Here is a 144,179-nt window from a genome sequence, read left to right on the forward strand (position 1 = left end):
AGCAGGGTCGGGCCTGGTTAGTACTTGGATGGGAGACCGCCTGGGAATACCAGGTGCTGTAAGCATTTTCATGCCGGCATACTGAATGAGCAACGGTCATTCATGAATGGCCATGCAAAACACTAGATCATTGTGCACCACTAACTTTTTGCCCCCCAAAGTGCATAGGCCACGCCTACATCATTAAACCACACCCCCAATCCGACAGGCCCCGCTTTCAACCTGCCAAGCGTGTGCGTGCACGCGCGCCGTCAAGCGCTTGACCGGCGCGGCTAGAGGCTTCGCCGGCCGCCGTGGCAAGCGGGTAGAATTACTCGTGTCTCTCTTCATGACGAATAAGCCTTTCGCCTTTTACTAAAGACTTCCGTGGAGAGGGACGTTCATGAGTTATGGCTATTTTTGGAAGGCCTTGCCCATCGGACAAGGCCAGCTCAGCTGTTGAAGAAAATGACAGGGAGCACAGTGGTGCCCTTGGCTGTCTGAGTGCAAATAGGTGTGAGCGCTTTAACTAATAGTGCAGGGCAAGCGCATAGGCCACGCCCACATCATTAAAACACAGCCCCAATTGCCCGGCTCTCCACTCGGACCCAGGAAGCCTCGGGCCCCCACCGGGGTGCCAGGCCCGAAGCCAGCTAAACCCACGACCCGGCTCTCCATCCGAACCCGGGCACCCACTCTTAAGCAACCCCCCCGAACCTTCACAGTCTCATACCAGGTGCTGTAAGCTTTTCATTAACGCATCGGCTACTGCCATCTGCTGTATATGGGCCGTACCGGCAACCTCTGCCTTTGCTTACGGCCATACCACCCTGAACACGCCCGATCTCGGAAGCTAAGCAGGGTCGGGCCTGGTTAGTACTTGGATGGGAGACCGCCTGGGAATACCAGGTGCTGTAAGCATTTTCATGCCGGCATACTGAATGAGCAACGGTCATTCATGAATGGCCATGCAAAACACTAGATCATTGTGCACCACTAACCTTTTGCCCCCCAAAGCGCATAGGCCACGCCTACATCATTAAACCACACCCCCAATCCGACAGGCCCCGCTTTCAACCTGCCAAGCGTGTGCGTGAACGCGCGCCGTCAAGCGCTTGACCGGCGCGGCTAGAGGCTTCGCCGGCCGCCGTGGCAAGTGGGTAGAATTACTCGGGTCTCTCTTCATGACGAATAAGCCTTTCGCCTTTTACTAAAGACTTCCGTGGAGAGGGACGTTCATGAGTTATGGCTATTTTTGGAAGGCCTTGCCCATCGGACAAGGCCAGCTCAGCTGTTGAAGAAAATGACAGGGAGCACAGTGGTGCCCTTGGTTGTCTGAGTGCAAATAGGTGTGAGCGCTTTAACTAATAGTGCAGGGCAAGTGCATAGGCCACGCCCACATCATTAAAACACAGCCCCAATTGCCCGGCTCTCCACTCGGACCCAGGAAGCCTCGGGCCCCCACCTGGGGTGCCAGGCCCGAAGCCAGCTAAACCCACGACCCGGCTCTCCATCCGAACCCGGGCACCCACTCTTAAGCAACCCCCCCGAACCTTCACAGTCTCATACCAGGTGCTGTAAGCTTTTCATTAACGCATCGGCTACTGCCATCTGCTGTATATGGGCCGTACCGGCCACCTCTGCCTTTGCTTACGGCCATACCACCCTGAACACGCCCGATCTCGTCCGATCTCGGAAGCTAAGCAGGGTCGGGCCTGGTTAGTACTTGGATGGGAGACCGCCTGGGAATACCAGGTGCTGTAAGCATTTTCATGCCGGCATACTGAATGAGCAACGGTCATTCATGAATGGCCATGCAAAACACTAGATCATTGTGCACCACTAACTTTTTGCCCCCCAAAGCGCATAGGCCACGCCTACATCATTAAACCACACCCCCAATCCGACAGGCCCCGCTTTCAACCTGCCAAGCGTGTGCGTGCACGCGCGCCGTCAAGCGCTTGACCGCCGCGGCTAGAGGCTTCGCCGGCCGCCGTGGCAAGTGAGTAGAATTACTCAGGTCTCTCTTCATGACGAATAAGCCTTTCGCCTTTTACTAAAGACTTCCGTGGAGAGGGACGTTCATGAGTTATGGCTATTTTTGGAAGGCCTTGCCCATCGGACAAGGCCAGCTCAGCTGTTGAAGAAAATGACAGGGAGCACAGTGGTGCCCTTGGTTGTCTGAGTGCAAATAGGTGTGAGCGCTTTAACTAATAGTGCAGGGCAAGCGCATAGGCCACGCCCACATCATTAAAACACAGCCCCAATTGCCCGGCTCTTCACTCGGACCCAGGAAGCCTCGGGCCCCCACCGGGGTGCCAGGCCCGAAGCCAGCTAAACCCACGACCCGGCTCTCCATCCGAACCCGGGCACCCACTCTTAAGCAACCCCCCCGAACCTTCACAGTCTCATACCAGGTGCTGTAAGCTTTTCATTAACGCATCGGCTACTGCCATCTGCTGTATATGGGCCGTACCGGCCACCTCTGCCTTTGCTTAAGGTCATACCACCCTGAACACGCCAGATCTCGTCCGATCTCGGAAGCTAAGCAGGGTCGGGCCTGGTTAGTACTTGGATGGGAGACCGCCTGGGAATACCAGGTGCTGTAAGCATTTTCATGCCGGCATACTGAATGAGCAACGGTCATTCATGAATGGCCATGCAAAACACTAGATCATTGTGCACCACTAACTTTTTGCCCCCCAAAGGAGAAGCCCCTGACTGCAGCTTGCAGATCGGGGAGGAGCTGATGGTGGGCGGAGTTAAACAGTGATTGTGGGTGTAGTTAAACCATCAACCCCTCCCATTCTGGGCAGGGTCGAACCATTTAAAAGTTCCCCCGCGGGCGTCCTACTGTTTCCGGGTACTACTAGCACTGACCCCATGAGTCGAAGCAGCAGTCAAACAACTTCAGCAAACAGCAGTTACTATTCTTACTTACAGTTACTATTCTGTCCCTATCGGCTTCGTAACTCGGACGGCGCTGAGTCGGGTCTGACGGCCTTCGCACCGCTCGGCACGGCGACTCGCTCGGCTAGCGCCTCGCTCGGCGGTGCCTCACGGGGCTCATGGCCGCCAGACACGGCGCGCCTCCGTACTTATGGGAGGGGTTGATGGTTTAACTCCTCCCACCATCAGCTCCGCCCCGATCTGCAAGCTGCAGTCAGGGGTACTAGCCCCAAAGCGCATAGGCCACGCCTACATCATTAAACCACACCCCCAATCCGACAGGCCCCGCTTTCAACCTGCCAAGCGTGTGCGTGCACGCGCGCCGTCAAGCGCTTGACCGGCGCGGCTAGAGGCTTCGCCGGCCGCCGTGGCAAGCGGGTAGAATTACTCGTGTCTCTCTTCATGACGAATAAGCCTTTCGCCTTTTACTAAAGACTTCCGTGGAGAGGGACGTTCATGAGTTATGGCTATTTTTGGAAGGCCTTGCCCATCGGACAAGGCCAGCTCAGCTGTTGAAGAAAATGACAGGGAGCACAGTGGTGCCCTTGGCTGTCTGAGTGCAAATAGGTGTGAGCGCTTTAACTAATAGTGCAGGGCAAGCGCATAGGCCACGCCCACATCATTAAAACACAGCCCCAATTGCCCGGCTCTCCACTCGGACCCAGGAAGCCTCGGGCCCCCACCGGGGTGCCAGGCCCGAAGCCAGCTAAACCCACGACCCGGCTCTCCATCCGAACCCGGGCACCCACTCTTAAGCAACCCCCCCGAACCTTCACAGTCTCATACCAGGTGCTGTAAGCTTTTCATTAACGCATCGGCTACTGCCATCTGCTGTATATGGGCCGTACCGGCCACCTCTGCCTTTGCTTACGGCCATACCACCCTGAACACGCCCGATCTCGGAAGCTAAGCAGGGTCGGGCCTGGTTAGTACTTGGATGGGAGACCGCCTGGGAATACCAGGTGCTGTAAGCATTTTCATGCCGGCATACTGAATGAGCAACGGTCATTCATGAATGGCCATGCAAAACACTAGATCATTGTGCACCACTAACCTTTTGCCCCCCAAAGCGCATAGGCCACGCCTACATCATTAAACCACACCCCCAATCCGACAGGCCCCGCTTTCAACCTGCCAAGCGTGTGCGTGAACGCGCGCCGTCAAGCGCTTGACCGGCGCGGCTAGAGGCTTCGCCGGCCGCCGTGGCAAGTGGGTAGAATTACTCGGGTCTCTCTTCATGACGAATAAGCCTTTCGCCTTTTACTAAAGACTTCCGTGGAGAGGGACGTTCATGAGTTATGGCTATTTTTGGAAGGCCTTGCCCATCGGACAAGGCCAGCTCAGCTGTTGAAGAAAATGACAGGGAGCACAGTGGTGCCCTTGGTTGTCTGAGTGCAAATAGGTGTGAGCGCTTTAACTAATAGTGCAGGGCAAGCGCATAGGCCACGCCCACATCATTAAAACACAGCCCCAATTGCCCGGCTCTCCACTCGGACCCAGGAAGCCTCGGGCCCCCACCTGGGGTGCCAGGCCCGAAGCCAGCTAAACCCACGACCCGGCTCTCCATCCGAACCCGGGCACCCACTCTTAAGCAACCCCCCCGAACCTTCACAGTCTCATACCAGGTGCTGTAAGCTTTTCATTAACGCATCGGCTACTGCCATCTGCTGTATATGGGCCGTACCGGCCACCTCTGCCTTTGCTTACGGCCATACCACCCTGAACACGCCCGATCTCGTCCGATCTCGGAAGCTAAGCAGGGTCGGGCCTGGTTAGTACTTGGATGGGAGACCGCCTGGGAATACCAGGTGCTGTAAGCATTTTCATGCCGGCATACTGAATGAGCAACGGTCATTCATGAATGGCCATGCAAAACACTAGATCATTGTGCACCACTAACTTTTTGCCCCCCAAAGCGCATAGGCCACGCCTACATCATTAAACCACACCCCCAATCCGACAGGCCCCGCTTTCAACCTGCCAAGCGTGTGCGTGCACGCGCGCCGTCAAGCGCTTGACCGCCGCGGCTAGAGGCTTCGCCGGCCGCCGTGGCAAGTGAGTAGAATTACTCAGGTCTCTCTTCATGACGAATAAGCCTTTCGCCTTTTACTAAAGACTTCCGTGGAGAGGGACGTTCATGAGTTATGGCTATTTTTGGAAGGCCTTGCCCATCGGACAAGGCCAGCTCAGCTGTTGAAGAAAATGACAGGGAGCACAGTGGTGCCCTTGGTTGTCTGAGTGCAAATAGGTGTGAGCGCTTTAACTAATAGTGCAGGGCAAGCGCATAGGCCACGCCCACATCATTAAAACACAGCGCCAATTGCCCGGCTCTCCACTCGGACCCAGGAAGCCTCGGGCCCCCACCGGGGTGCCAGGCCCGAAGCCAGCTGAACCCACGACCCGGCTCTCCATCCGAACCCGGGCACCCACTCTTAAGCAACCCCCCCGAACCTTCACAGCCTAATACCAGGTGCTGTAAGCTTTTCATTAACGCATCGGCTACTGCCATCTGCTGTATATGGGCCGTACCGGCCACCTCTGCCTTTGCTTACGGCCATACCACCCTGAACACGCCCGATCTCGGAAGCTAAGCAGGGTCGGGCCTGGTTAGTACTTGGATGGGAGACCGCCTGGGAATACCAGGTGCTGTAAGCATTTTCATGCCGGCATACTGAATGAGCAACGGTCATTCATGAATGGCCATGCAAAACACTAGATCATTGTGCACCACTAACTTTTTGCCCCCCAAAGTGCATAGGCCACGCCTACATCATTAAACCACACCCCCAATCCGACAGGCCCCGCTTTCAACCTGCCAAGCGTGTGCGTGCACGCGCGCCGTCAAGCGCTTGACCGGCGCGGCTAGAGGCTTCGCCGGCCGCCGTGGCAAGTGGGTAGAATTACTCGGGTCTCTCTTCATGACGAATAAGCCTTTCGCCTTTTACTAAAGACTTCCGTGGAGAGGGACGTTCATGAGTTATGGCTATTTTTGGAAGGCCTTGCCCATCGGACAAGGCCAGCTCAGCTGTTGAAGAAAATGACAGGGAGCACAGTGGTGCCCTTGGTTGTCTGAGTGCAAATAGGTGTGAGAGCTTTAACTAATAGTGCAGGGCAAGCGCATAGGCCACGCCCACATCATTAAAACACAGCCCCAATTGCCCGGCTCTCCACTCGGACCCAGGAAGCCTCGGGCCCCCACCGGGGTGCCAGGCCCGAAGCCAGCTAAACCCACGACCCGGCTCTCCATCCGAACCCGGGCACCCACTCTTAAGCAACCCCCCCGAACCTTCACAGTCTCATACCAGGTGCTGTAAGCTTTTCATTAACGCATCGGCTACTGCCATCTGCTGTATATGGGCCGTACCGGCCACCTCTGCCTTTGCTTACGGCCATACCACCCTGAACGCGACCGATCTTGTCCGATCTCGGAAGCTTGATTGATTGATTGATTGATTGAATACTTTATTGAAAATATATTTCAAAAGGATAAATTCACAAGAAAGCTGTTAGGCTTGTTTCCATTGTGGTCCTCTTGGGGAAAGGGAAGGGGAGCAACAGACAATAACAGTACAATACCGACAAAAACAGGAGGCAAAAAACAAACATAAAACAAAAAACAGGACAAAATTCATATAAACTGACCAATAAAACTGAATTTCTTTTCTTTTTTCCCCCTTACTTTTGTTAATGTTTTTTCATTTGTGCCATTTATCTATTCTACACTATATTTACACTATATTTTCGGCCAACCATCTTTTTAATGTGGATTTAAAAATATCAAAGGAACTGGTCACCTTGAGGCTGGAAGGCAAGCCATTCCACTGAACTGCTGCCGAGTACAGGAATGATGTTTTTCCCATATTATTATGAAAAAGGCAGGGTTTAAAATCAGTAGGGCTCCCTCTGGTGTAGTGCCTGTGAGTATCACTAAGGGACTGATCGTTATTTATCCACCAGGGGGGGGTGGTGCAGATGTGATTTCATTTTTTTTATTTTTCCTCATCCCCCCCCCAGCCTCCAAATATTTTTTCGGGACCCCCCCTCAGGGACTGGAAGAATATATATGACCCCCCCCCCCCCCCCCAAAACACCATAGACTATGTTTATTTTATATTCACACCAACAGTATAGCAGCATAAAGTAAACGCTGATCGTTTATTAGGCAGCGGCCGTCTGGGGTTCATTTGGTTCCATATCCGTCATTACATTATGGTCAACACTCAACACTGATGATATGCCATTGCATTCTTCCAACTAAAGATTTAAATATAGCATATGCAGACCTACAAGCTCAAAACAACACGCTGATGACGCGACACAAATTTGTGAGCTTAGATTGGCTATTTTTGAGGTGAGCCTCGTGCGTAAAGTCATTCTATAGCCAAGCTGCCAAGGCAGTGGGCACCCCTCGCCTCTGTGCCCAAGCCCAGGATGATGAAAATGAATGAATGCTAAATAAATATGTCACGCAGTCACATACCATAATACTACAGCGTCATACTCCACAGAGAAAAGCACAATTTGCGCAACACCAACGTTCAACTGCCTGCTCGGCTCATTTAGCCAGCCAGGCACCACCGAGTAGTGTAACTCTTTCTTTAATCTATTACAACCACATACGCAGACAAAAGTACATGGCACCGCGGACAAAACACAAGTAGGCTACTGTGACGCACACACCAACAATCCACCATTGCAATGCGAGTGCGCAAAGATGCACATGCAGCTGCTAGACCTAGAATGCCTGTGATCATTTAATTATACTTCGTAAATTTCCATGTACTGTACATACTGTATGTAACAACAAGAGCCGTTCTAGGGCTAGACAGCTGCATGCTTTTAGACCAGCCCTACCGTCAAACTGCCTAAACTGACCATGGAGAAGTTCACTGGAGATGTGAGTCAATGGCAAAGCTTTTGGAGTCAATTTGAGACAGCAATAGACAAAAACACGAGTCTCAGTAAGTCTGATAAATTCACATATTTAAAGTGAGTATTCTTAAGTGGCACAGCGGCTATAGTCGCGGGATTGGCTTTATCAGACCAGAATTATGACAATGCCATTAAAATGCTAGGCAGGCTGCATGTCGCGCGTAATTGTAGAACGCAGGGCATTCACTCTGAAGAGTGCGGGCGCAGACACCACAAAACAGTTTGCAACCAAACAGCCAGTCAATATACAGCGCATGATAGACGCGCCGACCACGGCAACGGCAGACAGGCTGACCACAGTGTTGCAGATGCAGTTAGTAGTGTAGCAAGCAACTCTGACAATAGTATACTGCAGACAGCTACCATTAAGGATAGATGCACCAACGCAAAGCCAAGTAGCCTGCAGGTGCCTATCAGATGGGGGTAGCACCGGTAGCACCCGCATTTTCATTAAAGAGGATATTTCCAGAGCTGGGTTTCACCGAGACACCTCACACCACCGCAACCTCAACAGCGGTGCTGTCAACCTGCTGCTCCTCGCCTTCCTCCTCTCTGACCGACAACACTGGCGCTTGGCTCTTGCTGTTGGCCCGCAATTCAAACATTGCGGTTCATAGCTTGAAACATTTTTCACTTTTTCTACGGGAAATGTTATGAACGCAGAATCAATCTGTCCCGCGCTGTTTTGAAATGGCTACAAGTCAGACGGGGCAAACTACATCAGCGGCCGGGGGAGGGACCTTTGGTGGTAGAACAGATATACAAGCTAACAACGTGTCACCAAGCAACACGTTGTTAGCTTGTAGATCTGTTCTATTTGCGCAGTTGCGCACACATGGAAGATACCAAGTACACTCGCCACACAGGGTAAACTTTATATAGATAGGAGTAAAACTCTATGAAAAACAAAATAATCAAAACCTTTTTTATATACAAAATTCAGCGAAATAAAGTTGTACAACCTCCCCCAAGCCAAAATAAAAATAAACATATCCCCCCCTCAGGCTCAAAAAATTGTTTAATGACCCCCCCCTTTTTTGCACCATACCAACCTTTGATAAATAACGATCAGTCCCTAACCGTTGCAAAATAGTCACTGAAATATTTGGGTGCTAAATTATTTCTAATCCTGTGAACTAGACACATTTTAAATTGGGATACTCTCTCCTCCACTTTAAGCCACCCCAGACTGGTGAAGTGGGCAGGGAGAAGGTGAGTTCTAGGATGCAACTTCAGGATCACCCTAACCAGTTTATTTTGAGAAGTCTGGAGTTTCTTCTTGAGGGTCATAGAAATGCCAGTATACCAAGATGTACAGGCATAATCAAATTGACATTGTATAAGAGCCCCAGCCAGGATCTTTAGGGTGTTTGAATCTAAAAGGCTAGATATTCTAGCTAAAAATTTTGTTCTTTGGCTTACCTTTGAAATTACTTTTTGTGCCATATTTTCTCCCGAGAGCTTGTTTTCCAAAATGCACCCCAGGTAAGTAATGGATTCCTTGGATGCCACTTCCAAGTCCCCCACCACTATTTTAAACACAGGAGACTTCTTTAGTTTATAATTTGACCCAAAGAGAATGGACTCAGTTTTGCCAAGATGGAGAGATAGTTTGTTGTCTGATAGCCAGACACTGACTTTAAGGAGTTCAGCACTAAGTAGCTTTTCAACCTCTGCTTTCTCCTTATGAGAGACTACCAGTGCTGAATCATCCGCAAAAAGAAGTAAGTTGCAGTCAACGGCTGACTTCATATCATTGACATATAATAAAAAGAAAAGTGGACCTAAAATGCTCCCCTGGGGGACCCCACTTGATAGAGTTAGCGGCGAGGACAGGGTGCCATTCATGTCTACCACCTGTTTCCTTCCCATCAAGTAGGACCTCACCCACTGAAGTGATACACTGTCAAAACCCAAAGCCTTAAGTTTATTCAAAAGAATGTCGTAGTTCACCGTGTCAAATGCCTTCTGGAGGTCCAGCATCACCATGCCACAGTATTTCCCTTTATCCACCTCTAGTCTAATATAATCTGTTAGATAAAGCAAACAGGTGTCGGTGGAGTGGGACTTTCTAAAGCCCGATTGCAAATCAAACAAGAGGTTGTGTGTTGTCAAATAATTATTAATTTGCTCATGTATAATCCGTTCCACAACCTTTGAGACGGAACATAAAATGGATATAGGTCGATAATTTCCGGGATCCGATTTGGTTCCCTTTTTGTACAAGGGTACAACTCTTGCCAATTTAAATAGACTGGGAAAGTGGCCTTGTTCAATTGATAAATTTGTTAGGTGGGTTATGCAGGGAGCAATAACTTCAGCTGCATCAACTAGAAATCTGGCCGGGATGTTGTCATGACCCGCTGCCTTTCCAAGTTTTAGGGCTTTGAGTTTTGTCAGTACCTCTTCCTCTGTTACTTTACTCAGGGAGAAAGCATCAGACTGGACCCCCATTTGCTGGTAATAGCTGTGGATCCCCTGTGGATCACCAAACTTATTAGTAGCAGCAGGAAGTTTCTGCACCAATGTATTTGCTATGTTTGTGAAGAATTCATTAAATCTACATGCAACTGTAGCTTTATCATATGTTATAGACCCATTTACCTCTAAGCCTATGCTACTTTGTTTTATTTTGGGATTTTCCTGGGTCCCTAAAGGTTTTAGGGTTGACCACAGCTTTTTCGGATCATTCTTATGCTCCTCAATTTTAGTCTTAAAAGCAGGGTCGGGCCTGGTTAGTACTTGGATGGGAGACCGCCTGGGAATACCAGGTGCTGTAAGCATTTTCATGCCGGCATACTGAATGAGCAACGGTCATTCATGAATGGCCATGCAAAACACTAGATCATTGTGCACCACTAACTTTTTGCCCCCCAAAGCGCATAGGCCACGCCTACATCATTAAACCACACCCCCAATCCGACAGGCCCCGCTTTCAACCTGCCAAGCGTGTGCGTGCACGCGCGCCGTCAAGCGCTTGACCGGTGCGGCTAGAGGCTTCGCCGGCCGCCGTGGCAAGCGGGTAGAATTACTCGGGTCTCTCTTCATGACGAATAAGCCTTTCGCCTTTTACTAAAGACTTCCGTGGAGAGGGACGTTCATGAGTTATGGCTATTTTTGGAAGGCCTTGCCCATCGGACAAGGCCAGCTCAGCTGTTGAAGAAAATGACAGGGAGCACAGTGGTGCCCTTGGTTGTCTGAGTGCAAATAGGTGTGAGCGCTTTAACTAATAGTGCAAGGCAAGCGCATAGGCCACGCCCACATCATTAAAACACAGCCCCAATTGCCCGGCTCTCCACTCGGACCCAGGAAGCCTCGGGCCCCCACCGGGGTGCCAGGCCCGAAGCCAGCTAAACCCACGACCCGGCTCTCCATCCGAACCCGGGAACCCACTCTTAAGCAACCCCCCCGAACCTTCACAGTCTCATACCAGGTGCTGTAAGCTTTTCATTAACGCATCGGCTACTGCCATCTGCTGTATATGGGCCGTACCGGCCACCTCTGCCTTTGCTTACGGCCATACCACCCTGAACGCGACCGATCTTGTCCGATCTCGGAAGCTAAGCAGGGTCGGGCCTGGTTAGTACTTGGATGGGAGACCGCCTGGGAATACCAGGTGCTGTAAGCATTTTCATGCCGGCATACTGAATGAGCAACGGTCATTCATGAATGGCCATGCAAAACACTAGATCATTGTGCACCACTAACTTTTTGCCCCCCAAAGCGCATAGGCCACGCCTACATCATTAAACCACACCCCCAATCCGACAGGCCCCGCTTTCAACCTGCCAAGCGTGTGCGTACACGTGCGCCGTCAAGCGCTTGACCGGCGCGGCTAGAGGCTTCGCCGGCCGCCGTGGCAAGCGGGTAGAATTACTCTGGTCTCTCTTCATGACGAATAAGCCTTTCGCCTTTTACTAAAGACTTCCGTGGAGAGGGACGTTCATGAGTTATGGCTATTTTTGGAAGGCCTTGCCCATCGGACAAGGCCAGCTCAGCTGTTGAAGAAAATGACAGGGAGCACAGTGGTGCCCTTGGTTGTCTGAGTGCAAATAGGTGTGAGCGCTTTAACTAATAGTGCAGGGCAAGCGCATAGGCCACGCCCACATCATTAAAACACAGCCCCAATTGCCCGGCTCTCCACTCGGACCCAGGAAGCCTCGGGCCCCCACCGGGGTAACAGGCCCGAAGCCAGCTAAACCCACGACCCGGCACTCCATCCGAACCCGGGCACCCACTCTTAAGCAACCCCCCCGAACCTTCACAGTCTAATACCAGGTGCTGTAAGCTTTTCATTAACGCATCGGCTACTGCCATCTGCTGTATATGGGCCGTACCGGCCACCTCTGCCTTTGCTTACGGCCATACCACCCTGAACACGCCCGATCTCGTCCGATCTCGGAAGCTAAGCAGGGTCGGGCCTGGTTAGTACTTGGATGGGAGACCGCCTGGGAATACCAGGTGCTGTAAGCATTTTCATGCCGGCATACTGAATGAGCAACGGTCATTCATGAATGGCCATGCAAAACACTAGATCATTGTGCACCACTATCTTTTTGCCCCCCAAAGCGCATAGGCCACGCCTACATCATTAAACCACACCCCCAACCTGACAGGCCCCGCTTTCAACCTGCCAAGCGTGTGCGTGCACGCGCGCCGTCAAGCGCTTGACCGGTGCGGCTAGAGGCTTCGCCGGCCGCCGTGGCAAGCGGGTAGAATTACTCGGGTCTCTCTTCATGACGAATAAGCCTTTCGCCTTTTACTAAAGACTTCCGTGGAGAGGGACGTTCATGAGTTATGGCTATTTTTGGAAGGCCTTGCCCATCGGACAAGGCCAGCTCAGCTGTTGAAGAAAATGACAGGGAGCACAGTGGTGCCCTTGGTTGTCTGAGTGCAAATAGGTGTGAGCGCTTTAACTAATAGTGCAGGGCAAGCGCATAGGCCACGCCCACATCATTAAAACACAGCCCCAATTGCCCGGCTCTCCACTCGGACCCAGGAAGCCTCAGGCCCCCACCGGGGTGCCAGGCCCGAAGCCAGCTAAACCCACGACCCGGCTCTCCATCCGAACCCGGGCACCCACTCTTAAGCAACCCCCCCGAACCTTCACAGTCTCATACCAGGTGCTGTAAGCTTTTCATTAACGCATCGGCTACTGCCATCTGCTGTATATGGGCCGTACCGGCCACCTCTGCCTTTGCTTACGGCCATACCACCCTGAACACGCCCGATCTCGTCCGATCTCAGAAGCTAAGCAGGGTCGGGCCTGGTTAGTACTTGGATGGGAGACCGCCTGGGAATACCAGGTGCTGTAAGCATTTTCATGCCGGCATACTGAATGAGCAACGGTCATTCATGAATGGCCATGCAAAACACTAGATCATTGTGCACCACTAACTTTTTGCCCCCCAAAGCGCATAGGCCACGCCTACATCATTAAACCACACCCCCAATCCGACAGGCCCCGCTTTCAACCTGCCAAGCGTGTGCGTGCACGCGCGCCGTCAAGCGCTTGACCGGCGCGGCTAGAGGCTTCGCCGGCCGCCGTGGCAAGCGGGTAGAATTACTCGGGTCTCTCTTCATGACGAATAAGCCTTTCGCCTTTTACTAAAGACTTCCGTGGAGAGGGACGTTCATGAGTTATGGCTATTTTTGGAAGGCCTTGCCCATCGGACAAGGCCAGCTCAGCTGTTGAAGAAAATGACAGGGAGCACAGTGGTGCCCTTGGTTGTCTGAGTGCAAATAGGTGTGAGCGCTTTACCTAATAGTGCAGGGCAAGCGCATATGCCACGCCCACATCATTAAAACACAGCCCCAATTGCCCGGCTCTCCACTCGGACCCAGGAAGCCTCGGGCCCCCACCGGGGTGCCAGGCCCGAAGCCAGCTAAACCCACGACCCGGCTCTCCATCCGAACCCGGGCACCCACTCTTAAGCAACCCCCCCGAACCTTCACAGTCTCATACCAGGTGCTGTAAGCTTTTCATTAACGCATCGGCTACTGCCATCTGCTGTATATGGGCCGTACCGGCCACCTCTGCCTTTGCTTACGGCCATACCACCCTGAACACGCCCGATCTCATCCGATCTCAGAAGCTAAGCAGGGTCGGGCCTGGTTAGTACTTGGATGGGAGACCGCCTGGGAATGCCAGGTGCTGTAAGCATTTTCATGCCGGCATACTGAATGAGCAACGGTCATTCATGAATGGCCATGCAAAACACTAGATCATTGTGCACCACTAACTTTTTGCCCCCCAAAGCGCATAGGCCACGCCTACATCATTAAACCACACCCCCAATCCGACAGGCCCCGCTTTCAACCTGCCAAGCGTGTGCGTGCACGCGCGCCGTCAAGCGCTTGACCGGCGCGGCTAGAGGCTTCGCCGGCCGCCGTGGCAAGTGGGTAGAATTACTCGGGTCTCTCTTCATGACGAATAAGCCTTTCGCCTTTTACTAAAGACTTCCGTGGAGAGGGACGTTCATGAGTTATGGCTATTTTTGGAAGGCCTTGCCCATCGGACAAGGCCAGCTCAGCTGTTGAAGAAAATGACAGGGAGCACAGTGGTGCCCTTGGTTGTCTGAGTGCAAATAGGTGTGAGCGCTTTAACTAACAGTGCAGGGCAAGCGCATAGGCCACGCCCACATCATTAAAACACAGCCCCAATTGCCCGGCTCTCCACTCGGACCCAGGAAGCCTCGGTCCCCCACCGGGGTGCCAGGCCCGAAGCCAGCTAAACCCACGACCCGGCTCTCCATCCGAACCCGGGCACCCACTATTAAGCAACCCCCCCGAACCTTCACAGTCTCATACCAGGTGCTGTAAGCTTTTCATTAACGCATCGGCTACTGCCATCTGCTGTATATGGGCCGTACCGGCCGCCTCTGCCTTTGCTTACGGCCATACCACCCTGAACACGCCCGATCTCGTCCGATCTCGGAAGCTAAGCAGGGTCGGGCCTGGTTAGTACTTGGATGGGAGACCGCCTGGGAATACCAGGTGCTGTAAGCATTTTCATGCCGGCATACTGAATGAGCAACGGTCATTCATGAATGGCCATGCAAAACACTAGATCATTGTGCACCACTAACTTTTTGCCCCCCAAAGCGCATAGGCCACGCCTACATCATTAAACCACACCCCCAATCCGACAGGCCCTGCTTTCAACCTGCCAAGCGTGTGCGTGCACGCGCGCCGTCAAGCGCTTGACCGGCGCGGCTAGAGGCTTCGCCGGCCGCCGTGGCAAGTGGGTAGAATTACTCGGGTCTCTCTTCATGACGTATAAGCCTTTCGCCTTTTACTAAAGACTTCCGTGGAGAGGGACGTTCATGAGTTATGGCTATTTTTGGAAGGCCTTGCCCATCGGACAAGGCCAGCTCAGCTGTTGAAGAAAATGACAGGGAGCACAGTGGTGCCCTTGGTTGTCTGAGTGCAAATAGGTGTGAGCGCTTTAACTAATAGTGCTGGGCAAGCGCATAGGCCACGCCCACATCATTAAAAAACACAGCCCCAATTGCCCGGCTCTCCACTCGGACCCAGGAAGCCTCGGTCCCCCACCGGGGTGCCAGGCCCGAAGCCAGCTAAACCCACGACCCAGCTCTCCATCCGAACCCGGGCACCCACTCTTAAGCAACCCCCCCGAACCTTCACAGTCTCATACCAGGTGCTGTAAGCTTTTCATTAACGCATCGGCTACTGCCATCTGCTGTATATGGGCCGTACCGGCCACCTCTGCCTTTGCTTACGGCCATACCACCCTGAACACGCCCGATCTCGGAAGCTAAGCAGGGTCGGGCCTGGTTAGTACTTGGATGGGAGACCGCCTGGGAATACCAGGTGCTGTAAGCATTTTCATGCCGGCATACTGAATGAGCAACGGTCATTCATGAATGGCCATGCAAAACACTAGATCATTGTGCACCACTAACTTTTTGCCCCCCAAAGCGCATAGGCCACGCCTACATCATTAAACCACACCCCCAATCCGACAGGCCCCGCTTTCAACCTGCCAAGCGTGTGCGTGCACGCGCGCCGTCAAGCGCTTGACCGGCGCGGCTAGAGGCTTCGCCGGCCGCCGTGGCAAGTGGGTAGAATTACTCGGGTCTCTCTTCATGACGTATAAGCCTTTCGCCTTTTACTAAAGACTTCCGTGGAGAGGGACGTTCATGAGTTATGGCTATTTTTGGAAGGCCTTGCCCATCGGACAAGGCCAGCTCAGCTGTTGAAGAAAATGACAGGGAGCACAGTGGTGCCCTTGGTTGTCTGAGTGCAAATAGGTGTGAGCGCTTTAACTAATAGTGCTGGGCAAGCGCATAGGCCACGCCCACATCATTAAAAAACACAGCCCCAATTGCCCGGCTCTCCACTCGGACCCAGGAAGCCTCGGTCCCCCACCGGGGTGCCAGGCCCGAAGCCAGCTAAACCCACGACCCAGCTCTCCATCCGAACCCGGGCACCCACTCTTAAGCAACCCCCCCGAACCTTCACAGTCTCATACCAGGTGCTGTAAGCTTTTCATTAACGCATCGGCTACTGCCATCTGCTGTATATGGGCCGTACCGGCCACCTCTGCCTTTGCTTACGGCCATACCACCCTGAACACGCCCGATCTCGGAAGCTAAGCAGGGTCGGGCCTGGTTAGTACTTGGATGGGAGACCGCCTGGGAATACCAGGTGCTGTAAGCATTTTCATGCCGGCATACTGAATGAGCAACGGTCATTCATGAATGGCCATGCAAAACACTAGATCATTGTGCACCACTAACTTTTTGCCCCCCAAAGCGCATAGGCCACGCCTACATCATTAAACCACACCCCCAATCCGACAGGCCCCGCTTTCAACCTGCCAAGCGTGTGCGTGCACGCGCGCCGTCAAGCCCTTGACCGGCGCGGCTAGAGGCTTCGCCGGCCGCCGTGGCAAGCGGGTAGAATTACTCGGGTCTCTCTTCATGACGAATAAGCCTTTCGCCTTTTACTAAAGACTTCCGTGGAGAGGGACGTTCATGAGTTATGGCTATTTTTGGAAGGCCTTGCCCATCGGACAAGGCCAGCTCAGCTGTTGAAGAAAATGACAGGGAGCACAGTGGTGCCCTTGGTTGTCTGAGTGCAAATAGGTGTGAGCGCTTTAACTAATAGTGCAGGGCAAGCGCATAGGCCACGCCCACATCATTAAAACACAGCCCCAATTGCCCGGCTCTCCACTCGGACCCAGGAAGCCTCGGGCCCCCACCGGGGTGCCAGGCCCGAAGCCAGCTAAACCCACGACCCGGCTCTCCATCCGAACCCGGGCACCCACTCTTAAGCAACCCCCCCGAACCTTCACAGTCTCATACCAGGTGCTGTAAGCTTTTCATTAACGCATCGGCTACTGCCATCTGCTGTATATGGGCCGTACCGGCCACCTCTGCCTTTGCTTACGGCCATACCACCCTGAACACGCCCGATCTCGTCCGATCTCAGAAGCTAAGCAGGGTCGGGCCTGGTTAGTACTTGGATGGGAGACCGCCTGGGAATACCAGGTGCTGTAAGCATTTTCATGCCGGCATACTGAATGAGCAACGGTCATTCATGAATGGCCATGCAAAACACTAGATCATTGTGCACCACTAACTTTTTGCCCCCCAAAGCGCATAGGCCACGCCTACATCATTAAACCACACCCCCAATCCGACAGGCCCCGCTTTCAACCTGCCAAGCGTGTGCGTGCACGCGCGCCGTCAAGCGCTTGACCGGCGCGGCTAGAGGCTTCGCCGGCCGCCGTGGCAAGTGGGTAGAATTACTCGGGTCTCTCTTCATGACGAATAAGCCTTTCGCCTTTTACTAAAGACTTCCGTGGAGAGGGACGTTCATGAGTTATGGCTATTTTTGGAAGGCCTTGCCCATCGGACAAGGCCAGCTCAGCTGTTGAAGAAAATGACAGGGAGCACAGTGGTGCCCTTGGTTGTCTGAGTGCAAATAGGTGTGAGCGCTTTAACTAACAGTGCAGGGCAAGCGCATAGGCCACGCCCACATCATTAAAACACAGCCCCAATTGCCCGGCTCTCCACTCGGACCCAGGAAGCCTCGGTCCCCCACCGGGGTGCCAGGCCCGAAGCCAGCTAAACCCACGACCCGGCTCTCCATCCGAACCCGGGCACCCACTATTAAGCAACCCCCCCGAACCTTCACAGTCTCATACCAGGTGCTGTAAGCTTTTCATTAACGCATCGGCTACTGCCATCTGCTGTATATGGGCCGTACCGGCCGCCTCTGCCTTTGCTTACGGCCATACCACCCTGAACACACCCGATCTCGTCCGATCTCGGAAGCTAAGCAGGGTCGGGCCTGGTTAGTACTTGGATGGGAGACCGCCTGGGAATACCAGGTGCTGTAAGCATTTTCATGCCGGCATACTGAATGAGCAACGGTCATTCATGAATGGCCATGCAAAACACTAGATCATTGTGCACCACTAACTTTTTGCCCCCCAAAGCGCATAGGCCACGCCTACATCATTAAACCACACCCCCAATCCGACAGGCCCCGCTTTCAACCTGCCAAGCGTGTGCGTGCACGCGCGCCGTCAAGCGCTTGACCGGCGCGGCTAGAGGCTTCGCCGGCCGCCGTGGCAAGTGGGTAGAATTACTCGGGTCTCTCTTCATGACGTATAAGCCTTTCGCCTTTTACTAAAGACTTCCGTGGAGAGGGACGTTCATGAGTTATGGCTATTTTTGGAAGGCCTTGCCCATCGGACAAGGCCAGCTCAGCTGTTGAAGAAAATGACAGGGAGCACAGTGGTGCCCTTGGTTGTCTGAGTGCAAATAGGTGTGAGCGCTTTAACTAATAGTGCTCGGCAAGCGCATAGGCCACGCCCACATCATTAAAAAACACAGCCCCAATTGCCCGGCTCTCCACTCGGACCCAGGAAGCCTCGGTCCCCCACCGGGGTGCCAGGCCCGAAGCCAGCTAAACCCACGACCCAGCTCTCCATCCGAACCCGGGCACCCACTCTTAAGCAACCCCCCCGAACCTTCACAGTCTCATACCAGGTGCTGTAAGCTTTTCATTAACGCATCGGCTACTGCCATCTGCTGTATATGGGCCGTACCGGCCACCTCTGCCTTTGCTTACGGCCATACCACCCTGAACACGCCCGATCTCGGAAGCTAAGCAGGGTCGGGCCTGGTTAGTACTTGGATGGGAGACCGCCTGGGAATACCAGGTGCTGTAAGCATTTTCATGCCGGCATACTGAATGAGCAACGGTCATTCATGAATGGCCATGCAAAACACTAGATCATTGTGCACCACTAACTTTTTGCCCCCCAAAGCGCATAGGCCACGCCTACATCATTAAACCACACCCCCAATCCGACAGGCCCCGCTTTCAACCTGCCAAGCGTGTGCGTGCACGCGCGCCGTCAAGCGCTTGACCGGCGCGGCTAGAGGCTTCGCCGGCCGCCGTGGCAAGTGGGTAGAATTACTCGGGTCTCTCTTCATGATGTATAAGCCTTTCGCCTTTTACTAAAGACTTCCGTGGAGAGTGACGTTCATGAGTTATGGCTATTTTTGGAAGGCCTTGCCCATCGGACAAGGCCAGCTCAGCTGTTGAAGAAAATGACAGGGAGCACAGTGGTGCCCTTGGTTGTCTGAGTGCAAATAGGTGTGAGAGCTTTAACTAATAGTGCAGGGCAAGGGCATAGGCCACGCCCACATCATTAAAAAACACAGCCCCAATTGCCCGGCTCTCCACTCGGACCCAGGAAGCCTCGGTCCCCCACCGGGGTGCCAGGCCCGAAGCCAGCTAAACCCACGACCCAGCTCTCCATCCGAACCCGGGCACCCACTCTTAAGCAACCCCCCCGAACCTTCACAGTCTCATACCAGGTGCTGTAAGCTTTTCATTAACGCATCGGCTACTGCCATCTGCTGTATATGGGCCGTACCGGCCACCTCTGCCTTTGCTTACAGCCATACCACCCTGAACACGCCCGATCTCGTCCGATCTCGGAAGCTAAGCAGGGTCGGGCCTGGTTAGTACTTGGATGGGAGACCGCCTGGGAATACCAGGTGCTGTAAGCATTTTCATGCCGGCATACTGAATGAGCAACGGTCATTCATGAATGACCATGCAAAACACTAGATCATTGTGCACCACTAACTTTTTGCCCCCCAAAGCGCATAGGCCACGCCTACATCATTAAACCACACCCCCAATCCGACAGGCCCCGCTTTCAACCTGCCAAGCGTGTGCGTGCACGCGCGCCGTCAAGCGCTTGACCGGCGCGGCTAGAGGCTTCGCCGGCCGCCGTGGCAAGCGGGTAGAATTACTCGTGTCTCTCTTAACGACGAATAAGCCTTTCGCCTTTTACTAAAGACTTCCGTGGAGAGGGACGTTCATGAGTTATGGCTATTTTTGGAAGGCCTTGCCCATCGGACAAGGCCAGCTCAGCTGTTGAAGAAAATGACAGGGAGCACAGTGGTGCCCTTGGTTGTCTGAGTGCAAATAGGTGTGAGCGCTTTAACTAATAGTGCAGGGCAAGCGCATAGGCCACGCCCACATCATTAAAACACAGCCCCAATTGCCCGGCTCTCCACTCGGACCCAGGAAGCCTCGGGCCCCCACCGGGGTGCCAGGCCCGAAGCCAGCTAAACCCACGACCCGGCTCTCCATCCGAACCCGGGCACCCACTCTTAAGCAACCCCCCCGAACCTTCACAGTCTCATACCAGGTGCTGTAAGCTTTTCATTAACGCATCGGCTACTGCCATCTGCTGTATATGGGCCCTACCGGCCACCTCTGCCTTTGCTTACGGCCATACCACCCTGAACACGCCCGATCTCGGAAGCTAAGCAGGGTCGGGCCTGGTTAGTACTTGGATGGGAGACCGCCTGGGAATACCAGGTGCTGTAAGCATTTTCATGCCGGCATACTGAATGAGCAACGGTCATTCATGAATGGCCATGCAAAACACTAGATCATTGTGCACCACTAACCTTTTGCCCCCCAAAGCGCATAGGCCACGCCTACATCATTAAACCACACCCCCAATCCGACAGGCCCCGCTTTCAACCTGCCAAGCGTGTGCGTGCACGCGCGCCGCCAAGCGCTTGACCGGCGCGGCTAGAGGCTTCGCCGGCCGCCGTGGCAAGTGGGTAGAATTACTCGGGTCTCTCTTCATGACGAATAAGCCTTTCGCCTTTTACTAAAGACTTCCGTGGAGAGGGACGTTCATGAGTTATGGCTATTTTTGGAAGGCCTTGCCCATCGGACAAGGCCAGCTCAGCTGTTGAAGAAAATGACAGGGAGCACAGTGGTGCCCTTGGTTGTCTGAGTGCAAATAGGTGTGAGCGCTTTAACTAATAGTGCAGGGCAAGCGCATAGGCCACGCCCACATCATTAAAACACAGCCCCAATTGCCCGGCTCTCCACTCGGACCCAGGAAGCCTCGGGCCCCCACCGGGGTGCCAGGCCCGAAGCCAGCTGAACCCACGACCCGGCTCTCCATCCGAACCCGGGCACCCACTCTTAAGCAAATGTCGTGGAAATCTATATATAAACATGTAGAATACTCCAAGTTACAGCCCTGTGCTGGTTTATGACGTCACTGTCCCCACATGGTCATGCCTTGTGGCTATATGTTGGGGGTTGTCTGTGGGAGAAGAGGAGGGCTATAAAGGCTGTCGGTTGTTGAGACTCTGGAAGTCAGACTGGGTTTTCCATACATGATACAGGTTTGTGTAGTCTGTCTCCTGCTCGAGTAAATCTCTATATTCTATAACTCAGAATTCTTGTGTTGCCTCATTATTCATTATTGTGATTTGTCTTTTGAGCACATGTCCGCAGATTCCATTACAATTTGGAGGTCCCACCGAGATGTGCTGTGCTTGGCGGGTCGGCCTGGTGGGGTAAAGTTCTGTGTCTTTCGGCTGGGCCGACGTCGCGCAAGTGAGTATATGGATCTGTTTGGATGTTCAGAAAATGAGGTATTACTTTTATTCGGGGTTTAAAGTATAGTGATGAATTGGTTGTGATCACAATTGTTTTTTTGATGGCCTATATTAAAGAGGGAAACTGTGAAGTTTTGCCTTTCATATGTACATATGAGAGATGGGGGAACAGAGTTTGGTTGGTTGAATGACTCAAGACATGAGGTCTGACGAATGGTAGGGAATAAAGTAGTCTATTCAATAAACCATTCATTAAGTTGCCTGCTGTCTAGAGGGGGACAAGAGATCCTGCCTAGGGTAACCTGTTGTTTTAAGAAACAACAAAAATTGGCTAGCCAGGGTGTGAATGTAGGCCTACGGTGTTTGAGTGTGTGTTTGCCTATCTGCCTGTGTGTGTGTGAGTATGAGTGAGGCAAGGTGTCAGGATGACAGGGAGAGAATATGTGGAAATGGGAGATTTTGATGATCTAAAATGGAGATATGGTAATACGTTTTAGTCGCATGATATGACATAATTCTCGAGTCGAGAAAACGGAAATAGTTCCATAATATGGATGAAAGTAGGGATGTGAAACTAAGGAGAGTGTGAGAGTGGTATGGTTCCACTTTTCATCTTGGTATATTATATTTGGTGTGTTGAAATTATAAGGTATTCTATTTTGGATATTGTTACTGTGTAATTTGTAGAATTGAATTAAATCGGAATGAAATAGTGAGCCTATCGTAGTTAAATCTATGAACTACATTTTATATGTGGGGTCAAAGTAATTTTGATGGAAATAAATCCCTCATTTGAGCAGTTGAATGTCTGAATTAGGACTGGTTATTTTTCTTCTTCCTCCTATATGGCTCCCTGCAAGGGGAGTTGTCACAAAGTTTAGGATTGTGTTATATAGAAAAACAAAATGTAATCTAAATTCCCCAGGCAGGCCATGCCCTGATTAATATTGTAAGTTAGTTTAAGAGAAAATACGTGACGTGTTGTATGAGTATGTTATGGGTAGTCTTGTAAATCGCTCCGGTTTGAGAGCGTATGTGGTAGAGCCTCAGGGGAGGTTTAAAATTGAATTGGCTTTTATTTGGGGTCCAAGATAAAATTAGAACGTCCAAGCTAAATGAGATATATTTCTCATTGTAAATGATCACATTTAGAACATTTCATATCCTTTGTAAATTAGGTATAGGTTAATTTGGAATTGTTAAGCCTACAGGTTTTTATCTTAGTCAAAAAACAATATAGCTGCATGTGTAATTTGATTCTGTGACAAAACAGTTGCTTAAATGTAAATTAGGAAGTGATTGAGTGCATTTGACATCTGTGGAGTGCATGCAGGAAGTCAGTGACTTGACTCGCTAGTCTAAACTTGCTAGTCTAAAAATAAAATAGAGGCATTTCTATGGTGGTTTGTTTTTGAGTTACAGATTGATACTGTCAGTAGGTTTCTAATTTCTTTGTTTTACACTTTCCTGTGTGGATGGTGTGAGAGAGACAGTATTGAATGTTTTCCTTGAAGTGAGTTTATACTCATTCTGTGGGGACGGTATGCACATGAGTATGCATGTCTGTGACTGAGAGGAGACACAGCAAAAGTGTGTCACAGTGTGACTGTGTGAAAGTTTAGTGTCTAGTGTCTGGATTATTCACTATTTAGTGGATATGATCGACACAGGGATAATCCCAGTGGACATTGTCCAAGAGAAATGTTCAGTTTCATGCAAGGATATTTTGAAGATTCAAAAGATATATTGGGCTGTGTAAGAAATTGTGGACATGTCAGATTGAGAATAATAGTATGTTGTTGATTGAGAAAAGGAAAAGCAATAGTGACAGAATAATGGTGTTAAACTGTTTGAGGTTGAAGATAGAAGCATGTGGCCCGAATTGCCTTGGTAAAAATAGGAGGTTAAAGAAGTGGTGTCTGCCTTTGTGTGCCAGGGCGGTGGCTGCGACAGCTAGTAGCTACAGCTGTTCAAAGCTTCTTCATCTTTGGTGGCGTACAGACAACAACTGTCTTGGTTCCACATGCAGTCTCGTCCAAAAGTAACTATGGTTCATATCGACATGCACCGGTATGTGCCCCCAGGTGTCGGCTTCGGCCATATTCTGGGGTCACTGGGACAATCACCAGCTGCCTTAGCTGTCCCAAGCCTCAGGGGGGGGTGTAGTAGTGGTTAGTTGAGGTAGTCAACAGGGAGAAACAGCTGGTGGTCTATGTAGAGATCTTAGGTAATTGTCAGAAGAAAATAAATAGAGTGAGTAATTAGTATACCAGGTTGGTGTTGTAATCTACAGTATGTCTTAAAGTATAAATCTGCAGTGTACGATTTCTAAAAATATATACCAATGTATTGTCATATTAGGGGGGGAATCCCCGCAGGTCAGAATGGGTTAAGTTGCTAAAGGAGGAGCAGCACATGTGGTGGTTTTAATAGCTTAAATGAGTTAAGTGCATTGTAAAACATTGTCTTTGTCAGAATGAGGAGCTGAACGAAATTTGGGTAGATAGTGGCATAGTCTATTAACTTCACTATAAATTATAGTGCAGGGTTAAGCCCTCATGGAAATGGAATTATAATAATACATGATATTGTTACAATAAGTGTATCAGCCTACCTCATCCTGATGGAGTCAGAGTTGGGTGTAACGAGTAACGGAAAATCGTTACTGTAACGACACTACTTTGGTCGGTAGCGAGTAATATAACGACACTACCCTCCAAAATTGATAATCATACTACAGTTACTGGTTGCTTTAGTGCTGCAGTTACTGAATTGCGTCATGTGGCTGTTTTTCAGCAGTGTTGCTTTGGACTAATGCACACAACGAAGATGAGTTGAACATGAACAATAATGGTGCGCTGGAGTCGCGGACTAGAACATGTCAAATTTATGTCGTTTCGGTATTAAAATACCCGCAGGAGCACTGCTCAGTGCTCACAGCGTCTCTTTCACTGTCAACCCCACTGTCACAGAGACGGAGCAGTTGGGTGTTGCCATGTCCGCTTATTATAAGCGCTTTTGGGCTTGTATATAATAGCCTAGTCAGGCTTCTTTTGGGCTTGTTTTCATAGACATGGCTGCTTGGCAACACTGCCAGCTGGGAGGGTCTTGTTGTTGTAGAACGCATGTGCCCTCTCAGAGTCACAATCACTAGTTAGTGAATGCAGAGATGAATAAACCAGATATGCCGACATGAAAAACTACATTTAATGTGCATTGAGCAGGGAACTCCACATCATAAAGAAAGGGATCCTAAAGCATTGTGAACATATAGGTAACTGGTTACTTTCTCCAGGGAGTAGTGCCTTACTTTTATGAGTAACGGACCCCAATCCTGATATAGTGAATGGTGCCCGGTATAGGAAATGGGGCAGCGCTGGATAGCATGTGATAGTATTATGATATTAGTTTGAAGGGGAAAAAAAATAGTTAATGCAGGAGAGGACATAACAGCTGCAATTACAAAATTGCAAAATTTAGTGTGCAAAGGATTGAAAATAAATGTACCACTGTCAACAAAACCTCATCCTGTCCCGTTGGAAAGAGGATACACGATCGAATTCAACCTACTGGTTTTGTTTTTTTCCAGTATGAGGAGGGTTGATACATCATAAACGAACTGAACATTGAACATTGGTCACTAAATGGACATTGATGAACTGACATTGTGAGATGAAACACTGGCAGACAGTGATGGGGGAATCCCTGGGAATCGCTGAAACACTGGGAGTGCGAACAGGAACATTGAACCAACCTGCTTGTGACAGCTGAGTGCAAAGGAAGCTATTTGTGTGACTGATTGTGTGTCTCTGCAGTGATGGAGGCGTGAGGTGAAGCCGACAGGTGTACATTGAGATCAAAATGATAGTGAGTTGCATTTGTGTAATTGCAGCTGCTATGAAACGAAAATAGGGGTTGTATTTACTGTGAGTGACAGGACGTAAAATTATCTTAACAGAGAACTGAGAGTTCCGGCTGTCGGCACTTATCTGAGTTCCTCTGACATGGTTAATAGTGGAGACAATAAAACCCCTCTCCTGAATGTTAATGGTTTTACAACATGGTTAAGGCACAGTACTATAATCAGCTGCTCAGAGGTAGCCGTGCCGAGCATAAGGCCCAGGAGCTTAACTCCTGTTTCTGTAGCGTGAGGCATTTGATGTACAAGTACACCACCTGGACATGACGTAGTGTGTGTCATTTGGTATGACCCGGCCGGGGATTGAACCCCGACCTCTCAGTTTCACCTAACCACAGAGAAGCCCCTGACTGCAGCTTGCAGATCGGGGAGGAGCTGATGGTGGGCGGAGTTAAACAGTGATTGTGGGTGTAGTTAAACCATCAACCCCTCCCATTCTGGGCAGGGTCGAACCATTTAAAAGTTCCCCCGCGGGCGTCCTACTGTTTCCGGGTACTACTAGCACTGACCCCATGAGTCGAAGCAGCAGTCAAACAACTTCAGCAAACAGCAGTTACTATTCTTACTTACAGTTACTATTCTGTCCCTATCGGCTTCGTAACTCGGACGGCGCTGAGTCGGGTCTGACGGCCTTCGCACCGCTCGGCACGGCGACTCGCTCGGCTAGCGCCTCGCTCGGCGGTGCCTCACGGGGCTCATGGCCGCCAGACACGGCGCGCCTCCGTACTTATGGGAGGGGTTGATGGTTTAACTCCTCCCACCATCAGCTCCGCCCCGATCTGCAAGCTGCAGTCAGGGGTACTAGTAACCACAAGGCCACTGAACTGAATTGGTCAGAGTTTAGATACTACAATACTAATATAAATTAGTGCAGTTCAATAGTACAGTATTACATGAGAAATAGGTATGTGTGTGCACTCAAAATAAGAAGATGGGCAGTTAAGATTCTACTGCAGTCATATAGGTCATGTTGGGAATCTGTAATGGAACAGTGTAAAATCAGTCAAACTCTACATAGTATTGTATCGGTTAGAGAATTAATTAGGATAAGTACAGTATATTGAGGCCTAGTTTTGTTAAATACCAAGTAATTTGAATAGTATTAGTGTAATGTGTGTCACAGAAGCGGAAAGTGTTTTCGGCATCAACCCTTCAATACAGTTCAGTCAGACAACTCAAGGAGGATGTAATATATATATATTTATTGATTGTAAGATAATCAATGCAATATATCTATTATGGTTTGGCGATGTATTGGATCTGTTTTTTGGGTACTCGATCAGGTCAAGCGCATCAGTCCCGACCATAGGAACTCTGAAACCCCCGTGCCTAAACAGTAGATCCAAAACGAAAGGTGGGTGATCACTTTGTATACAGCACAGTATACAATAACCAGCAGTAAGCAAGCAGAATTGAGCTCAGGTTGTGTGACAGCAGCACGCGAGCAAGCAGGAGGATGAATGCAAAACCTTCGGTTAAAATAGCCGGTATGAGAGATTGGGTGAGCTGTGATTGGCTGAGTGAATCATGTGGATGAGAGCCTGATGCTGCAGTGGTCCAATTAACGGCCAGCGCGCTGACTGAGGTTCCCTGACTGAACTTGCTCTGTGCATGTCTATGACAGGCAAATGCTCATTAGTAAGAGCGATGCAGTAATGCAGTATGAGCTGTGCAATTTAAATAAGTAAAATAAATAAGGGAAAGACACTGACATCAGGACAAGAAAATAATAGTGATTATGACTACTATTGTGTGAGTTAAATGTAAAACATACTGTACTAGGATAACCTGTTTACATGGTCAGAATATGATCAAGCCGGAATAAGCTAGGCTTATTAAAGATAGGCTAGGCTTATATTGATGAGTTATACATTGTTCGATTATTCAAAAAGTCCGATAAGGGGCTGTATACCACAGATTAGATAGACCTAAGTTAGGAAAGTGTTTTAGCATTACATATTGGTCTGACCACATATGGCCGGTGTGAACATTTTTTAAATAATGGTTGATGTTCTGTGAGCTGTTTGTCATCATAGGGAAATATCCGGGAAAATAATAAAAACAGGGAATGATGCCGATGACCAAATGAACGCATGGTAGTTTAAAAAGTTAGAAGTTCCTGTGTAGTTTTGTTTAAAACTATTGATTTGAGTGTCATTTGTGAACTTTGATACTAGAATAGAGTACTATTATGGGGTCTGTGGTGCTTTTTCGCTGCATTCTATGGAAGGCAGTAAAATTGAGTCCGTGATGAGGGCTGTGAGTAAGATTCTGATGTCTTGTTTTCGGGGGACGCCCCGGAAATAAATAGGCAAAGATGCGTGTTGTGTCATGAGATTGATTTATTGATCCCTCACATGTGTGTAGCATGATTACTAATGGAATGGCTAACCTAATTGTGCATGCGCGTCGAAAGTGTATATATATTGCTGTGATTGCAGGAAAAAGTATCATTGGATTGTGGAAATCAGATCTGTAAGTATTAAATGCAACATTTTGATGTTCTGAAGAGATTTCCTTGATACTGCTGTATGTTATATTGTAGTTATATTGTCATGGCTGGCTCTTGTTATGACAAAATCAGGAGCAGGGTAGGCTAGTAAAAAAGCAGGCTGAATAAGTCAAGGTGCCACTTACACCTTCTGTAAGTAAGGAACCAACAGTCTATAAAGTAACAGCTGACTGGTATATATATGTGTCCATGTTAAAAGTATTATCATATTCCCGTCATATTACAAAGTGACAAACACTCTAGATAGACTAGATAGAGTAGGGGTTTTTAAAAAATTGGTTTGTAGTATGTTTTTTTCCAGCTCCATATGATCCTATGAAGACGACAACATGAATGATGATGATGATGATGAGGATGATGATGTGCGATCATGTCTGCTACTATGACACTGAGGGTCCTAAATGAGAGTGCTGTTAGCACTCTGAACTCTGAATCCGGCGATCATGTGCGGTCATGTGCCCCAGGAATGTCACCTGTGGGGTGACAATTTCTGGTCTTTTGGGAAGCCGGGACGTGTGCTGTTCTGTTGAAAATGGCCAATCTGCAAATTCGCAACATGTCTGGGCCCTGCACATGGCGTGAAAGAACTAAAAAGACTTGGCTTGCTCCTCAAAGTGGGCTGATGGACAATTATGAAAGGACACACTATGGTGCTGAGATGTTTTCTTGGGTCCAATGTCGGCAACGGTTATTGTATGTTTAATTTGGCGTTGCCTTATTTGTTTGTTGTTATAAAACCATTGTGTCACTGTATATTGATTTATGTTTGTGCCTGAATACCTGTGTATTCTGATGTGTTTTGTTGTGTATACTATGTTGTTGATTTTATGTTTTTATCATGTCGTAAGCCATGTGGTGGTCGTTTTCTCTTATGAGATAGGCCGGTGTAGGAATTTTCCCAGAACGTTACGAGATAATGTTGTATGAAAAGGGGTTTTTCGCCTGCCCGTACGATATGAGTGAGTGTTTATTTTGTGTTCCAGGTTTTTGCCTGCATCTGCAATGTACTGATAAAATGGTGTTTATGAGTTTTTAAATGTTTAAAAGTGGGGTAATGTCGTGGAAATCTATATATAAACATGTAGAATACTCCAAGTTACAGCCCTGTGCTGGTTTATGACGTCACTGTCCCCACATGGTCATGCCTTGTGGCTATATGTTGGGGGTTGTCTGTGGGAGAAGAGGAGGGCTATAAAGGCTGTCGGTTGTTGAGACTCTGGGAGTCAGACTGGGTTTTCCATACATGATACAGGTTTGTGTAGTCTGTCTCCTGCTCGAGTAAATCTCTATATTCTATAACTCAGAATTCTTGTGTTGCCTCATTATTCATTATTGTGATTTGTCTTTTGAGCACATGTCCGCAGATTCCATTACACAACCCCCCCAAACCTTCACAGTCTAATACCAGGTGCTGTAAGCTTTTCATTAACGCATCGGCTACTGCCATCTTCTGTATATGGGCCGTACCGGCCACCTCTGCCTTTGCTTACGGCCATACCACCCTGAACACGCCCGATCTCGGAAGCTAAGCAGGGTCGGGCCTGGTTAGTACTTGGATGGGAGACCGCCTGGGAATACCAGGTGCTGTAAGCATTTTCATGCCGGCATACTGAATGAGCAACGGTCATTCATGAATGGCCATGCAAAACACTAGATCATTGTGCACCACTAACTTTTTGCCCCCCAAAGCGCATAGGCCACGCCTACATCATTAAACCACACCCCCAATCCGACAGGCCCCGCTTTCAACCTGCCAAGCGTGTGCGTGCACGCGCGCCGTCAAGCGCTTGACCGGCGCGGCTAGAGGCTTCGCCGGCCGCCGTGGCAAGCGGGTAGAATTACTCGGGTCTCTCTTCATGACGAATAAGCCTTTCGCCTTTTACTAAAGACTTCCGTGGAGAGGGACGTTCATGAGTTATGGCTATTTTTGGAAGGCCTTGCCCATCGGACAAGGCCAGCTCAGCTGTTGAAGAAAATGACAGGGAGCACAGTGGTGCCCTTGGTTGTGTGAGTGCAAATAGGTGTGAGCGCTTTAACTAATAGTGCAGGGCAAGCGCATAGGCCACGCCCACATCATTAAAACACAGCCCCAATTGCCCGGCTCTCCACTCGGACCCAGGAAGCCTCGGGCCCCCACCGGGGTGCCAGGCCCGAAGCCAGCTGAACCCACGACCCGGCTCTCCATCCGAACCCGGGCACCCACTCTTAAGCAACCCCCCCGAACCTTCACAGTCTCATACCAGGTGCTGTAAGCTTTTCATTAACGCATCGGCTACTGCCATCTGCTGTATATGGGCCGTACCGGCCACCTCTGCCTTTGCTTACGGCCATACCACCCTGAACACGCCCGATCTCGTCCGATCTCGGAAGCTAAGCAGGGTCGGGCCTGGTTAGTACTTGGATGGGAGACCGCCTGGGAATACCAGGTGCTGTAAGCATTTTCATGCCGGCATACTGAATGAGCAACGGTCATTCATGAATGGCCATGCAAAACACTAGATCATTGTGCACCACTAACTTTTCGCCCCCCAAAGCGCATAGGCCACGCCTACATCATTAAACCACACCCCCAATCCGACAGGCCCCGCTTTCAACCTGCCAAGCGTGTGCGTGCACGCGCGCCGTCAAGCGCTTGACCGGCGCGGCTAGAGGCTTCGCCGGCCGCCGTGGCAAGCGGGTAGAATTACTCGGGTCTCTCTTCATGACGTATAAGCCTTAAACCTTTTACTAAAGACTTCTGTGGAGAGGGACGTTCATGAGTTATGGCTATTTTTGGAAGGCCTTGCCCATCGGACAAGGCCAGCTCAGCTGTTGAAGAAAATGACAGGGAGCACAGTGGTGCCCTTGGTTGTCTGAGTGCAAATAGGTGTGAGCGCTTTAACTAATACTGCAGGGCAAGCGCATAGGCCACGCCCACATCATTAAAACACAGCCCCAATTGCCCGGCTCTCCACTCGGACCCAGGAAGCCTCGGGCCCCCACCGGGGTGCCAGGCCCGAAGCCAGCTAAACCCACGACCCGGCTCTCCATCCGAACCCGGGCACCCACTCTTAAGCAACCCCCCCGAACCTTCACAGTCTCATACCAGGTGCTGTAAGCTTTTCATTAACGCATCGGCTACTGCCATCTGCTGTATATGGGCCGTACCGGCCACCTCTGCCTTTGCTTACGGCCATACCACCCTGAACACGCCCGATCTCGTCCGATCTCGGAATCTAAGCAGGGTCGGGCCTGGTTAGTACTTGGATGGGAGACCGCCTGGGAATACCAGGTGCTGTAAGCATTTTCATGCCGGCATACTGAATGAGCAACGGTCATTCATGAATGGCCATGCAAAACACTAGATCATTGTGCACCACTAACTTTTTGCCCCCCAAAGCGCATAGGCCACGCCTACATCATTAAACCACACCCCCAATCCGACAGGCCCCGCTTTAAACCTGCCAAGCGTGTGCGTGCACGCGCGCCGTCAATCGCTTGACCGGCGCGGCTAGAGGCTTCGCCGGCCGCCGTGGCAAGCGGGTAGAATTACTCGGGTCTCTCTTCATGACGAATAAGCCTTTCGCCTTTTACTAAAGACTTCCGTGGAGAGGGACGTTCATGAGTTATGGCTATTTTTGGAAGGCCTTGCCCATCGGACAAGGCCAGCTCAGCTGTTGAAGAAAATGACAGGGAGCACAGTGGTGCCCTTGGTTGTCTGAGTGCAAATAGGTGTGAGCGCTTTAACTAATAGTGCAGGGCAAGCGCATAGGCCACGCCCACATCATTAAAACACAGCCCCAATTGCCCGGCTCTCCACTCGGACCCAGGAAGCCTCGGGCCCCCACCAGGGTGCCAGGCCCGAAGCCAGCTAAACCCACGACCCGGCTCTCCATCCGAACCCGGGCACCCACTCTTAAGCAACCCCCCCGAACCTTCACAGTCTCATACCAGGTGCTGTAAGCTTTTCATTAACGCATCGGCTACTGCCATCTGCTGTATATGGGCCGTACCGGCCACCTCTGCCTTTGCTTACGGCCATACCACCCTGAACACGCCCGATCTCGTCCGATCTCGGAAGCTAAGCAGGGTCGGGCCTGGTTAGTACTTGGATGGGAGACCGCCTGGGAATACCAGGTGCTGTAAGCATTTTCATGCCGGCATACTGAATGAGCAACGGTCATTCATGAATGGCCATGCAAAACACTAGATCATTGTGCACCACTAACTTTTTGCCCCCCAAAGCGCATAGGCCACGCCTACATCATTAAACCACACCCCCAATCCGACAGGCCCCGCTTTAAACCTGCCAAGCGTGTGCGTGCACGCGCGCCGTCAAGCGCTTGACCGGCGCGGCTAGAGGCTTCGCCGGCCGCCGTGGCAAGCGGGTAGAATTACTCTGGTCTCTCTTCATGACGAATAAGCCTTTCGCCTTTTACTAAAGACTTCCGTGGAGAGGGACGTTCATGAGTTATGGCTATTTTTGGAAGGCCTTGCCCATCGGACAAGGCCAGCTCAGCTGTTGAAGAAAATGACAGGGAGCACAGTGGTGCCCTTGGTTGTCTGAGTGCAAATAGGTGTGAGCGCTTTAACTAATAGTGCAGGGCAAGCGCATAGGCCACGCCCACATCATTAAAACACAGCCCCAATTGCCCGGCTCTCCACTCGGACCCAGGAAGCCTCGGGCCCCCACCGGGGTGCCAGGCCCGAAGCCAGCTAAACCCACGACCCGGCTCTCCATCCGAACCCGGGCACCCACTCTTAAGCAACCCCCCCGAACCTTCACAGTCTCATACCAGGTGCTGTAAGCTTTTCATTAACGCATCGGCTACTGCCATCTGCTGTATATGGGCCGTACCGGCCACCTCTGCCTTTGCTTACGGCCATACCACCCTAAACACGCCCGATCTCGGAAGCTAAGCAGGGTCGGGCCTGGTTAGTACTTGGATGGGAGACCGCCTGGGAATACCAGGTGCTGTAAGCATTTTCATGCCGGCATACTGAATGAGCAACGGTCATTCATGAATGGCCATGCAAAACACTAGATCATTGTGCACCACTAACTTTTTGCCCCCCAAAGCGCATAGGCCACGCCTACATCATTAAACCACACCCCCAATCCGACAGGCCCCGCTTTCAACCTGCCAAGCGTGTGCGTGCACGCGCGCCGTCAAGCGCTTGACCGGCGCGGCTAGAGGCTTCGCCGGCCGCCGTGGCAAGCGGGTAGAATTACTCGGGTCTCTCTTCATGACGAATAAGCCTTTCGCCTTTTACTAAAGACTTCCGTGGAGAGGGACGTTCATGAGTTATGGCTATTTTTGGAAGGCCTTGCCCATCGGACAAGGCCAGCTCAGCTGTTGAAGAAAATGACAGGGAGCACAGTGGTGCCCTTGGTTGTCTGAGTGCAAATAGGTGTGAGCGCTTTAACTAATAGTGCAGGGCAAGCGCATAGGCCACGCCCACATCATTAAAACACAGCCCCAATTGCCCGGCTCTCCACTCGGACCCAGGAAGCCTCGGGCCCCCACCGGGGTGCCAGGCCCGAAGCCAGCTAAACCCACGACCCGGCTCTCCATCCGAACCCGGGCACCCACTCTTAAGCAACCCCCCCGAACCTTCACAGTCTCATACCAGGTGCTGTAAGCTTTTCATTAACGCATCGGCTACTGCCATCTGCTGTATATGGGCCGTACCGGCCACCTCTGCCTTTGCTTACGGCCATACCACCCTGAACACGCCCGATCTCGTCCGATCTCGGAAGCTAAGCAGGGTCGGGCCTGGTTAGTACTTGGATGGGAGACCGCCTGGGAATACCAGGTGCTGTAAGCATTTTCATGCCGGCATACTGAATGAGCAACGGTCATTCATGAATGGCCATGCAAAACACTAGATCATTGTGCACCACTAACTTTTTGCCCCCCAAAGCGCATAGGCCACGCCTACATCATTAAACCACACCCCCAATCCGACAGGCCCCGCTTTCAACCTGCCAAGCGTGTGCGTGCACGCGCGCCGTCAAGCGCTTGACCGGCGCGGCTAGAGGCTTCGCCGGCCGCCGTGGCAAGCGGGTAGAATTACTCGGGTCTCTCTTCATGACGAATAAGCCTTTCGCCTTTTACTAAAGACTTCCGTGGAGAGGGACGTTCATGAGTTATGGCTATTTTTGGAAGGCCTTGCCCATCGGACAAGGCCAGCTCAGCTGTTGAAGAAAATGACAGGGAGCACAGTGGTGCCCTTGGTTGTCTGAGTGCAAATAGGTGTGAGCGCTTTAACTAATAGTGCAGGGCAAGCGCATAGGCCACGCCCACATCATTAAAACACAGCCCCAATTGCCCGGCTCTCCACTCGGACCCAGGAAGCCTCGGGCCCCCACCGGGGTGCCAGGCCCGAAGCCAGCTAAACCCACGACCCGGCTCTCCATCCGAACCCGGGCACCCACTCTTAAGCAACCCCCCCGAACCTTCACAGTCTCATACCAGGTGCTGTAAGCTTTTCATTAACGCATCGGCTACTGCCATCTGCTGTATATGGGCCGTACCGGCCACCTCTGCCTTTGCTTAAGGCCATACCACCCTGAACACGCCCGATCTCGTCCGATCTCGGAAGCTAAGCAGGGTCGGGCCTGGTTAGTACTTGGATGGGAGACCGCCTGGGAATACCAGGTGCTGTAAGCATTTTCATGCCGGCATACTGAATGAGCAACGGTCATTCATGAATGGCCATGCAAAACACTAGATCATTGTGCACCACTAACTTTTTGCCCCCCAAAGCGCATAGGCCACGCCTACATCATTAAACCACACCCCCAATCCGACAGGCCCCGCTTTCAACCTGCCAAGCGTGTGCGTGCACGCGCGCCGTCAAGCGCTTGACCGGCGCGGCTAGAGGCTTCGCCGGCCGCCGTGGCAAGCGGGTAGAATTACTCGGGTCTCTCTTCATGACGAATAAGCCTTTCGCCTTTTACTAAAGACTTCCGTGGAGAGGGACGTTCATGAGTTATGGCTATTTTTGGAAGGCCTTGCCCATCGGACAAGGCCAGCTCAGCTGTTGAAGAAAATGACAGGGAGCACAGTGGTGCCCTTGGTTGTCTGAGTGCAAATAGGTGTGAGCGCTTTAACTAATAGTGCAGGGCAAGCGCATAGGCCACGCCCACATCATTAAAACACAGCCCCAATTGCCCGGCTCTCCACTCGGACCCAGGAAGCCTCGGGCCCCCACCGGGGTGCCAGGCCCGAAGCCAGCTAAACCCACGACCCGGCTCTCCATCCGAACCCGGGCACCCACTCTTAAGCAACCCCCCCGAACCTTCACAGTCTCATACCAGGTGCTGTAAGCTTTTCATTAACGCATCGGCTACTGCCATCTGCTGTATATGGGCCGTACCGGCCACCTCGGCCTTTGCTTAAGGCCATACCACCCTGAACACGCCCGATCTCGTCCGATCTCGGAAGCTAAGCAGGGTCGGGCCTGGTTAGTACTTGGATGGGAGACCGCCTGGGAATACCAGGTGCTGTAAGCATTTTCATGCCGGCATACTGAATGAGCAACGGTCATTCATGAATGGCCATGCAAAACACTAGATCATTGTGCACCACTAACTTTTTGCCCCCCAAAGCGCATAGGCCACGCCTACATCATTAAACCACACCCCCAATCCGACAGGCCCCGCTTTCAACCTGCCAAGCGTGTGCGTGCACGCGCGCCGTCAAGCGCTTGACCGGCGCGGCTAGAGGCTTCGCCGGCCGCCGTGGCAAGCGGGTAGAATTACTCGGGTCTCTCTTCATGACGAATAAGCCTTTCGCCTTTTACTAAAGACTTCCGTGGAGAGGGACGTTCATGAGTTATGGCTATTTTTGGAAGGCCTTGCCCATCGGACAAGGCCAGCTCAGCTGTTGAAGAAAATGACAGGGAGCACAGTGGTGCCCTTGGTTGTCTGAGTGCAAATAGGTGTGAGCGCTTTAACTAATAGTGCAGGGCAAGCGCATAGGCCACGCCCACATCATTAAAACACAGCCCCAATTGCCCGGCTCTCCACTCGGACCCAGGAAGCCTCGGGCCCCCACCGGGGTGCCAGGCCCGAAGCCAGCTAAACCCACGACCCGGCTCTCCATCCGAACCCGGGCACCCACTCTTAAGCAACCCCCCCGAACCTTCACAGTCTCATACCAGGTGCTGTAAGCTTTTCATTAACGCATCGGCTACTGCCATCTGCTGTATATGGGCCGTACCGGCCACCTCTGCCTTTGCTTAAGGCCATACCACCCTGAACACGCCCGATCTCGTCCGATCTCGGAAGCTAAGCAGGGTCGGGCCTGGTTAGTACTTGGATGGGAGACCGCCTGGGAATACCAGGTGCTGTAAGCATTTTCATGCCGGCATACTGAATGAGCAACGGTCATTCATGAATGGCCATGCAAAACACTAGATCATTGTGCACCACTAACTTTTTGCCCCCCAAAGCGCATAGGCCACGCCTACATCATTAAACCACACCCCCAATCCGACAGGCCCCGCTTTCAACCTGCCAAGCGTGTGCGTGCACGCGCGCCGTCAAGCGCTTGACCGGCGCGGCTAGAGGCTTCGCCGGCCGCCGTGGCAAGCGGGTAGAATTACTCGGGTCTCTCTTCATGACGAATAAGCCTTTCGCCTTTTACTAAAGACTTCCGTGGAGAGGGACGTTCATGAGTTATGGCTATTTTTGGAAGGCCTTGCCCATCGGACAAGGCCAGCTCAGCTGTTGAAGAAAATGACAGGGAGCACAGTGGTGCCCTTGGTTGTCTGAGTGCAAATAGGTGTGAGCGCTTTAACTAATAGTGCAGGGCAAGCGCATAGGCCACGCCCACATCATTAAAACACAGCCCCAATTGCCCGGCTCTCCACTCGGACCCAGGAAGCCTCGGGCCCCCACCGGGGTGCCAGGCCCGAAGCCAGCTAAACCCACGACCCGGCTCTCCATCCGAACCCGGGCACCCACTCTTAAGCAACCCCCCCGAACCTTCACAGTCTCATACCAGGTGCTGTAAGCTTTTCATTAACGCATCGGCTACTGCCATCTGCTGTATATGGGCCGTACCGGCCACCTCTGCCTTTGCTTACGGCCATACCACCCTGAACACGCCCGATCTCGTCCGATCTCGGAAGCTAAGCAGGGTCGGGCCTGGTTAGTACTTGGATGGGAGACCGCCTGGGAATACCAGGTGCTGTAAGCATTTTCATGCCGGCATACTGAATGAGCAACGGTCATTCATGAATGGCCATGCAAAACACTAGATCATTGTGCACCACTAACTTTTTGCCCCCCAAAGCGCATAGGCCACGCCTACATCATTAAACCACACCCCCAATCCGACAGGCCCCGCTTTCAACCTGCCAAGCGTGTGCGTGCACGCGCGCCGTCAAGCGCTTGACCGGCGCGGCTAGAGGCTTCGCCGGCCGCCGTGGCAAGCGGGTAGAATTACTCGGGTCTCTCTTCATGACGAATAAGCCTTTCGCCTTTTACTAAAGACTTCCGTGGAGAGGGACGTTCATGAGTTATGGCTATTTTTGGAAGGCCTTGCCCATCGGACAAGGCCAGCTCAGCTGTTGAAGAAAATGACAGGGAGCACAGTGGTGCCCTTGGTTGTCTGAGTGCAAATAGGTGTGAGCGCTTTAACTAATAGTGCAGGGCAAGCGCATAGGCCACGCCCACATCATTAAAACACAGCCCCAATTGCCCGGCTCTCCACTCGGACCCAGGAAGCCTCGGGCCCCCACCGGGGTGCCAGGCTCGAAGCCAGCTAAACCCACGACCCGGCTCTCCATCCGAACCCGGGCACCCACTCTTAAGCAACCCCCCCGAACCTTCACAGTCTCATACCAGGTGCTGTAAGCTTTTCATTAACGCATCGGCTACTGCCATCTGCTGTATATGGGCCGTACCGGCCACCTCTGCCTTTGCTTACGGCCATACCACCCTGAACACGCCCGATCTCGTCCGATCTCGGAAGCTAAGCAGGGTCGGGCCTGGTTAGTACTTGGATGGGAGACCGCCTGGGAATACCAGGTGCTGTAAGCATTTTCATGCCGGCATACTGAATGAGCAACGGTCATTCATGAATGGCCATGCAAAACACTAGATCATTGTGCACCACTAACTTTTTGCCCCCCAAAGCGCATAGGCCACGCCTACATCATTAAACCACACCCCCAATCCGACAGGCCCCGCTTTCAACCTGCCAAGCGTGTGCGTGCACGCGCGCCGTCAAGCGCTTGACCGGCGCGGCTAGAGGCTTCGCCGGCCGCCGTGGCAAGCGGGTAGAATTACTCGGGTCTCTCTTCATGACGAATAAGCCTTTCGCCTTTTACTAAAGACTTCCGTGGAGAGGGACGTTCATGAGTTATGGCTATTTTTGGAAGGCCTTGCCCATCGGACAAGGCCAGCTCAGCTGTTGAAGAAAATGACAGGGAGCACAGTGGTGCCCTTGGTTGTCTGAGTGCAAATAGGTGTGAGCGCTTTAACTAATAGTGCAGGGCAAGCGCATAGGCCACGCCCACATCATTAAAACACAGCCCCAATTGCCCGGCTCTCCACTCGGACCCAGGAAGCCTCGGGCCCCCACCGGGGTGCCAGGCCCGAAGCCAGCTAAACCCACGACCCGGCTCTCCATCCGAACCCGGGCACCCACTCTTAAGCAACCCCCCCGAACCTTCACAGTCTCATACCAGGTGCTGTAAGCTTTTCATTAACGCATCGGCTACTGCCATCTGCTGTATATGGGCCGTACCGGCCACCTCTGCCTTTGCTTACGGCCATAACACCCTGAACACGCCCGATCTCGTCCGATCTCGGAAGCTAAGCAGGGTCGGGCCTGGTTAGTACTTGGATGGGAGACCGCCTGGGAATACCAGGTGCTTTAAGCATTTTCATGCCGGCATACTGAATGAGCAACGGTCATTCATGAATGGCCATGCAAAACACTAGATCATTGTGCACCACTAACTTTTTGCCCCCCAAAGCGCATAGGCCACGCCTACATCATTAAACCACACCCCCAATCCGACAGGCCCCGCTTTCAACCTGCCAAGCGTGTGCGTGCACGCGCGCCGTCAAGCGCTTGACCGGCGCGGCTAGAGGCTTCGCCGGCCGCCGTGGCAAGCGGGTAGAATTACTCGGGTCTCTCTTCATGACGAATAAGCCTTTCGCCTTTTACTAAAGACTTCCGTGGAGAGGGACGTTCATGAGTTATGGCTATTTTTGGAAGGCCTTGCCCATCGGACAAGGCCAGCTCAGCTGTTGAAGAAAATGACAGGGAGCACAGTGGTGCCCTTGGTTGTCTGAGTGCAAATAGGTGTGAGCGCTTTAACTAATAGTGCAGGGCAAGCGCATAGGCCACGCCCACATCATTAAAACACAGCCCCAATTGCCCGGCTCTCCACTCGGACCCAGGAAGCCTCGGGCCCCCACCGGGGTGCCAGGCCCGAAGCCAGCTAAACCCACGACCCGGCTCTCCATCCGAACCCGGGCACCCACTCTTAAGCAACCCCCCCGAACCTTCACAGTCTCATACCAGGTGCTGTAAGCTTTTCATTAACGCATCGGCTACTGCCATCTGCTGTATATGGGCCGTACCGGCCACCTCTGCCTTTGCTTACGGCCATACCACCCTGAACACGCCCGATCTCGTCCGATCTCGGAAGCTAAGCAGGGTCGGGCCTGGTTAGTACTTGGATGGGAGACCGCCTGGGAATACCAGGTGCTGTAAGCATTTTCATGCCGGCATACTGAATGAGCAACGGTCATTCATGAATGGCCATGCAAAACACTAGATCATTGTGCACCACTAACTTTTTGCCCCCCAAAGCGCATAGGCCACGCCTACATCATTAAACCACACCCCCAATCCGACAGGCCCCGCTTTAAACCTGCCAAGCGTGTGCGTGCACGCGCGCCGTCAAGCGCTTGACCGGCGCGGCTAGAGGCTTCGCCGGCCGCCGTGGCAAGCGGGTAGAATTACTCGGGTCTCTCTTCATGACGAATAAGCCTTTCGCCTTTTACTAAAGACTTCCGTGGAGAGGGACGTTCATGAGTTATGGCTATTTTTGGAAGGCCTTGCCCATCGGACAAGGCCAGCTCAGCTGTTGAAGAAAATGACAGGGAGCACAGTGGTGCCCTTGGTTGTCTGAGTGCAAATAGGTGTGAGCGCTTTAACTAATAGTGCAGGGCAAGCGCATAGGCCACGCCCACATCATTAAAACACAGCCCCAATTGCCCGGCTCTCCACTCGGACCCAGGAAGCCTCGGGCCCCCACCGGGGTGCCAGGCCCGAAGCCAGCTAAACCCACGACCCGGCTCTCCATCCGAACCCGGGCACCCACTCTTAAGCAACCCCCCCGAACCTTCACAGTCTCATACCAGGTGCTGTAAGCTTTTCATTAACGCATCGGCTACTGCCATCTGCTGTATATGGGCCGTACCGGCCACCTCTGCCTTTGCTTACGGCCATACCACCCTGAACACGCCCGATCTCGTCCGATCTCGGAAGCTAAGCAGGGTCGGGCCTGGTTAGTACTTGGATGGGAGACCGCCTGGGAATACCAGGTGCTGTAAGCATTTTCATGCCGGCATACTGAATGAGCAACGGTCATTCATGAATGGCCATGCAAAACACTAGATCATTGTGCACCACTAACTTTTTGCCCCCCAAAGCGCATAGGCCACGCCTACATCATTAAACCACACCCCCAATCCGACAGGCCCCGCTTTCAACCTGCCAAGCGTGTGCGTGCACGCGCGCCGTCAAGCGCTTGACCGGCGCGGCTAGAGGCTTCGCCGGCCGCCGTGGCAAGCGGGTAGAATTACTCGGGTCTCTCTTCATGACGAATAAGCCTTTCGCCTTTTACTAAAGACTTCCGTGGAGAGGGACGTTCATGAGTTATGGCTATTTTTGGAAGGCCTTGCCCATCGGACAAGGCCAGCTCAGCTGTTGAAGAAAATGACAGGGAGCACAGTGGTGCCCTTGGTTGTCTGAGTGCAAATAGGTGTGAGCGCTTTAACTAATAGTGCAGGGCAAGCGCATAGGCCACGCCCACATCATTAAAACACAGCCCCAATTGCCCGGCTCTCCACTCGGACCCAGGAAGCCTCGGGCCCCCACCGGGGTGCCAGGCCCGAAGCCAGCTAAACCCACGACCCGGCTCTCCATCCGAACCCGGGCACCCACTCTTAAGCAACCCCCCCGAACCTTCACAGTCTCATACCAGGTGCTGTAAGCTTTTCATTAACGCATCGGCTACTGCCATCTGCTGTATATGGGCCGTACCGGCCACCTCTGCCTTTGCTTACGGCCATACCACCCTGAACACGCCCGATCTCGTCCGATCTCGGAAGCTAAGCAGGGTTGGGCCTGGTTAGTACTTGGATGGGAGACCGCCTGGGAATACCAGGTGCTGTAAGCATTTTCATGCCGGCATACTGAATGAGCAACGGTCATTCATGAATGGCCATGCAAAACACTAGATCATTGTGCACCACTAACTTTTTGCCCCCCAAAGCGCATAGGCCACGCCTACATCATTAAACCACACCCCCAATCCGACAGGCCCCGCTTTCAACCTGCCAAGCGTGTGCGTGCACGCGCGCCGTCAAGCGCTTGACCGGCGCGGCTAGAGGCTTCGCCGGCCGCCGTGGCAAGCGGGTAGAATTACTCGGGTCTCTCTTCATGACGAATAAGCCTTTCGCCTTTTACTAAAGACTTCCGTGGAGAGGGACGTTCATGAGTTATGGCTATTTTTGGAAGGCCTTGCCCATCGGACAAGGCCAGCTCAGCTGTTGAAGAAAATGACAGGGAGCACAGTGGTGCCCTTGGTTGTCTGAGTGCAAATAGGTGTGAGCGCTTTAACTAATAGTGCAGGGCAAGCGCATAGGCCACGCCCACATCATTAAAACACAGCCCCAATTGCCCGGCTCTCCACTCGGACCCAGGAAGCCTCGGGCCCCCACCGGGGTGCCAGGCCCGAAGCCAGCTAAACCCACGACCCGGCTCTCCATCCGAACCCGGGCACCCACTCTTAAGCAACCCCCCCGAACCTTCACAGTCTCATACCAGGTGCTGTAAGCTTTTCATTAACGCATCGGCTACTGCCATCTGCTGTATATGGGCCGTACCGGCCACCTCTGCCTTTGCTTACGGCCATACCACCCTGAACACGCCCGATCTCGTCCGATCTCGGAAGCTAAGCAGGGTCGGGCCTGGTTAGTACTTGGATGGGAGACCGCCTGGGAATACCAGGTGCTGTAAGCATTTTCATGCCGGCATACTGAATGAGCAACGGTCATTCATGAATGGCCATGCAAAACACTAGATCATTGTGCACCACTAACTTTTTGCCCCCCAAAGCGTATAGGCCACGCCTACATCATTAAACCACACCCCCAATCCGACAGGCCCCGCTTTCAACCTGCCAAGCGTGTGCGTGCACGCGCGCCGTCAAGCGCTTGACCGGCGCGGCTAGAGGCTTCGCCGGCCGCCGTGGCAAGCGGGTAGAATTACTCGGGTCTCTCTTCATGACGAATAAGCCTTTCGCCTTTTACTAAAGACTTCCGTGGAGAGGGACGTTCATGAGTTATGGCTATTTTTGGAAGGCCTTGCCCATCGGACAAGGCCAGCTCAGCTGTTGAAGAAAATGACAGGGAGCACAGTGGTGCCCTTGGTTGTCTGAGTGCAAATAGGTGTGAGCGCTTTAACTAATAGTGCAGGGCAAGCGCATAGGCCACGCCCACATCATTAAAACACAGCCCCAATTGCCCGGCTCTCCACTCGGACCCAGGAAGCCTCGGGCCCCCACCGGGGTGCCAGGCCCGAAGCCAGCTAAACCCACGACCCGGCTCTCCATCCGAACCCGGGCACCCACTCTTAAGCAACCCCCCCGAACCTTCACAGTCTCATACCAGGTGCTGTAAGCTTTTCATTAACGCATCGGCTACTGCCATCTGCTGTATATGGGCCGTACCGGCCACCTCTGCCTTTGCTTACGGCCATACCACCCTGAACACGCCCGATCTCGTCCGATCTCGGAAGCTAAGCAGGGTCGGGCCTGGTTAGTACTTGGATGGGAGACCGCCTGGGAATACCAGGTGCTGTAAGCATTTTCATGCCGGCATACTGAATGAGCAACGGTCATTCATGAATGGCCATGCAAAACACTAGATCATTGTGCACCACTAACTTTTTGCCCCCCAAAGCGCATAGGCCACGCCTACATCATTAAACCACACCCCCAATCCGACAGGCCCCGCTTTAAACCTGCCAAGCGTGTGCGTGCACGCGCGCCGTCAAGCGCTTGACCGGCGCGGCTAGAGGCTTCGCCGGCCGCCGTGGCAAGCGGGTAGAATTACTCGGGTCTCTCTTCATGACGAATAAGCCTTTCGCCTTTTACTAAAGACTTCCGTGGAGAGGGACGTTCATGAGTTATGGCTATTTTTGGAAGGCCTTGCCCATCGGACAAGGCCAGCTCAGCTGTTGAAGAAAATGACAGGGAGCACAGTGGTGCCCTTGGTTGTCTGAGTGCAAATAGGTGTGAGCGCTTTAACTAATAGTGCAGGGCAAGCGCATAGGCCACGCCCACATCATTAAAACACAGCCCCAATTGCCCGGCTCTCCACTCGGACCCAGGAAGCCTCGGGCCCCCACCGGGGTGCCAGGCCCGAAGCCAGCTAAACCCACGACCCGGCTCTCCATCCGAACCCGGGCACCCACTCTTAAGCAACCCCCCCGAACCTTCACAGTCTCATACCAGGTGCTGTAAGCTTTTCATTAACGCATCGGCTACTGCCATCTGCTGTATATGGGCCGTACCGGCCACCTCTGCCTTTGCTTACGGCCATACCACCCTGAACACGCCCGATCTCGTCCGATCTCGGAAGCTAAGCAGGGTCGGGCCTGGTTAGTACTTGGATGGGAGACCGCCTGGGAATACCAGGTGCTGTAAGCATTTTCATGCCGGCATACTGAATGAGCAACGGTCATTCATGAATGGCCATGCAAAACACTAGATCATTGTGCACCACTAACTTTTTGCCCCCCAAAGCGCATAGACCACGCCTACATCATTAAACCACACCCCCAATCCGACAGGCCCCGCTTTAAACCTGCCAAGCGTGTGCGTGCACGCGCGCCGTCAAGCGCTTGACCGGCGCGGCTAGAGGCTCCGCCGGCCGCCGTGGCAAGCGGGTAGAATTACTCGGGTCTCTCTTCATGACGAATAAGCCTTTCGCCTTTTACTAAAGACTTCCGTGGAGAGGGACGTTCATGAGTTATGGCTATTTTTGGAAGGCCTTGCCCATCGGACAAGGCCAGCTCAGCTGTTGAAGAAAATGACAGGGAGCACAGTGGTGCCCTTGGTTGTCTGAGTGCAAATAGGTGTGAGCGCTTTAACTAATAGTGCAGGGCAAGCGCATAGGCCACGCCCACATCATTAAAACACAGCCCCAATTGCCCGGCTCTCCACTCGGACCCAGGAAGCCTCGGGCCCCCACCGGGGTGCCAGGCCCGAAGCCAGCTAAAGCCACGACCCGGCTCTCCATCCGAACCCGGGCACCCACTCTTAAGCAACCCCCCCGAACCTTCACAGTCTCATACCAGGTGCTGTAAGCTTTTCATTAACGCATCGGCTACTGCCATCTGCTGTATATGGGCCGTACCGGCCACCTCTGCCTTTGCTTACGGCCATACCACCCTGAACACGCCCGATCTCGTCCGATCTCGGAAGCTAAGCAGGGTCGGGCCTGGTTAGTACTTGGATGGGAGACCGCCTGGGAATACCAGGTGCTGTAAGCATTTTCATGCCGGCATACTGAATGAGCAACGGTCATTCATGAATGGCCATGCAAAACACTAGATCATTGTGCACCACTAACTTTTTGCCCCCCAAAGCGCATAGACCACGCCTACATCATTAAACCACACCCCCAATCCGACAGGCCCCGCTTTAAACCTGCCAAGCGTGTGCGTGCACGCGCGCCGTCAAGCGCTTGACCGGCGCGGCTAGAGGCTCCGCCGGCCGCCGTGGCAAGCGGGTAGAATTACTCGGGTCTCTCTTCATGACGAATAAGCCTTTCGCCTTTTACTAAAGACTTCCGTGGAGAGGGACGTTCATGAGTTATGGCTATTTTTGGAAGGCCTTGCCCATCGGACAAGGCCAGCTCAGCTGTTGAAGAAAATGACAGGGAGCACAGTGGTGCCCTTGGTTGTCTGAGTGCAAATAGGTGTGAGCGCTTTAACTAATAGTGCAGGGCAAGCGCATAGGCCACGCCCACATCATTAAAACACAGCCCCAATTGCCCGGCTCTCCACTCGGACCCAGGAAGCCTCGGGCCCCCACCGGGGTGCCAGGCCCGAAGCCAGCTAAAGCCACGACCCGGCTCTCCATCCGAACCCGGGCACCCACTCTTAAGCAACCCCCCCGAACCTTCACAGTCTCATACCAGGTGCTGTAAGCTTTTCATTAACGCATCGGCTACTGCCATCTGCTGTATATGGGCCGTACCGGCCACCTCTGCCTTTGCTTACGGCCATACCACCCTGAACACGCCCGATCTCGGAAGCTAAGCAGGGTCGGGCCTGGTTAGTACTTGGATGGGAGACCGCCTGGGAATACCAGGTGCTGTAAGCATTTTCATGCCGGCATACTGAATGAGCAACGGTCATTCATGAATGGCCATGCAAAACACTAGATCATTGTGCACCACTAACTTTTTGCCCCCCAAAGCGCATAGGCCACGCCTACATCATTAAACCACACCCCCAATCCGACAGGCCCCGCTTTCAACCTGCCAAGCGTGTGCGTGCACGCGCGCCGTCAAGCGCTTGACCGGCGCGGCTAGAGGCTTCGCCGGCCGCCGTTGCAAGCGGGTAGAATTACTCGGGTCTCTCTTCATGACGAATAAGCCTTTCGCCTTTTACTAAAGACTTCCGTGGAGAGGGACGTTCATGAGTTATGGCTATTTTTGGAAGGCCTTGCCCATCGGACAAGGCCAGCTCAGCTGTTGAAGAAAATGACAGGGAGCACAGTGGTGCCCTTGGTTGTCTGAGTGCAAATAGGTGTGAGCGCTTTAACTAATAGTGCAGGGCAAGCGCATAGGCCACGCCCACATCATTAAAACACAGCCCCAATTGCCCGGCTCTCCACTCGGACCCAGGAAGCCTCGGGCCCCCACCGGGGTGCCAGGCCCGAAGCCAGCTAAACCCACGACCCGGCTCTCCATCCGAACCCGGGCACCCACTCTTAAGCAACCCCCCCGAACCTTCACAGTCTCATACCAGGTGCTGTAAGCTTTTCATTAACGCATCGGCTACTGCCATCTGCTGTATATGGGCCGTACCGGCCACCTCTGCCTTTGCTTACGGCCATACCACCCTGAACACGCCCGATCTCGTCCGATCTCGGAAGCTAAGCAGGGTCGGGCCTGGTTAGTACTTGGATGGGAGACCGCCTGGGAATACCAGGTGCTGTAAGCATTTTCATGCCGGCATACTGAATGAGCAACGGTCATTCATGAATGGCCATGCAAAACACTAGATCATTGTGCACCACTAACTTTTTGCCCCCCAAAGCGCATAGGCCACGCCTACATCATTAAACCACACCCCCAATCTGACAGGCCCCGCTTTCAACCTGCCAAGCGTGTGCGTGCACGCGCGCCGTCAAGCGCTTGACCGGCGCGGCTAGAGGCTTCGCCGGCCGCCGTGGCAAGCGGGTAGAATTACTCGGGTCTCTCTTCATGACGAATAAGCCTTTCGCCTTTTACTAAAGACTTCCGTGGAGAGGGACGTTCATGAGTTATGGCTATTTTTGGAAGGCCTTGCCCATCGGACAAGGCCAGCTCAGCTGTTGAAGAAAATGACAGGGAGCACAGTGGTGCCCTTGGTTGTCTGAGTGCAAATAGGTGTGAGCGCTTTAACTAATAGTGCAGGGCAAGCGCATAGGCCACGCCCACATCATTAAAACACAGCCCCAATTGCCCGGCTCTCCACTCGGACCCAGGAAGCCTCGGGCCCCCACCGGGGTGCCAGGCCCGAAGCCAGCTAAACCCACGACCCGGCTCTCCATCCGAACCCGGGCACCCACTCTTAAGCAACCCCCCCGAACCTTCACAGTCTCATACCAGGTGCTGTAAGCTTTTCATTAACGCATCGGCTACTGCCATCTGCTGTATATGGGCCGTACCGGCCACCTCTGCCTTTGCTTACGGCCATACCAGCCTGAACACGCCCGATCTCGTCCGATCTCGGAAGCTAAGCAGGGTCGGGCCTGGTTAGTACTTGGATGGGAGACCGCCTGGGAATACCAGGTGCTGTAAGCATTTTCATGCCGGCATACTGAATGAGCAACGGTCATTCATGAATGGCCATGCAAAACACTAGATCATTGTGCACCACTAACTTTTTGCCCCCCAAAGCGCATAGGCCACGCCTACATCATTAAACCACACCCCCAATCCGACAGGCCCCGCTTTCAACCTGCCAAGCGTGTGCGTGCACGCGCGCCGTCAAGCGCTTGACCGGCGCGGCTAGAGGCTTCGCCGGCCGCCGTGGCAAGCGGGTAGAATTACTCGGGTCTCTCTTCATGACGAATAAGCCTTTCGCCTTTTACTAAAGACTTCCGTGGAGAGGGACGTTCATGAGTTATGGCTATTTTTGGAAGGCCTTGCCCATCGGACAAGGCCAGCTCAGCTGTTGAAGAAAATGACAGGGAGCACAGTGGTGCCCTTGGTTGTCTGAGTGCAAATAGGTGTGAGCGCTTTAACTAATAGTGCAGGGCAAGCGCATAGGCCACGCCCACATCATTAAAACACAGCCCCAATTGCCCGGCTCTCCACTCGGACCCAGGAAGCCTCGGGCCCCCACCGGGGTGCCAGGCCCGAAGCCAGCTAAACCCACGACCCGGCTCTCCATCCGAACCCGGGCACCCACTCTTAAGCAACCCCCCCGAACCTTCACAGTCTCATACCAGGTGCTGTAAGCTTTTCATTAACGCATCGGCTACTGCCATCTGCTGTATATGGGCCGTACCGGCCACCTCTGCCTTTGCTTACGGCCATACCACCCTGAACACGCCCGATCTCGTCCGATCTCGGAAGCTAAGCAGGGTCGGGCCTGGTTAGTACTTGGATGGGAGACCGCCTGGGAATACCAGGTGCTGTAAGCATTTTCATGCCGGCATACTGAATGAGCAACGGTCATTCATGAATGGCCATGCAAAACACTAGATCATTGTGCACCACTAACTTTTTGCCCCCCAAAGCGCATAGACCACGCCTACATCATTAAACCACACCCCCAATCCGACAGGCCCCGCTTTAAACCTGCCAAGCGTGTGCGTGCACGCGCGCCGTCAAGCGCTTGACCGGCGCGGCTAGAGGCTCCGCCGGCCGCCGTGGCAAGCGGGTAGAATTACTCGGGTCTCTCTTCATGACGAATAAGCCTTTCGCCTTTTACTAAAGACTTCCGTGGAGAGGGACGTTCATGAGTTATGGCTATTTTTGGAAGGCCTTGCCCATCGGACAAGGCCAGCTCAGCTGTTGAAGAAAATGACAGGGAGCACAGTGGTGCCCTTGGTTGTCTGAGTGCAAATAGGTGTGAGCGCTTTAACTAATAGTGCAGGGCAAGCGCATAGGCCACGCCCACATCATTAAAACACAGCCCCAATTGCCCGGCTCTCCACTCGGACCCAGGAAGCCTCGGGCCCCCACCGGGGTGCCAGGCCCGAAGCCAGCTAAAGCCACGACCCGGCTCTCCATCCGAACCCGGGCACCCACTCTTAAGCAACCCCCCCGAACCTTCACAGTCTCATACCAGGTGCTGTAAGCTTTTCATTAACGCATCGGCTACTGCCATCTGCTGTATATGGGCCGTACCGGCCACCTCTGCCTTTGCTTACGGCCATACCACCCTGAACACGCCCGATCTCGGAAGCTAAGCAGGGTCGGGCCTGGTTAGTACTTGGATGGGAGACCGCCTGGGAATACCAGGTGCTGTAAGCATTTTCATGCCGGCATACTGAATGAGCAACGGTCATTCATGAATGGCCATGCAAAACACTAGATCATTGTGCACCACTAACTTTTTGCCCCCCAAAGCGCATAGGCCACGCCTACATCATTAAACCACACCCCCAATCCGACAGGCCCCGCTTTCAACCTGCCAAGCGTGTGCGTGCACGCGCGCCGTCAAGCGCTTGACCGGCGCGGCTAGAGGCTTCGCCGGCCGCCGTTGCAAGCGGGTAGAATTACTCGGGTCTCTCTTCATGACGAATAAGCCTTTCGCCTTTTACTAAAGACTTCCGTGGAGAGGGACGTTCATGAGTTATGGCTATTTTTGGAAGGCCTTGCCCATCGGACAAGGCCAGCTCAGCTGTTGAAGAAAATGACAGGGAGCACAGTGGTGCCCTTGGTTGTCTGAGTGCAAATAGGTGTGAGCGCTTTAACTAATAGTGCAGGGCAAGCGCATAGGCCACGCCCACATCATTAAAACACAGCCCCAATTGCCCGGCTCTCCACTCGGACCCAGGAAGCCTCGGGCCCCCACCGGGGTGCCAGGCCCGAAGCCAGCTAAACCCACGACCCGGCTCTCCATCCGAACCCGGGCACCCACTCTTAAGCAACCCCCCCGAACCTTCACAGTCTCATACCAGGTGCTGTAAGCTTTTCATTAACGCATCGGCTACTGCCATCTGCTGTATATGGGCCGTACCGGCCACCTCTGCCTTTGCTTACGGCCATACCACCCTGAACACGCCCGATCTCGTCCGATCTCGGAAGCTAAGCAGGGTCGGGCCTGGTTAGTACTTGGATGGGAGACCGCCTGGGAATACCAGGTGCTGTAAGCATTTTCATGCCGGCATACTGAATGAGCAACGGTCATTCATGAATGGCCATGCAAAACACTAGATCATTGTGCACCACTAACTTTTTGCCCCCCAAAGCGCATAGGCCACGCCTACATCATTAAACCACACCCCCAATCCGACAGGCCCCGCTTTCAACCTGCCAAGCGTGTGCGTGCACGCGCGCCGTCAAGCGCTTGACCGGCGCGGCTAGAGGCTTCGCCGGCCGCCGTGGCAAGCGGGTAGAATTACTCGGGTCTCTCTTCATGACGAATAAGCCTTTCGCCTTTTACTAAAGACTTCCGTGGAGAGGGACGTTCATGAGTTATGGCTATTTTTGGAAGGCCTTGCCCATCGGACAAGGCCAGCTCAGCTGTTGAAGAAAATGACAGGGAGCACAGTGGTGCCCTTGGTTGTCTGAGTGCAAATAGGTGTGAGCGCTTTAACTAATAGTGCAGGGCAAGCGCATAGGCCACGCCCACATCATTAAAACACAGCCCCAATTGCCCGGCTCTCCACTCGGACCCAGGAAGCCTCGGGCCCCCACCGGGGTGCCAGGCCCGAAGCCAGCTAAACCCACGACCCGGCTCTCCATCCGAACCCGGGCACCCACTCTTAAGCAACCCCCCCGAACCTTCACAGTCTCATACCAGGTGCTGTAAGCTTTTCATTAACGCATCGGCTACTGCCATCTGCTGTATATGGGCCGTACCGGCCACCTCTGCCTTTGCTTACGGCCATACCACCCTGAACACGCCCGATCTCGTCCGATCTCGGAAGCTAAGCAGGGTCGGGCCTGGTTAGTACTTGGATGGGAGACCGCCTGGGAATACCAGGTGCTGTAAGCATTTTCATGCCGGCATACTGAATGAGCAACGGTCATTCATGAATGGCCATGCAAAACACTAGATCATTGTGCACCACTAACTTTTTGCCCCCCAAAGCGCATAGGCCACGCCTACATCATTAAACCACACCCCCAATCCGACAGGCCCCGCTTTCAACCTGCCAAGCGTGTGCGTGCACGCGCGCCGTCAAGCGCTTGACCGGCGCGGCTAGAGGCTTCGCCGGCCGCCGTGGCAAGCGGGTAGAATTACTCGGGTCTCTCTTCATGACGAATAAGCCTTTCGCCTTTTACTAAAGACTTCCGTGGAGAGGGACGTTCATGAGTTATGGCTATTTTTGGAAGGCCTTGCCCATCGGACAAGGCCAGCTCAGCTGTTGAAGAAAATGACAGGGAGCACAGTGGTGCCCTTGGTTGTCTGAGTGCAAATAGGTGTGAGCGCTTTAACTAATAGTGCAGGGCAAGCGCATAGGCCACGCCCACATCATTAAAACACAGCCCCAATTGCCCGGCTCTCCACTCGGACCCAGGAAGCCTCGGGCCCCCACCGGGGTGCCAGGCCCGAAGCCAGCTAAACCCACGACCCGGCTCTCCATCCGAACCCGGGCACCCACTCTTAAGCAACCCCCCCGAACCTTCACAGTCTCATACCAGGTGCTGTAAGCTTTTCATTAACGCATCGGCTACTGCCATCTGCTGTATATGGGCCGTACCGGCCACCTCTGCCTTTGCTTACGGCCATACCACCCTGAACACGCCCGATCTCGTCCGATCTCGGAAGCTAAGCAGGGTCGGGCCTGGTTAGTACTTGGATGGGAGACCGCCTGGGAATACCAGGTGCTGTAAGCATTTTCATGCCGGCATACTGAATGAGCAACGGTCATTCATGAATGGCCATGCAAAACACTAGATCATTGTGCACCACTAACTTTTTGCCCCCCAAAGCGCATAGGCCACGCCTACATCATTAAACCACACCCCCAATCCGACAGGCCCCGCTTTCAACCTGCCAAGCGTGTGCGTGCACGCGCGCCGTCAAGCGCTTGACCGGCGCGGCTAGAGGCTTCGCCGGCCGCCGTGGCAAGCGGGTAGAATTACTCGGGTCTCTCTTCATGACGAATAAGCCTTTCGCCTTTTACTAAAGACTTCCGTGGAGAGGGACGTTCATGAGTTATGGCTATTTTTGGAAGGCCTTGCCCATCGGACAAGGCCAGCTCAGCTGTTGAAGAAAATGACAGGGAGCACAGTGGTGCCCTTGGTTGTCTGAGTGCAAATAGGTGTGAGCGCTTTAACTAATAGTGCAGGGCAAGCGCATAGGCCACGCCCACATCATTAAAACACAGCCCCAATTGCCCGGCTCTCCACTCGGACCCAGGAAGCCTCGGGCCCCACCGGGGTGCCAGGCCCGAAGCCAGCTAAACCCACGACCCGGCTCTCCATCCGAACCCGGGCACCCACTCTTAAAGGGGGTATGTCACGGCCCGAGATTAACGTTGCTGATAAGGAACATCACGTGGTCTGAATGAAAACGATTTGAAACGACACGTGACTATATCTCAGGCTCTGACGTGACCTAGCATATAGTCAAGCTGAGTGGCTAGCGCACTAAAGGCTACCTGTTTTGAGGTAACTTCTGCGTCATACTAGGTGAAATTATCATAAAAAATAAAAAAAAATCGGTCGGAAATCTTCGTTACAATGACATTGAGTTGACGTGTAAGTTTTACGGTAAACTGTTGCGTTTTTTTTTTTTTCGCGTGACGAGTTCCATGCTCTCCCCGTCTCCCCCCGTCTCCCCCCGCTGACATGGCCTCAAACACGGCTAAGTGCTGAACAGGGCTCCGTGCTGGAGCCCTGGAGCTTCACATGAGGTTACCACTGCCTGTCTAGCGCCACAGCGCCGGGCTAACCTGAGCCCTCTCTCCCTCTCTCGACTCTCTCTCTCTCTCTCTCTCACACACACACACACACACACACACACACACACACACTCTGTCTCTCTAATGATTAGGCCAGTTGCTGTATAGTGTTGTATAGCCTATCTGATCAGCGATCACCAGGGAGCAGCGACAACACACACACACACACACACACACACACACACACACACATGACACACACACTCAATGCGCTTCTGAGAGTAGCCGTCACAGGTGGAACAAATTAATGAAAGAGACAGCTAACGAGCAAAGCAAGCTTACACTCTCGTTTTAGCTGCCTGCCAGCAACTATGGCTCATTTTTATGGAATGATGAGCTCGCATCAGGGACGTATGCTGACCATTTGGTTGCCCTACTCGTAGGATATTGCTGTCCCCCTCCCGACGAGAGTGCTGCTAGCCTATTCCTCATGCTGCGCAGATCGGCTATTTTCGCTGTTTGCGAGGACGCACACACGGCCGCTCGCAGCAGCGGAGCACATGTCAGAGCCACTAGACGCTTTGTGTTTGTGTGTGTGTGTGTGTGTGTGTGTGTGTGTGTGTGTGTGTGTGTGTGTGTGTGTGTGTGTGTGTGTGTGTGTGTGTGTGTGTGTGTGTGTGTGTGTGTGTGTGTGTGTGCACACGCGGGCACGCGTGTGTGTGTGTTGGGAGAGAGAGAGGGGGAGACGCGCTGCGCTCTGATCATGTTCAAGACGGATATCTCGTGTTGTCATTATAGTGTATTAAAAGTAAAGACGGTTGTATCCACACTCAAAATGCACACCTTCCCGGTCGGCCAACCCGGTAGCAACCCTCACCAAGCCCTGATGAACTTAACCATTATTTCACTGATAGTCTATGCAACGTCTATTTATGAATTGCTGCCTGGTTAAAAGCACTCGGAGAAATAAATAAATTATAACCAATTAACCAAATGGTTCGGATGTTCGCTCGGAAATTTCTGCAAATGTTCGAGTCCTAAAAACAGGGCTAGGGTACAGCCTTAGTGTGTGTGTGTGTGTGTGTGTGTGCGTGTGACTGTGTGTGTGTGTGTGTGTGTGTGTCAGTGTGTGTGTGTGTGTGTGTGAGAGAGAGAGAGAGAGCGGTCAGGTAACACTGGGTTACTTGAGCCGGCTAGGCTGCATGCAGTGCCCCGGGTAGAAGCACCATGACGTCGGGTACAGAGGACTGGATGGCCCGCTGAATCTGGCCGTGGTTGACGGTATGTTAGCGGCGTTACAGAGCGGATGGGCCCGGGGGCATGGAACGCGTCACACCCCTGTGAAGTGAGCAGTGCAAAATTGCACTGCTCACTTCACAGGGGTGTGATTTTCATTATTATTACAGTAGAAGTATTTTTCTTATGAAAGCAGAGAGTCTTCTGTTTCATACGGTATATAGTATGTACATTTCGCTATAGGCCTTATTTTGTGAATAATAGTTCTTCTGGTCCATGCATTTTCTGAAATCCTCTCTGGTGGGCGCAAGCTGCATTCAATAGCCAATTACTGACAAACTATATTTGTATATATTTGTATATTTGTTTTCCTCCTAAAAGTAGACATTCAGGGCTTTCATTCAGTGTGTAGTATGTATATGATAATAATTTATTTATGTTTATATCTGCCTGTCAATCTCTGTGACTTTAAACCTTTATAACTCGCTATGATAACTTCATGAGGAAATGCTCACTTCACAGGGGTGTGATTTTTATTATTATTACAGTATTAGTTTTTTTCTTATGAAAGCAGAGGGTCTTCTGTTTCATACGGTATATAATATGTACATGTCGCTATAGGCCTTATTTTGTGAATAATAGTTGGACCTGAACAACTGCATTCAATATCCTACTGACAAACTGTACATGGGATCAATATTATGTATTTGTTTTCCTCCTAAAAGTAGACAATTAGGGCTTTCATTCAGTGTGTAGTATGTATATGACAATAATTTATTTATGTTTATTTTTATATCTGCCTTCAGAACGATAGTATAACGGTGAGATGCGTTACTGGATCGGTGAGTTTAGTGGTTGAGGTTGACATGTCTGGACATGTTTGAGGAAAGAAGCACAGGAGAGAGAGATGATCAAATAACTGGCTGCTTTGTTGGACAACGCTATCTTCACTTTGTTTGGGCAAAGAAGCAGAGATCAGCGATGGAAAAGAGTTTTATCCACGGCAGATAAGTAATGACGTATTATCGAGGGACCGCCATGATCAACTAACTGCCTGGGACCGAGGCTACGTTGTCACCAGCCAATGCAGCCATCGCTATCCGTTGTGTGATTGTAGCCTTTTTATTCATTATAATTGCAGTGATAAGACCTATATCACAGCCGGGCGTCTCTCTCGATACCGTGGATATAGCCTACATCCACAATCACACAACGGATAGCGATGATGGCTGCATTGGCTGACGAAGACGTAGGCAGTAAGTTGATCATGGCGGTCCTTCGATAATACGTCATTACTTATCTGCCGTGGATATAAAGCTCTTTTCCATCGCTGATCGTGCTTCTTGCCCAAACAAACAAAGTGAAGACGCGATGGCGATCCACACAACGGATAGCGATGGCTGGTGAAGACTGAAGACGTAGCCAGGCAGTTAGTTGATCATGGCGTGTGCCGTGTGCGTGTTGAAAACGTTATGAAATGGCGATCGTTGAAGATTATTCTTGGTTTATATACTGGCAGAGGGCAAATCGACACGACTGCGTTATATCTTTTTCCGAGAATGAGAGAGCGGTGCAAGGCGATTACAAGGCGCAGTGTGGCCTGGGGCCAGGGAACTCAAACTGCAATGCGATCCGGGCAGAAGAGACTCAGACTCCCCCCACAAAGATTCCTCGGGAGAAACCATGTAGAAACAGGAGGGGAGGGGGAATCGAGTGTATTCACAGACACTAGACTACTACTAGACTAGAGTATGGGTAACTCCATTTTAGATGCCCTGACATCTGCGTTGGTCTATGCCGTTGCCGTGCAGACCCATACGTGTAATGGAGGCATTGGAGGAGGGAGCGTCTTCGCCACAGACAGACCTCTTTTCAGGAGGGAGGGGCTTTTTACTCCCGGATCACATATTGGAGCTTCCTGGAGACGATCGCTGTTATTTTCCTCGGTGTCCTGGAGCATAGGACGTTGATGTACAGTAAGCAATAAAAAAACGTATAAAACGTATACATACGCTTCGCGCGTACGGCGTTCGATATTAATAAAGCGTATGGATACGTTTCCAGCATTTTTTGTGTTAAGCACAAACTAATACATTGTAAACATGTTATATTGTTTTTAATTATTGATGTATCCGTAATTTTAGGCGCCAATGCCCGATATCGGACATTATTTCACTGATGTAGCCGAAGTCTTTTTTTATCATCATTAATGTAACCTACACTTGTCTTTTAGAATGTAATACGCCCTTATGAAACACGCTCTTCTACATCCTGACAGTTTTCTGAAAAAGCTGTTTATATGTCAGTCGTTCTTCGATTTTTCAAAAATAGCAGATCTACAAGCTCGCCACTCGGTGGTGTGCTACTAGCTTGTAGATCTGCTATTTTTCAATAGCTAAAGCATAACATAATGCTAACACCAAAAGGGGTTCCCGCCCAAAATGGGTTAAGCACAAACTAATACATTGTAATCATGTTATATTGTTTTTAATTATTGCGTGATATTAATTGCTTGTAAAGTTGGAAATCTATATTTTTCTTTTTTTTACATGCATATACATACAGTTTTATTTTAACATTTTAGGAGTGAAGACATATGCTTAGATGCCTGTGACAGCATGTCAGCAGTTCAGACAATGCTGCTCCGCTTGTGTACGACAGAAAAACAGGTGAGGACAAAGCGTACGACAGCTCCCGACCAAACATGATTTTTGTCCTGGCACACGTTCAAGTTAAAGGTTTTGCGGAAATGGTAAATGCCTGAGAGAGTATTGCACCACATCTTCCTACGTAGTAAATGTCAAAGTCTCCTCTTCCTGTTCCTCTTTAATCTGTGGAGGGTGTGGTTCCTCCTGGACCAGACTGGATCTCCTCTCCTGATGTTGTGGAGGTTGTGGTTCCTCCTGGACCAGACTGGATCTCCTCTCCTCATATTCAGATGAAACCTCTTTACACACAGACAGGAGGAGGGGAGAGAAGGTAGCAACAGCAGTGCAACTCAAAGTGCTTTTGTCAACTCAAAGATGACATTTATTCTCCTATTCATTTTGTCAGCATAACCATCGTTTAAAAGATGTCTCGAGTCTCTTCACAACGCCTCACAGAGCAAGGTGTTGTGAGTAGAGCCCGACATCTCATTAATAACATTTCATTAATGTAACCTACACTTTTAGAATGTAATACGTCCTTATGTAATGCGCTCTTTCGGTTTAATATTAATTTCTTACAGCTGCGGAGAATGGATTTAAAAAGGCTCTGCGCACCTAGGCTGCAGCAGAAAACCCTGCACTGCGAGTGACTGTCATAAATGGAAGTCCAGCTGTCATTCCGGACCCCTCGCCCTGAGAACTTTTACATGTATGTGAAACTAGAGGACAATATCTCACTCTACGTCTTTGGAATTATTTATTGGGTGAGTACAAACTGAGCGCGGAGCACATTTATGCCGCCCATGTCTCCTTGCTCACTGGGAGCGGAGGCATCCGATCTATGGATGTGTATACAGGAATATATGTAATTTATGTATGATCACAGACATTCTAGGGCTAGTACAACTACTGGTAGCCGCAATTTGCAACTCTAGATTTTTTTACAATCTGTTGAATCTAGAGTTGCAATACCCTCCATCCACTTCCTATTCATGATTTTCGGTTTCTGATCTGCTGGTCTTAAATGACGTTAAACTCACCAACATTGCAGCTGTAGTCCAAGCTTGAATTATCCTCTTTCAATCTGCCGAGCTTGTTTTTCATAAAAATCCCCCGTAGACATGTTATGAGTTACTTTCTGTCCAAAATATTCCAAGAGTGACATTTCCGAGCCGCCATTTGTATTTTTGCAACGTGCCGTAAAACAAGATGTGAGGGGGAGCGCTTGTTTAATAGAAGGCTGTGTGTGATGGGGCGTCGCACTGTGTCTGCCTCTTCTTTGGGTGTCTTACCTGCGCAGGTAAGATTCTATTAAACAAGCGCTCCCCCTCACATCTTGTTTTACGGCACGTTGCAAAAATACAAATGGCGGCTCGGAAATGTCACTCTTGGAATATTTTGGACAGAAAGTAACTCATAACATGTCTACGGGGGATTTTTATGAAAAACAAGCTCGGCAGATTGAAAGAGGATAATTCAAGCTTGGACTACAGCTGCAATGTTGGTGAGTTTAACGTCATTTAAGACCAGCAGATCAGAAACCGAAAATCATGAATAGGAAGTGGATGGAGGGTATTGCAACTCTAGATTCAACAGATTGTAAAAAAATCTAGAGTTGCAAATTGCGGCTAAACTACTGGGAGATGTAGTTCCGTTCAGCTAGCTTAATGCTACTTGTAGCTAAGCTGGTGTTGTTCAGAATATACTAACCTGCAGTGTGTAGCTCGATGTCCATATCAAAATCAATATCCAGCAGTTCGTTTTGTGTCTCCAGCAGAGTTTGTAGTGTCTTCATCTCTCTCTGGAAGAGGTTGACCATGAACTCTCCCACCGCGCTGAGGCGCTCCAACACAAACACTCTGACGCTAAGCTCCACACTACAAACATCAGCAGCGCCACGCTGCTGTTTGTCGACAACAAACAATATCTCCTCTCCCACCGCCGCTAGCTGTTCATTTATCTTCAGCCGTACAGACTCCATTTGACGCTTTTCACCTCCTTTAGGAGACATTTCCACCAAGCTTTCTGTTCCTACTGTAATATAGAATGTGTAATAAAGGCACAAACATCAACAATTCCGAGAGACACGACTTGTTCAACAGCGGCCATCGCCGTAATGGAAAACTAGACGCAGTCACGTGACGTGATGGCATCACGTGATGCAAACAAGCACTTCAGGGTCAAAGGTTTTCCACGCATGCGCAACAAAAGAATCCAGGCACTGTTGCCTTAATGCCTTTCACCCTCTGGTGGTGGAGGTGTGTAACTGTCACAGATAGATAGATAGATAGATAGATAGATAGATAGATAGATAGATAGATAGATAGATAGATAGATAGATAGATAGATAGATAGATAGATAGATAGATAGATAGATACTTTTTTAAACTGCCTTCGAATCGACTTAAAATATCTACAACCTCGTGTTGCGGTGTGACACCCCACTCATCCAGGCTTTTGACACCGTGAACCACTCCATACTGGTTAACAAGCTTAAAGCTATTGGTTTTGATAGCACATCAGTGAGCTGGATGCAATCCTACCTGGAGGGGAGAGAACAGATGGTGGAGGTGAACGGAACACTGTCCCCTCCCCTCCCAGTGAGCTGTGGCGTCCCACAAGGAAGCATACTAGGGACTTTACTGTTCCTAATATATGTTAACGACATGACTTCAGCTTGTGACTGCAACTTGTTCCTGTTCGCAGATGACTCAGCACTGCTGGTCTCGGACAGGAACAAACTGCATGTTGAAAAGACCCTCAGCTCTGAACTCGGTAGAATCTGCACCTGGCTCGCTGATAACAAACTATCCTTACACCTGGGAAAAACTGAATCCATCCTCTTCGGATCAAATAGTAATCTCAGCAAGGCAGATGGCTTCTTGGTTAGAGTGGGTGACAATATTATCACACGAAAAGATCAAATTACCTACCTAGGTTACATCCTGGAGGCCAATCTTTCCGGTGATAAAATGGCCACCAACGTAATCAAAAAAGTCAATCAAAGAACAAGATTCCTTTACAGGATCTCCTCACTGGTCAGCAAAAACACCTTGAAGACCTTAACAGGAGCCCTCGTAAAAGGTTTCTTTGACTATGCATCCACCTCTTGGTACCACAGCACCTCAAAGGCCCTTAAAACAAGGCTCCAGACCTCCCAAAACAAACTGGTCAGGCTCCTACTTGGCCTCACCCCCCGAACCCACCTCACCCCTGCCCACTTTGACAGGCTGGGATGGCTTAGGGTCGACGACAGAGTACAGCATCTTGCAATGGGTCTGGTCCACAAGATTCGATACACCACCAAGATACCCATGCCTGTCTATATACTTCCTTAATGTAAACGAAGTCCACACCCACAACACCAGAGAGAGTGCAACAAACCATGTACAACCCAGATTCGGCACAAACAAGGGACTAAATTATTTTCGCTCCTATGCCACCAAAATGTGGAACGCCCTACCAACAGTCATTAAGACATGTGAATCCCTTGACTCCTTCAAAACCGCTCTCAAAGGGCACCTATGGATGGCTGCAATTCGAAACTGGCCTCTGTAAAATCAGAATCCCCCCGCCCCATTTCCCCTCACTGTATATGTATCTTTTCCCTTTTTGCTTCCTATGATGAATTCCTGTTCTGTTCTTTAGCTACATAGAAGTGTCTATTTGTATGTCTCTAAATGTTTTGATGAATTGAACAATGTGGACCCTGTTGTAAACAAGTGTAATGCTTAATTGGGTCGTCCACTCACAGTTAACAGTCTTTGTATTGAGTTTGTGCTTAAAATGTACTGTAAATTATACAAACTGTTGATATATATTTCAATCAATCAATCAATCAAAAAACACGCTTTGAGCTTGTAGATCAGCTTTTTGCACATTTGACATTTTAAATCCGTGATTCATTGATATTAATAGAAAAAGGTACTTTGCAATTTGTCATTTTGAATACTTGAGTATGCGTAGGCTACTTTTTCCACCACTGATGACTGGAATCCAACATCAGGGACTCAGGGAGTCTGAATTAGTACCTATGTAATAGACAGTAATTACCTAGTAATTATTACTGGCGGTTCATGAGCTGGCAGTTCATGATCTATGCCTGTTTTTCAATTGAGTGCTATAGCGCCACCCTTTGGCCAATGGTTGTGGTCTTTGTCTCTAAGCAGGGTGACATAGCCATATTGCCACATTTCGTGAAAAACAACTGCATGGTTTGACCTGGAGCGCTGTGTATGTATAATTCATAATAATGGCTGATCTTCACTGATATAATGCATTCACCATTCACATGGAATCAGGCAAGCGGTAGATGGCAAACAGCAAAACCTGCCGGACGGCACGGTAAAAAGATTTAATATTTTAACATCCGTCCTGTTCCGTTTACCGTCCTGCTCCCGTCCACTAAAATGACTTCCGGTTTGCCATCTACTGCTAGCCAGGGTCAGAGGTCAAAAGGCAGAACACGAAAGTTGTTCGACATGAGGAGACGCATATGTCTATCCAAGTTTTATTGTTGACGGTCAAAAGGAGCTATACCTGTTCAAAGTTTGCTTTTTCGATTGAGTGCTATAGCGCCACACTTTGGCCAATGGCCGTGGGCTTTGCGTTCTCAACGTTTCACATACCTGTCTACCAAGTTTCACGAAAACCGACTACACGTTTCACAATATTATTTTTATCAGGCACGTGCATAGGCTTCAGCCCATCCTTGCTGCACTACATCTGTAAAGGTGAGTGAACAATTGTTCAATAAAAATGGCTTTTATAATATTCTTTATTAGCCTTTAGTCTTGAACTTAAATGAATAAATTAACTTTTTATTATACGTGAGAAAAGGATATCCTGCAGATTTCTACTTTATTAACCAGTGGTTCCATCGGACAGGGGCTTGCTTGGCAAAATAAGATTATCTACATCATCACGTTAGATTAAAAACCGACCGGTTCAGCCAGAGCTGCTATTTTTGGCTAAAGCGATAACACGGGGTCAAGCAATATATCGCCCCCCCCCCCCCCCCCCCCCTAAATCTCTATGGGAAAAAATGGTAGATTTTCAGTGGGTCCAGAAAACCAAGCCCACTGTCCATCCATAGGGTTGAAGCGGATCATTTTTAAGTGCTTCTGGACAAGACTTGTTTCAGCGTTATTTGGCATGACCCTCTCTAGTCTACACCATATACTGCAACGTTTCATAAACACTTTGATGTATTAGATGCAGAAGAAGAATTTTCATAAAACTGCAATTTTCATTGGCTCATAAAACCTTCATTTTTTCAACAAAAAAAAGAACTCCCAAAGTTTTACTTTTACTTTATTTGGACAGGACAATGCATATTAATGGACGTAAATACACCGGATATAGCACAGTTGCTAATTTTCATCCACAGTCCTCACAAGAAACACAAAAAAAAAATGTATTTGCGACATTATTCTTCCGGTCATCACCCACAGCTTCGCGAAACGTATAAAAGGTTAACCCATGTTGACCTGGTTAACCCGTGTTGACCTGGGAACCATTCTACAAAATGTTTTCTAAATCCTGACAGTAATCTGAAAAAGTAATGTTTCAAACATTTTCACGTCAAGGACCCCCAAGATGTAATTGGATTTATTACTATTACAACTAACCACTTCTTCCCTGTATGATTCCTCCTCATTATCCTCACATGTGCATTTTGACCCAAGCATTTGCCACTAACAGGAACTAAAGGGTTCCTCCCCTGTATGAGTCCTCATTCGTCTATGGGCTTTTCCCCTGTATGAGTCCTCATGTGTTTTTTTAGACCACCACTATGAGTAAAGCCTTTACCACACACGTTACAAGTAAAGGGTCTTTCCCCTGTATGAGTCCTCATGTGTGTTTTTAGATTACTACTTCGTGTAAAGCCTTTACCACAGACGTTACATGTAAAGGGCTTTTCCCCTGTATGAGTCCTCATGTGCGTTTTTAGATCACTACTATGTGTACAGCCTTTACCACAGACGTTACAAGTAAAGGGCTTTTCCCCTGTATGAGTCCTCATGTGTGTTTTTAGTTGACTACTTTGTGTAAAGCCTTTACCACAGACGTTACACGTAAAGGGCTTTTCCCCTGTATGAGTCTTCATGTGTGATTTTAGATTAACACTCTGAGCAAAGCCTTTACCACACACGTTACACGTAAAGGGCTTTTCCCCTGTATGAGTCCTCATGTGCGTTTTTAGATCACTACTATGTGTACAGCCTTTACCACAGACGTTACAAGTAAAGGGCTTTTCCCCTGTATGAGTCCTCATGTGTGTTTTTAGTTGACTACTGTATGTACAGCCTTTACCACAGACGTTACAAGTAAAGGGCTTTTCCCCTGTATGAGTAATCATGTGTGTTTTTAGATTACCACTATGAGTAAAGCCTTTACCACACACGTTACAAGTAAAGGGCTTTTCCCCTGTATGAGTCCTTATGTGTGTTTTTAGTTGACTACTGTGTGTACAGCCTTTACCACAGACGTTACAAGTAAAGGGCTTTTCCCCTGTATGAGTAATCATGTGTGTTTTTAGATTACCACTATGAGTAAAGCCTTTACCACACACGTTACAAGTACAGGGCTTTTCCACTGTATGAATCCTCATGTGTGATTTTAGTTGACTACTCTGTGTACAGCCTTTACCACAAACGTTACAAGTGAAGGGCTTTTCCCCTGTATGAATCCTCATGTGTGTTTTTAAATCACCACTCTGAATAAAGCCTTTACCACAAACAGTACAAGTGAAGGGCTTTTCCCCTGTATGAGTCCTTGTGTGTGTCGTCATATTTGCCTTACGATTAAAACATTTGCCACAGTCTGTACAACTAAAGCGTTTCTTCCCTGTGTGGCTCCTCATGGAGTGAGTTTGTTTTGATGATTTCAGGTCCTTGGACAGCTTGCTGCTCAAAGACAATCTTTGTCCTTCCACATTTGTCTTGAGTGATTGCAGTGTGTTTAAAGTTGACTGACCTTCATTGGGCTCCTGCCACTCATCACTGTCTTCAGTGTCAGATTCAGAACAGTGTGAAGAGACGAGCTGGTCATCACTAGTTGGTTGTGATGTTCCACAGTCCTCTAGATCAGCTTGTGTTTTAGTTGAGTTGCCGGCTACAGGCTCTGTCTCTCTGTTTTCATCATCATGAACATCTTCACTTTTCACTGATTGTAATGTCAATGTTGACCCATCAGCCTCCATTGGTCTTTGAAGTATCTCCTCTTGTTCATCTTTAATCTGTGGTGGTTGTGGTTCCTCCTGGACCAGACTGGAGCTCCTCTCCTGTTGTTCAGTAAAAACCTCCTCTTTACACACAGGGAGGTGCGGGACGGCTAGAAAAAAGACACAAAGAGAGAAAAAACATTTAATGTTTGAACTTTGCATTTTCCCCACGCAGTGTTTCCCGTTTTATAGCTTTGGTAGTGTTGGAGGAAAGTCCTCTTTTCCATTTCTAAATAAAAAACAGTTTTCAGGGCTTGAAATTACATTTTTGAGCCACTAAAAATTTGTACATTAGACATGTACATGGAGTTGTCTTGCATATTTTGTTTGTATTTATATATATTATATATATTTACAAATACGTAGCAAGTGTTCAACAGAAGGTTATTACAAAAGAACACAATTATTTTGAAAGGGAAATATGTTTTGTTTTTACACTAGATGGTGCTCTTGCCAACCTATGGTCACACACCATATCGTTGGTAATGAGACGTTCGTTGGGCATCCGTTAAAGAAAATATGTTTCAATACATCCAACTGAAGATTGCATGGTGATCGCGCCCAAAGTGGAATAATAATGCAATTTTTATTAGGAAGAAAACTCGGACTCAATCCGTGGATCCAGATCTTCAAATAGTAAAATCATTGGGAAGTAAACATTTTTATTAAAATAATTAAACGGTACGAGTTTTGGTGATGCTCTATATTGTCTGAATCAACTTTGTTTGTGTTTGGTTAAGGAGTTCATTTATCTCGGGGTCTTGTTCACGAGTGAGGAGAGGACGGAGAAGGAGATCAGCCGGAGAAACGGAGCGGCAGGGGCGGAATTGCAGTCACTGTACCGCACTGTTGTGACGAAAAGAGAGTTGAGCCAGAAGGCAAAGCTTTCTGTCTACCGAGCAATCTTCGTTCCTACTCTCACCTATGGTCATGAAGTGTTCCTACTCTCACCTATGGTCATGAAGTGTTCCTACTCTCACCTATGGTCATGAAGTGTTCCTACTCAACTATGGTCATGAAGTGTGGGTCATGACCGAAAGAATAAGGTCACGAATACAAGTGGCCAAAATGAGTTTTCTTCAACGGGTGGCTGGCATCTCCCTTAGAGATAGGGTGAGAAGTTCAGTCACACGAGAGAGACTCGAGTAGAGTCGCTGCTTATTTGCCTGGAAAGGAGCCAGCTTAGGTGGTTCGGGCATCTAGTTAGGATGCCTCTCGGGCGTCTCCCTAGGGAGGTCCTCGAGGCACGTCCCACTGGGAGGAGACCCCGGGGCAGACCAAGACCAGACCCTTGGAACGTCTCGGTATCCCCCAGGAGGAAGTCACTAATGTTGCTCTGGAGAGGGAAGTCTGGAACACTCTGGTGGAGCTGTTGCCCCCACAACCCGACTACGGATAAGAATAAGTTATGTAAGTAAGTAAACAGCACATACCTATACGGTACAACTTAACTACAGGTTGCATCTTCGCATCGAACTGTACACGTCTCTGGTCCACCTCTGGCTGTTCCTCTGACACCATTGAATGTCTTTTGGAGGCCATCTCTATAGATACGGGAGACCTCTCCCTGTGGTGCTCTGTGGAAATCACCAGTAGAAACAATTCAGTAAGGGTGTGTGTGTGTGAGAGAGACTGATATATATATATATATATATATATATATATATATATATATATATATTATATATATATATATATATATATATATATATATATATATATAGAGAGAGAGAGAGAGAGAGAGAGAAAAACCTTCCAAGGAAGGGACTGCACACTCCAGGGAACAGAGACGGACAACCAGCGTTTTGCCGTGAGCTTCATCAGGTGCTAGCACCTGGCGATTTGGCCTGGAGGGAGAACATTTACAGCCGCTGCCGCTTCCTCCTCAACCAATCCATCTCCCCACACTGGCACGGCTTACGGCTATCAAGTTAGCCATGTGCTATCGATGTTTGAGGGTTTTATCGTCAGCGAAAAGTCAACAAACAGAACACGGTGACATGCATGCTGCTCTTCCTTAATAATAAAAAAAAGGCTTAACCCATGCGTCCAGTGGCTTTATAGGTATAGGTGGCTCAGATCTGGACTGGATTTATTTATGTTTTGGACTAGAACCGGCGGACCTCTGTACTGTAGACGCGCAGATGCATATGCATCATGCAGATGTGATGCGTTGTTTATTGATGATTAAGCCTACAACAATTCATTTATATTGTTAAATGTTGCTTTTTTGTTTGTCTTTTAAAAAAGGAGCATAAATAAATGTATGTAGCCTATACATGCATATTACATTTGGGGTAGCCTATTAAAAAAAATAAAAAAATAAACCACTATCCGTTAATGACCTGGTTAATCCTGTCGCCTAACCGGCTGGGAAACCATCCGTTACTGACATCCCTACACTCCATGTGTTAAAATAACACCCTTTAGTTGATGCATGATTAGAACCTTCCTGGACAGATGACTTAATCCTTTTGTCCAGTGGTGCATGTACCATGTCTGGTTACACATGCACGTAATATTGTGCTTTGACAATGTAAAATATATTTTATCAAGCACTTGTTTGACAGAGACAGACTGACAGAGACAGACATATTATGATGGACACACATACATCACCTGGTTCAAAATATAAGATCTGTAAAGACGTGCGCGCGCACACACACAGATACACAAACACGTTGGCTGCACTGCTTAAAAGGAATGGCTTTAGGGTGAATCACAGACAGACATCAGACGTTATTTCTAGCCAGGGAACTAAACTTAGTGTTTAGTTATCGAAATGGGGACGATTTCATACCTTAGCAATTATGCCAAATATATATGTGTGTGTGTGTGTGTGTGTGTGTGTGTGGGAGGCACATAAGCTGTGCTTGAGTATTGCACCACATCTTCCTACGTAGTAATGTCAAAGTTGACTCACCAGTCTCCTCTTCCTCTTTAATCTGTGGAGGTTGTGGTTCCTCCTGGACCAGACTGGATCTCCTCTCCTGATGTTCCTCTTTAATCTGTGGAGGGTGTGGTTCCTCCTGGACCAGACTGGATCTCCTCTCCTGATGTTGTGGAGGTTGTGGTTCCTCCTGGACCAGACTGGATCTCCTCTCCTCATATTCAGATGAAACCTCTTTACACACAGACAGGAGGAGGGGAGAGAAGGTAGCATCAGCAGAGCAACTCTAAGATGACATTTATTCTCCTATTAGTTTTGTCAGGATAACCCTCGTTTCAAAAAATAAGTGTCTCGATTCACTTCACAACGCTTCGCAGAGCAAGGCGTTGTGAGTGTAAAATCTGCCCCAAAATAGATTGTTGGTTTTGTAGTAGGCCTACACTCACGTCGCCACGGCATTTATAAAGTGATCGCAAGCAGCTGATCCTTCCTTAATTGTGTTGCCTTGCTGTCATATCCACGCACACATGCACGCACGCATGCACGCACGCACACACCTCAAGGCTACATGACACATCGCCATGAATGGAATACATTTGTAGTCTAGGCCTATATTATTTTACCCATTTGTACGCAGTGCACGGCGAAGGCGATCAGTGAGACTGCGCACTACTGTGATAAGTGTTGTGGGTGAGTGATGCCTGCATGAGAGATAGGCTACTACAATGTCGTCAAGGCATGCAGTCATAATCAACGTTCATGGAGTGATTTGATCATTGATGAACGAATCATAAACATATGGATGAAGGCTTGCATGTGTGCTGGGATGTGCTGGCGACGCATGCCGCGGTCCCGACATCCTGACTCCCGCTTTTATCTGAACTGTCAAAGCACTTATTTAAATGGTGAATGATTAAGCCCTTTACACCTATAGCCTACAATTGCAAATAGGCAAGCTGTATGCTTGTCATTGTCACTTGGAAATAAAGGTGTGCAGTCCATTTATGCCTAAATATTTGTTTTATAATATCAGTGATTATATAGGCTTCTGATGTCACACTCATGCGCTCCCAAATCATCTCACCAGTGCGCTCGCATAACAAGGCCAGTAAAGCACTGTTTGATTAAGCACAAACTAATACATTGTAAACATGTTATATTGTTTTCAATAGACCGTGCGGTAAGCCCCGCCCGCTCGCTCAGCTGCCCTCGATACCGTTGTTAAGCAGGACAAACATCAGAAAACCTCCATTGAGGACCGTGTTATGTCGGCGTTTTTCAAAAGAGGAATAGAAGCATTCACATCAACAACATTCATACTATAATAACGCCATGGTGAAACGTTGCTGTTGGGCGTCCTGCAACAGTGCTTCATAGGCACCCAGAACGTTTGGGTCATTTTCTTTTTATTCCTTTCCCGTGGGTGCGCACAATGTTTACATTCTAGAGGAGCGTCACTCGTTCACCCTCCCTGCTACTATCATACTAGTATTAACGTCAACTTTTACTAAACAATGGTTAAATCAATCGTCTAACTAGAAAAAGTGCAAAAAGTGCCCTTCTGGGCACAGGTCTCCACCAGGATTCTTCCTCAGCCTAGTGGGAATATGCGTGCACTGTTTCATCGCAATGGGACGTTGAGGAGTTGTGGCAATTTGTACAAAGCGGGCTACTCCTGAAAACTGTAGGAGCCAATCGTGGCCAATCAGGATGATCAGGATGAGAAATCAAACAAACCTGACTATGGAGATCATGTGTACCGATTTGCGTGAAATTTGGATAAAATCTGAAGGAGTAATAATAGAAAATGTGTTTTACATATGTCGGCCTCCTGGTGGCGCTATAAAGAGCAGATGTGAAAAATTCCAGACAAAGGTTTTTCCTTGGCCTCTAGGGAGTTGGCATACAAAGTTATCCACAGATCCGTGCAGTTAGAGGTAAAAACACTTTTCGGCCAGTTATAGTGCCACCTTGAGGCTGAGTTGAAATTGTTCATGTGGCATTTCGTCCTCGGCCTAGTGGGAATGTGGGTGCACAATTTCAGGGAAATCACGCGATGTGTTCATGATTTGCAGCATTTTGTTTGAAACTGAGCACTCCTGTGAACTTTGGAAGCCAATCTTAACCAATCAGGATGGAGTGTGAAAAATGTGAAAGACCGGTTTCGTTGAATGGCTCTAGAGAGACTGTGTACCAACTTGCGTGATGTTTGGACAAAATCTGTAGGTGTACTGTGCAAAAACTCCTGGTGGCGCTATAACAAGCCGTTCTGGAAAGTTTGGGGCAGAGGTTCATCGTTGGCATCCAGGGAGTGTGTGTGCAAAATTTGGCATCGACCGGGTTAACGGTGGCCGAGATTAGCTGCTCACGGACACACGGACGGACGGACACACACACGGACGGACGGACACACGGACGGACGGAGTGCAAAACATACTCTCCCCCCATGCCTTCGGCCTGGTGGAGACAATAAACAACAAACAACTTACCTTGGAGCAAATGGTGTGCTTTGTAACTTTCTAGTTGCTTGTGTTGGACGGCAGCCACATAACTGTCTTCAACCACAGGCTCCAGTCACGTCCCCTCCCACTGCGGTTCAGAAAAAAAAGAACGCTGCTTACCCCCTTCTGCATCCAAAAAGTGAAGGTCCGCTAATGGTTTAAACTATTTTCTTTGCCGTTCCTAAATTCAAAATAGTTAAGACCATTAGCGGACCATCACTTTTTGGATACAATGTGCAGAAAATGGTAAGCAGTGTTCTTTTTCTGAACCGCAGTGGGAGGGAACGTGACTGGAGGCTGGAGCCTGTGGCTGGCGTCCGACCAACAAGCAACTGAGTGTGGAGATTAGAAAGTTACAAAGCACACCATTTGCTCCAAGGTAAGTTGTTAGTTGTTTATTAGACGATTGATTTAAACATTGTTTAGTAAAAGTTGACGTTAATAGTATGATTTAGTAGCAGGGAGGGTGAATGAGTGACCGCCGCATCCTCCACCTCCAGAATTTAAACATTGGCATGTGCATGTGCGCACCCACGGGAAAAGGAATAGGTACAAAGAAATGCCCCAAACGTTCTGGGTACTTATTAAGCACTGTTGCAGGACGCCCAACAGCAACGTTTCACCATGGCGTTATTATAGTACGAATGTTGTTGATGTGAATGCTTCTATTCCTCTTTGGAAAATGCCGACTTTACACGGTCCTCAATGGAGGTTCGCTGATGTTTGTCCTGCTTAACAACGGTATCGAGGGCAGCTGAGCGAGCGGGCGGGGCTTACCGCACGGTCTATTATTGATGTATCTGTCATTTAGGCGCCAATGCCCGATATCGGACATTATTTCACTGATGTAGCCGAAGTTTTTTTTTATCATCATTAATGTAACCTACACTTGTCTTTTAGAATGTAATACACCCTTATGAAACACGCTCTTCTACATCCTGACAGTTTTCTGAAAAAGCTGTTTCTATGTCAGTCGTTCTTCGATTTTTCAAAAATAGCAGATCTACAAGCTCGCCACTCGGTGAGCTTGTAGATCTGCTATTTTTCAATAGCTAAAGCATAACATAATGCTAACACCAAAAGGGGTTCCCGCCCAAAATGGGTTAAGCACAAACTAATACATTGTCATCATGTTATATTGTTTTTAATTATTGCTTGTAAATTAATTGCTTGTAAAGTTGGAAATCTATCTATTTATTTATTTTTACATGCATATATATATACAGTTTTATTTTAACATTTTAGGAGTGAATACATATGCTTAGATGCCTGTGACAGCATGTGAGCAGACAATGCTGCTCCGCTTGTGTACGACAGAAAAACAGGTGAGGACAAAGCGTACGACAGCTCCCGACCCAACATGATTTTTGTCCTGGCACACGTTCAAGTTAAAGGTTTTGCGGAAATGGTAAATGCCTGAGAGAGTATCGCACCACATCTTCCTACATAGTAATGTCAAAGTTGACTCACCAGTCTCCTCTTCCTGTTCATCTTTAATCTGTGGAGGGTGTGGTTCCTCCAGGACTAGACTGAATCTCCTCTCCTGTTGTTCCTCTTTAATCTGTGGAGGGTGTGGTTCCTCCTGGACCAGACTGGATCTCCTCTCCTGATGTTGTGGAGGTTGTGGTTCCTCCTGGACCAGACTGGATCTCCTCTCCTCATATTCAGATGAAACCTCTTTACACACAGACAGGAGGAGGGGAGAGAAGGTAGCATCAGCAGAGCAACTCAAAATGCTTTTATCAACTCAAAGATTATTCTCCTATTTGTTTTGTCAGGATAACCATCGTTTAAAAAATGAGTGTCTCGAGTCTCTTCTCAACGCCTCGCAGAGCGGGGTGTTGAGTAGAGCCCGACATCGGTCTCACCGATGTATCTGTCATTCTTGGCGCCGATGCCCGAGATTATTTCACCGATGTGGTGGAAGTCATTTTTTTTATCATTATTAATGTAATCTACCCTTCCCCACCCAACCACCCCTTTTCCCCCTCACTGTATATTTCTCTTTTTACTTCCTTTATGATGAATTCCTGTTCTGTTAAATAGAAGTGTATATTTGTACGTCTCCAAATGTTTTGATGAATTGAACAAGGTGGACCCTATTGTAAACAAGTGTAATGCTTTTATTGGGTCGTCCACTGACAGTTAACAGTTTTTGTATTGAGTTGTGCTTGAAATGTACTGTAATTCTGTAAACAGTTAATAAATACTTAAATAAAAAAATAATGTAATACGCCCTTATGAAACGTGCTCTTTCAGTTTGATAATTATCAATTTCTTACAGCTGCGGAGAATGGATTTAAAAGACACTGCACGCGCCGTGCCTGTGACTCTGACCATTTATGCCAAATATCTTCATAGCTAAACATGATTATGGGTTCAAATTTGTTGTGCTATACTTATGTAGCGGCACAAGCAGAAACAACATGCTGTGTGTCTGTCTGTCTTTTGGGGGACCATGAGTTACCAAACTATATTTTTATCGTTACAGTTGCTGAATGACCCGTTAGTCTTGTTAGAATAATACTAATAAAATATGAATTTGTTTTACCTGAGAGTATTGCACCACATCTTCCTACGTAGTAATGTCAAAGTTGACTTAGCCTGGAACTCACCTATGCTATCTATGGCATAGGCAGCTCCCGGCAGGATCCGCCGGGAGAAACTGTGCGCAGCTGCTGGACATGAGACTAATTAATTAGAGCGACAGAGAGAGAGAGGAGTGTGTGCGTGTGTGTGTGTGTGTGTGTGTGTGTGTGTGTCTGTGTGTGTGTGTGTGTGTGTACGGGTGTGCGTGTGTGTACGGGTGTGCGTGCGTCGATTTAACAAAAGGTGCAGACGATCAGAAATCAGCAGAGAGTGATCGACGTTTGCGCTACTCTATGCCGAATTGAAGTGGACTCTGCCCCAGACATTTTTTTTCTCCATGGAAATAAAAACGTCTGGGTTTCCGAGGCTAAAGTTGACTCACCAGTCTCCTCTTCCTGTTCCTCTTTAATCTGTGGAGGCTGTGGTTCCTCCTGGACCAGACTGGATCTCCTCTCCTGATGTTGTGGAGGCTGTGGTTCCTCCTGGACCAGACTGGATCTCCTCTCCTCATATTCAGCTGAAACCTCTTTACACACAGACAGGAGGAGGGGAGAGAAGGTAGCATCAGCAGAGCAACTCAAAGTGCTTTTGTCAACTGAAAGATGACATTTATTCTCCTATTTGCTTTGTCAGGATAACCATCGTTTAAGAAATGTCTCGAGTCTCTTCACAATGCCTCGCAGAGCAAGGTGTTGTGAGTAGAGCCCGACATCAGTCTCACCGATGGTACTCACCGTGAGTTAGCTGGTGTGTATTTTTATTTTAGCACAACTAATCTCAGATTTGGGCAGTAAGTCTTACACTGCCAGCCTAGAGCCATGTGCTGTCATCTCCACTTCCTGCTTTTTCAAATGAATGTAATTTATTCTCCAAACCACTTGAAAAGTACTTCCAGTCCTACCTTGGCATGTGCCAAAACTGACCCACTAGACATTGACGGCCTCCTTTTTCTACATTGCCTATATTTGGACATTAACTGGTATGTGCCAAATTTGACCCAGTCGTCCAAAAGGGGTTAGCATTGCTGCATGACGCGTTGTGTAATAGAAGGCATTTTTATCCGAGCTGTTTTTTTTGTGGCACTGGGTGTGTTCGATATAGGCACGCTGACCGCACTGCCAATACAGACAAATAGGCGAGAGCGCTCTCGTTGTGCAACTGTGAATTTCCCAAACGAACCCCGTTTGAGAAAAGTAGTCGGGGTGCTCGGATACAAATGCTTTTTATTAAACAACGCGGGATGCAGCAATGCTAATCACTGTCCCAGCAAATACCCATGGCACATGTGGTGAGGACTTTATATTTGAAATCTGAATGTTTATGTACACGTTTTCCATGTAAATGTAGCGATTGTGTAAAACTGGCTTCAGTTGCGTCATGACAAGTGTTGGAGCCAGTTTTGTTTTATTTATTTGTTCACCTCTTTCACTTTTGTTTTCATTTTCATATACCGGTATATAAAATATTTGGATTAATAGAAGCCCCCACCTCTAATTAGAAACTTAAGTAGGCCTATGTCATGTCAATTTAGTGAGCCCCTTTGCACTTCCTTTATAATGTATCCCCTTCAAAGTAAAACCTCCTTTGCAGTGATTCTGGAACAGTGAATTGTAACTTGTATTTTATTTTGAAAGGCTCAGTGGGGGAGGAAGTGGGCTAGCCTGTTTACGGTCTCTTGACATGCCTTTTGAGAACAATGGAAAATGTTTGGTGAAGCTGGGAAGGCATACAGTTTTTGACCTTATTTCATACCTTACTAGAATACTAATTTATTTCTTATTTATTTTGGAGCTATTAATTAGACATTTGTGGAACATAATAAATAACTTAATGCTACTTAAGCTAAGCTGGTGTTGTTCAGAATCTACTAACCTGCAGTGTGTAGCTCGATGTCCATATCAAAATCAATGTGCAGCAGTTTGTTTTGTGTCTCCAGCAGAGTTTGTAGTGTCTCCATCTCTCTATGGAAGAGGTTGACCATGAACTCTCCCACGGCGCTGAGGCGCTCCAACACAAACACTCTGACGCTAAGCTCCACACTACAAACATCAGCAGCGCCACGCTGCTGTTTGTCCACAACAAACAATATCTCCTCTCCCACCGCCGCTAGCTGTTCATTTATCTTCAGCCGTACAGACTCCATTTGACGCTTTTCACCTCCTTTAGGAGACATTTCCACCAAGCTTTCTGTTCCTACTGTAATATAGAATGTGTAATAAAGGCACAAACATCAACAATTCCCGAGAGACACGACAACATGTTTGACTTCTTCAACAGCGGCCATCGCCGTAATGGAAAACTAGACGCAGTCACGTGACGTGATGGCATCACGTGATGCAAACAAGCACTTCAGGGTCAAAGGTTTTCCACGCATGCGCAACAAAATAATCCAGGCACTGTTGCCTTAATGCCTTTCGCCCTCTGGTGGTGGAGGTGTGTAACTGTCACAGACAGATAGATAGATAGATAGATAGATAGATAGATAGATAGATAGATAGATAGATAGATAGATAGATAGATAGATAGATAGATAGATAGATAGATAGATAGATAGATAGATAGATAGATAGATAGATAGATAGATAGATAGATAGATAGATAGATAGATAGATAGATAGATAGATAGATAGGTCTATAGATATGGTGATGCCCTGTTTATTGCAATGCCATTTCAATGCCATTGGTCATGATATTTGCATATAAATACCCCCCCACAGAGGCTGAAATTCACACAAATTAAAAATGTCTGGACGATTTTGAACATTTTTTAACCTAAGACTTTTGACCTTTACCCTAATAAAAGTAGGTACAATAATTGTAGCCTAATATATGTTTTTTTGTGATCATTAGAATGTCTAGATCTAGAACATGTTTTATTCATTATTGTGAAAGATATCCCCAAAATGTAAATTATTAATTTATTATATTATTACATAATTATTATATAATTATTATACATTTTTCATCAAACTTTATTTTTTTTATTATTTTTAACATATTTTTTAGTCTTAGTCCTAGTAGTCCAAAGTAGTAGTAAGGTTGAAATCAATTTTTTGCAAGTAGAAATTAATGCGGGTCTTAGAGGGATAAGTATGAATCAGGTGAGAGTGGTATCTGTTTGTGTGGTGGACAAACTACTCACATTAGTTTTTTTACCTGAGTAAAAATATCAATACTGCACTGCAGAAATTCAAGTTTCAAGTAAAGTTTACGACAGTAAAATTTCAAAAGTATTGGTATGAAAATGTACCTAAAGAACCAAGTAGAAGTGGTATAAATGTTTAAATTAATTGCATTACTAAAATCAGAAAAACAAAAAAGTAATCTATAAATTGGGTGCTTTTCTGAAAAACGTTCTTCCACTGTACAAATAGGGAAAGCCTTCCGATATGTCTATGTCATGCCCATGACAAATGTATGTATAGAAGAATGACCATAATTTGAACCAAGTCAAGAAAAGTGTCCTGCTAGAGCAAATACTACAAATATTGGGTCATCACCTTTTGGCGTGCAGGCAGGCAGGCAGGCAGGCAGGCAGGCAGGCAGGCAGGCAGGGCAAGGCAGACAGGCAGGGCAAGGCAGACAGGCAGGCAGGCAGACAGGCAGGCAGGCAGGCAGGCAGGCAGGCAGGCAGGCAGGCAGGCAGGCAGGCAGGCAGGCAGGCAGGCAGGCAGGCAGGCAGGGCAAGGCAGGCAGGCAGGCAGGCAGGGCAAGGCAGGCAGGCAGACAGGCAGGCAGGCAGGCAGGCAGGCAGGCAGGCAGGGCAAGGCAGGCTGACAGACAGACAGACAGGCAGGTATAGCTCCTACAATGTCTGAGGAATCAGAACAATTTGGTTGTGCTTGGATGTGGTTCTTTAATTCAATAATAAAACCTATACACTAAACAGTGAGGTGGTGTGACGGTATATGAACTTGAGGTTGAATGATGCCGCGTTGCAGAAGCGGACAGTTTGAAAGGTTAAGCGGTGCAGATTTGTAGTGAGTGGGGTCAGAGGTCACGATGGGTCGGCAGGTCAACCTCAGAAACAGGTGCTCTTCACAGAGTTCACTGAGTTCAGCCATGCTGTAACAAGACAAGGAAAGACATGGGTTGAGCTTTCGAAGTATGGAATGTATTTCCTAATTTTTGTTAGTAACCTTACATTATGACATTATGAAGTAACATGAAGTGGTATATGCACTGTCTGCATTTTTCACTGTGTCTCTGCACGTACTTACAGTATAGGCCAGCGGTGGGCAACTTTGACGATGGAGAGGGGCCACTATATTTCCATGCTCACTCCAGAGGGGCCACATTGCATGCATGCAGTCGTAGCAAAAATAGCCGATCAACAAGTTCAAAACGCGTCGCAATGCGACGCGTTTTGAACTTGTAGATTTTGTAGATTTTGAACTTGTAGATTTTGAAATGCATTTGAATTGAAATCCTGAATATTTTTTTGCTATTTTTAATTGGGGCCCTGAAAAGTAATTTGAACTAAATACAAATATATTGGACATAAAAAAAGACAATAACATTATTTGTAATACTACTCAGCAAGCTACTAATTTAGACTTAAAGCGGGTCATGCTTGAATGTTTGGAATTGTAACAGCTGAAACCAATAACATGTCAGTATTCCGAAATTAATCTGAGGGCCACATTAGCTGAAGGTGGCCCCCGGGCCGCCAGTTGCCCATGTATGGTATAGGCCTATACTACATAAAGTATGTGGTTGTGTGTGTGAGAGTTCTGAATTGCTATTACGGTCATCTCTTAAAACAACTTGTCAAAAATGTCCGATCTAGGCCTGGACGATTAGCTCAACAGTCTGGGGGCACCTATAGGCTGCTGAGCCAGCCTGACGGCATGCCGTGAGTTCGACTCCCGATCCCCCCCGAAAAAGCCAAAAGAGATATCTTTAAAAAATGTCCGATCTACTAGCCGACAACAATGCATTGTATTGTGACTGTTGTGACTGTGACACGTTAGATCGGCTATTTTAGAACACTTTCAAAAAATATATTTGAAAATGTTTGAAAATGTTCCCCTTAAAATGGGCACGTCGTACAGGTCCAGTTGAAACTATTTTGTGATCCAGATTTAGCTTTGTTTATTTCCCTGGACTCACTTTACAGCACCGTGGAATGGAGATGGCCTACGTCTGTGGACTATACTTCAGTTATTCACACATCACGTCAGTTTGTCCCGACAGAGGGATTTACTTTCTTTTATTGCAAAAACTACAAAGTTGATCCTTTCGATGTCTGATGAAAGATCAAGGCCGTTTTGGATTGTCTATACAGTATCCAATAGGATCTACCGTCCCACACCGCAACGCACAACGTCTGCTTTGAAGAAGTGGGACGTATTAATAATAAAATATGCCATCATGGTCAACAGATGTTCCATTTTATGCTCTCGTCAGCCTTTGAAGCGTTGCATGTCTGCTTTTACGGAAGGAAGGAAGGAAGGAAGGAGGAATTCGGAACAGAAGTTGCTCTTCACTATTTGGGTTACATGGAAACGGGTCTGGCATCAAGAAGTGCTCAGCCTCTCTCTCTCTCAGAGAGAGAGAGAGAGGCTCTCTCAACCTGGAGACACACCTCTTACTCCTTAGACACACCTCTTACTCCTTAGACACACCTCTTACTCCTTAGACACACCCCTTACTCCTTAGACACACCTCTTACTCCTTAGACACACCTCTTACTCCTTAAGACACACCCCTTACTCCTTAGACACACCTCTTACTCCTTAGACACACCTCTTACTCCTTAGACACACCTCTTACTCCTTAGACACACCCCTTACTCCTTAGACACACCTCTTACTCCTTAGACACACCTCTTACTCCTTAAGACACACCTCTTACTCCTTAGACACACCTCTTACTCCTTAGACACACCTCTTACTCCTTAGACACACCCCTTACTCCTTAGACACACCCCTTACTCCTTAGACACACCTCTTACTCCTTAGACACACCTCTTACTCCTTAGACACACCTCTTACTCCTTAAGACACACCTCTTACTCCTTAGACACACCTCTTACTCCTTAGACACACCTCTTACTCCTTAAGACACACCTCTTACTCCTTAGACACACCTCTTACTCCTTAGACACACCTCTTAGTCCTTAGACACACCTCTTACTCCTTAGACACACCTCTTACTCCTTAGACACACCTCTTACTCCTTAGACACACCTCTTACACCTTAGACACACCTCTTACTCCTTAAGACACACCTCTTACTCCTTAGACACACCTCTTACTCCTTAGACACACCTCTTAATCCTTAGACACACCTCTTACTCCTTAGACACACCTCTTACTCCTTAGACACACCTCTTACTCCTTAGACACACCTCTTACTCCTTAAGACACACCTCTTACTCCTTAGACACACCTCTTACTCCTTAGACACACCTCTTACTCCTTAAGACACACCTCTTACTCCTTAGACACACCTCTTACTCCTTAGACACACCTCTTACTCCTTAAGACACACCTCTTACTCCTTAGACACACCTCTTACTCCTTAGACACACCTCTTAGTCCTTAGACACACCTCTTACTCCTTAGACACACCTCTTACTCCTTAGACACACCTCTTACTCCTTAGACACACCTATTACACCTTAGACACACCTCTTACTCCTTAGACACACCTCTTACTCCTTAAGACACACCTCTTACTCCTTAGACACACCTCTTACTCCTTAGACATACCTCTTACTCCTTAAGACACACCTCTTACTCCTTAGACACACCTCTTACTCCTTAGACATACCTCTTACTCCTTAGACACACCTCTTACTCCTTAAGACACACCTCTTACTCCTTAGACACACCTCTTACTCCTTAAGACACACCTCTTACTCCTTAGACACACCTCTTACTCCTTAGACACACCTCTTACTCCTTAGACACACCTTAGACACTCGCTTATCGTTCGCGGAAGTAATTTCTCTATGGAGAATAACATGGGGTGATCTTAATATCGTCTACTATAAGCGTTGTGGTCCAAAAATAAACAAGCTGTTATTGTCAGGGAGGTGTCTCTGTATCGTTTGAGACATGCAGTCAGTCACTCATAAGTTTATATGATACAGTCTGCTTCTAGCTAAAATGTAACTAATTCAGTAGCAGTAACAATAGAGTTTTCTCTCAGTCAGTTGATTCTTCATATCCATATGAGTGAAACACAGTTCTTATATGAGGCGTTCTAATATCCCCCTTGGGGATTACAATGCATATAAAAAGTAGATGAACCCGTGGATTTATAGCGCCCTCTACCGATATTGACGTCAGACTTCGGTGCTTCTATTGGGACTGTCTAATTACAATTATCAATCAATCAATCAATCAATCAATGCTGATCGTGAATGCCTTAATCGCCTCTTGTGTCTGTGATGTGTTTTACACTACAGGCCAGACCGGGAACAGGAATCATGGTTAGGAATGTACATGACAGCGACCTCCATCTGTCCACACAAGAAAATTAGCAGCGCGCGCGCACACACGCACACACGCACACACACACACACACACACACACACACACACACACACACACACACACACACACACACACACACACACACACAGAAAGAGGCAAAAAAAAACAAGCAATCTCCAGTCCGCTTGCCGTCACCTAGACGGAGATAAAAAAGCAAACATGAAAGTCAACATCTCTCAGTTGACTGAGATTGTTTGAGTGGAGCAGATGTTTTGTGTTTTATGTTTCGAGAAGATATGCCAGTTATTTCAAAGCATGACACTACTGTATGTGCTGTAGCCTACTGTACTGTATGTCTGTACATGCTACTGTATGTGCTGTTTGGGCTTTTTGTAACCGTTTGATTTATTTAATTTGTTCGTTTTCATGTTTGGAGCCAAACTAAACTAAAACTAATTATAACATTATTCTAACAGATCTGAAGTAAGCTTTCGAAACATTCGTCAGCAATTCAAAGCAGGTATCTGGTGTATGCTGCAGACCTTTATATAAAACACATTGTTGAATCATACTGAACTATTATACCGAATCCAATCTAACAGTAGGACTGTTCTGACAAGGCCTCAGATCTAAAATAACCCAATCTAACAGTAGGACTGTTCTGACAAGGACTCAGACGATCTGAGACTAAAACAACCACTAAAGTCTCATTTCACCGCTTTTCTTTCCTTGCAACAACAAAGCTACTGGTCTCCCAAATCAGGCTGTCTGCCCCACACTGAATACTATCGCCATTTTATTGAATTGTGTCAACTAAATCCTCCATTAGAGATTGTAATAATGCAAACAGAGCGACTTACATTAAGCAAAAACAAAGCATGTCATACATCACATATATAAAAAGTAGTTATCATGAATCATGTATAAACTAAGAACGTAACAGTGGAGTATCTATGTCAACTACACATACTATACTATATTATATATTATACAATATACATGTGTACTATAAAGTGCTATGACTACATAAAATGTAGTGCTGTCTACGTAACGAGCTATAAGTCTGTTTAAAATACTATCTAAGTCTACATAAAGTGCTATCTAAGGGGCTAGGCTAGGGCAAGTGCTACGGGCCATGGTGGAGTCTGAAAAGGTGGGTTTTCAGACTACGGCCGAAGATTGGGAGTGATGCTGCAGTTCTGACTGTGATGGGAAGTGCATTCCATAGTTTAGATTGGGAGTGAGGCTGCAGTTCTGACTGTGATGGGAAGTTCATTCCATAGTTTAGATTGGGAGTGAGTCTGCAGTTCTGACTGTGATGGGAAGTGCATTCCATAGTTTAGATTGGGAGTGAGGCTGCAGTTCTGACTGCAATGGGAAGTGCATTCCATAGTTTAGATTGGGAGTGAGGCTGCAGTTCTGACTGTGATGGGAAGTGCATTCCATAGTTTAGATTGGGAGTGAGGCTGCAGTTCTGACTGCAATGGGAAGTGCATTCCATAGTTTTGGAGCCAGAAGGGAGAAGAGTTTTTGGACATGTGGAGCGTTGTTGTCCCGGCGTTTTTAGTGAAGGTACCTCCGGCTTCCCAGCTTCCCCACGGCTTTAAGAGGGGCCTATTGAGACCTGAGGATGGGGTGTGACTGTTGAGCTCTCATTTTCACGGAGAGGAAGTCAACAAAATGTACCGGTGGGGTATATAGGCTACCGTAGCTACCAGCTGACAGGCCGAACGGGAGCCCAGCTGCAGCGCCCAAACAGGCAGGCCCTTTCTTCTTCTTCATGTGTGGAAATAAGTCCTCCTCCACCCATAATTCATTCAGATGATTCACACTGTAGGAAAGGAAAGGAAAGGTACCATGTTTACCCAGGGAAGTGGACTAAGCTCAAGAACTTGTTTACAGCCAGGCCCTGCTCATAGAAACATTTCATGGTAGGGGGTTCAATGCCTTGTTCAAGGGCACTTCAGCGGTGGTCATTTTAACGTGCCGGTCCGGGGATACGAACTATAGCGACCTTCCTTCCGATATCAAGACCGCTCCGCAAACCGTTCGGCCACCGCTGCCCCCATGGAGTCATTTACAACTCTGTCCAAGCGTTTCACGGGGATCCTGAGGTCGACTGACCACAAAAAGAGATTCACAGCATAGTGTTGTTTTTGGCAAAGAATTTCCATTTTAGTTTTATATTAGTCCTAGTGTAATTAACTCCCTCCACGCGCAGACAGACACAAGTGGTTTCCTTGAAACTGATTCATTTGAAGGCTTGTGGATCCTCCAAATTCACCGTGAAAACTAAACAAACAATGAAACAAGCACGTTACAATTTACATAAGGTGACATGCACAGCATGTAAATCATACATGGGCAACTCGGCCCGGGGGCCACATGCGGCCCCCACCTTCACTTAATGCGGCCCTCAGGTTAATATCAAAATACTGATGTAGTATTGATTGATTGATTGATTTAATTCCAAACATGCAAACCCACTTTAATTACTTCAGTCTGTTATTGTCTTTTTTTGTGTCCAATATATTTGGATTTTGTTTGCAAAGTTAACATGACTATAACTAAATGCATTTGAAATTAAATAAAAAGGGTTATTTTCAGGATTGCAATGCAAAAAATGGCAAGAAATAAATGGTATAACTAATAAAAGTCAAATATCTCAAATAAAACACAGCGAGACAATTGATTGAACAAAAGAAAAAAGCTATTTTGATTCTGATTAAGTAATATTATTAGTTGAAGGCTGCTGTGTCTCTGTGTAAATATCTGTGTAAATATCAATAGGACAAAAGAAGACTTGAGTTTCTCACATTCCTAAAACGGAACCTTTTGTATAGCGGTTTGCACAAGTCATGGCATCATAAAACCACAGGCCATCCGTTTACAGACCGCTGTCGTTTCTCTACACACAAACCTCAGAATAGAACCAAGGCCATATATTATAACCCATTCTGACCTGAGATCAGATTCTAAAAATGTTCTTCTACATCCTGACAGTTTCCCATTCTGACCTGAGATAAGATTCTAAAAATGTTCTTCTACATCCTGACAGTTTTCTGGAAAAAGCTACGTTTCTATGTCAGTGGTTCTTCGATTTTTCAAAAATAGCAGACCTACAAGCTCGTAGCGCTATGAGCTTGTAGATCTGCTATTTTTCAATAGCTAAAGCATGACATAATGCTAACACACAAAGGGGTTCCTGCCCCAAAATGGGATAATGTAGGATGTGGAATGTAAACATTGTCTCCAAAAACATTTGCCTTTGCGAGCGCTGACATTTTCCCCCTCCAGGCGGTCTCAGAGACGTGAACAATGATCGGCTCAACTGTCTCTAACCTTTAACCTCTCGCTCACCATCAGAGAACAGGGTTTTTCAAATTGTTGTGTTTTTAGTAGGGCTGTCAATCAATTCAAATATTTAATCTGATTAATCGCATGATTGTCCATAGTTAACTGTGATTAATCGCAAATTAATCGCATATTTTTTATCCGTTCTAAATATACCTTAAATCAGTGGTTTTCAAGATTTTTCATATCAAGGTCCATTATTTATTCTGCATTTGAGCCACGGACCACCATTTGATGACATTTAGCCTTCCAGACCCAAACTAAAGAACTGTATTGATGTTGGCCAATGGTACCATTACGAGAGATAACGGGCCATGTTGATCAAAATAACATGTTTTCTAAGTTTTCTAATTGTGTAGACTTAAATTAACTTAAGTAATGCAGCTGTTTAACAATTATTCAACTCTTCAGTGTAAAATTGCCATGCGTCTCTCAACCATTCTGTCAAACTTCACAGTGCGTTAATCGCGCGTTAAAAAAAAGTAGTGCCGTTAAAAGGATTGTGAGTTAACTAGTTAATAGTGCGTTAACTTTGACAGCCCTAGTTTTTAGATCAGCGGTTTTCAAACCTTTTAGTCTCTTCATCCAATTAAGGCTCTCCTGAATTACATTTTCTTTATCGAACCTTATACATTTATGTCATATTACGCTATACGTTAAATATGCAAATCTTTCCTCCCTAAGATACAGACTCACGAGGAACACTGGAGAGAATGGTATAGTTTCCATTAGGACAGAAAGCATGTGAACCCCAGCATCCCATATAGCCTACTCTGTGGGGGAACATTCACCAAAATATAGCAGATCTACAAGCCCACAATCATGCGTCACAAGTGCGTGACAGGTTGTGAGCTTGTAGCTCACAAAAAACGGCTATTTTCTGTGAGAAGGAGGAGGAAGAGGAAGAGGAGGAGGAGGAGGAGGTGGTTTGGTGGCCTTACTTAAGTCTAGAGGTGGTTATAAGTGGTTCCACTGAAGTGATGTTGATAAATTCCATTTGGCCACTAATGGAAATAATTGATCAGAGATATTCTTATCACTTCACATGGCTCAGAGACCCTGTTTTACGATGCGTACATCGGACATTTTTTTGGTCCATATATATATTCTGACATAACCCGGGGCCACATTAAGTGAAGGTGGGGGGCCGCATGTGGCCCCCGGGCCGCCAGTTGACCACCCCTGCTCTACTGTACATATAGGACACATTATATATAGCTCATGCTGTAACATTGAACCTGACTGATTCCATCTCTGACTGCATCTCCTCCTCGATCGGCCACCGTTCAGCTCAGTTCCGCAGGCAGCAACATTCCTGGCATTCTGCCCCCGACACTGGATTCTTGACCCGCGCTCAGTCGCTCGCTCCTGTCGCCATGTCCGCCCGGAGTGTCTAGCCCATTCTGACCTGAGATCAGATTCATACGAGGTTTCCACTGGGACACACACACTGGTCTGATGAACCCATTCTGACCTGAGATCAGATTCATACGAGGTTTCCACTGGGACACACACGGGTCTATCATTAACCCACTCTGACCTGAGATCAGATTCATACGAGGTTTCCACTGCGGACACACACTGGGTCTGATTAACCCATTCTGACCTGAGATCAGATTCTAAAAGAAATGTCAGTCGTTCTTCGATTTAAAAAAAATAATAGCAGACCTACAAGCTCGTAGCGCGCCACTCGGTGGCGCGCTATGAGCTTGTAGATCTGCTGTTTTTCAATAGCATGACATGATGCTATAACACCAAACTGGGTTCCCGTTCAGAATGGGCTAGTGTTGTATAGGTGACCGCCGACCCCTCCCTGCCCACATCCCATCCCCTGTACCTCCTCCTCCTCCACCGCTCCGCTACGCAGTCAGGAGGGTAAATAAACCCATCAAATGGTCCTGGTCCGGTCCGTGATGGAGAGAGAGAGTACACACACAGAAAAACCCCAGGTCAAAAACGACACAACTTGGGTCATTTTTCAACCAATTTGTGGGTCAAAAAGGGACTAACTGGTACTTGGGTCATTTTGACCCACAAAGAAGGGTTATTCAATTCGACCCAAAATATTGGGTTATATTAATAACCCATTTTGAGAGTCAAATTAACCCAAATGCCAGTTGATTTGACCCATAATCTTGGGTTAACCCAAGTTATATAATTAACCCATTTTGAGGGTCAAATTAACCCAAATGCCAGTTAATTTGACCCATAATCTTGGGTTAACCAAAGTTATATAAATAACCCATAATTGAGGGTCAAAATAACCCAAATGCCAGTTGATTTGACCCATAATCTTGGGTTAACCCAAGTTATATAATTAACCCATTTTGAGGGTCAAATTAACCCAAATGCCAGTTAATTTGACCCATAATCTTGGGTTCACCAAAGTTATATAAATAACCCATAATTGAGGGTCAAAATAACCCAAACGCCAGTTGATTTGATCCATAATCTTGGGTTAACCAAAGTTATATAAATAACCCATAATTGAGGGTCAAAATAACCCAAATGCCAGTTGATTTGATCCATAATCTTGGTTTAACCAAAGTTATATAAATAACCCATAATTGAGGGTCAAAATAACCCAAATGCCAGTTGATTTGATCCATAATCTTGGGTTCACCCAAGTTTATATATTTTTTGCATAAAGTGGTGAAATTGTCCTTTAATGCAATAAAAATGTATAATGAATGCATTTATATTGAACAGACCCATGTTGGAGGTGAAGTGGTCCTTTAACTTTTAGAGGGTATGCAGGAACCCCAGTGGCAAAAAACAAACAATTTTGGCTTGCATTAAACATTAGATAATGTTAAATTCATGCACATATTCTCAAAGGTATAAATCTATGAAAATAAACTACCAGAGAACTACCAGAAAACTGTCGTTTTCATAAGAATATTTATCAAGAAAGATGCAGCTGCCAAACATCGGCCAAAAGTCACAAATATGAGACATGCAAGACATGTGAGCTTAATTTGTTGTTTAATATTAGAAAAACAAAAGCACACACCATATCAAATAGGCCCTGGTCAGATGCAAAACATTGGCTAAAACTTTTTTTTTAACTTTTTTTAAAGCAGTAATAATGTTAAAAGAATTAACCCTCCGATGTTGGGGACAAGAAAACACTGTCCATTTTAAAGTCTGGTATTGACTATTGCTTTCCTCAAGAATGCAACTTGATTTGACTCTTTTCCTGGTAAGTTGTACACTACCCGCTGGAGAAACTGCCATGGATGGGTACACTGCTTGGGGTAGTCAAAGTCAAATACGTAAAATGCCTTGAAGCACACATCAACAGCCCCACGCAGTGTGTTTTCAGGGAATGCCTGACCTGCCATAATCACAAAGGCCTGGGCGGCACATCGTTGCGGTTCCCCCAGCACGAGGACAGATGGGGGCCTTCCCTCAGTCTGCAGGAGGTACTCCACCATATTTGTCCCAACCTAGACAGGGGCACAAAGAAATAAAAATAAAAGTGAATGTTTAGTTGAAAGCAAATCATAAGCAAGATATCAAAATACCAGTTTGGGTTATCATATTTATATCAACTACAAGGAAGCCAAATTAAATCTAGTTAAACCCATTCTGACCTGAGATCAGATTAAAAAAATGTCTTCTACATCCTGACAGTTTTCTGAAAAAGCTATGTTTCTATGTCAGTGGTTCTTCGATTTTTCAAAAATAGCAGACTTACAAGCTCGTAGGGCGCCACTCGGTGGCGCGCTATGAGCTTGTATATATGCTATTTTTCAATAGCTAAAGCATAACATAATGCTAACACCAAAAGGGGTTCCCGCCCAGAATGGGTTCAAAACCAAAAAAAAGTGCAGCAATGTTTCTTTATCTGAAATTGGGTCTGGACCTCTCCAAAGTAGCCTAGAGTTAGAGTCCCGCTCATGACAGACTTTGCTGCATGCCTGCACTCACCAGCCCTCTTACCATTTGCTGTCAACCTATCCCATCAATAAAGAAGCCCAACAATAAATTATTAAAAAAAAAAAACAGAATCAATGCAATTGTACTTACTGGCTTGAGATCGATGAAGGCCAAGCGGGACTCTTCAGCGGAGTGCCGGACAGACTTTTTGTTGGATCTATAGACAGTCTGTGGTAACAACCGGGGCAGCAGCCTGAGGGCAAGTTCCCCTTTGGCATCTGTAGATAAACAAGTGTCAAATACAATTTTAATACATTTTAAGACCTTTTCAATAACTCAAAGACAAAAAATACAATTACTGTTGAAAAGGAGATGGACATACTAGACTATTATCACAAATCAACAGAACTTGGCAAAAGCTATAACTGTAGATCCACAAGCTCAGTCTCACATGGCCAGACTGTTGCCTCTCACAATTTTCAAACGCTTCAGTCATACAGGAGTAACGAAAGCTCCATCATGAGTAAGCGATAAAGCGAGACTCTTCCCCACTTAGGCTACATGTATTGTATGTTTCGTCTTTACAGTCCCGTAAAGTTTTCTTAAGAAATCACCTAAGCATATATAGCCTTCTGTTTAGTAGAAATGGAAATAAAAGCTATTTTAAAATATATTTTTGTTAACGGATTACTTTTATTTAAGGAGGTGTAGTTCCAGACTCAAGGCATTCAGATATGGCTATGTGAGACTAACTAGCTCATAACACATTTGAGCACGGTTGGAGAAAATCTATTTCCCATGATCTAAATCAAAAGTAAAGGAATCACAGGATCCTTGCTATGAAACAGAACAACATACCCAGTGACATCTCATCGACAGGAAATGAGGGGAGTTTTCCATCTCGTTTGGCCAGGTGCAGGACTTTCTCTGCATATTCGGTCACCCATGTCTCAAACAACTTTGGTGCAGCCTCGCCATAAAGCTCCAAGAAGTCCTGTGATATCTAAAAAAAACAGGACAAATCTTTTTAAAAGATATTCAATGCAACAGCTGCCATTTCAATGAGAATATGTAGTAGGCATGGTTTATCCATACCATGCCTGGACTGGTGAGACGAGGGTACTCTGCTAGGATCTCTTTGATATCCTTGGATGCATTCTCCCGTATCCATCTGGCTCTGCAGAGAACGGTGTCCTTCATATACTTCTGGACCTGGGCGAAGGGTTCCAAGTTGTGCTTAAGCCATTCTCTTTTCCCATTTGACGCTCCGTCTGGTGTGGTCGATTCTATAGAAAAGATACAAAACATTGTTCTTCCTTTATGACAAGTTTGCACAGTTTGTTAATTCAATGGTAAAAGCTCATTATTAGTCAGTTGAATCTTGACCACTAGGTCAAAAATTGTGTCATATCCTGTCTCGGTGAGACATGACCTTTGACACAATCTAAATGTCTTAATAGAATAGCAGGACGACAAATTTCAACCAACCCAATTGTATTACCTGGTATTTCTGCCCTGTGTCGCTCATTGGCTTCCGGCATTTGCTGACTGGACCCAGGACTTTGCCCACTGGACCCAGAACTGTGCTGACTGGACTGAGGCCGTTTCCTATTTCGAGAATTATGAAGCCTTTCCTCAACTCAATGAATCCAGTAGCTGGAAAGTAGCACGTTTTACCATCTTTGGTTTGTCCCTTCCGGCTTTTGATCCACCATATTTCCTGGAAACGATAAAGACAAGATAGAACTCTGTCAACCTTTGCAATGTTATGTTTCAACCCTTTACTTGTACAGTGTGTGACAAAGGCTTTAGTCAACATGGTCATCTAAAATCACACACGATACAGGGGAAAAACCTTTTGAGTGAAAAGTTTGTGAAAAAGGCTTTATTCGCATAGATAAGCTAAAAGCACACATGATGACTCATACAGGGGAAAAGCCCTTTACCTGTACAGTTTGTGGCAAGGGCTGTAGTCAAAATAGGGACTTAAAACGACACATGACTCCTCATACAGGGGGAAAGCCCTTTGAGTGTTGTGGCTAAAGGTTTAGTAAAAATATGAAAACACACATGAAGACACATACAGAGGTAGAAGCTGTTAAATGATGAGTGCTTTTTTCAGAGAGGCCAATTGAGTTGACATAATTATCACCAAATTAATCCAGCTAGATATATTCAACATGATTGACTATATACAATGATAGGTTACTGAGTTACCGCTACTGAGTTACCGCTCAGGTAACACCAGGTGTCCTGCATGCTGGCTTGTGAAGTATGACCACTTATTCAAAAGTAAAAATATAAACAACAAGGCCAGGGGAAGAAAACTCACATATTGTCGACAGGGCGGCAGTAGGTTGTGAAGTTGGCTGGGGTCAAGGGTCAAGGGCCGGTGATTTCTCAGAGCAATCCTCATGTGAGGAGGGGCCGCCTCCCAAGCAGATGACGCAGTCTTCACAGTATGAGGAAAAGGTCCCCAGAATGCAGACCGGGCAACCCCGGAAGAATGAATATGGGCTTTGGGGTCGCAAGAGATATAACGCTTACCCAAGGCGTTATGAGTTTCTTTCAAGAGAGCATGTACAGAAGAATGAATATGGGCATGCTTACATTCAAGAGAGCAGGTGCAGAACAATGACGTTCTGGCCAGGGACACAGATCTGATAGCTGACCACATGTCAAAACGACCAGTACTTCACTCCAGGAGAATATCCGAAGGCGGCGAGGCCAGGGCAGACTGCAGGAAAGGGGACTTTGAAGTTCCACCACAGGCCCACTGATAAATCAAGGAAGGCGGCGGTTTGGTGGTGATTGATGTCATTACTGTGATGAGATCATTGGTGTTGTTCGCCAAAGTGTTTTTGTATAAATCTATTGTAAAGTTTGAATGGTCAAGTTAATATGGGTACTGTGAGAAGATATTTTATTCCCCATGGATAAAAAGAAGGGAAGCGGCTGACTTGCATGCTGTCCTCCTTATCAGGAAATTAGAGAACTGTCTGGCTGACCTAGTGACCTCCCCTGGTTTCCCAAGGTATCTAGGAGAGATTTACACCCCCACCCCTAGTCTCACCCCATGTTGGCTGATGTAGGCAGACACTATGAGTTCATTTTATTGTGTGTTGTTTTGGTTGTCACCTCTGAAACTGATATAATGATTATTAACTGTTTTGTTTTTAATAGTTTACAAGTTGAATTGAAAAAGGGATGATTGTTTTCGCCTCCCTATTAACTAAGTAGAAGTTTGATCCCAGGTTGCTCATGTGTTCATATGACAACATAATGGTGTAGGCCTAAACAGGTTAAGTAAAAATATAAGTTTTAATATAAAGTAGGGATGATGTTATTTTAGCCTCCCTGGATTCTTAGAGACAGTATTGTGTTTTAAATTAGTTTAAATGCTAAAATGTAATGTTTGTAGGAGGTGTGTTTGTAGAGCACATGGTAAAAGGTCCTTAGATCTCTTTAGTTGATAAGTAAGGGCCCACAAATAAATAGGAGTTGGCATGAGAAGGTGTGTCTGTTTTCCCCTCACTAAGCCATAGTGAGTTATTTGGCGCCAGCCATCTTCAAAAAATATCAAAGCATGGAAAAAAAAAAACAAAGGTTACCTCCCCCCTCAGGAACATACAGTATATAACCCCTCAGGGCAGAGGGTTCAGGGTTCCAGTCTTCAGTCCGGAGGGGAGAGGAGAGGTACCAGATCACAGAGGATGCTCTAAGCTTTTCAAAGAAAGTAGCAGTTTTAGAAACTTAGTAATAGTAATTTACCGTATATCTCCAGTTTTCCTAAACGACTTTTTATTTTTCCTAGTTTCTTTCCTTTATGATTATATAATTTTTGTATGCAACTACAACTGTATAATAAATCTTCACATTTTTGGAAAATCAACACCCTGGTCTTGTATCCGTCTATTTTGGTGAGTGACCTGTTCGATTAATATTGAATTATGGGTCCAGGGTATAATTATGCACTATTGGATGAGCGATGTGTCAGTAGCCTCAATTGCTATGCACGGTCAGGACAAAGAGAAGAAATCTACTAAAGTTTGCATTTCAACCCAACTCATGTCACAGGCGAGACGCTATGACCTCTGTGTTCAACGGCCAGACTCCTCAGGCGAACCGCTGAGGGTGTCCTAATAACAGAGGCCGCACTATCCTTTAGGCGAGACGCTGGGGGTATAGGGCGGTGCTCTCTCTTCATCAGCAGTTCAATAGATACCCAGGCCTTACAGGCGAGTCGCTGTAGGGTCCTGGGATCTGATTTCACCATATAATATACCTGGAACTTCCACCGTTGTTCGGTGGAGGGAGACCGTGACAATTCAACTCAACTCAACTTCACCGTACTATTACAGACAGAAAGAGTGACCGACCGAACTTGAACCTACAAAGGGGGACCTGCATTGTCAAGTACACTCAGACTGTCTAACATGGCGTCCCTGAATTTTTTTGAGTGTGGTGGCGCGTTGCACGCGTTCATCCTCAAAACGGAACCGCTGGTCTTTTGGAACAAGTATGGAAAAGATGACAGGTGTCAAGCGGACCCTGGAACACAAGCACACAAATAATCAAGCGTTGGAGGTTCATGGAGTGTGAATTTCCCAGCATTACATGTAACAAAAGGGACATAAAGGATTTTTGCTCTCTATGTACACGTGCAAATGATATTGGCTCTGGATGCTGATTTGGTTGGGTGAACGATAACACAAACAATGGGTTGATTGCGGAAAGTAATCACAAGGGGGGAATATGAAACGTGCAAAGCCCCAAATGGAGACTCTGGTTTTGGAATGAGTAGACACTGGGAGGAGTGTGGAACATGCTGTGCAGGAAGGGTGAGGAGCCCCAGAGCCTGGGACGCTCACACTCACACGATCATCCCAACCATTCAGTCCCAACCATTCACACTCGGTGTGGTGAATGTATGCCTACTGCATGTGCGTTTTGCTATTCAAGGAGATTGGGAGTTGGACATGCAATTGTGCGTCTGGCGAACAGACCCTGGGTCATGGACCCGGTGAGATAGGCTATATACAAATGCACAAGCCGCCTGCTACTGGTGCAGGGGGAGACAAAACGGATGCATGAGGGAGATAAACGGGCAGGGCCAGGATTGGGACAGGTGTCTGCTGGGACAGTGGAGAGAACACCCGTGTAAGACATACGTATTGGACTATATTAAACAAAAACGAAATGAGTTAAAGATGAAGATACACCCGAAATATAAAATATAAGAATTAAAGCAGGGATGGTGCTTTCTCCCGGGTTCCTGATTCCTGGCACAGGCAGGAGGGAGAAATGATAGTTACCAAACCTATTAGTCTCCCTATACACCACTGAGTGTGGGGTGGATTATTATTATTATTATTATTATGATTATGATTGGTGCACAGACGGATCCACCTCCCTCCTGTTGTTTTCCCCTAACTAACTAAAAAACTGACTAACTAACTGGAGGTGTGATCCTAAACTAAGTCTAAAGCTAAGTTGAAAGTACACAGTACTACTGTATACCTAGATTATTATACTAGGAGTATATATTATATATACTTATATATTACTTGGCCTATAGTATTTAAGCGTGATTTCTATTTCTACCTCTTGACCAGTAGCCTACTCACTTGCAAAGAGACGCGGTCTCATTGGGTTTTCACTGGTTAAATATATATATAATAAGAAATATAATCATACTTAGAGTTAGCCTTTATTCACCTAATATCAATATGAAACAGGGTTCCTTTGCACAAGGAGCGGTCCAGAGGAAATGGCGATTCAGGAGGATGGTCACGGTTGGAACCTGTGAATTACCGGGGTGAACGATATTTGTCATTATAAAATGGGATTTTATAATGACATTGGTGAGAGATACAATCAAGTGCGATTTCTGTTGATATCTGCAAGGCCAGAAGTCAACAGCAACAACACAGGAGAAGAGAGGGACGTGCTGGTGGAGCGGGGTCGTGACCCCCCTCCCTCCAGCCTGTCGCTGTGTGTTCGCTGCGCAAGAGCCAGTGGAAATTCTGTGATTGTATTATAACAACACCTACGCCTACGTGAGTGATGTAACAGATTACTAGATCCATTCATAAAGTCGTGAAACCGTGCCTTGGATGCATGAAGGCGGGCACATATAGGAGTATGTCGCATGTGGATCAGCGACATGCATATGTGTCAGAAACATACGGTGAAGGACGAGAGGTGACAAGGAATATTATAGGTGTTGATATAGGATGTATTGTCACACGTGGATTTGTGACATGCATATGTTTGAACTTTGTTTGTCACATGTGGATCAGTGACATGCATTTGTTTGAACTTTGTTTTCCGCGTGTGGAGACGTGACATGCAAATGTGTCGGAAACATAGGAGCCACCGCCCCGCGGAGTGATTTCAAAATGGACAATGGGACAGAGGATCGAGTCATGGGGACATGCAGACCTGGAAATTGTCCCAGTCCCTTTTGGATTTTTATGAGAATGGTTTGAACTTTTTGTATACCTTTTCATGACACTGGAGTGACAACCTACCTGCGTCGCCGTGACGACCTGTCTACTCCCTGTCTGATATAGGATGTATTGTCACAGATGGATCTGTGACATGCATATGTTTGAACTCTGTCACATGTGGATCAGTGACATGCATATGTTTGAATTTTGTTTTTCGCATGTGGAGCTACGACATGCAAATGTGCAGAAAGATATGGGGAAGGAAAGAGATAAGGAAATTATTTATTATATTGGAGCAACCCCAAAAGGGTCTGATGGCTGCTGTGGAACACAAGGCTGTCTAAGCCATGGGATTTTGGGAGTTGACCTCGTTTGAGATAACATGTGACCCCTGACCTGGTGGAGGCAGGCTAGGGGTCCCAGAAGATGTATGCAGGGAGCTGGTATACTGGCGTGGCACAGTGAGGAAAACAGAAGCTCCTTAAAAACCAGCCTGGGATTAGGCCTATTCAACAACTCCTTGCATTTGAGATTGGATTGGGCAACATCCAAACTTCATTAATTCGACCCCCTCCAGCCCTCAGGTGGCTGAGGAAACAGGACCGACATGGAGGAAGGACTTTGACTGCAACTACTATTATTGCATATATTTAACTGTTTTTTTCCCCGTCTATTTTGGTTGATTGACTGGCTCTGGTAGCTTTGACGACCCTGGGGGATCCTGGACAAAGTCAGCGGTCGACTGTAAACCACAGAGGAAATAACGAAAATGAATGCGTTTGGTGTTTCTACTGCGATAATGAACTGGTATTCATATGACCTACCGGGGGAGTGGAGGAGATTCAAGCAGCATGCTGAATTAATGTTCTCAGGCCCACTTAAGAAGACAGCAGAAGAGGAGAAATGCAGTTACCTGTTGCTTTGGATGGGGGACAAAGGAAGGGATATCCTCAACACATGGACGCCATCGGAGGATGAAGCTAAGGAGTTAAATACATACTACGAGAGATTTGCAGACTACGTCACTCCGAAGGTTAACCCTATACTTGCCCGGTGCAGATTCCATGAAAGGAGGCAGGGCAGCGGGGAGACAGTCGCTCACTTTGTGACTACGCTGAAACAGTTAGTCGAAGACTGTAACTACACAAATTGTGAGGAGATGATCCGGGACCATATTGTATTTGCAACCAACTCACAGAGAGTGCACGGTCATTTCCTTAGCCAGGGACCAGAGCTCACGCTGGAAGGAGCCCACTTCCATGAGCGATCACAAGCGCATGCAATCCCCCACAGACCAGGAAAGCCTCACCTCTTGAGAGGGAGTGAGCACAATGAAATGACAAAAGCCTGCGGCAGGTGTGGAGGACAACACCCCAAGTCAACAGAGTGCCCAGCAAATGGAAGACAGTGCCAAAAGTGCGGTCGTTGCAACCATTTCGCAAAAGTGTGTACACGGAAAATGAGGAGGATAACTCTGAGCGGATTGTGGACACTCTCACTTCAGAGAGGGAAGGGGAGGAATGTGCATATGCAGACATAGGATTGGGGCCAATGAACAGGAAGCTGACTTTCAAGCTGCATGGACACAGGGGCACAAGCAAGTACCTGCCAAGGATTTTGACACGCTCATGCCCGGCACACAATGAATGGCTGCGGATCGTAAGTTGAGGGGCTACGGTGGGCATGTGCTGGAAGTGAATGGATACTGCAAAATGATAGGCACATATAAAGCCAGGTCAACCACAGAGAGCTTCTATATAGTAAACTGCTCCGGCTCACCTATCCTGGGCTATAAAGCATGCAAAGCCCTGGGACTCATCAAGGTGGTGTACGCAGTCAACAGCGACTAAGAGAATACCTCAGGAGGGGAGCCATATTCACCCAGTCAAGAAATGAAGGAGTTGCTTTTTGACTCTTCGGAGGAGGACATAAATCTTTCTGACACAACCCTGAAGGAGGTTATCTCCCCATCAGATTCCTCTCTCACTTCACCCCCAAAGCGGCTTAAAACAGAGGGTGAGAATGCAGGGGCTCAGAATATCCCACAAGTGACTGAGAGCCCCCAAATGTCCTAGACCGGTGGGCGAGGCCTTGAGCCTCTGATTGATACTCAAGAAAGTAATAAACCAATACTGGACTTTGAAGATGAAGCAACACATGAGAGCAAAGAAGGGGAGGGGTGTTTTCAAGTCTCCTGTTCTTCCCCCATACAGTTTGAGACAATCTTACACTGGCAGGAGGAATCAACAGATGTGGATGGAGTGTTGGGGATTGAATTTAAGCAGGAGGGGCCGGAGGTCAATGTCATATCTGAAGCGGTGGAACCAACAGAACTGTCAACGAGTGTTTCCTATCAGCCAGACTATGAAGTACATGAGGAAACAGGGATACTGGGGCCTGTTATTAGATCTGACCAGGTGATAGATCCCAAGTCCACTCAGATATCAGAGACACAGGAGGATGGGTCAATTATGCGGCCCGGAGGGCCATTCACATTTCCATTTGTACGATTCTATGATGCGGGAAGAGCTGAACTAAGCTCCTTAGAACATTCAAATCCAAACAGTTGGGAGAGGATTGCTATGATGACACCAGGCATATGGGACAAGGCTCCTGAAATCCAAGTAGCGCCGGGAGATGGCAGCTGGGAGTGATGAGGAGAGACAGAAGACAGGAGGGAAAGGGAGGAAAGGACAGCAGGATGACAAGACAATGGGGGGGAATACCCGAGGAGAGGCAGGGCCCGCTGCTAGTTGCATTCTCAAAGTGTTGGAAGCAGTGGAAACTGAAACTATCGGCATCGGAAAAAAAGCAAGTCTAAAACACAACTACAAGAACAGGTTGACAGGGATCTGGAAATCAATCCCTTAATGAAGAGGAAACACAGTGGACAAGTGATTAATGTGGATAACAAACGATCAAAGCAGGATATGGAGAAAGACATGGAGAAATCAGGTGAGGATTCACCTTCAACAAAGTATAAGGAATCCAGAGAGCAATGGACAGCAGCGTGAATGGCAGCATGAATGGGGAGGAAGAAGCAAGCAGCACCAGGAGAATAAATCTCAGACAGGGAACCATGAAGAGCCATCTCAGGCAGTCGCAGCAGCTGGACAGGGTGAAATTAAACCACCAATGACACTGTAGCATGATCAAAAGAGCCAATTTGGCTGATTATGCTAAATTGGGACAAACGCTCAAACAGAGGGGGGGTGAGAGAGTTTGGTCAGAACTTTTATTAATCCCCTGACTCTGCGAAGTCTCTTCCTTAGAATGCAAGCAACAGGATACAAAGTAACATCTGCTGATGTTATCAGCCCTCACCCCTAAGTGAACTAATAATTTGCTCCGTTTAAAGCACACGCACAAAACTGCAAACCCATACACACAGCAGGAAGCATCACTGAATACTACACGCACTGGCAGTAAGTGTCAACACTTTACAAGACATATTGTGTGTGGGGTGGGGGTGTGTGTGTTTATTTTAGCATAAGGAATGTCCAGCGACAGGAACCAGGCCTACTTCAAAGGGAAGGTCTGGAAAAGTGCTTGTCGTGGTGTTGTTTTAAATTTCAATAGCACGCTAGAAGGTGGGGGCATTTCTTTTGGAGAACAAAGGAAACGCCCGCCAAAGATACAGATATATATCTATGCGTTTTCCCCTCCTCTTTCTCTTTTTCAACGGCAAGCCGACCGAAAGGTCGTTGTTACACCATCTCTCCTGCCAAGACTTTAAGTCAATTCCTCGCGGACTTAGAGAAATACTCGTGGACCTAAGAGAACCACACGCAAGAGTTTCTCTGAGATATCCGTGTTTTCAAAGCTTGAATTAGCTTTTGCGTTTGCTATTTACACGCAATTAAGAGGAGAAGAAAACCATCTTGTTTTCCCCGGTATCCTGTTACCTAGGAGATCACCGAGCCGTTCGGGCAGCAACAAGCAGGTTGGTTTGGGCGAATGAATTCATCACCGTCATTATGACTGGTCTCCTTATTAATAACGCAAAGCTAAAACGAGAGCTCCCTCTTCCGCCAGAATAGAGCATAGGACCCTAGCCTCCGATTCTAGTCCAGAGAGAGAGAGGCACGCTAGAAACCTTATACTTTCCTTCTACCCTACTCTACTTTCTCCTATCTTTACCTTTTCTCATTATTGTTTTCTTCACGAATGCACCCTTACCATCCCAGATGGACTGTATTTGATAGGCTCCTTTGAAATGTGTTACTCACCGTAGCTATTAAATATTCGTATTTGGTAGCTGTTGTGGAGATCATATTTACAGCCATCGAATAGCTTGGTTCATATGAGATGACGCCCTAAACCATAGCACAGCCCATTAACTGTGTGTAGTTTAAGGACGTGCGTGTTCAAGCAAATATGTTTTGTAATTAAAGCAATACCCACCAGTAATTGTTGTATCTGTAGTCATCAGATTCAATTTTGAATCTTTCTCGCTGTTTGGTAACGGACAAAACCCGGTCGAGCGGTTACCAAAGCAGCAAGGAGATCATATCTGATCAATGCAGATCGGCACATTCGTTTGCTAATAATCTTCACGTTTGACTCATGCTCAAACAGGTGGGTTACTAGACAAAGGGTATTGCTATGTATTGTGTGTTGTAATCATTTGTAAACCAGTAATCGATATAATAAAAATACCCACAATTGTTATACCATTATCAATTTGTTCAATTGCATTTATTTCGATGTACGATTATTGTGTTCAGTTTAGATGTATACTGTGGAGTTTCGTGCAACCATTTACCAACATTAATTCAAAGACTCACGTCCTCTCAAGAGAGACGTTTATTTTAATGCAAGGCGATAAGCAAGAATAACGAGGTTATTGCGAACTTACAATGTATAAGTTTCCAATAAGCTTAATTGACTGTTTATGACCAGCCAATATTTCTGCTAAGAATCTGACTACAACACTGTTAAACAAGAAGGAGGAGAGCAGCAGGGGGTTATCCAGACAAGATAGCCAGAAGATAACTACAACCCCAGTAACCTCTGGCTCAAGTGCCAAGCCATTGCCCGGTGAGGAAAATGATACAGTGGACAAAGGTATGAACGATGATGACTCTGTATCGGTAATGGAGGGACGACAGGTGGAGGGTTCCACACCCTCTCCGCTAAGACGGGTACAGTTCTTCGCAGCTGATGGGTCCAAGATCAGCAAGAGACATTTGGCAGACCCCAGGAACTGGCAGGATATTGCTATAATGAGGCCGGGGATAGCCCGATCCCCACAAAGGAGGGGGTGTTCAGGAGCTGGACACCGAATGGGAGAGTAGAGGTGATGAATGCCTCTACTTTTCTGGCGAGTACAAGAGAGGTACCCTCCGTACCCCTGCTTCCTGGGCAACTTGTGGCGATGGTTACTCTATATGCGCTGGAATCTTGTTGCACGCAATACTGGGCTGAAGTAAAGGCAATCACACAAGTAGGAAAAGTCCACGTAGTGATACAGGAGGTCATACTGGGAGCTCAATGGGGGTTCATAAAGGAAATCAATAAAGAAGTGATGAGCAGGAAGGAGAACTCCCGAGAGCTCAACCCGGTGATGAGAATGAAGGAATTAAAGGTCGCCAGGAGGGGCGCAGGGGAGCCTGTGACCAGCAATATGGGGGAAGTGACCCCAGAAACTTCAACAGGGGGTGTCGACAGGGCGGCAGTAGGTTGTGAAGTTGGCTGGGGTCAAGGGTCAAGGGCCGGTGATTTCTCAGAGCAATCCTCATGTGAGGAGGGGCCGCCTCCCAAGCAGATGACGCAGTCTTCACAGTATGAGGAAAAGGTCCCCAGAATGCAGACCGGGCAACCCCGGAAGAATGAATATGGGCTTTGGGGTCGCAAGAGATATAACGCTTACCCAAGGCGTTATGAGTTTCTTTCAAGAGAGCATGTACAGAAGAATGAATATGGGCATGCTTACATTCAAGAGAGCAGGTGCAGAACAATGACGTTCTGGCCAGGGACACAGATCTGATAGCTGACCACATGTCAAAACGACCAGTACTTCACTCCAGGAGAAGATCCGAAGGCGGCGAGGCCAGGGCAGACTGCAGGAAAGGGGACTTTGAAGTTCCACCACAGGCCCACTGATAAATCAAGGAAGGCGGCGGTTTGGTGGTGATTGATGTCATTACTGTGATGAGATCATTGGTGTTGTTCGCCAAAGTGTTTTTGTATAAATCTATTGTAAAGTTTGAATGGTCAAGTTAATATGGGTACTGTGAGAAGATATTTTATTCCCCATGGATAAAAAGAAGGGAAGCGGCTGACTTGCATGCTGTCCTCCTTATCAGGAAATTAGAGAACTGTCTGGCTGACCTAGTGACCTCCCCTGGTTTCCCAAGGTATCTAGGAGAGATTTACACCCCCACCCCTAGTCTCACCCCATGTTGGCTGATGTAGGCAGACACTATGAGTTCATTTTATTGTGTGTTGTTTTGGTTGTCACCTCTGAAACTGATATAATGATTATTAACTGTTTTGTTTTTAATAGTTTACAAGTTGAATTGAAAAAGGGATGATTGTTTTCGCCTCCCTATTAACTAAGTAGAAGTTTGATCCCAGGTTGCTCATGTGTTCATATGACAACATAATGGTGTAGGCCTAAACAGGTTAAGTAAAAATATAAGTTTTAATATAAAGTAGGGATGATGTTATTTTAGCCTCCCTGGATTCTTAGAGACAGTATTGTGTTTTAAATTAGTTTAAATGCTAAAATGTAATGTTTGTAGGAGGTGTGTTTGTAGAGCACATGGTAAAAGGTCCTTAGATCTCTTTAGTTGATAAGTAAGGGCCCATAAATAAATAGGAGTTGGCATGAGAAGGTGTGTCTGTTTTCCCCTCACTAAGCCATAGTGAGTTATTTGGCGCCAGCCATCTTCAAAAAATATCAAAGCATGGAAAAAAAAACCAAAAAAAAACAAACAAAGGTTACCTCCCCCCTCAGGAACATACAGTATATAACCCCTCAGGGCAGAGGGTTCAGGGTTCCAGTCTTCAGTCCGGAGGGGAGAGGAGAGGTACCAGATCACAGAGGATGCTCTAAGCTTTTCAAAGAAAGTAGCAGTTTTAGAAACTTAGTAATAGTAATTTACCGTATATCTCCAGTTTTCCTAAACGACTTTTTATTTTTCCTAGTTTCTTTCCTTTATTTTTTGGATTATATAATTTTTGTATGCAACTACAACTGTATAATAAATCTTCACATTTTTGGAAAATCAACACCCTGGTCTTGTATCCGTCTATTTTGGTGAGTGACCTGTTCGATTAATATTGAATTATGGGTCCAGGGTATAATTATGCACTATTGGATGAGCGATGTGTCAGTAGCCTCAATTGCTATGCACGGTCAGGACAAAGAGAAGAAATCTACTAAAGTTTGCATTTCAACCCAACTCATGTCACAGGCGAGACGCTATGACCTCTGTGTTCAACGGCCAGACTCCTCAGGCGAACCGCTGAGGGTGTCCTAATAACAGAGGCCGCACTATCCTTTAGGCGAGACGCTGGGGGTATAGGGCGGTGCTCTCTCTTCATCAGCAGTTCAATAGATACCCAGGCCTTACAGGCGAGTCGCTGTAGGGTCCTGGGATCTGAATTCACCATATAATATACCTGGAACTTCCACCGTTGTTCGGTGGAGGGAGACCGTGACAATTCAACTCAACTCAACTTCACCGTACTATTACAGACAGAAAGAGTGACCGACCGAACTTGAACCTACAAAGGGGGACCTGCATTGTCAAGTACACTCAGACTGTCTAACACATATCCAGTGGCTGATTCATCTTTCAGTACTGGGAAGGTCTGCACCAAGGATTGAGCCATGGCCTCTTTTATTTCCTTGGCCGGCCTGTAAAGATAGAACGCACATTTCACCATTTCTGGTATCTGAACATTTTAAAAAGGAAGCAAAGTTCAGTAAATAAACAACCAGGTGAAAGAGTGCAATTCCTACAGTGCAATTCCTACATTTTACAATTCCAGACACACTCACTCACTCTCTCCCTGAACACAAAACACTAGAGTTGATCAGGACAGATTTAAACCTAGACTTACTTCTCTCCGAACCTTTCCCTCAGGAATGACACCAATATTTGGACTAGGGTCTTTTACGCAGATAGCTTCATTTTTTTCAAGGATCTTCAAAAGGTCCAGGCCACTGGGGACGGCAGAAAGAATTTCTCGGATGTTCTGAGAAAAATGACAATAGCTGTTAAGGATGCATTACCATTAACCAATTTAACTCTGGCATACAGATTCCGCACACAAATGAAAGGTGAACATTTAGTATCCAAAAACATTTCCGTAGCAAAATAAAAAGGAACAAGTACTGACAAGAATATAGACCATGTAGTTTAAATAATATTGAAGTCCTAAGATGTGTACTGCATCCAAGTGCTCCTAGACTTCCATTTATCTAGAAACATCAGCTGGTTTAAGTGCTTAGGATAAAATAAAATAAAAGAATAACTTACAAAAGCTGGAGCCGGTTGTAGAACCAACATCGGTTCTGCTGCTCTCGGTTCAACCATGGGGGATATGTTAGGGATGCCATGGCTCATAGATCCAGATGCTGCTCCTGATTCCTCTATGGGGGCATCATGGATTGCTGGTGGCTCAGTAGGCGGCAGAGCATTTGAAGCCTTCTGCTGCAAAGGAAGGTTGTCATATTGAGCTTACATAGAAGTTTTAGGTTCTTGTATACATGGATACATGGATGCATTAACAGTGTTGTTTTCCATTCAAGAAAAGTTAAAGGATACAGACCACGGATAAGAACCAGAAGCTAAACATTAAGTATGATTTTTTTAAGCAGTAATAATGTTAAGAATTAACCCTCCAGGTGAAAGTGTCATAGGGGTAAAGTGGTTAGTTCAAAAACAAAACTTTTACTTACAACACTTACACAATTTATCTCATCTCAGTCGTCCCAGTAGTTTCCCATCCCAGTGGTCCAAAAATGTATCTCAGTCGAAGATACACTGATCCTCTAACTTTGTAGCACGAAATATTACTATTAACCGTCTTCCTGCCATTGCCGAAGCCCTTCGGCAATTGAAGCATTAATTTGATATTAACGCTTGCTGCCATTGCCGAAGCCCTTCGGCAATTGCCCTTTTATAGTGCATATGATTGATCAAGCCATAATGCTACTCACGTTAGCCGGTTAGCTAGCAGTGTTGTTAGCACTGCACTGGATCGTTCATATTAATTCACCGTCACCATAAGAATCCATTCTATCCGTTTCTTTCAATCGCCTGTATCTCCTATTCCTTGTCCCAGATGGCATTTTTGGTCAAAACAGCGTTTCTTTGACGGCACGAGCCGACGTTGTGGATGGCTAAAATGTACCGGCATTGATTCGATCATGTAAACAAAGGTTGTCTTGGCAACGTAAAGCTGGCAGGGATAAGCTCACTTCCGGTTGAGGCAAAATGTGGCTTTTCAAAATAAGAGCTCAAATTAAAAAAATGCTGGCATGAATTAGGTCCTAATTTCTCAATAAATGGCAGCAGTAAAAGGGTTAAACATGTAGTTAATGCGTTTCCAGTGAAACAAGGCTTAAAAAAAAAGTATATATATATTTACAAGTGGCAGTTCAGATGTCTACCTGCAGTCTAGAAATGTTTATAGCGCAGAGAGATGTACAAAGTGTTATCATCGTCTCTGTATGACTGGACTGCATGTAGTGGGTGATGATCAAGCAGCTCTTTCACATCTATAGCCAACAAATCTGTGGTGGGGATCGCACAGTAAGCAAAGAAATGCTTATCAAACCCTAGTGTTTCCCACCTCTGCACAACTAGCTTTACCATTTGCTCAAGAACCAAAATGGCTTTTATAAGCCCAAATTGAGGATCTCCGTCTTGGTCATAGGACATAAACACAGTCATGCCTGGTCTGTATGTTGTCCCCTTAACTGTGACCCTGGCTGGTACATAGAGTTCACTGAATAGGGGAATTCCTGCCAGACCACTTTGAATATCTTTATGGCCTTCAAGATTGGCCAGGAAGGTGGTGTACCCTGGACCAATGTCCGTGTTGTGACTTAACACAGACCCACACATGAAACTGTAGCATTGCATGATCTGGTGTCTATATGCCATGGTTTTGCAGATGTTGCGAAAGTTACAAGTGACGTGACTGACTTGTTTAAAGATTCCATGTTTTGCCTCAAAACGCATTACCCACAAATGTATCAATGGTCCAAGGGTTCTAATAACTCTGGGATAATGGACCATGAAATGATGTTTGGGACGCAAATTACGCTCAGGAAATAGCTCCAGGAAAAGAGTGTGATGCTCTTCAATGATTTTATTCAAGTAACGTGTTGCTGCAGGAGTAACCGATGGAGAGAAGATTATCTCCATACACATTAATAATAGTAGGAGAAGCTCCCATTCCTTGTTGCCGGTAGGGATCAGGTCACCTATCATCACTGGAAGTAACCTCAGTAGGCACCACGTCTGGGCTGCAGACTGCCTCAGGGCGCTGTCGATGTTCTTTAGATCACTCTTACCTATTATGGAGGGCTTGTTTCCCATATCACTAAAGCCGTAATCAAAGCTTGTGATGCGGTAGTTCAGCTTATCTAGGGAGATATGCTTTTGCTCTATGAGTGAATTAAACACAAGCTTAAGTTCGTATGGCCCCACCCCTTCCAAGATGTCATGCATTATGTCTACTGCTATATTGTCTGTCACGTGATAAAATGACAGGCTGTTGAGGACACTGTCTGTTTTTAGGCCCGTCTTACTGCTGTCGTTTGTCTGCAAGTCTGCCTTGTGAGTAGTGACATCACGCAACAGCGTAGGATCTTCCTGTGTCTGCACTTTCAAGACATCTCGATGTACTCGGCACAACCGACATACATGGTTTCCTGAAAAGCTCTCAATGTAGCCAAGCATCGCATTCAAGCCCAAATTGTCTCCCACTACCTGGACAACTGTGAATTTCACAACACCTTGAAAGTTACAAGTGTTAACAGTAATGCCTTCCCTCTCAAGACACTTTAGTTCTTCCACAATAGGGCGCATCACTGCATCAATGCTATAGGTCTTCGCATCATCAGATTTATACACTGCCAACAGGAAATGTGACTGCAAATTGGAAAGTAGGTCTGGTGGCAAACTCTTCAAAATAAAATAAATAAAGCCTAGCTTGTGAACCGCAGTCTTTGACCCAAGAGGGTTGACCGTTTCACAACCGTTTCACAACGGGATAGACACCTCTTTAAAAAGAGTGGATGGGTTTTGCAATAGGCCTACTCCCCATCAAATATATCCTGAAGAGCACCCCTCTCTTCGTGTTGCCATTCCATCATGGCCCGTAAAATACCAGGAAGTTCCAGTATCTTGACCAAAAGGCGCTTGAGTGGAATACGCTGATAGGCATCAGTCACAGCAACTTGACGAACATTGCCAGTGGCAGAGTCCCTCTGCTGTACAAAGGTATGACTGCCAGGAAAAACCTCCTCAATTGGCTGAATGAAGTTCCCAGAATTACTAAAATACTTCATCTGTTTATAGTCCATCTCAAGTCCTTTGAAAGGGTCAACTGCATCTAAAAAGTCCTGCCTGAGCTCCTGTACCTGTGGGCTTTGGTCATGACCAAACTGACTAAACAGTGACATAGTCTTAGTTTGTAGTCTGCCAACTAGATCTTCAATTAAACTTGAAGTTTGCTGAACCACATAGTTAACGTTTGAAAATGTCTGGGAAGATTTAGATCTGAGATGAGCTATAAAACGGGCTACTCTCTCTGTGATTCCCTCTTGCTCTAGTTCATCCCAGTCGTCGTCGTCATTCTCATCATTTTCTGCTACTTGATCACCTTGCTGCACTAACTCTTCGGCATTGAAAATGTTAGAAGCCTGATTCGGTACATCAGCTGGCTGAGCCAGGCCCAGGTGTGTACACTTCGTATGTGCCTTCTGTACGATCTAATGAAAGAAAATTGTCTGTTGCAGCCACTTTCACAACATTGGAAGTAAGTCGAAGAACTATTTATATTGTGAATAATGCGTAGATGTGAAAAGAGAGACCTGTCATCACCGGGAATTTTCCGTTTGCATTTAAAGCATACAAATGCCATCTGGTTAGATAATGTTGAGCCCCTTGGAGCTTCAGTGATAACTACTTACAAGTTCTCTATAAAGTTTAGAGAATTTTAGCCTGGGGCCAATTTTTGGGATCAAACTGCGAATGGTGTCCTCATCTAACAAACGGAATGCCTCTTCATCAATGTCTTGAGCTGGAAGACATAAAACACAGACATCTTAGAATTTTTACAGTAATACAATTCCCAACACTTTCCATTCAGGGTGCTGATTAGAGTCTGATCTGGTCAGGGAGCTGATATTGTGCATGTAACAACATTATGCTAAACAAGTGGGTCTCATAGTGGGGTCCAGGGACCGTCATAGTTACTTGAGGGGGTTCCTTAACACATTTAGTACTGAGAACAGATTCTACAAAATGTCTTCTAAATCATGACAGTTTTCTAAAAAGAAAAGAAAATCACACACGTGTGAACTGAGTGGTGCAATTCCCCCCCTCCCCCCCCCCCCCCCTCTCTCTCTCTCTCTCTCTCTCTCTCTCTCTCTCTCTCTCTCTCTCATTAGAGTCACTACCCCTCTCACTGTTTCTGGCGCCCCCTACTGCTATTATTAAGTCACATACTCATGCTTACACAGACACACAGACACACAAACAAACAAACAAACAAACAAACACGTACGAGGACATTGCAAGCTGGTTGTAGGAGTGGTTGCACCACTCAAAAAGTGGTTCTCAGTGGTTCTCAAACTATTTCATATCAAGGAGCCCCAGAATTATCATTTCAATATGTTGCAAGCTCGTAGCATGAAAGTATAACAATGCTTAAATCAGCAAAAGAGGTTTACACATGGGACCATTTGGTTCCATGTGTACACACTCAGAGTTATGGAGGTCATTGAAATTAAAAGGTTTGAGAACCACTGTACTACACTAAATGAAACAGAGCATTAATTGGCATCATTGATAAGTAAGAAGACGCCCAATTTCTTTATGGATGCTGTGCATATTTGGTTTAACTCGGACTGCAAATGATTCAAAGGTGATGTGTGGCATATCCTTTTTAAGAATAAGTCAATACAGATAAACACTATACTAAACAAAAAATACTTAAGCATGGACACGTTTTGGATGGCATGGTCAAAGTAGTAAAAGTACTCACCATTAAAATTGTCAATAAGCTCTGGGAGTTGCCACTCGGTTAGCTTGTCTACCACAAAGTTGTCCATTATGGTGTGCTCAGTACTTAAAAGCCTGATGTCATTCAGGTCAAAGTGTAGGGAAGATCTGATGTATCGAGTGCTTCACATGCACCATAATTTGATCCAAAAGGGAGTGGAGATACAGTTCATGTGGGTACCAGCGCATGTGGGGATTGAGGGGAATGAGACTGCAGATATGCTGGCCAAGGAAGCACTGCTAAGTGAGGAAGTAGAGGTGGAAATCCATAGTAAAGCAGAGGCTAAGTCAGTGGTATGGAAGAAGGTGATGGAAGAATGGCAGCAAAGATGGGATGGAGAAGGAAAAGGAAGGCATTACTACAGCAGCCAAAGTAAAGTGGGTGGAGGTAGAAAGTACGGTAATGGATGCAGGAGAAAGGATCTAATAACACGGCTAAAGTTGGGACACAGTGGGCTAAACAAAACACTGAAGGTGATGGGCAAACATCCGACAGGCCTGTGTGAACACTGTCAGGAGGAGGAGTCAGTGGAGCATGCCGTTATGGTCTGCAGACAGTATCGGAGAGAAAGGGCCGGAAAGGACTTATATGTTACATATATGTTAGACATATATGTCTAACATATGTGACCCCACACGATGTACAGACTGCCATCGCGCAAGTTGCAACTGTTCAGGACAGCTGGAAAACTTTTTTATTTTTCCTTTTTTATTTTTCTGTCTAAAATGATCTGAAGCTATATTATTATTCATTTAATGTTTGAGCAGGTCTGAAATAAATGTCAGAGCTTGACTATGCATGTAAACATGACATAATTGTATTAATGTTTAAGTGTAATGATGTTATTGACCGGATTATCCGTAGTCCTCCAGCCGTTAGCTTAAAAAGCTAATAGTATAAGCTAACCGCATTACTAAAGCCAATGTATTGCGGTAAATGCGTCATGTCCGCGGTAAATTACTTATACAAGTGAGTCGCGTTATATTTACCTTAAATACCAGCCAGAGTACATTCCAAATAAACAATTATTAGCCACGTTATGTTGCTATATCAGTTTAATTAATAAGAAACATTATTTTTCTTCTTCGTTTGTATAAGGGGAAATCCGCATTTTCTTCTTCTTTGTTTTTGTGAAATGTTGAGTGACGGCCTGAGATTGGCTAATGCCGTAAGACGCAGGCGCCTGTGATTGGCTTTGGCTGTGTTTTACTTCCTTATTGATCCTTATTTCAGCGACAGAAACAGCTGCTTGGGTGTGTGGCGTTTAATGAACATGGAAGCCGAAAAGAACACGATGGACCCTGCTGCTAGACGTGATTTTATCGCTAAAATAATTTGTACGCTACTTAACATGTTGAGGGCAGAAGGTTTGAGACCAAGCCATCAATTAGAATTGGATAAGGAGCTCGAGGAGTTTTTGGATATGGATGACGGTGATGTTGGAAGTCTGACAGAGGAAGATGATTCGGACGAAGAATCCAGTTTGCCAGGAGATATTGACGATGTTCGTGTATTTGAAAATGATGACACGGACTGTAACATTGTCACAGTGGAGGAAAATATCCACGAGGAGACATTAGCGAACGAGGTCGTCCATCCTATTAGAGAAAATGAACTCGATACAATCCGAAACTTCAAGTGTAGATGCACAAAGCGCCAGGCAAATAAAGAGAACAATTCCGCACAGTCGTGTATGCTAAAGTTAGATCCATTAGATGTCTATGACAGACGTCAGCAGATATCCATGTTGGCGGCAGACATGAGAGACATGCTGATTATGGGACATTATGACACTCACATAAGAACAACAGAGATGACTAGTAGCAACAAAAAAACGCCAACCAAACGGAAGACTCCATGGACAGAATACATCATCAATGACATAAAAATCTGCAGGACAACGTACATGTTTATGCATTGGTAAGCTTGTAGATTTGCTATAGATAATTTCATGTAGCCTATATGATATTTCATTGTATATAAATTACAATTATATTCTGATTCTACTTACATTACATTATACATTAGACTACATACATTCATCATACATGCATGATGAACATACATTTTAGAATTCACATTTTAAAAGACCAGTCACATTATTGTTTGCATTTTTTTTAATCAATGTTTTCATTCTAGCTTGGCAGAGAAAACACTCATCGCTATCCACAAGCAGTTCAGAGATTATGGATTTGTGCCACGCTCTGTGAAGAAACCTCGACAGAAGCGCTATCTGCAGCCAGATGACATTCAGCGGGTCATATCCTTCATAAGAGGTATTGTAAACAAGTGTAATGCTTTATGGTGCCGTCCACAATAACAGTCTTTGTATTGAGTTGCGCTTGAAATGTACTGTAATCTGTTAATACTTCAATCATTCAGGTTATGCTGCAGAGTATGCTGTGGTTTTGCCAGGGCGCCAAGCAAACCAGAAAAACTTTTCTGGAGAAGTCCTCTCCTCTAGTACCACCAGGGCAGAAGTTTGGCGTAAATACCAGGAGACATCAAAGAAATATGAGCCTGGTAGGTTAAAAAGAAAGCATGTTATGATGTAAACACTAGGGGTGGATGCTATGTGAAAAACAACAAAGTGTGTGTGTGTGTGTGTGTGTGTGTGTGTGTGTGTGTGTGTGTGTGTGCGCGCGTTATGACTGTTATGATGGAAATCTGTAATAATCTGTCCTTTTTTTCCCCAGATGTCCGTGTTTTGTCTCTTAGTTCATTCAGATACATCTGGAAGACGTTTCTGTCAGACATCAAGTGTACCAAGCCTATGTCAGACTTATGTTGGCAGTGTCAAAAGAACAACTACAAGGTATGTAAATCATTATGAATGGTCAAAATGATTCAAGATCACAAATATGAATTATAGGGTTTATTTGAGTTGATTTGGGCATATTTGATTACGTTCTTACTGGCTTGTTTTAATTGTTTCTCTCCATTTATGTTACAGAGTAACCTTGTTAAAGGCTGGGTCCGCCTGCTGCACACGGCACTTTTCTCTTCTGTTGGGACTGCACTGTGGGACATTTGGGTTTATTGGTGTGTATTTGTTAACCCCCTGCACTGCATGTTTTGTATTGATTTTATTGTTTGAATTTAGTTAGTTTTGGTGCTAGGCCTGTCCCCTTTCCTTCCCTAACTTCGAGTTTATTTCACTGTGCACGGGCCGACCCGCCCTTCCCTAAGAGAAATTACCAACCTGTCACTTTATTATCTTAAAAGTTACTACATTATGGCCCATCCTTTTGTACAGGTTTACCGAAGTAACGGTGTGAAACGGTGTGACACACTGAATGTACAGCTAAAGCACTTGGCCCTGGTTAAGGGCGAGCGAGATCTCTACAACGACATGCGCAGAGACTGCAAAGAGATTTGCACAGATCAGGATCTGCATCTGCTGAACGGCCCTGTTCCACCTGCAAGCAGGGACTTCAAGATGCACTATTCCTTTGACTTTGCTCAACAGGTAAACTCAATTAAAACAAAAGATAAAACAGATTTGTCTGTCTCATAATACAACAAAATAATAACAGCCTAATCTAATATAAGTACAACAGTTAATACGGCAGTGAATTAAAGTTAATGTGTTTCTTGTTTTTGTTATTTTCTTACAGGTCTTGTATCCACATCGCCATCACCAGCCAGGAGAGATATTTTTCAAAACTCCACGCAAGTGTGGAATTTTTGGTATATGCTGTGAAGGGATACCAGAACAGGTCAATTACCTTGTCGATGAAGGCATGACATGTGGCAAAGGGAGCAATGCAGTCATTAGCTATGTACACCACTTCTTCTGTGATTATGGACTGGGAGAGACGGACGTGGATCTTCACTGTGACAACTGCTGTGGCCAGAATAAAAACAGATTTGTCTTGTGGTATTGTGCCTGGCGCACGATACACAAACTGCATCATCAACTCGGGCTCCACTTTTTGATTGTAGGTCACACAAAATTTGCTCCTGACTGCTACTTCGGTCAGTTCAAGAAGATCTTCCACAAGTCAGACGCCCACAACCTGGCTGACATCGCTGCAATGGTGAACAACAGCTCAAAGCCCAACATTGCACAGCTGGTTGGAACAGAGGATGGCCGTGTGATGGTGCACTGCTATGACTGGCAGAAATTCCTCCAACCATACTTCCGCCCACTGGAGCACATCAAACAGTACCAGCATTTCCGGTGGGTTTATTTTATATTTAAACATGTATTTATTGACACTTTTCAATTATATAAAAACTTGTGTTTTCTAGTGGGAATTTATTGTCTTTTCAACCCTATAACAACCACTACTTACATAATGTTATATTTCATCACATGCAGGTTTGATGCCGACAAGCCTGGCATGGTGTTTGCCAAGAAACAACACAACGATGAAGAAGAGGTGAAGTTCCAACTGCTTCGTGACGTCAACGTCCTGCCACCAAAGCATGGCTTTCCCACTCTACAACCAGCAGGACTGGACAGAGAGAGGCAGGCCTATCTGTACAAACACATCCGAGAGTTTTGTGAGGACTATGCCAAAGACACAACATGTCCTAAACCACCACCCAGCCCACCATCACGCCCAACAAAGTCAAAGACACCAGCAAGATTGTAGATTGTAGAATTTAAATAGGATGTTATACCAGGAATTGTTTGCTGTGTTGTTTGCTGTGTGGATTGTAATGTTTGCTGTGATTTGATTTTTTTTATTAATTATTCCTGGTGTAATTATTGTATATTGTGTGTATGTATATATATATATAAGGTAAATGGCCTTATCGACGTGAGTCACGTTATGTATTTCTACCTTAAATACTAGCCTAAGTACATTACAAAAATGTTTATTTAATAAACATTAAGGCCTCAATCTTCTTCCTTGATTGTTTTGTTGGAACAGTAGGGGTCGCTGTTTTACCGAATATTTGCCGATGGGATTTCTCAGATTTGTTTGAGAAACGTATATTATTATTATGCTATTATGATTAACGTTAAAGCTTCATAAGAGTTAAGCAACCTCCGTTTACGTCATGGGGCCAGTCTGTCTGTTAGTCTGTCAGTCAATGGCAGCTCTTCTACATAGCCTTCTTTGTCCCTACTTGCAAGTACATGAACCACGTGACCGGGCTGTTTTCTGCCACCTCAATATCGCAAACCAACTTTTTTATAAGCTGGCTCTCCGCACAAGTGCATAATACTTGTTTATTAGGAGTGAACATGACAATGATTTAAATATAAATATTAACACGACTCCCGTCGATAATTTATTTAGCCTGGACATTTCCGCATTTAGCTGAAAACGGGCTTAGTAGCCTACTATTCGGCTAGCGGCAGGAGCTAACGGCTAACAGTCCAGTAGCCCTGGATGTCCCTTCCAAAGCCCGCAGATATTCTCACTCCCGTGAGAGGATTTTCAAATCCCAGCAAAAAAACTAAACGATTTGTAGCTGTTGCAAAAGACACAAATCTACAGAGCTACAAATAAGATGAACTGGTTTCAACTTCACCTACAAAGATTCAAAGCTACAAATACGCTGTGTATCTTTGTTTTTGTTCCCCTCTATTGAGAACAAAGGGACGTTTAATTAAAACTATGTGGTAACTGTATTATGTATTCATCTTTGTCTACTATTTGAATCTACCCCAATAACATAATGGGTGCTAAAAACATTGTCATTTTCCAGTTACTATAGTTACTTTATAGATTTTGATAATTATTATAAAACATGCATTAACCACTTCAACCTTATATTCATTAGTATGAATAGGGTAGTAGTACTTAACTTAAGTAAATCAATTGGGTAATTTATAGTAGGTTATAGGCCTACTACTTTTTTAATTTGACACTTTTATAAAGGCTAATTTCCTTACTATACCCTGACCCAGAATTAAATATAATAGCTTCACTCTTGTTTTCGACTCAATACTGCCCCACCTGGGGGGGTAGAGTACCGCAGTTTAGCAATGAAGAGGAAACAGCGCCCCCAAATGCCACTGACCACGGAACTGCATCTTTGAAGACCAAATTCTCAGATTGCTGTAGCTCTGCAAGACATTACACTATAAGCCATATCTCAAAAACTAGTGGGTCAAACTGCACAACCAATATGTCAATTTGAAGCTATGATTCCCTGCTTTCATATGACATGATAAAAACAAAAATTAAAAAAATCCAATGGCAGTCTCTCGATCAAGACTGGTCACATATATGTAACATATATGTTAGACATATATGTTAGACATATATGTAACATATATGAAATTGGACCCCCTGAACATATATGTGCATATATGTACATAAATAACAATATAATATAACATAAAATGTACAATATAATAATAATACAATTATAAATAATACAATAATAATACTATAATAGCAACAATTTTATTTACACATACACAGAAATTGTATGTGGTTTGGGAACCAGTGATGTAGCCTATTATATGTAAATTACATAACCTATATCTTTATCTTTCTGAATAAAAAAACATCCAAATATGTGTCAGAAAAGAAGACCTCAGAGATGTTTCTTGGGAGAATAAACATTTATTTACGGCAATATAAATAATACGGCAATTTAAAGAACAATAATTTGGCCATAAAAATAATAAAATATACATTGGAGGGGTGGGGGCTCCAGGTCACCGGCTTCTCTTGGGCACGTACCACTCCCATGTCATCCCCGAATCTGATTTGATAAAAGAGTCATTAGTTCAGAAGCAAGCTACAAAATGCACATCACAATTTGAGTCATGTCATCATGACGTACAATACACTATGATGTATCATTCTCCATTCATTGTCAATCTGAATTTAATGTTTGTGTAGTGGACAGACATTAAAGCTGGATATAGGAGGGGCTGTATCAACAGCTTTATTTCATTTTAATAATATCATTACTTGTTTGTCTACTTCTTGTGGGACCGCCGCAGCTCCGTCAGCTTCCCATTCACTGCTGTTCCCAGCATGCCTTTGGTGGCTTGGGGAAACTTCTTTAATGTGGCTTCTACATAGAATCAAGGAAAAGGCAATAATGAGAAGACAGTGGACCTGATTTATAATTTAGGCATTTAGCAATGTAAATCGCTTTTAATCCAGAGCGATTTACATTTAAGCAAGAACAAAACATGGCAATACAAAAAAAATACATGCTTGAAGTCAACTAGAATTCAAGCAGTCCATCTGTTAGTGTGTACACAAACCTATTGTTGACGATTGTTGGCCTTTAACCAAAAAGATGGTATATGGAATGAATAGATTTAAACAAGCTTTTCTCACAAATGTCACTTTAATTAGTATTGGCGACGTGACAGCACTCATCAGCACAGGTTATTTAGTGATAAGACATGCAAATCAAGCAAATTAACTAAAAGCATGAAATGGCATGATTAATGATGAACCCATTTAGACCTGAAATACCCTTCATGTCAATGTGCAATTAAATCTGGGAGTCATTTTGGACGTTACTACATTATACAGGGCTGGGTGTTAATGGAAAAATTAAAATATCACAGGCCCTGTTATTTGTAGAGTGAGTATATATAGTTATATGTTCATTGAATGTTAACAATATTCTAAAAATAAAAAATAAACTGCGTTTTGAATTGGCCTCAAGTCTAAATGGGTTATGGGTGAAGAAGGGTGCAGTAGATGTAGGGAGGCATACTATGATCCGACGGAGCAATGATCCGACGTGCATTGGTCCGAGGTTAGGTTTAGGTGTGCTCCGCCCCGGGGGAGGTTAGGGTTAGGGTGAGGGTCTGCGCTGGGGGTCGGGAGAGGGTTGGGGTTGGGGTTAGGTTTAGGTGTGCTGCCCCCGGGGTGGTTAGGGTTAGGTAGGGTGAGGGTTTGAGGTAGGTTGTCGATCACACCAATGCATTGGACCAGTGCTCCGTCGGACCAAACACATGCACTCGTAGATGTAGAGCAGTTTTTCCCAATCTTTTCTTGTGGCAGAATCAACATGAAAATCTTCAATTGTTTTCACGGCCCGCCTATCTGATCACATAACCTGGCAGTAGACAAGTCGATAGGTGGGCCACGTGCATTTTCTTAAGATGTTTATTTGATGTTTATTTAATGATCAATCAACTTGTGTTCTGGCTTAGATCAATGAAAATCAATGGAAAATATAACATTCATATTTAAAGAAGTCTTTAGAAATTGATACTATTTTATGGTGTTTCTTAGACTGCAAAGTATACTAAGAAACACCATAAAATAGTATCAATTTTTAAAGACTTCTTTAAATATGAATGTTATATTTTAATAACATTCTAGTGTTTTGTCCAATGATTTGGGGGCCCACTTGAAATCCCCTTGCGGCCCACCAGTTGGGAACCACTGCTGTAGGACAACAATTGTTATTGACTAACCAACTACATGTTCTACAACCCAGAGGACCACACTTAATTATCTCAGTGGAAGCACACTAGCCCAGAATATAGAATATAGCGAGCTGCGATGAAGTGAGCAAATTAGGTTAGGCTTTTATAATTACCAGGTGCTACGCCGTGCAGATTTCTGCAATGGGTGTCATCACTTACCTGATTTCTGACTCCAGTGATAAACTACCACTGATGGCTAATAAATAGTGAAAATAGGGATGGTTAAAGTAGTCAACTCAATGCATATCTATGAACTGTTCTTTTACTTCTTGAATTAATTTGATGTACTCACCAAGTATGGCGTTCTTCTTCTCAGGGTCCAGGGCCTTCAGATGTTCCCCGCCACTGCCACGCTTTGACATCCCACCTAAATAAGATATTTTAAACATTATTTTTTAAATGAAACGTGGGAAATCCCTCAACTACATGATGTTTCACTTAAGCAATATCTCAGATTTATGTTATGGAGGTACAAACGGAAATACATTATCCCAAGCAGGTTCAAATCTTAATTCTGCATTAGTTAATGGATCGACTTTAAGAGATTTTGGGGGGAAAAATACCGCTGAGGTTGCTCTCCAGGAGTTCCTTCATGGGGAAGACGCCCATCAGGAGCAACCGCACCATTTGTGTTGGAGTGGTGGCGGCGGCGGCGGAAGTCCAGGTTGCCCTGTTGCAAAGGACACCTGATCCTTTGACAATTTCTATCTGAAAAAACAAAATATCACATTTAAGTTATTTAAGTCCTCCTCCTGAGGAGGAGGATTCTAAAAACGACTTATAAATCCTAAAGCCTTGTTTATACTTCACTGCGCCACCATGAGGCTGAGTTGAAAATATTCAAGTGCCATTTCTTCCTCTGCCTAGTGGTATTGTGCGTGCGAAATGTCACGGAAATCACACAATGTGTTCATGATTTGCAGCATTTTGTACATTTTGTAACTTTGGAAGCCAATCTTAGCCAATCAGGATGGAGTCTGAAAAATCTGAAAGCCATCGTTGAATTGCTCTAGAGAGACTGCATTGTACCAATTTGCGCAATGTTTGGACTAAATCTGTAGGTGTACTGTCAAAAGCGGCCTCCTGGTGGCGCTATAACAGTCCAATGTGAAAGCTTTGGGGCAGAGGTGCAGCTCTGGCATTCAGGGAGTGTGTGTGCAGAGTATGGCTGCGATCAAGCCAGCGGTGCCAGAGATTAGCTATTCACAGACGGACGGACGGACGGACGGAGTGCAAAACATACTCTCTCCCTATGCCTACGGCCTGGTGGAGACAATGACATAATGTACTTACTTTCGGGGGACCTTCAGGTCCATTAGGCCGGTGTTGCTCGGGACAGGGAGGTCTGGAGCTCTCTGCTGGAGCTGTTGCCTCCACAACACGGCCCGGGGTAGATGACTGGCTCTTAAAATTAAACAGTGACATGACAAAAGTGTTAACTTTTGCAGTAGTGGGCAGCACAGCACTCTACTACTGTCAAACTACAATTACTTTGCTGCTGTTTTTATTAGCCTGGCCAGCATTCCTTTTTGGGTCCACACAGCACTTTTGTAACACAGACCAGCCTATCCTCCGAGGTGGAAAGCCTGGTGATGCGAGGTTACGTTTTTATAAACTGCTTCCTGAACAACCACAGTATATGGGGGTTTTTAAAAACTGAAAAAAACTGCAGCCGCATTATTTGGACTTTTTTGGTTGTGGGACAAAAACATAGCAGGCTGCATAATGCTGCCTTCACATTTACAATTTTACACCAGCAATATTATGTTGCTGCCATGATCTGAGAAAGTAATGAGGGTCAATGCATTGTCTACAGATAATTAACCAATTGTTCCAGGAGGTCCAAAAGCAGAGCAGCAAAGTTGAGGATAGTTCAAAATTCTAATTTTCCAAATTCAATTAAAATAAAATCAATTGTTGATCAATTGTTAACATCCATACCTGCTGGCAGTGCAAATACATTGAGCATTTTGTGAGATCAGCCCTTAACAAACCAATTTGCCTCCTCTAGTCAAATATAAGTAAATCACAATCCTTCTGTCTAATATATTACTCACCTGCAATGGTTGTGCTGTTTCTGTGTCTCTAATTGGTCGATTCTTAAACAAGTATAAACACAAATGCAGCAAGTTAATTACCCTACAAATGAGACCAACATCATACAAACTTATCTATGGTGAAAAAAACAAGTAGGCCTACAATTAAAAAAAATACAAAATAAGAACTTACTCTACCAGCCAGAACGGCGATATCTTCTTTAATTTGAGGTATATCTAGTGTAGGGATGAATAGGAAAGGATCAATCACGATGATCAGATCAACAGACAGTAAGTAATAAGTATAGTTAACCTTAGTACTAAGGCTAATTATAATAACCTTTGTTAAAGGGACACTTCACCCTTTTAGCAAAAAAATATATATCAATGACCTTTATAAGATTTAGAACACTTTCCTGGCGTTATTTTTTGTGTAATCTCTGGTTTTAGATATTTTAGATTATCCGATCGGCACTGACGTCAGAGCAAACGTTCCGTATTCTTTCCGGACTACATTTGTCTCTTCACACTGCAGCTAGACCAGCCCCAATACACACTCGTCACGGACACTGTTCCACCTACCTACGTTGACTCCACCCCCACATGCGCGTTTGTTATTGTGTTTGTATCATGCAGCACCAGAGAGAGTATACAGAGAAAACAACTGCTTTGGACGCTTGGTCCAGAACCCAGCGGGTGTCGTGTCACTCGTGTGGATGGAATATTATTGTCTGTCACGAGTAAGTAGGCCTATATTGCTACAAATGTAGTATTGTATAGCTGTTGTCAACTTCTTACGTTGTCTTTTGTGTATGCTAAACCAAGCTAACCGTGGTCCTTATCTGAGTGCATTGGTTTGTAGCCCCGCTTGGAACCCTATGTAAAGTTTCTGACAGTTGGATGACAATGTCAGAAACTTTATGTAGGTTGCGAGCGGGGCTAAATGGTTTGTTGCCTAGGATTTAGACTCTCGTAGATATCGATTATGACATGTCAGAATCGACAAATACATCTACGACAGAATAAATCTCAGGCTTTGTAACAAAATATGATTGTTAGCTAATAGCTATACGTCACGTGTTTCCGCACGCATGTTAGACACCAGGGCAGCAGAGTGAACGTGCTCGATCGTGACAGATGAACCATACTGTAAACATGCTACGTTATGTGAATAAAGTGTAAGCAGCTTGAGTAATGCTTTAATCGTCCGTTCTTGAAGTAAGAGAGGCAAGAATGAAACAGGCTTGTTTGTTTTAGAGACTTGATATGCCATCTTGTAATTGTAGCGTCCGAATTGATATTCAACCCAGTCCATAAGTGTTCGTTGTACTTTAGGTAGCGGTGTGTATATTACTGTAACTGAAGAGTCAATTCTACTCCACTGCTGTCTTTTTCGAGCTGTCATATTAGTGGAATATCGGAAATATCCCGGTCTATATGTGACATTAGCTATAGTTTACCGAACTATAATCACGTCTGTTTTATACTTTTATTGTCAATTATATCTTTCAGTCAAAATCGCTTGGTTGGGTTGCCTACAGACACTTTCTCGAGTGGGTTCTGATAACTTCTGACTGCAAGGAGATTTGGTGCTGGAAACCGTCTTCGGATTCGAGGAAGTCTTTGCAGCTATAACATCCCAGCTGCAATAATATAATTTTCTTTTGTTTCTGTAAATAAAACTGAGCTTCACATTTTGGTTTCAATTAATTGAAGGTATGCATAGGCTATAATAAGTAGGCCTACTGTACATTTATTACTTTACCAGTAATTCAACTGTTTCAGTTTGACATTTGCTAGCATTCAGCTGTGGCACTGACACTGTAATGTGAAGGGTTATCTTCATTAGAAATGGTCTGATAATAGTCTCATTTGGCCCAGGATTCATTTGACCATGTCTGATACCAGTGTAAAAAATATTAGTCCATGTTATCAGTGAAAACATGTGAAGAGTAAAAATCAGTCCAGCTACTGTATGCTGTATTGAATGCTTACAAAGCTTCTAGCTGGAGTTCAATAGTTATCACTAATATCAATTTCATGGGTTGACAAATAACATTGGTTGCATCTTACAATGGAAAAGGACACAGTAATGCAGTACGTTTTTTTTCTTTTTACTTTCACATTTCCACAAGAATGTTCTCTAAAAGCCAGTGCGTTAGAATGACAGTATGCAAAAATCTCCATTCATTTCAATTGGCACACCTAGACGTAAACAATAGTAACGTGTGGTTACGTGGTAACCTATGTTCTCTGAGTGAAGAGACTATCTCTCCACCCAACATATTTCATATGTATGGGGAATGTCCCCACCTCACTTGTGACGTGGATACCTCTTTAAGACACACCAGTGCACTGGCACGCACGGGTATATAAGGCCCAGGTGGTGCGTGATTACACTGGTTTACTTGATCGACACCGCTTCTGAGCGACATCGAGGTGGAGAGATAGTCTCTTCACTCAGAGAACATAGGTTACCACGTAACCACACGTTCTCTATCGTATCAGAGACTATCTCTCCACCCAACATATTTCATATGTATGGGGAACTCTGTAAGACACCTCGTGAGGAAGCGAAGCAGTCCCAGAACCCCAAAGACAACACCAGTGGGCTTCGACCCAGCACATACTGAATTTGGAATGATTCATCATGTATGTTCAATGTAATGTATTTACAACCCCTGGAACGGCCGGACAGCCAGACGCCATCCGCCGCCAAATGCTCAGGCGCTAGGCGCCACCCAGAGCCCGGCCCTGCAAGACGCTAAGGCCAGAGACCACAGGGGTGAAGGGCCGCCCAAGCCAGCCCACTAGACTCAAGGCTGGCTTGACTGGTGAAGGTGACAATGACACCCACCGCTGAGTAGCATGCGAGACCAACTCCCCGAAGGGAGCGAATGCTGCATGTTCAGCCGGTATAACCGGGTGAATGTACATTAGACGGAGTAGACTATGTCGCCGCTGTGCAGGTCTGTCAGAGACGCACCTTTCCACAGCGTCCCCAGGTGGAGTGTGCCTGCCCTCCAGGCGGCACTGGTACTCCTACCTGTTTGTGTGCTGGATAACCTCTGTGATCCATGCACTCTCACTTGAAGCACTCAAAGAGCTGGTTCGTTACTCTGTGGGCCTTGTGTGGCCCTGGCATACGAATCTAATGCTCCAATAGGGCAGAGTGAGGACCGACTCCGTCTCTGTATGTCTACTGTCTGTATGACGATGGTAGGACAGAGCTCAATCACCTGATTGAGACGTGCCCTTTTGAAAACATTGGGGAGAAAGGCCGGTTTGGGGCAAGACTATACCATCATCCGGCATAGGCCTGCAGAGCTCATTATGGATTGACAGAGCTCGCAACTCCCCCATTTCTCCTTGCAGATGTGACACCGACAAGACTGCTGTCTTGAGCATGTCACGCTCACTGACTAAAGGTCGTAGAGCCTCCGGAGCTAACCCCAGATGGGCCTGATTGGGTCCCTAACCTGAGCTCCTCTGGGCCTCAGGGCACCCTTCAGGAAATGCTCTTCCTTTCTTTGTAACGAGGTTACTGCAGTCTGCAGGGCCTGCGCTCCCGCTCAAGTCAGCCTGCCGAACACTCGGTCAGCTGACTGTTGAAGCCCTGTTCTCTGAACCGGAATGATCCTTATGTCACATCACGGTTTTACAAGTAAAAAGTGGATGGCCTTCGTTTTTGTGCATAGTTCCCATCGCGTTTATGCTGCGGAGCTAAGCACACACCCAGTGAGAAGGGTGCTGGATGCCACACTGATACCACATAATGGTAGAACCTGATAAATGCTGACAGCATCGATCAAGAGGCTGTCCCACAAAACTCAGATTGGAGGGCATCTCGCCGTAAACCCATGCGGCAGCGAGGCCTTGTGTGGAATGTGCACATGTTCCCGTTGGGGCTGGCCTGCCTGCCCACCTATATGCCTGCTGGATTGTTTCACAAGCCAATGAGTGAAGTCCAGTCTTGGAGACTATCTGCCTAAGACAGTTAGGCCCATTTACCCTGCTCCACCACCCTGCTTATAGGAGGGTGGGAAGGGTGAAAATCAATAGACTGACTGGCTCACACTCTGATCAGGCCGTAGGCAAAATGCAGGGATTGATGGCGACAACACCTAAGCATTGCCATGTAGGAAGCGGCAGCACCCCTCACTGACAGAGACATTCTTGTGGCTGACACTGCAGTGCTAACAGCAAGAATGCTGTCCTGTGAGAAGCCATTGCAGCCCAAGTCTCCACGGGCTTAATTGGCTCATGCCGTAAGGCAGACAATACCACTCCCCGAGGAGGGACTGCTGGCCTATTGTGTGAGGGATGAACGGTATGAGGACCAACTGGGTGACTATTGTGTCGCCCTTGTGTGGGACAGCGGCCCGCCATGTTGCCAGATCCCTGGCCTAGCCACACGATTACCTCTGGATGAGGAGGGAGCTCAACCGGTCTCCAACACACAGAATTACACCCAGGTGTTTAAACGGCCATGCCGTAATACAACCTTATGGTGGTTCTGCTCACCCCTGACAGTCTCGTCACATTCTGCTGTGTGAACAGCAGTGTGAATTCGCTGGAACAACGTGGAACGTGTAAACTGACGCTGTCAACGATACGCCCACGTAGTGCATGACTGTGAATGACAGATAATGCACTGGCTGCATGTTCAGAAGAGCCGGAGGCACAAAGTGCACCATGATTGCCCTCAGCCCTAAGGGGCGGAGGCACAACCTGAGGGTGGCCCGACTCACTAGAGCAAGGGACAGAGTCCCTGCTTTGCCCTCTAACACATGCCGAGGAGCGCTGCGGACTGTGAGAGTTGACGCCTGCAAGGCCTCTTGTTGAGGTGCCGGCCTAGGTGCCCAAAGTGCTGCAGGTGCCTGGCCACGTTGTTGTGGCACTGCACCTCTGAGCGAGCACACACCATTCAGTTATCCAATTTAGGATGCAAAGGCCCTCCCGCCAAGGACTATGTCCAATCGGGGGGCTAGACATATGCCGAATGGGAGGACACGGGACTCGAAGGTTCTGTCATCTAAGACAAGCCGGTCAGTGCGTCAGACCCGGGATCTGAGAATAAGCATCCCCGGTCGAGCATGGCAAGCCAGTCGCCTTGGAGGATGGCCTGTAAGACCCTCAGCCCTTCCTTGCCGGGAGTGCTGTAAGCAGCACCCCACCCTCCCGAAGACATAGTGGAACCCACCCAGGGGTCCACCTGAATTGTCTTCCAGGACAACCGCTGTCCCGAGAGACAGCGGGTGGGGTCTGGGGCCTTAACTGTCAGGACTGAGGTATGGGCTTAGCCCGCCGAGCACATTTTAGCCATACCCTGCCGGTTGGCCTGTAACCGGACCCGTAGGTCCCTGGAACTGCCAAACCTGACTGGGGTTGCACAGCCTGAGGGGTGACCGAGGCAGGCTACTCATGGCCTTGCCGGAGCATTCCTGCACCTCCTGTGCACCTCCACAGCCTCCTTAGGATGCTGTAGCAAAGCACTGGCCTTTTGGCCAAACATGGCCGGTGGCTCAATAGGCAGCGTGGGGGAGCTTGTCCTCCTATCGCAGCTTGGCCTGGGGCTGCCACAGACGGCACCTCACCAAAGGGCATCAATAGCATGCCTGCTGCCACTGCCTGGGGAGCCTGAAAGCCAGTCGCTGCAGCTCCTCAATAAGGTCCGGGCCCTAATGGTCACATAAGTGCCACATATAAGCCGGTGCTGAAGCAGTGACAGAATAACCCTGTGTTGACTAGCTGTGCCTAGATAGCCATAGTGCATTCTCGGGATGAGAAGGAGCTTACTTTGTGGTTTCGAACCGGTAACCGGATTATACCATGCAAGTTTACACCTATAGGTGCGTGAACGGCCTTGCCGTGATACACCGTACAGAGTATTCCGCCCGACAGCCGCGGCACACTCGAGTTGCCAACATTGGCGAAACTACATCACGGACGCGTGAGCTGACACGGTCAGCAATACGCCGTATATACAGTAGTGTGCAAATGGCTGTGATTTCAGGGCTTGCTCCTGGCAGACTCAGCACGTCCTATACACTGTATAGTGCGCTACTACACCTGAACGCGGAAAGCTGACTGCCACGGCAGCCATACGCTCATCCTGTCTATGACAGAACCCACGGTTCGGAGGATGAGCTTGCTCCGTGGCGTCCCCCGTCGCACGGGTTCTACCACGCAGTCTACACCGGAGTGCGTGAACGGCTTTAGCCGCAATACACTCAAGTGAGCTCTCTCTCACGAGGCGAGGCAAAAACACGGCACTACAGATGCGGAAGTCGCCCCAGCGACAATACGCCTGTATAGTGCGTTTTAATGCTATAGCCTGGCCGGGCTGTTGTTTTGATTGATTGATTTACTGATTTACTAACAGCTTGCAGAATTACAGTACATTTCGAGTACAACTCAATACAAATACTGTTAACAGAGAGTGGGCGATACCATAAAGCATTACACTTGTTTACAATAGGGCCCACCATCTTCAATTCATCAAAACATTTAGAGACGTACGAATATACACAACTATATTCACTGCGCACTCGCAGGTCCCCTCCAGCCCACAGAATATGCAGCATGGATGCGTGAATTGACGCCATGCCAATAATACACCCATATAGTGCGTTGTATTCCACTGCCTTTAAGGATTACCGGGCCACTGGTCCTGTCTGTGTCACTGCACTCAGATCGACAGACAGGCTACACCACAGGAGCGTAAACTGGCGCCCCGCCAGCAATACCCCTGTATAGTGTGTTATATGGCCGTCGGATTCCTTCATTCCTCCTAGCCTCAACTGGCAAGAGGAAGAAAAACATACAGGAGTCAGGATCTTCATGAGCTGCTATCAGCATGACCAGGGAACCCACAGGTCACCCACTGGTCATGGCCATCCTCTGTGGGCATATGTGCCCCACGCAGCCCCAGAGAAACCCCTGCTGTTTCCATTTAATTCAATACCTATATACACTATTATTTTAATATGTTATATTAAATATATACAAATTTAATTGCTTAAACATGCTCAAAAAACGGGGAGTATAGTAATGTGCTTGAGAAGTGAGGGCACAATTTACCCTATGTGCAATTTACACTGCTGTCTCTCAGTCACATATTGATATTCATGTGTTGTTTTTGTTTTTTTTCTCGGTAACATGTTTCATGTGGACCCCAAAGACTAGCTGACTGCCATGGCATCAGCTAATGGGGATCTTTCCAAATAGAAAAATAACTAAACAACAGCCAGCTGAGTTCTATAGTCTCTCTCTCTCTCTCTCTGGAGGAGGTTGCACCTGAATTTCCTAGCTGCACTGAGACACAGAGTGTTTGAGTTGGAGACAAACACTCTGCTCCAAACGTTTTGCATTATATAGTGTATATACGTAGGCTATACCAATTTCCACTGTTTGGTCCACTAGAACAGGGATTTATGAGAGTCTCCCTCGACTTTCCAGGCAACAATTTACCCTACGATATATCACCGTGCACTGGAGACCAAACTTTGTTTGTTGTGGAATTAGCTCGTCCTGTCTATGACTGACAGGACCCACGGTTCGGAGGATAAGCTTGCTCCGTGGCTTCCCCCGTCCGTACGGGTTCTACCACGCAGTCTACACCAGGGTGTGTGAACGGCTTTAGCCGCAATACACCCCAGGGAGCTCTGTCTCTCACGAGGCGAAGCAAAAGAACACAGCACCAAAGACGCGGAAGCCGCCCCAGCGACAATACGCCTGTATACTATACACTAGTGTATAGTGTGCTGTGTTAAATGATAAGCCTATAGCGGGGCTGATGTTTCGCTGCGCCAAACGCAGGTCCACTCCAGCCCACGGAATATGCATCACGGATGCGTTAACTGACACCAAGCCAGTGATACAAACGTATAGTGCGATTATTCCACTGCTTTACAGGATTACAGAGCCAATGATCCTATAGCGGGGCTGATGTTTCGCTGCGCCAACCGCAGGTCCACTCCAGCCCACGGAATATGCATCACGGATGCGTTAACTGACACCAAGCCAGTGATACAAACGTATAGTGCGATTATTCCGCTGCTTTACAGGATTACAGAGCCAATGGTCCTGTCTGTGTCCCTGCCCACAGGTCGACAGACAGGCTACACCACAGGACGCGTAAACTAACACTATGTCAGCAATACGCCTGTAACGGTGTTTTGGCTGGTGTTACCCTGTTTTTGTTTGCTATACCTACAAACGAGCTGTGTGACAGCAATCCAGAGAGGAGCGATCCACGCCAGCTCTCTAACCTGCCTCCAGCAGTGGATTAATCCGGCTGCCAGAACTCGTGAGTAGTTGCTTTTCAAAAAGTCTAAAAAATGCAGTTATTGTTGATAACTTGCTCTGCACTTCCGTTGAGGAGACCACGTCTTGGACTGCTCGGTGGAGATCAAAAAAGCAGTGTAATCACGCACCACCTGGGCCTTATATACCCGTGCGTGCCAGTGCACTGGTGTGTCTTAAAGAGGTATCCACGTCACAAGTGAGGTGGGGACATTCCCCATACATATGAAATATGTTGGGTGGAGAGATAGTCTCTGATACGATAGAGAACATTCTATCTATGCTTTTGGTTCCTCAAATTGTAATGTGTAAGCAAATATAAAGCGTGTACAATGCCACAATGTTCAAATCAGTGTATAACAGTGATGATAGCCACTTTCTTTGTATAAAATATCTGGTTTAGTTATTGTCAGTTTGTAAGTTTAGAGGAGAACAATAGGTGAAATGATTTGCAGTTACAAAATGTATTATACAGGAAGGAAGATATAAGTGATAAAGCTTGATTGCAGGTGGATTTCAGGCATTCCCCTGACATCCGGCTATGACCTCCATACAGTATGTCTGTCAAGGAAGGAGCTGTCATCACCCGTCATCGGCCTCCACATTCACTGGTCTGAATGAAAAACAGAAAAACAACTTGTTAGCAATGTCTGTCATATGAAACTAGGATTGTATTCAAATAAAATAATATTCTATGTACACTGAACATTTGCACATTTTTTATTACATATTTTCTATGCAGCTATAAATGTATGACTCCTATATATTCTCAAGTGTTTTTATTATTGATAATGGACCCATCCGTGGAAGGTGGAACTGCAGGGGGTCCCATGGATGCACTAGGCTACTGTATTGTAAATTGGTGCCATTTAATTTACTTTGTTTGCATAATACGTTGCACTGTTGTTTGCATAACTCTTTGCAATAGTCAGATTTAGAATTTTTTATTTCTTTCAGACACTTTTTCTACATGTATATAACCATATAAGCTGAGTAGATAGTATAGAACCCAGGCCATTTCCACCGTTGGAAAGGAAAGCGCCTCAGATAGAGTATAAAGTAAAAATTGTTTTTACCAAAAACAAAATAAGAAGCTACTATACATCTGGACAGCTGTATGAGGCCTGGTGCGTAATGGTTTTTAGTCCACTCTAATTAAAACAGTTTCTCAGACTTTCTGTTGTCCAAGCAATGTACAAATGTATCGTTTTATTTTCGTATTATATTATCTATATTAGAAGAGGCAACATTAGCGTTAGCTGCTGGTTGGTTACTTTAGCATACGTGTACCCAAAATACACAGTAGCCTAGAAGTTGTCAACATAGCTACAATACTACAATGTATGTACTTACTCGTGCCTGACATTCCATCCACACCACCCAGTTATTTTTAGTAGGTTTCCAGACATCTGTCATGTGCGTCCAAAGCTGCGTTGTAACTTGTGGTGTTACCCGGTACATTATTGATTCGGCAGCCCTGGGAGGGGGGGGGGGGGGGTTTGTGGCAAGAAGAGCGTCTCCTCCTCTGAGGTTGTTTTTTCTCTGTATACTCTCTCTGGTGCTAGTCTGATCGGCGACGGCGACATGATACAAACACAATAACAAACAAATGCGCATGTGGGGGTGAAGTCAACGTAGGTAGGTGGAACAGTGTCCGTGACGAGTGTGTATTGGGGCTGGTCTAGCTGCAGTGTGAAGAGACAAATGTAGTCCGGAAAGAATACGGAACGTTTGCTCTGACGTCAGTGCCGATCGGATAATCTAAAATATCTAAAACCAGAGATTACACAAAAAATAACGCCAGGAAAGTGTTCTAAATCTTATAAAGGTCATTGATATATATTTTTTTGCTAAAAGGGTGAAGTGTCCCTTTAAGGTTACCCTTGATAGTAAGGTAATAACAATAAAACATTGCACATCCTATGATGTGCACTTTGTGATGGCATGCCTAAAATGGCTTATCTACAAGCTCACAGAGCTGTAGGTATTTTCAGTGTGCAACACCATCACACAACGGCCCATAATGTCACTGCGGTTCGGGCTCTTCCCACTTTGACATCTGAGTGGCTGCGCTCAGATGTCAAAGTGGGAAGAGACATAGCCTTGTTGACAGAGGGCTGCAGTTTAAGAATACAGCAATGGCTGATTCTGTCACTGAATACAATATACATTTTAGACGATGTCTTTGTTACATAGCATACCCGTTTGTATTTGTGCACGCACCTCGACAGTGGGTGCAGGGCCAATAAGGCAATCATGGAAAGAGGGAGTGCCTGCACACCGTTCTCCAGGTAAAATAATTACTGTATTGAGAAGAAGACCATTTTTTCCACACAATCTTCATCAGGTCAGTAATTATTTTACCTGGAGATATTTGTTACAACAACACAGGAGCTATGGAGTCATGTTGTATTTCATAATGTGTAGTACTAGTATCGATTCATTTTGGGTCCGGGATATGTTTGCTCGCCAGACCTATCTCAATCATGAGCTGGATAAATCAACCGCAACTACTGTCTGAGATTATCTGTTCTATTTACAGGGAAACGAGAGAATTAGCAAAGCCCCCCCCCCACAGAAAATCTCCCCATAATATGATTGATTACACATATTTATGGTAACTGTTGCATAATTGCAGTGATGATTATAACTTGACCGCATCACTTTCGTGGAATAACCTCTGCAATACACATTTTCTCATGTAATATTACTTAAATAGACTTGGGCTGACTGACACCTAATAGCAATAGAATAATGGAAATATAACATACGTGTGGTGATAATGTGTTGGAGGCGAGAAACTTCAGCATTCAGTTTAGCGTTCTCATCCCTCAGTTCCTGGATGGTCGTCTGAAACTGGGCAAGCTTCCTATTCTGCCACAGATGCACATCAGCCTCTTTTCTTTGTTCAAGTGCCTTTGGGAGTATTACATTTTTTTAAATTACATTCATGAGGCAATAACATGGCAAGTAATACCTGGGTTGATTTAAATTGTTTCATTTGTAATCTAAAATATATACCCCTACTTGGTGCAGTTAAATAAATATAACATCATGTTGAACTTATAGTAGTGTACAAGGCTTTCCAACACAAATGATAATACCTTTTTCTTTGAAAGCCCTTCACCTGACTCCATCTCCAGATCAGCTGACCTTTTCTGAATCTTCTCAGATAGATAGACAGACAGACAGACAGACAGACAGACAGACAGACAGACAGGATTTCATTAAAAGGAAAAGAAAAGTGTTAAGACTAACCTTTAAAAAAAAATCAGTTTGAAGTTATTGTAATGGTACAAGAACAATCTACACAGTTGAAGTTACCTTTTTCTTTGGAGGGCCGGGGATTTCCTCATCTTCAACCAGAGGAGTCACAGGACAGTTGGATGCCTATATGGTAGAGAGCAGAGTCCATCAGCTTACCATGTGCCAAGCCTCAGCATAACCCGTCCTATACCCACATACCTGTCCAATGACTCTTGGAGAGTGTGAATTAGAGGGACAGGTGTTGATCATGTTGAACTTATAGTAGTGTACAAGGCTTTCCAACACAAATGATAATACCTTTTTCTTTGAAAGCCCTTCACCTGACTCCATCTCCAGATCAGCTGACCTTTTCTGAATCTTCTCAGACAGACAGACAGACAGACAGACAGACAGACAGACAGACAGACAGGATTTCATTAAAAGGAAAAGAAAAGTGTTAAGACTAACCTTTAAAAAAAAATCAGTTTGAAGTTATTGTAATGTTACAAGAACAATCTACACAGTTGAAGTTACCTTTTTCTTTGGAGGGCCGGGGATTTCCTCATCTTCAACCATAGGAGTCACAGGACAGTTGGATGGCTATATGGTAGAGAGCAGAGTTCATCAGCTTACCATGTGCCAAGCCTCAGCATAACCCGTCCTATACCCACATACCTGTCCAATGACTCTTGGAGAGTGTGAATTAGAGGGACAGGTGTTGATCATGTTGAACTTATAGTAGTGTACAAGGCTTTCCAACACAAATGATAATACCTTTTTCTTTGAAAGCCCTTCACCTGACTCCATCTCCAGATCAGCTGACCTTTTCTGAATATTCTCAGACAGACAGACAGACAGACAGGATTTCATTAAAAGGAAAAGAAAAGTGTTAAGACTGACCTTTAAAAAAAATCAGTTTGAAGTTATTGTAATGTTACAAGAACAATCTACACACTACACAGTTGAAGTTACCTTTTTCTTTGAAGGGCCGGGGATTTCCTCATCCCTCCCTTCAACCAGAGGAGTCACAGGACAGTTGGATGGCTATATGGTAGAGAGCAGAGTTCATCAGCTTACCATGTGCCAAGCCTCAGCATAACCCGTCCTATAGATAGCACTTCCGTAGACTTAGATAGCATTTGATACAGACTTATAGCATGTTATGTAGACAGCACTATAATTGCATTGTATATAGTCATAGCACGCCATAGTACATACAGTATGTATAGCATAGTAGTATATATTATTCGTTTACAATTCTAGTATATATGTATAGTTTCATTATATAGATATTCCACTGTTACTTTCTTAGCTACGCATGTTTCATGATAAATGCTTTTATGTGATGTATTCCCATGCTTTTTGTTCTTGATTAATGTAAATCGCTCTGGATTAAGTCTGCTAAATGCCTAAATTGTAAATTGTATACCCACATACCTGTCCAATGACTCTTGGAGAGTGTGAATTAGAGGGACAAGTGTAACTCCAGGGGTAGCATTTAATTTTTTTATGTCCCAGAGGTCAATTCTGAATTGGGTAAGAAAGCCTTCTAATATTCTGCTGCCATGCAGTGGACCGGCCTACTATTGCACATCAAAGCATGGGGTGCCATTGGCTCAGGTGTAGAGTGGCTGGATAGTAACCGCAAGGTTGCCAGTTCGAACCCGGGCTCCCCAGAGTTAGTGTCAAAATGTCCTTGAGCAAGACACTGAACCCCTAATTGCTCCTGATGTGCTGATTGGTGCCTTGCATGGTTTCTGCTGCAATTGGTGTATGAATGTGTGTGTGTGAATGGGTGAATATAATGCACAATCTATGTAAAGCGCCTTGAATCCAAGGCGCTATATAAATGCACCATTTACCAATGGAAAAATCTGACTGTACTGTACTTCCAAAAGGGCAATTAGGAGACAGATGACGAAAGATATCTGAGTGCATTAATGACGTGTCATGTAGAATTAGATACTGCTTTAATTAGAATCTTGGATTACTTTGTGGTAGTATGTACATAATAAACACACAAAAGACCACACTTACCTTTTTCTTAGAAAGATCCATCCCCCCCTCCTCCTCTACATATTTCATGTTAGGCTTGGGGGCCCGTTTACTGTCCTGTCCATGTCCACTGCCCTGTCTCTCTCGTCTCTCCATCTCGTTCATAGTCTTCTGAAGAGACTTCTCATTAGCTGGAAAATGAATAAGTGTTATGAAACTATAAATTATTTCTGATCTTTGTTAAGTTAGCCCACCAAATTAGGGGTCGGAAACAAATGGATTCAGGGATATATTGTGATTTTTAATCACACCAATCGCCAAGTTCAGAATCAATATTTATTTAAATGTTTTCTTTTTAGGAGAGGGGGGGGATGTCAGTCAGTCATAAAGACTGACTGACATAATCTGCTATCTGGCTGCATTGAAGTATATGTATACTTCCCATGGTCTAGCTATGTTTTTTAGAATCATTTTAAATGTTCTAAGATATTATATTATTTTGAACATAGCTAGGACAGACACACACACACACACACACACACACGACGTATAATTGTGTACATGACACTGCACAACAATGAATTACAGGAAATAAAGCTAGACAGTTAATTAGTTGACTGGAAACTGGAGTGAACTAAAGTGCTGCAGGCTCTTTTCCTGTTTTATTTCCTGTAATTCAATGACAGGTTCACACGACGCTCGCTCTGAACTTTAACATGCTTAGACTGGCTAATAAGCCAGACTAATATCGCACGAGGGAATGTATGTCGGCCTGTTAAATTAAATTTGTTCACTTACGTGCAACACTGAGGAGGGTCGCTTGGTAGACAGGCCATGGCTTTCCTGTATTCTTCTTGCGTCCAGGGATGAAACCTCTCCACTCCACTAAAACGGGTTCAGAGAGCTCACCTTCAGCGATATATTCGTCTTCATATTCTTGGCCATTTTGTATCCATTGAAATGGAACAATGCTTCTCCTTCCCTTGTCCATGCCCTCCAGGAACACCAGCAACGCAAACATTTTGTTTAGTTTCTTTTACCTTCTATTAGTAAGTTTATATGTGACTGACTCGGATTTTCTCTCTCTCTCCTGTCAGTAGCTCGAGCGCCGGCCCCCACAAAGTATCGCGTGGTCTGGATATTGGAGAAACAGGAGAACAGATAATGGTAACGCGAGACTTTTTTTGGTTGCCCGCTCGACACGGCTCGAGGCTATAAAAAAAGCGGCAAGCGGATGTGACGTACTATGGAGCAGAAAATTAATCCTAGGCAATATAAAATAATAAAATTAAATAAAACGTGAAAATTGCGCAGGAAGGTAATTCATGTGCTTAAAGTGTATAACAATGTAGAACAACGTAGAACAATATAATTGTAATAACCAAATAAAGATTTTTACGTCATGCCAGATAGGTCAGCTGACCACTGCCGGATGTTGCGTAATTGCCACTTCCTTCCTGCCACAGAGGAGAACACTAGAACAGTCGAACGAGAAGGGTACGGAGACAAACAAAGAGCAGCTGATTCTGATCAACTTTTGTGACACAATAACTGTATTAATGGACAAACTTGTCCGGTACAAGAGGTACCTCGTTGACGGCGAAGCGTCCATACCACGCACAACTAAACGAAGATGGAAAAAGAGGTAACAGCACCAATACAAGCCACCCACTATACTAGTTATCTCTACAGTATCTATGCTAACGTTAGCACGCTAACTGTTTAGCCCATTTCTTTATAACTATGGTCTCGTAAGATGTGTCTTCATTAACTTGTCTTGCACCGTAAATAGCATACCTATGCTATGCGACGCGTTGAGGCTTATTCTTAAGACATTGTTTGGCGCGAAAGTAAATAACATTTAGCTTCTAGCTGGAGCAGAACTAACAGCGTGCTATGTAAGGAATATTTATTTATTTTTATATTTAAAAAAAAGCATGCGGTTGCTAAACAATTGACACTTCCAGTTTTTCTTTCTTGCATGCTAATGTAGATATTGTCTGTAGACATTTAGCCAAGTAGCTAACATTGGCATTGTTACACACACACACACACACACACACACACACACACACACACACACACACGTGTGATAGTAATTCTAAATTGATATAATTGTAATTGCTTTCTCGCACAGCAGTGTTTTATAACTCTATGGTCGTACACCGAAAATTGCAGACCTACAAGCCCACCGCTGATGCGACGTGTTGAGGCTTATACTAAAGCTATTGTTTGCTGCGAATGCATTGTAGAATGCATGAACGCGCACGCTTATTTTCGCGCCAAACATGTCGGTGCTACACACACAGTCATTTTTGAGCGGTGCAACCATAGATATATCTGCAACCACTCCAAGGAACAGCTTTGTCCCAACCTATGTAACTTATGTGTCTGTCTAATTGAGTCCAAGGAACAGCTTTGTCCCTACTGTATGTCCCAACCTACGTGACTATGTCTGTTTAGAGTACCAATAGGGGGTGCTGTTGCACCACTCGCTTCAGACTGGTCTGATTTTTCTCTTAATTAAGATGGACAATATTTCTATCTGCTTTCTGTCAGGTTTCTGCTCAATATGTAAAGTGTAAGACAACTTTTGATTTGCCACTATTATTGAATTCTGTATTTGTTTTAGGCATTTCACCAATGACGTGGGTAATGGTGACACTGAGGAGGGCTCCTTTAATGGTTCTAAAGACACAGTAAGTTGACAAAACAGCTAATACAAAATCATTCATTTAAAGGATCCCCAATAACTATCTGAGAGAACGAAATTCAAATGCAACCAAATGGACCTGTATTGTTCAATTGACATTAATTTAGATCAATTTATATGATAGACTTCTAGAACTCTGCAAGTATATTTAGGACCAAATGAGAGTCCCTGGACCCCATTTGGAAAACCACAGATTTAATGATAATGATTTTGTTGCTCTCAAACTTTTCATATCAGCATCCATGTGAAGATATTTTGTGCCAGGGTATTCTCACAAAGGCGTACTTCATAGAAATCATGAAATCAAAACGATCAAAGATTTTTCAAAAATAACTCTTCAAGCTTTATATCTTAAATGGGATCCGTGCAATCCTTCAATAAGCTAATCCACTGTTCATTCACAGATCATGCAAGCAGTGTCTGACCCGTGTCCTTGGGTGGATGCGTCTACTGATACAGTAAGTTGCTGGAAAAGCAAAACGCATTACAATAGGTAGTTGGCAGACTAACTCCAGACTCAACCCCAGTGCCATGCACTCCAAACTGCAAAATTATCCCTAACCTCTCAAACTAATCTTATGTCGAGCGGACCCTGTAAATTTACGTATCATTGGAAAGTCTACACTTGTTTGATGTGATACCACTTTTCAATAAGGAGGCTAATCTGTTTTAATTCACAGATTATCCAAGCAGAGCCTGACCTAGCTATACGTTTGACAGAGGCCTCAACTGTTTCTACAGAAGACACAGTAAGTTCTCCATAAAGCTAAAAGAAGTTGGGGGGGGGGGGGGGGGGGGGAGAGATTCCTGTAGTATAGTTGGCATTACTTTAAATTGAACTAGGAGGAGACTCTTTTGGATTCAGTGCAGCCTTTCACTAAGCGTAATCCAATGTGTGAAATTCACAGATTATCCAAGCGGAGTTTGACGCACATGCACTGGCATATCAGACAGAGGCCTCAACTGCTTCTACAGACACGGTAAGTTCTCCAAAAAGCTAAAGGGTGGTAGGGGGAATTCCCGTAGTCTAGTTAGCATTTCTTAAAATTTAACTAGGAGGAGACACTTTTTTGGATTCAGTGCAGCCTTTCAGTAAGCGTAATCCAATGTGTGAAATTCACAGATTATCCAAGCGGAGTTTGACGCACATGCACTGGCATATCGGACAGAGGCCTCAACTGCTTCTACAGACATGGTGAATTCTAAAATAAATAAACCAGTAATACGCCCTGATGGCGAGAAGCCGATGTGTCCACGCATCGGCTTGGGTGACAGCAGACTGCTAGGCGAGCACTGGTGCTTTGGCTGCGGTCAGATACTCTGTACTGGCCATATATGACGCGTGTCTTGAGTGTACATGGTTTGATGAGGTTAGATCAACATGATTATGGAATGTCAGAACAGGAAGGACATAGTCTAGTTGGCATTACTTTCGATTAAACTACCTGCCACAATTTAAGAAATGCATTTGTTTGATTCAGTGCAATCTTTCAATCAGGCTAATCCAATATTTGAAATTCACAGATTATTCAAGCGGTGACTGACCTACCAAGTCCACAGGCAGAGCCCTCAGATGCTTATAGAGACACAGTAAGTCACAGATAAATGGTTAAAAAAACAAGAAACTAGAAAAAGTGCCCTACTGGGCACAGGTCTCCACCAGGATGAGCAGATGTGAAGAATTCCAGGCAAAGGTTTTTCCTTGGCCTCTAGGGAGTTGGCATACAAAGTTATCCACAGATCCGTGCAGTTAGAGGTAAAAACACATTTCGGCCAGTTATAGCGCCACCTTGAGGCTGAGTTGAAATTGTTCATGTGGCATTTCGTCCTCTGCCTAGTGGGAATGTGGGTGCACAATTTCACGGAAATCACACAATGTGTTCATGATTTGCAGCATTTTGTTTGAAACTGAGCACTCCTGTGAGCTTTGGAAGCCAATCTTAACCAATCAGGATGGAGTCTGAGAAATCTGAAAGACTGGTTTCGTTGAATGGCTCTAGAGAGACTGTGTACCAATTTGCGTGATGTTTGGACAAAATCTGTAGGTGTACTGTGCAAAAACTTGTTTTGCACAAAGCGGCCTCCTGGTGGCGCTATAACAGGCCGTTCTGGAAATCTGAAAGACTGGTTTCGTTGAATGGCTCTAGAGAGACTGTGTACCAATTTGCGTGATGTTTGGACAAAATCTGTAGGTGTACTGTGCAAAAACTTGTTTTGCACAAAGCGGCCTCCTGGTGGCGCTATAACAGGCCGTTCTGGAAATCTGAAAGACTGGTTTCGTTGAATGGCTGTAGAGAGACTGTGTACCAATTCGCGTGATGTTTGGACAAAATCTGTAGGTGTACTGTGCAAAAACTTGTTTTGCACAAAGCGGCCTCCTGGAGCGGCCTCCTGGTGGCGCTATAACAGGCCGTTCTGGAAATCTGAAAGACCGGTTTCGTTGAATGGCTCTAGAGAGACTGTGTACGAATTTGCGTGATGTTTGGACAAAATCTGTAGGTGTACTGTGCAAAAACTTGTTTTGCACAAAGCGGCCTCTTGGTGGCGCTATAACAGGCCGTTCTGGAAAGTTTGGGACAGAGGTTCATCGTTGGCATCCAGGGAGTGTGTGTGCAAAATTTGGCATCGACCGGGTTAACGGTGGCCGAGATTAGCTGCTCACGGACACACACACGGACGGACGGACGGACACACACACACACACACACGGACGGACGGACCGAGTGCAAAACATACTCTCCCCCTAGGCCTTCGGCCTGGTGGAGACAATTATCACATACTGTAGTGATATTTGTCAGGTGAAAGAAGCACTGGTTTCTTTATTTGGTAACAAACGCTCCTCTCAACCGGCCCGGCCGGTCTCGATCATATTACGTTACATAACATTGGGGGTCTCTAAAGATTTCTGTTACCTGCTTCCTGTTACCCGTTTCTTGGTCATGTGACCTGACTAACCAATACATGTGGCAGCCAGTCAGTACTCAGTATGACTTATGTATGACTAGGTCTTGTACATTTCATGAGCTGTTAGTCAGGTTTCACCTGACAAAAGAAACATCCACACTTGAGTATAGATTTTACATGGCACTGGAAAGACTATTTGCTACATCTTGACATTTTTAAATAAGGCTAATCTCTCATGAGACTGGAAGCTGTGGGTTCAAATTCCGACCGGGTGCAGTGAATGTAAATATGGGAATCAATGCCTTACTGGTACTGGCACTGTCGGTGTACATTCTTTCAGTAAATTCTGATCTTGTCATAGTCTATTCAATAACATAATTAATATTCTTAGTCTAGTTTTAGTTTTATGGAATATTTTCTTTTAGTCTAATTTTCTTTTAGTCTAGTCGGCCTGTATAATTAATTGTCGGTGAGATTGGGGGGTAAAGTTGTGTCATTCTTGCATTTTTCATCTGCTGCGTTTCTTCACTGTGCTGTCAACCGCAGCAGGGAACTTTATCAGTCTGGTCATATTGCAATAAATACTTTAATCTCATCATTAGACTTTCTGTCCAACGGCCATCTTTGAACTGCATAATATTGGCTTTTCCTTCCTCATGTGCCAAATACCAACTTCTTCATCCCACAATGGCACATTATTTGATTCATCTAAATTGTATGTGTTTGCAACTCACAGGACCAACCACTATGCACTCCACCAGAGGAACCACAGATGGACCAACCACTATGCAGCACTCCACCTGAGGAGCCAATAGATGATGAGGATGATGACATCAGCCCAGCAGAGCAAACTCCATCAAAGGAACAAGTAGAACTACTCCTGCTTGCATTAAAACTAAAACACGGATTGACAAACAAAGCCTTAGAGGATATCATGAAACTTATAAATTTGAGTGGTGGTCAAACTGTTAGTGGGTCTAAGTACCTATTCTACAAAGCATTTGATACGGTTAAAGATGTTTTAGAAATACACTATGTGTGCAAAATGTGCAATGTCAACATGGAGGAAACATTGTGACAAGAGTTTCAGTCAGTCAGGTACTCTGCAGGCACACCAGCGTCGTCTCCACCAGTGTTGATTTTGTCGACTAAGACAAAATGTTCGTTGACTACCTTTTTTCACTGATGAAAACGAAGCTATGATTACTAAAACTAAGACTAAATATAACAATATATATCCAGTATAAGTCATTTTACAATTAGTTGCATGCTGAAAATAGACAATCTACAAGCTCAAGCGCGACGGGTTGTGGGCTTGTAGATCGGCTATTTTCAGCAAGTATAACTAAAAAACAATAATTACAGTCATGTTCGACTAAATCCACTGTAGATTTAGTCGACTAAAACTATAACACTAAGACATTCCAGGTGACTGAGTAAAACTAAAATCTAAATTTGCTGCCAAAAACTGTTCTCCACCACACCTGGGGGAAACCTAACCACCATAAACGGTGTGATAAGAAATAGCTGTCCACAAAAATGCTGCGTCCGGGGCATGATGATACAGTTGGTAGTGCTGTCGCCTGACACCTAGAAGGTTCTGGGTCCCCGCTGGGGACACTGTAGGTGCTGGGGGCGTGTTCCCTCCTCCACGTCATCAGTGCCCATACCCGAGGCGGGGTTGGCAAAAGGGCCTTTCTGTGTGGAGTTTACACGTTCTCCCCTTGTCCCCTAGGGTAGGTACCCTCATATGTTCTCCTTGTGTCCCCTAGGGTAGGTACCCTCATATGTTCTCCCCGTGTCCCCTAGGGTACCCTCACATGTTCTCCCTGTGTCCCCTAGGGTAGGTACCCTCACAAAAAACATGCAGTAATCCTGGTCTAAACTACCTCCCCCTGGCCAGCCGGGGCGCCTGATGGAGGGGAAAGGAACTGGTTGGAATAACGTGTTCCACAGGATCACATTAGAATAGATCATTGACACAGGAGTGAAAAATGGGTTACAAAAATCGTGGGATAAAAAATATATAAATTGGATTCCTGGCTTAACCGTGTAGTCTGTTTTCGTGAAACTTGTCAATATGGTAGAGGGGAGCCAAAGGGTGAGAACGCAAAGCCTACGGCCATTGGCCAAAGGGTGGTGCTATAGCACTCAATCGAAAATGCATTTGAACAGGTATAGCTCATGAACCGACCGAACCAACACTAAAACTTGGATAGACATATGCGTCTCCAACTTTGTGTTCTGACTTTTGACCTCTGACCCTGGCTAATGCTGCATTCACATGGAATCAGGCAAGCGGTAGATGGCAAACCGGAAGTCATTTTAGTGGACGGGAGCAGGACGGTAAACGGAACAGGACGGCACGGCAGCCTGGCAGCCACATCCGGTCACGGTAACGGCAGACGGCATCAATGTTAAAATATTAAATCTTTTTACCGTGCCGTCCAGCAGGTTTTGCTGTTTGTCATCTACCGCTTGCCTGGTTCCATGTGAATGGTGAATGCATTAGATCAGTGAAGATCACCCATTATTTTGAATTATACATACACAGCGATCCAGGTCAAACCATGCAGTTGTTTTTCACGAAATATATGGCTATGTCACCCTGCATAAAGACAAAGACCACAACCATTGGCCAAAGGGTGGCGCTATTGCACTCAATTGAAAAACAGCTATGAACTGCCAGCTCATGAACCGCCAGTAATAATTACTAGGTAATTACTAATTTAGACTCCCTGATGTTGGTGTCCAGTCATCAGTGGTGGACAAAGTACGCATACTCAAGTATTCAAAATTACAAAGTACTTTTTCCTTTTAATATCAATGCATCATGGATTCAAATTGTCAAAAGTGCAAAAAAAGCTGATCTACCAGCTCAAAGCGTGTCACACCGCAACATGAGGTTGTAGATCTGGATTATTTTGTTGCGCATGCGTGGAAAACATTTGACCCTGAAGTGCTTGTTTGCATCACGTCACGTGACTGGGTAGGACGGTCGGTCGGAGAGGCGCTGTTTCCGAGGAGAGCTGTCAGACGGGAGGGCGGCTGGTAGTGTGGTGGTTGGAGTGGAGTGGCATCTGAATAGTTTGGCCTGTGGCGGTTCAGTAAAAAACATTTATTTGTGGTATTGCACTGGTGTGAAAGTGTACTAAAGTAAGAGCGAGGATTGACAGGGAGTCACTGACTGGGATTAGGAGGTGTGGGATCCTTCTGGTGAAGGGGTACCGACCGACGGCCTGTATAGGTCCGGAACGGTGCCCTTTTTCCTTTCTTTTTCTTCTTTCTATCTCTTTTCTTTCTGAGTAGGATCATGGGTAAATCGGGTAAAAAGTCCAGCGGATCAGCAGGAGATATGAGACAGAGTAGGGAGGGGGTGAGAGGAAAGGAAGGTAGCGTGGTAGAACATGGAAGAGAAGTCAGTGGGAAGATCGAGGGCTAGAACGGTATCGAGTGGTAAAGGCGAGTCAGAGGGAGAGGGGATGCCTAGCGTGAGGGAGGATGAGGTTGAGCAGGGAGGTGAGAATAATGAGAGACCTACGAGGTGCAAAGTAGTGATACGGTTTGAGGGTGAGGGAGGAGTTGCGGGAGTGAACCCAATGCAACTGACAAGAGAGCTGTCGGATAAATGCGGTGAAATAGAGTTTGGGAGGGTGCTAAATGATGGCAATCTGCTCATCGGTTGTGTGGATGTAATTCAGATGGCGGTAGCGAAGCAGCTGACAATGGTCGGGAAGAAAAAAGTGATGAAGGCTGTGCAGGTCGGAGAGCAGAGGGCTAAACGATGCAGAGGAGTGATCACAGGAGTTGCGTTAAGTGTAAAGGAGGAAGAGCTTAAGGAGAACATGGTTGCCCGGGGTGTGGAAATAGTGAGTGTGAGGAGGATGACAAAGGGACCAGAAAGGAAGGAATGTGAAACGGTGCTGGTGGAGTTTGAAGGAGAGATCATTCCAGACAGATTGTTCATGGGTTATATGTGCTATTATGTGAGGGCGTATATACCAAAACCAATGAGGTGCTATAAATGCCAGAAGTTCGGTCACATAGCGAAATTTTGCAGAGAAAAGAGGAGGTGTGCAAAGTGCACAGGAGACCATGAATACAATGAGTGCCCAGCAGGGGCGCAGCCAAAGTGCTGTAGCTGTGGGGAGGCGCACAGTGTTACGTTTGGAGGGTGTGCAATAATGAGGAAGGAGGTAGAGGTGCAGAAGGTTCGAGTGTTGGACAAGATCACTTATGCTGAAGCAGTGAAGGTGGTGAAAGAGAAGAATGAGAGACAGGGGACAGCAGATGGAGGGGGAAGAAGGGGGACAAGAGTGGAGGAGCCAGAGCGACCAGACACGGATAGGTTATGGGTAGACAAAAAGCAGTTAGTAATGTTCATAGTAGCAGCAGTTAACGCAACTATGGGTGGCACCGCAAGGTCAATAAACATCAAGCATATTGTAAGGGCAGCAGGAGATCACCTCGGCATGGTAGGGTTAGACTGGAAGGAGGTGGAAAGCTGGATTAATGTCCAGACTATAGCCAAGAGCCAGCAAGAGGTGCTACATGATTAATATGGTGGTCATTCTTCAATGGAACGCTAGAAGCATGCTTGCAAATGGACAGGAGTTCAAGCAGTTTATTGAGGAAAGAACAGATAAACCAGACATTATTTGTGTGCAGGAGACGTGGCTTAAACCTCAGCTAGATTTTATAATTTATGGTTATGTGGGTATTAGAAGAGATAGGGAGGAGGTAGGAGGGGGCTGTGCCACCTTTATTAAGGAAGGTGTACCATACAGAATACTAGGTAAAGGGCAGGAGGAGGAGTAGGCTATGTGGCAGTAGAGGTGTGGCTAGTAGGAGGAGCAGTGGTGATTATTAACTTTTATAATCCATGTAACCGGTTGGAGATTAATAAATTGGTGAGAATAGAGGGTCAAGATAGACGTAAGGTAGTATGGTGTGGTGATTTTAATTCCCATAATATATTGTGGGGGGGGGGAAGAACAGACGGGAATGGGCAAACAGTAGAAGAGTTAATGGAGGATAAAGGCTTAGTATGCTTAAATGATGGGAGAGGAACAAGAATTGATGTCAACACAGGGCGTCATTCAGTTCTTGATCTCACCCTGGTCTCAGATGTGTTGGCAGGGAATAGTGAGTGGGATGTCTGTGAAACAACGATAGGGAGTGATCACTACCCAATAGTGTGCAAACTAGAAATGAGAGTAGAGACAGTAGCAGGAGGAGCAGGGGTGGGGAAATGGGTTTTTGGAAAAGCAAAATGGGATAAATATCTAATTCTATCTGAACAGAACATGATGGGAGTTGAGGGGGATGAAGATGTGGACAGCTTTAATGATGAAGTGAGTTACAATTACAATTTACAATTTAGGCATTTAGCAGACGCTCTTAATCCAGAGCGACTTACATTTAAGCAAGAACAAAAGCATGGGAATACATCACATAAAAGCATCTATCATGAAACATGCGTAAGCTAAGAAGGTAACAGTGGAATATCTATATGATGAAACTATACATACACTATACATAATAAACTATACATATTCACTACTATGCTATACATATGTACTATGGCGTGCTATGACTATATACAATACAATTATAGTGCTGTCTACATAACATGCTATAAGTCTGTGTCAAATGCTATCTAAGCCAACAGAAATGCTATCTAAGGGGTTAGGGTAAGTGCTATGGGCCATGATGGAGTCTGAAAAGGTGGGTTTTCAGGCTACGGCGGAAGATTGGGAGTGATGCTGCAGTTCTGACTGCAATGGGAAGTGCATTCCACAGTTTTGGAGCCAGAAGGGAGAAGAGTTTGGGACGTGTGGAGCGTTGTCCCGGCGTTTTTAGTGAGGGTACTTCCAGTTTCCCTGCGTTGGCTGATCTGAGTGCGCGGGAGGGTTTGTAGGGTTCAATCATACTTGTAAGATATGGGGGAGCCATACCTTTGGTTGCTTTGAATGCCAGCATCAGAGTTTTGTATTCTGTGCGGGCAGCGACCGGGAGCCAGTGGAGGGAGCGGAGCAGGGGGGAGACATGTGAGAATTTTGGCTGGTTGAAGACCAAGCGAGCTGCTGCATTTTGGATCAGCTGGAGAGGCTTAAGTGCACATGCTGGTAGGCCAGTAAGGAGGGAGTTACAATAGTCGAGTTTTGACAAGACTGTTGTCTGGATTAGGAGCTGGGCTGATTCCTGGGTGAGGAACGGTCTAATTCGTCGTATGTTATAGAGTGTGAACCTACATGATCGAGTGACAGCTGTGATGTGAGCTTTGAACGAGAGCTGACTGTCCAGGACAACACCAAGATTCCTGGCTGTTGGGACAGACGTTACCAGGGCGTTGTCTACGGAAATAGTTAGCTCCCGCATAGGGCAGGACTTAGCTGGGAAGAAGAGAAGCTCAGTCTTGTCTGGGTTCAGCTTGAGGTGGTTGGAGGACATCCACTGTGAGATGTCAGCCAGGCATGCAGTGATGCGCTCTTCCACCTGAGTGGCAGAGGGGGGGAAGGATAGGAACAGTTGTGTGTCATCGGCGTAGCAGTGATAGGATATATTGTGAGCAGAGATGATAGTGCCAAGGGATTTAGTGTACAGTGAGAAAAGGAGGGGACCAAGTACAGATCCCTGTGGGACCCCAGTTTGGAGGGTTCGGGGGGATGATAGCAGACCTTTCCAGGAAACCTGGTAGGTCCGATCGGTGAGGTAGGAGGAGAACCACTTTAGTGCCGTTCCACCGATGCCTAGCTCCGCTAGGGTTTCTAGGAGCAGCTGGTGGTTCACTGTGTCAAATGCTGCTGATAGGTCTAGGAGAATCAGTACTGCAGAGTGGGAAGCAGCTTGGGCAGCATGTAGTGCTTCTGTGACTGCCAGCAGGGCAGTTTCTGTGGAGTGGGCCTTCTTGAATCCGGACTGGTTGGGATCCAGCAGGTTGTTCTGTGAGAGATGGAGAGAGAGCTGGTTGGAGACGACACGTTCAATGGTTTTAGAAATAAATGAAAGGAGTGATACCGGTCTGTAGTTCTTGACATCTGAGGGGTCAAGGGTTGGTTTTTTGAGGAGTGGTGTTACTCTGGCTGACTTGAGGGCAGATGGGACGCAGCCTGAGGTTACTGAGGTGTTGATGATGGAGGTGATGAAGGGGAGCAGATCAGGTGCGATGGTCTGGAAGATTGGAGACGGGACAGGGTCAAGAGGACAAGTGGTAGGTCTAGAGGATGTTACTAGTTGTAGAACCTCGTCTGGGGAAAGAGGAGAGAAGGAGGACATGCATGGTATGTTGGGGTTGGTGTTGGTTGAGTCAGATGCCACTTTATGTGGGAGGGGAGGAAAGGAGCTGCTGATATCATCAACCTTCTTCTCGAAGTAGTTGACAAAAACATCAGCAGTGAGGGATGAGAGTTGAGTGGGGGGAGGGGGTTTAAGGAGGGAGGTGAAAGTGGAGAAGAGCTTCCTTGGGTTAGAAGTACAGGATTGGATTTTGGTGTGGTAGAAAGAGGTTTTAGCAGTGGTTAGTGAGTGGGCAAAGGCAGAGAGGAGTGAGTGAAAGTGTGAAAGGTCATCTGGTAGCTTTGACTTGTGCCACTTTCTTTCGGCTGCCCTTAGAGGTGTTCGTTCAGATCTGAGAGTTTCAGATAGCCAGGGAGCCGGTGGACATGAGCGAGCTGGCCTGGATGAGAGCGGGCAGTGTTGGTCGAATGCAGATGAGATAGAGGAGAGGAAGGATGAGGTTGCAGTGTCAGGTGAGAGGGAGAGGAATGACTCCAGGGAGGGTAGAGAGGAGAGAATAGAGGATGAGAGGGAGGAGGGGTTTAGGGATTTGAGATTGCGTCGGGAGGTGACGTTCGGGGGGTTAGTATGTTTAGGCGGGAGGGTGGAGAGAGAGAGGGAGAAGGTTATGAAGTGGTGGTCAGACCTACTTGAGGGGGTAACAGAGAGTGTGGAGGGAGAGCAGGCTCTGGAGAACACAAGGTCCAAAACATTACCAGCCCTGTGAGTGGGAGGGGAGGGAGATAGGGAGAGGTCAAATGAGGCCAGAAGGGATGTAACGGGAAGATACTTCTCTGCGGTAGGAAGGTTGAAGTCACCCAGTAGAATCAGAGGGGTGCCATCTTCCGGAAACTAGCTGATCAGAGAGTCTAGTTCTTCCAGGAAGTTCCCGAGAGTTCCAGGAGGGCGATATAGCACAATGAGGATGAGGGGGACTGGCTGTGATATTGAGATAGCATGAAATTCACATGTGGACAGAGAAAGGTGAGAGAGATTTAACACACGGAAATTCCATTTGGGGGATGTTAGTAGCCCTGTACCCCCCCCCCCTGTGCCTGTTTGGCGAGGGGTGTGGGTGAACTTGTGTGAAA

The 144,179-nt window shown here is 46.7% G+C and overlaps 1 protein-coding gene across 1 annotated transcript; it reads right to left on the minus strand.

Annotated features, from left to right (window-relative positions):
* Positions 1-2,936: 2,936 nt before the first annotated feature.
* Positions 2,937-88,110, minus strand: LOC310873759 (uncharacterized protein; the record flags this gene model as incomplete). The annotated part of the gene is made up of 6 exons (XM_083786310.1): positions 88,031-88,110; positions 87,625-87,815; positions 87,388-87,532; positions 86,680-86,807; positions 85,985-86,096; positions 2,937-3,076 (listed from the first exon to the last, which is right to left on the minus strand). The coding sequence occupies exons 1-6, from the start codon at positions 88,068-88,070 to the stop codon at positions 2,937-2,939; spliced, it is 756 nt and encodes a 251-aa protein (XP_083642436.1). The 5' UTR covers positions 88,071-88,110.
* Between the last annotated feature and the right edge of the window lie 56,069 nt (positions 88,111-144,179).

This window comes from Protomyctophum parallelum (assembly GCF_964188405.1).
Source record: "Protomyctophum parallelum genome assembly, chromosome: 1".
Taxonomy (NCBI): domain Eukaryota; kingdom Metazoa; phylum Chordata; class Actinopteri; order Myctophiformes; family Myctophidae; genus Protomyctophum; species Protomyctophum parallelum.